Source organism: Gymnodraco acuticeps, unplaced genomic scaffold, assembly GCF_902827175.1.
Source record: "Gymnodraco acuticeps unplaced genomic scaffold, fGymAcu1.1, whole genome shotgun sequence".
NCBI lineage: Eukaryota > Metazoa > Chordata > Actinopteri > Perciformes > Bathydraconidae > Gymnodraco > Gymnodraco acuticeps.
The window spans coordinates 1,048,817-1,153,526 of record NW_022990152.1 but is presented as its reverse complement, the minus strand read 5'-3'; the positions used below and the strand labels follow the sequence as shown (position 1 = coordinate 1,153,526).

The window sequence follows — 104,710 nt, the reverse complement described above, 5'->3', positions numbered from 1 at the left end:
CTCCGACATTGGTTAGGGTTATGACTTTTTTGTCATTTTTTTCAACATGCTATATTATGACTTTTCAGTCATTTATTACGAAATAAAATACCACGCCTGGTGTCTACACACTATACCGTGCCTTATTATGGCATAACATATTTTTTCCGATTATTTTGTTGCGTCTTTCATAAAAAATCGACATCGTCATCTTTAAGGTCCAAAAAGCCAAATGAGCAGGTCATAAGCTCTACGAAACAAGGATGTCTCAGGTCAGATGGCGCAGAGGGATATGTGACGGGTCAGAAGACCTGAGGTTGTGTGTTCGAATCCTCGTGATGCTCAGTGATTTTTAAAGAGCTTTACTCAAAGTGAAGAGGATAAATGCGCCCAGAGAATAGGGTTTCATGTACATGAGTTGGTGGCTATCTGGGTTTGTTCTCGGCACTTAGGCGCCTTAGTGCGCACTGAGGCGCCTAAGTGCCGAGAACAGATCCGCTGCTTAGCATGTGCGGGGTTCGAGTCTACTAGAGGCAAGGTAGCTAATAAAATAGGTCCAAAATAGACAAATAAAATAGGCCAACAAAATAGGTGAAAAGTAGAATAAATAGAGTTCCAAGATAGGAAAGGTGACCAACTAGAAAAGCATCGAGAAATACGGGTAATGTAAACATTGAGCTCAATTAGGGGATACAATAAATGAGTCTTTTCTAGATACTTAACTCTGACCGTTTGCACTATGTAATGAGCTTACTAAATGAAAGGCTTATCTCTCAGGTCAGATGGCTCAGAGGGATAGAAGACTGACCGTGAGACTGCAGGCTGTGGGTTCAAGGCTTTTCAGGTGCAGTTGTCTTGGATGAGACGACAACTCATGATCTGCCCATTATTTTTATCTGTCTACGAAAATACTCGCATCTCATACTTAAGTAAAAGTAATAATACAGCAGCGTATGGAAATAAGTTAGTTTAGTAAGGCACAAAATGTTTATTTAAAAAAGTCACACTTAACTATGTAATTATTCAAAAGTAACAATAGTAGTCACAACATTTTTTTTAAAGTTACACTTGAAAAAAGTCAGTATAGTTTGTCTTGAAAATAAGTAAAGTACATAAAACACATTTCATAAAGAAGTACGTCAGATCAAATGTAATAAAGGTCGTATGTCATCTTTTTGAAATGTTATACTATGACTTTTTTATATTGCTCTACATGCTGTACTATGACTGTTCACATCTTATGTTAAACAAACTATACTACAGCTTTATTTCTAACAACTATACCATTACTTTTTATTCCAGAAATTCCATACTATGACTTTTAAAAGTTGTTCACAACATATTATAGTGTTTATTTATTACTTAATACATTTATTCCTGTGTTTATGTATTATTTAATAATAAATACACACAGGAATAAATAATGATATATATAATAATAATAAATGTAATAATTATAATAAAATGTATTATTTATTATTTGTATGTATTCAGGCATTTATTTATTCCTATATTATTTTGTTAATTTATTCCTGTATTATTCCTGTATTATTTTGCTAATTTATTCCTGCATCTATTTGATCATGCCTGTGTGAGATTTGAACCCTATTTTGTAGTCAGGTAGTGGACCTACAGTCCTTGACTCTAACCTCTAAGCTATTTTGTCTCACAAACTTTCTCGGTGAATCCCAGACTGAAGTATGTATCATTCACTAGAAAGTGCTAGGGCTGTGTGTTTTGAGGCTCAAACGTGAGATGGAGATGTCAAATATGCAAAGGAACATCCAACTCTCTCAGGTCAAATGGCTCAGTGTGGTAAGAATGACGGTTGGTAGCCCAGAGGTTCTTGGTTCGAGTCTTGTGCGTTCCAGATAGATTTTAAGGCGTCTTCACCTTAAAGAAGAAGTCAAATACGAGTAAAAACCGAGACTTCTCATCTGGTCCAATGGCTCACAGAAATAGAACAATGGTTGGTAGACCAGAGGTTATTGGTTCAAGCCTTGTGCGTTCCAGATAGATTTTAAGGTGTCTTCACCTTAAGGAAGAAGTCAAATACAAGTAAAAGATAAGAGTTCTCATCTGTTCCAATGGCTCACAGAGATAGAACAATGGTTGGTAGACCAGAGGTTCTTGGTTCGAGTCTTGTGCGTTCCAGATAGATTTTAAGGTGTCTTCACCTGAAGGAAGAAGTCAAATACAAGTAAAAACTGAGACTTCTTCATCTGGTCCAATGGCTCACAGAAATAGAACAATGGTTGGTAGACCAGAGGTTATTGGTTCAAGCCTTGTGCGTTCCAGATAGATTTTAAGGTGTCTTCACCTTAAGGAAGAAGTCAAATACAAGTAAAAGATAAGAGTTCTCATCTGTTCCAATGGCTCACAGAGATAGAACAATGGTTGGTAGACCAGAGGTTCTTGGTTCGAGTCTTGTGCGTTCCAGATAGATTTTAAGGTGTCTTCACCTGAAGGAAGAAGTCAAATACAAGTAAAAACTGAGACTTCTTCATCTGGTCCAATGGCTCACAGAAATAGAACAATGGTTGGTAGACTAGAGGTTATTGGTTCAAGCCTTGTGCGTTCCAGATAGATTTTAAGGTGTCTTCACCTTAAGGAAGAAGTCAAATACAAGTAAAAGATAAGAGTTCTCATCTGCTCCAATGGCTCACAGAAATAGAACAATGGTTGGTAGACCAGAGGTTGTTGGTTCCATTCTTGTGCGTTCCAGATAGATTTTGTGCGTGTTTACAGTTAGTATCCTATTGTTCCTATGTTGGTACAGTTGGGAAGGTTAGTATTAAGAAAGTTAGTATCCTATTCACTCCCCCCCGAAGGGGGGGAGTGAATAGGATACTAACTTTCTTAATTAAGGAAGCTTCCTATTGGTATCCTATTCACTCCCCCCCCCCTTCGGGGGTTAGTAAGTTAGTATCCTATTCACTCCCCCCCGAAGGGGGGGAGTGAATAGGATACTAACTTTCTTAATTAAGGAAGTTTCCTATTCAATAGGATACTAACTTCTTAGTTATTGGAGCAGATGAGAAGTCTCGGCTTTTACTTGTATTTGACTTCTTCCTTAAGGTGAAGACACCTTAAAATCTATCTGGAACGCACAAGACTGGAACCAATAACCTCTGGTCTACCAACCATTGTTCTATCTCTGTGAGCCATTGGAGCAGATGAGAACTCTCGGCTTTTACTTGTATTTGACTTCTTCTTTAAGGTGAAGACGCCTTAAAATCTATCTGGAACGCACAAGACTCGAACCAAGAACCTCTAGGCTACCAACCGTCATTCTTATCACCCTGAGCCATTTGACCTGAGAGAGTTGGATGTTCCTTTGCATATTTGACATCTCCATCTCACGTTTGAGCCTCAAAACACACAGCACTTTCTAGTGAATGATGCATACTTCAGTCTGGGATTCACCGAGAAAGTTTGTGAGACAAAATAGCTTAGAGGTTAGAGTCAAGGACTGTAGGTCCACTACCTGACTACAAAATAGGGTTCAAATCTCACACAGGCATGATCAAATAGATGCAGGAATAAATTAACAAAATAATACAGGAATAAATTAACAAAATAATACACGAATAAATTAACAAAATAATACAGGAATAAATTAACAAAATAATACAGGAATAAATTAACAAAATAATACAGGAATAAATTAACAAAATAATACACGAATAAATTAACAAAATAATACAGGAATAAATTAACAAAATAATATAGGAATAAATGAATGCAGGAATACATACAAATAATAAATAAACACTGTAATAAATATATTAAATAATTCATTTTATTATAATTATTACATTTATTATTATTATATATACCAAGAATTTGTTTATTTGAAATCAGATGCAAACAAACTGTCACGGACCCTGCCGTGTTATCTATGATTACTATACGCTTTTCGTTCATAATTTCAGAGGGAGGGAGGGAGGGGGAGCGGCGCTGAGGAACAGCAGAGTGCGGGTTGACAGGTGTCTGTGTTGATGCAGAGACTGGCTACAAGTGTCTTAGCTAGGTTCAAGTTAGACAACTAATGTCTGGGTAGTGTTCATGACTTCATGTTTATGTCATCTTAATGGTTAATCTCAATGCACACACATTTCCCGTGCTTTCCAATAGTTTAAAATAGTTTTATTCCACTGTTAAATGACATTTCTGTGAACTGATATTTGTTTAGTGAGCTTATTAGAGGATGTTCCCTGAAAGATTGTAAAATGTCAATGAAGATGTCAGACTTAATTGGTTAATAATTGCATACAATACATGGAATTTGTGTGTGTGTGTGTTCCAAGTGAATCTGCGGCCCCCTGGAGGCCAGTACATCAATTATGTGGCCCCCACCACCATCAAAGTTGCCCATCCCTGATCTAATATGTTGTGAACAACTTTTAAAAGTCATAGTATGGAATTTCTGGACTAAAAAGTAATGGTATAGTTGTTAGAAATAAAGCTGTAGTATAGTTTGTTTAACATAAGATGTGAACAGTCATAGTACAGCATGTAGAGCAATATAAAAAAGTCATAGTATAACATTTCAAAAAGATGACATACGACCTATATTACATTTGATCTGACGTACTTCTTTATGAAATGTGTTTTATATACTTCACTTATTTTCAAGACAAACTATACTGACTTTTTTCAAGTGTAACTTTAAAAAAATGTTGTGACTACTATTGTTACTTTTTAATAATTACATAGTTAAGTGTGACTTTTTTAAATAAACATGTTGTGCCTTACTAAACTAACTTATTTCCATACGCTGCTGTATTATTACTTTTACTTAAGTATGAGATGCGAGTATTTTCGTAGACAGATAAAAATAATGGGCAGATCATGAGTTGTCGTCTCATCCAAGACAACTGCACCTGCAAAGCCTTGAACCCACAGAGTCTCACGGTCAGTCTTCTATCCCTCTGAGCCATCTGACCTGAGAGACAAACCTTTCATTTAGTAAACTCATTACATAGTCATAGTGCAAACGGTCAGAGTTAAGTATCTAGAAAAGACTAATTTATTGTATCCCCTAATTGAGCTCAATGTTTACATTACCCGTATTTCTCGATGCTTTTCTAGTTGGTCACCTTTCCTATCTTGGAACTCTATTTATTCTACTTTTCACCTATTTTGTTGGCCTATTTTATTTGTCTATTTTGGACCTATTTTATTAGCTACCTTGCCTCTAGTAGACTCGAACCCCGCACATGCTAAGCAGCGGATCTGTTCTCGGCACTTAGGCGCCTCAGTGCGCACTAAGGCGCCTAAGTGCCGAGAACAAACCCAGATAGCCACCAACTCATGTACATGGAGACCTGTTCTCTGGGCGCATTTATCCTCTTCATTTTGAGTAAAGCTCTTTAAAAATCACTGAGCATCACGAGGATTCGAACACACAACCTCAGGTCTTCTGACCCGTCACATATCCCTCTGCGCCATCTGTCCTGAGTAGGGCTGAACGATTAATCGATTTTAAATCGAAATCGCGATTTGAAATGATGCGATTAACAAATCGCAAAGCCTGCGATTTTTTTAACAATTTTTTTTTTTTGGAATTAAAAAAAATAAAATAAAATTCTTGTGTGTCAGTCATCCACACCAATCAGAAGTGCTGTGCTCCACATGTACCAGCCATTGTTAATCAATCAGAAGTAGCCCATGATAGAAGGTGATAGACAGATTGATCCAATCATCTGCAAGTGCTTTTGAAAGTGCCTGCCCTTTCCAAATGGCTCCCAATGGAGCTTTCCTAGATGGTTTCTGAGTCAGGTTAGTAATGCTCCATCACGTGTTTCTATTACAGGGAGAATCTTAAACTGAAGCTTGACTTTAAAGCAACCCAACGGAAGTTTCATGTAAGTTTAGTTTTTTCACTCGTAGCTCGGGCTGAGGGGGTGCTAGAGACGGGAGTACGTTGATACGACCTTCCAAGCCGGAGTTATGGCCACATTTTACAATAAACTTCCGTTGGGTCGCTTAAAAACAAATATCGCAATTCGAATCGCAATCGCAATATTAATATATAATATTTAGAAAAATCGCAATTAGATTTTTTCCCAAAATCGTGCAGCCCTAGTCCTGAGACATCATTGTTTCATAGAGCTTATGTCTTGTTCATTTGGCTTTTTGGACCTTAAAGATGACTGCACCTGATAAGCCTTCAACCCACAACCTGCAGTCTCACAGTCAGTCTTCTATCCCTCTGAGCCATCCGACCTGAGAGGTAAACCTTTCATTTGGTAAATTCATTCTCAACTTTGGGTTGGAGATTTTGAAAACTCCTGCGCCTCATGAGGATCGAACCCAAGACTTCAGCTTACTCAGTGTTGTATCACTGACTGTTTGCACTATGACTTGTTTTTCTCACATTTTCTTTTTGTGACAAAATATAGCAAACACCAACAATAGCTGTTATGTCCTACAATTGCACCACAAACACCTTCATGTAAAAACTTTTCTTTCTAAAAAAACTCATTTTATATGAGGGGGAGGACCCTTATCCAAAGATATGTTTAAACTATCCTCCCCTGGCTATAACTAAGCTTACAGTTCCAGTTTTGTAATAAGTACATGCATGCACGTCTCTCTGAGCCATCTGACCTAACTGGGTAAGGTAAGGTTTTTCATAGTTCTAGTTAGTAAAATCCTCTTTTCATATAAAGGGGGGACCCTTATGTAAACAATTCAAGTTTGTGTCTGCTGAATTTGAATCACAGTGCTCTCTTAATTCAGGACATCACCCTGGGATCAATACTGCTGAACAAAGGTTAGCAGGTATTGAGTGAAAGAAGCGTGACAGAGAAGGGGAGGGAGTTCATTTGAAAGGTTATTGAGGGTAAAAGGAGGCGCATAGGGCTGCTAGAAAAAAATCTGGATATATTTAAAAGGCAGAAAATGAAAGACAGGTTTTAAGTTTTGGAGATGAAGTCCTACGTGCTTCTGTTGGCGCTGCTGCAGGCTGTGCGATGCTCAGGTGAGTGGATCTCCGTCTGCAGCACTTCATGAGGAGACTCAGTGACAGACTTTCTCCACATCTATGCAGGAGTCCCTCTGTATGACTCTGAGCTGGGGACCGTGGCAGACAGGGGGCTCACAGCAGCTCTAGCCAGGGTCAACTCTGTGTACGCTGTCAGCCATCTTTACCGGGCGACTCGAAGCTCCGTCACAAAGGTCAGCACATTCAACCTTAAAGGACTGCAGTTTCTGTGGTCATTTTTTAATTGTTGTTGCAGGAAATAATTGCAGTGGCTATTTACAGAATAGAGGTAGTACTTTGTTTTATCTTCATTATAACAAATATCACATGCCAGGTGATTCCCATGGGCCTGATCACCGTAGACCTGCAGATGGTGTTTGGCATTAAAGAGACGCAGTGTGTGAAGGCTTCAAGACAGGACCCCCAGACATGTGCCTTCAGACCCGGATTCTTTGTGGTGAGATATTCAATGTCAGGGATCTTATTATGGTTTGTTTTAGATTGCTCACACATGGGTGTAACACAAAAAGAGAATGCAACAAACGGCACAAAGCAAATAAAACATGTGTCCTGCACTTATCAATGCACAGAATATGATTGTTGAATGAATGTTAAAGTGTACTTGTACAATACTCATATCTTATCTCTGGGAAGGACACATGTTGACAGACTGCTGCAGCCCACTGTTTGAGTTGGCACTGATTTACTGGGACAGAGTGTGCTGATCAGATCTGTTCTGCCTTGTGAAAAATACTTCACTGCAGCCGACCTTCTCCTGCTCCAGTCGGCTTCGAGTGTCGGCCACCAACTCCACCCAGGTGGTGTCTCTCAAATGTGGCCGTGACTCTTCCTCCAGCTCCAGCTCTGAGTCCAGTGAGGAGGTGAGGACTAAAGGGGGGAAAGTAGAGCTGACTTTGACACTAATTCATCAAGCTCCTTATCCATTATCCATTTTTTTCTTCGTGGAGAAAGTTAAGGCATCAATGGACAGGGGTGGGGTTGTGGGGGCCGTGTTCCTTGACTTACGGAAAGCTTTTGACACTGTTAATCACAACAATTTATTGCAAAAAATACTCAACTTAAATTTTTCTATAGAATTCACCAACCTCTTTAATTCGTATCTTTCATCTCGCTCCCAATGTGTTCAAATTGAGAACCATAAGTCTAGTGCACTATGTTTGTCAACTGGAGTACCGCAGGGCTCTATATTGGGCCCAATCCTGTTTAGTATGTACATAAATGATCTGCCTTCTGTGTGTGGAGATTGTGATGTATTAATGTATGCTGATGATACAGTTGTTTTTACTCATGGCAAAACCGCAGAAGAGGCTGCTACCAAGGTCACTGATGTGTTGGAGAATATTACATCCTGGCTTAACAATAATTGTTTGCAACCAAATGTCTCAAAGACAGTGTGTATGTTCTTCTCCAAGGGCCACAGCATTATAACAGAACAAGATGTTTTCCTTTCTGGAAGGAGACTTCAGGTTGTCTCGGAGTACAAGTACTTAGGAGTACATATTGACACAAACCTCAATTTCAAAACCCATATCAAAAAGGTCTGCAATAAAGTAAAGTTCAATCTGTCAAATTACAGATACATTAGAAACTTCTGCAGCAGCTAAGCTATACCTTCACTCAATGGTCCTCTCCCACATCAACTACTGTCTGATCAGCTGGTCTAGTGCACACTCTACAGCTCTAAAACCACTGGAATCACTGTATAAACAAGCACTCAAAACACTAGACAAAAAGCCATTCCGGTATCATCATTGTCACATTGTTAAAAAGTATAATCTGTTCAGCTGGGAAAATCTCATAGTTTACAAAAACATCTGCTTAGTTTATAAGATCACTCGTGGGTTGGCTCCTCCTCCTCTGGCTGGCTTCATCAGCCTAAAGTCCACCTCAACCAGGGCTACTAGAGGTGCGGCTAGGGGAGACTGCACCATCCCATTTAGGAAGAGCGCATTCAGCCAGGCTGTCTTTCATTCCACGCATCCCATCAATGGAAATCAATACCACAACCAATAAGAGAGTCCTCATCCTACTACACATTCAAGCACAGTGTTAAAAAGTGGCTCATTGAAAACCAACAGTGTCAGCACTGATGTGTGGGTGTAGGTGTGTGTATGAGTTTGTATTGGAAATGTTTTATTTATTATCATGACTTGCTCTTATCTGTATTCAGTGATGTCATCTATTGTAAATATGTACAATGGTATAACAATGTTGTGGTATTTTTATTATTGCTTTTAGGATGTCTATCACCATCTGGCTATCTGGACTATCGATCAAAACTAGCCTTTTGGCTAATTCGAGTACTTTTACATGTTTTCAATATGTTGATTAATGTACACTGTCCCTTGTTTTAAATAAATCAATTCAATTCAATTTTAAGCCATAGCAAGTCATATATGATATAACCTATATTAACGTGGACAATAAAAGTCTATTTGAAGGTTTTCCATGAAAATAGAACAGCATTTTTAATAAATGAAGCCAAACCCTTAATAAAAGGTGAGAACGTGGAGCTTTCTAATCAATGTAAGCAACAATATTATGTTGATTCACAGATGTTCTCAAGAGGGAGACAACAGTTCAACGACCCATTTGCAAATCAAGGTAAGAGCATTTCAACTTTAAATAGTGTTTCAATTAGATTTATTATAATGGTTTTCACATGGTCACAGTGCTTGCCTTGAATATTTCAAAAATATATTTACAAGGGCTGTATTCAGAGTGTTTAACTAACCTTATATCTGTCAACAGTCCCATCTCCTCCACCCGTCCTGCCTGCTCGCTCCCTCCAAAAAGAGACGGTAGACGTCCAGCCTCGAGGCGACACGTTCACCAGCTACCTGGTGTGAGACTTCAGCTCACTCTGGAAACACTTAAGTGCTGATGACAAACTGGAAGTAAAAACTGAATTTGCACACCGAGATTGTTGTCCCTTTTTATTATTATTCAATTGTGGAATTCTACTTAATGATTCCTGACTGTTGGAGGTAATAGTTCAATCCCCATATCTGCTAAAATGTGTTAGTTGTTTTTGTCTTAGTGAACAGTCTTTAGGCTCCATCTAGTGGTCTTATCATGCAATAGCATGATAAGACCACTAGATGGAGCCTAAAGACTGTTCTCCTCCCATTTGAAATCATGGTTCTCTAATGCATTACATTAAAGGGGCCCTGTTCTTCTTTTTGGGTTTTTTCTCTGTCCTGTAGTGTGTTCTATAGGTTTTGGTGCAAGTAAATGGTCTGCAAAGGCAATCCTCACAAAGTTCCCAAAGTAGTTTTTGAACATTAAAGCATACAAACATGTCAGTCGAGTCGAGGCACAAAATGAAAACATGAACTATGAGCACAATAGGACCCTTTAAGTCACCTAAACAGATCTTCTGGATCATTTGAACAAAGTATGACTCTGAGACAGATTGAGGTCTGGTTTGAACATTTATATTGTGATTTTCAGTTTATATGCAAGACGATCACATCTGCAACCGTTTTTCTTCATTTCACTTGGCCCCACATCAACAGTACATCAATAACTTACATACTGTACTGTAGCACACATCCTGCTTAAAAGACAATGATACGCAGTTATAGGAAATGATTTGCAGGACAAAATAATAGCATGATAAAAAAGGCCTTGTGTGGAAATCACTCCAAGCACACATTTCCACACTAGAGCCAATTCAAAACCAGTTTAAACAGTCTGAAATGTTAATGATATGTCATGCTGGCACACAGGGACGTGTTGATGATGAGTTCCTTGAAACACAGCACAAGCACCCTGAAAGTAAAGGCATTGCTGCAAGAAATGTAAACCCTTTAATATCCACTCTGTAGGCCTTTAGTCCCCGCGCACCACCGGCACCATGAAGACACGAGATACGACACAGAGCGACATTCAGTGCTATGCCGCTCAGATGATTTAACGCTCTGTACATTAACCAGACAAATATTTTTTTTTTTCAACTGGGTGTGTAGAGTATACTTGACATGTCTGAATCCAACCTGTACATTCTACTTCCTGTTGCCTGTAGAAGAGGGCGGAGACTAACGGAGTAGCAGCTGCAACTGTACAGAAACTGAAGGACACGGTCCGAAATCAAGCCAACGCACGAGACATGGTAGACGAAGATACACCACCACAGCCCGCCCCCACCTCCTTTGTTAAATAAAAAAAGCAGTTTATTTTTTCTTTCCGGTTGCACAGTCCAGACTCTGCTGAACCTTTGGAAGAAATCTCCTTTCTGCTTTGACCTCTGTGCAAGACTTTGGGGATAAGGCTTCTTCTGAACACAGTCTAGAAATGTATTTGTATTACTGCCTTGTTGACCTTATGTTTACACACACCTTCCCATATACATTCCTTTGTTTCTCTCTAGACTTTGCTGACCACCAAAAGACAGACTTATATTAAAAAAAAATCCTTCCATTTATCGATCATTAAATAATTTTATATAAAAGCAGACTGTCCCTGCTCCACGAGGCCGCCACTAACTACTTCTCCGCCGTACACCGTGCATGTATGCGTGTCCAGTTTCTCGCTCTCACTCATGCACACACACCGGAACAGCCTCGTGTTTTTTTTACCGCTTGTTCTCACATGAAGTCCATGCAGTACCGAGCAGAAACATCCTGATGTGGGTTTTTATTTTTTTACGCGGCACAACCGTATGGCAAAGAAGCGGATAACATGGTTTGGCTCAGACCTGGTTCCAGTAATATTTGCACAATTCTTATTAGTGTTTAAATCTGCTTGGGGTACAAGATAGGCGAGGTTTCCCAAACAATGTCTTCCAGAGAGTTTAGACTAATCGCAGAAAAATAACAGTTAGTTTTCAGCGATGTCAAACTTGCCTGCTCTAGTTTTACATGTAAACCCCACCCATCCAGATTGCCAAACATAAACACTAATGGACCATGGTCTGGTTTGGGTTTCAGTATTTACAGTCATCAATTTATCATCGTGATCCAAGAGCAATGCAGGAGCTTCCATATTCATCTCTCATTGTCTATTCATCCATCTCTTTATTGTCCTGTTCTCCAAGTCCAACTCTCTCAAGTAAGTTTGGTCATGTCCCCCCGTTTGGGGGGCGCAGGTGGGGGACCTCGTCGTAGCGTTGCATAGCCTGAGATGTTTCCGGACATGTAGCCCCCGTTTCCTCCGTTGCTCTGCTTGCCTTGGTCCAGGAGCAGCTCGGGGGGCGGGGGGGGCAGCGCCATGTCGTCCATTGTCCCCACGGGCTCCGCCTTCCCCATCAGGCCGGCCGAGCTCAGAGAGCCCTGGCGTCCCACCGACTTTCGCTTCAGCGTCCGGTGGAGGTCGTCCATGAAGTTGGGCTGGCCTGAGCCGCCCTTTGGGGAGGTGGGTGGGGGTGAGGAGAGGCTGGGGGGCTCCGGGGTCGTGTTGCTGCGCCGGGCAAGTGTCGGTGGAGGAGTCTTTTTCAGTGAGCTCTTTCCCCATGTTGAGTTGCTGAGAAGAGGCACAGGCGGAGGAGGAGGCGGGGCCTGGGGCTGGGGGTTCACCACGGCAACTCGAGGAGGTGCTCCGCTGTGGGAGTCACTACCGGGTGGTGGAGGAGGAGGAGGAGGAGGAGGAGGAGGAGGGGGGGGGGGGAAGAGATCAGAGGGCGGAGGAGGAGGGGGGAAGTAGGCACAGGCAGGCGGGGGGGGTAGGGTAGTCCCCGCCTGTTTGCTTCACCTGGTTCACTTTGGACTGCAGCCCCAAGGGCAGGTTGGCCATGTTGAGCTTGCCTGGTTTTGGGGGAGCAGGTGGTCCAGATGAAGGGTCCTTGGAGGGGGAGGCAGGGCAGGGGGAGGAAGGAGGGCCAGTGTTCTGGGGCGCAAACTTGCTGAGCAGGTTCCTCCTGGACTCCTCGTAGGGGGTGGCGCTGGGGTTTCTCTGCGGGGCGGGAGGTGGCTTCTTCCCTCCGAAGTTGGAGGACCCAAAGGGTGTACTCTTCAACGGGGAGCCCATGTTTCCAGGAGGGAGGGGAGGAGGTGGTGGAGTGGGGCCTGTGACAGGGGCTGGAGGAGGAGGAGGAGGAGCAGGAGGAGCAGGAGGGGGGGCTGGAGGGAAGCCAGCGCTGCCGTCCGGAGGAGGAGGAGGGAACTCTGGAGACTGAAGCTGCTGGCTGCCTCCTGGCTGCCATCTTGGTTTGGTTTTGACTGCAGGGGGGGAGAGGGGGGCTTTGGGGCTCTCCGTGTGATTGGCTGCTGGGGAGGAAGCTCCCGGAAACTGACTGGCCAGCTGCTTCACCAGAGAGAGAGCAGGAGCCCCTGTTTGTTTAGACAGGCTGTGCTGCTTGGGGAAAGTCGGAGGTGGAGGGCCAGAGTTTTGGAGGCTGAACTGCTTCTTGAAGGGTGCAGGTGGGGGAGGAGGGGGAGGTGGCGGGGGGGGGGGGGCCACCCAGGCTGGCAGGAGGTGGGGCAGGAGGGAAAGGGAAGACAGGTGAGACAGGTTTGGGGGTAGCATGAGGGACAAACCCTGGGGTGAAGGTTTTGGGTGCAGGAGGAGGTGGGAAGTGGGCCGGCACTGGGAACTGCTGGGGGGGAGGAGGTGGGGGTGGTGGGGGTGGAGGGGGAGGTGGGGGTGTCGGAGCAGGGGCAGGCGGGGGGGACTCCTCGAGTTCATTTGGAGAGGGGAGGTCCCGCGGCGGGCTGGGAAACCTCTCCTTCAGCGCCTGCTTCAACCCGGTGCTGTAGACAGGGTGGCTGATGGGAGCCGGAGGGGGAGGGAAGGCTAGGCCATTGGTCTGTGGAGCAGGTGGAAGTGCTGGGGGGGGTGGGATGAAGGCGGGGGGGGGCAGCAGGGCTCGAGGGGCCCAGCCTCAACACGGCCATGGCTGAACCTGGGGCCGGCATGGAGGGAGGCGGGGGAGGGGGGGGAGGCGGAGGGGGGGGCGGGACATTAGTCCGTGCTGCGATGTGATTGGGGTTTGGTTTGACCGGAATCGGGCCAACGGGCAGAACCTGATGACCAATAGCATGGAGGTGCCCCGGAAGCCTCTGATTGAGCGGCTGGTTCCCCTTCTGGTTCTGCAGCCTGGTGATGGTGCTAAACTTGTACATGGTGAGCGCGGGGGAGTGGTTTGACACGATGTGTACTGGGGGAAGGGGAGGAGGGGGAGGCGGAGGTGGGGGGGGAGGAGCCACCTGCTGGGGGGGAGGAGCCACCTGCTGGGGGGGAGGAGCCACCTGCTGGGGGGGCATGTGGTTGTTGTAGCTGCTGATGGGCTGCTGCTGTGGAGACTGAGGGGAGGGCGGAGGACGCTGAGTGTACTGGGGAGGGGGGGCCTGTTGGAGGGGAGGGTGCTGTTGGGGGGGAGGGGGCTGGTGCTGGGGAGGGGTGTGGGGGTGCATTGATGGGTGCTGATACTGTGGAAGGTGCTGTGGAGGAGGCTGAAACTGTGGTTGTTGCTGAAACTGTGGTTGTTGCTGAAACTGTGGTTGTTGTTGATGATGATGCTGTGGAGGAAGTTGTTGTTGCTGTGGTGGATGTTGTTGTTGAAACTGTGGTTGTTGTTGAAACTGTGGTTGTTGTTGAAACTGTGGTTGTTGTTGATGATGATGCTGTTGCTGTGGAGGAAGTTGTTGATGCTGTGGTGGATGTTGTTGTTGAAAATGTGGTGGTTGTTGAAACTGTGGTGGTTTCTGAAACTGTGGTGGTTGTTGTTGTTGTTGTTGTTGTTCATGTTGTTGATGCTGTTGCTGTGGAGGAAGTTGTTGCTGTGGTGGAGGCTGTGGTGGATGTTGTTGCTGAAACTGTGGTGGTTGCTGAAATTGTGGTGGTTTCTGAAACTGTGGTGGTTGTTGTTGTTGTTGTTGTTCATGTTGTTGATGCTGTTGCTGTGGAGGAAGTTGTTGATGCTGTGGTGGAGGCTGTGGTGGATGTTGTTGCTGAAACTGTGGTGGTTGCTGAAATTGTGGTGGTTTCTGAAACTGTGGTGGTTGTTGTTGTTGTTGTTGTTGTTCATGTTGTTGATGCTGTTGCTGTGGAGGAAGTTGTTGCTGTGGTGGAGGCTGTGGTGGATGTTGTTGCTGGGGAGGAAGTTGTTGTTGCTGTGGTGGAAACTGTTGTTGTTGTTGTTGTTGTTGTGGTGGTTGTTGTTGTTGCTGTTGCTGCTGATGCTGTTGCTGCAGCTGAGGTTGGGGGGAGGGCGTCAGGGCGGGGATATCAGCCGAGTGCTGGCTGTGGTGCCGGTGACCGTGGGAAGCGTGCGGCAGGGTGGCCCCTCTGGATGCCTGTAAAAGAAGAGACTATGTGTTAGCTGAGTGACATAAACGACACATAAGCAACTAGAGAATGCAACTCCTTCCACTAAACTGCAATGCAGATTTCTCCAGATGAAGATCACATGTTGGGAACGTTTCTGAGCATTCACACCGAACTATAACAGGCTTTCTTTTTATTCATTCTTGCTTTCTTTATCAGAAGGCCTTACCCTGGAGCTTTCCTCGATCTGGGTCCCTCTCTTCCAGGCTTCAGAGAAGATGGAGCTCACCACACTCTGGGAGCGGCCGTGAGACGAGCCCGTGTCCACGCCACTGTCCGAGTGGCCTGAGTGATTAGACTGGGACTCTGGAAGCACACAGGAAAGAAGGCATATCATTAGTGGAGTAAAATGATAATGGATGTGCAGTATGACGTTATTCGTTATTAGCCAAAAGTTTAGATCTTGAATTATAAAGAACATTTCTCCTCATACTAAGTGTTTGAAAGACAGGCATTTACCAGGAAGGGCAGGGGAAGTCTAACAAAGGATGCTTCTGAGCAGCATTATGGGAAATGTAGATGTCCAAATCTAAGGAACACATATGTATTATACTGTTAAACTCACCAGGTATGCTGGCGGAGCTGGAGCCTGATCGGATGCTGGCGGTCGAGAGAGAGGACCAATCGTAGGCCGCCTCTGTCCTCTTCATGGCTTCCTGGTAGTTCACGTATAGCTGCTTGCCATACTACAAACAAACACAAAATGAGATAAACAAATTAACATACTTTACATAGTGCGAGAGAACATTGTTTGGACTTTTTCTACACTGAAACATTAGTAGACGTACCTTGGCAATGCGAATCCCATTCACCCACTGGTGCAGGGTCCTGACGTCATCGCAGCACAGATACTTGATGTACTGGGACTTCTTCTGGATTTGTGGATGCTACAGAGAAGTTAATACATAATTTTACTATCCACAAATGCATCAAATGTCCACTGAAAAAGTGCTTTAAAGCTTTATTTTAAAGGATAATCTATTAAATATATATAAAAGGACAGATTAAAGGAATCTCCTGTCATCTTTTTACATAGAATACAACGAGTACTAACATTCTACCCACTTGTTATTGGTAATCAAAGCAAATACTCTTATTAACTTGTTTGGAAGCATTTTGAAGAGCTTGTAACAGAAAGGTGTTTATAATGGAAGGCTAATCCATAGTGGATATAGTCTGGCAGTGTAGGAGAGAAGCTCTAATAAGCCTCTGGAGACTGTACAAATGAATTCACATGTTCCATTTGATGTCCATTTATAGGATGAGAAATTCACACCCTGTCAGAGTCTATGTTAAGATACTACATATCTGTTGGTGTCAGAACAACACTTCTTCCCCCCCCCCTCACCTTCAGGGCCAGGCAGTAGTCAGTCGGCGCCTTGTATTTGCTGCGGTAGTCCTGGCCGTAATACACGTTCACATGGTCCAGCTGCAGGAAGCACACCAGATCTCTGGACGCCTGCAGAGAGGAGGACATGGAGGAAGGGTTGACACATGGCTGATATATTTTGGTTACACTTTAATGTATTGTAGGACTCACACAAAGCGGCAGGATTTAAATAAGGCAACAAAATGATATCATTTGTCCTGTTGCTAAAAATAGAGCACATGTGTTGTGATCAGGCACTGCACCCAACAGGAAATACCACAGAGCAGATCTGGTTCTCATAACCCCAACATTTGTGCTCCGTCTTCACTTGGTATGAGCCTAATGCACACTCACTGACCTTGGCTTTGCCTTTGGGGACGTAGTAGATGCCCGAAGCTCTGAGGAGGAAGTAACGTTTCTTCCACGACTTCTTGCCGTCCTCCTTCAGCCACAGGATGCCCTCGATCTCCGGCACGGACACCGAGCCGCCGCAGAAACACTCCTGAGGACACATTCATGTTAAACTTTATCTGGTAGGTAATCCTCCTGATGTGTAGGAAAGATGGACACTTTAATCTCACCTCTAATAACGCCTCTTTATTCCTGTCAGCCATTTCTGATATCTCCTTCCGCCCCAGCAAGTAGTTCTGGAGATGATTGAAAGCAACAGTGAGAAAAGGGAGTCGGCGGATCACCTCGTCTTATGTTAAATAAATTATTCACCTTTACTCGCTTTACTTGACCTACTTCCTACTCTACTACACAAACACACTCCCTTGTTCACTCCAGCCACCAGCATGCATAAACAATGTGTTTGTGTGTGTAGCATATGCTGTCGGGATTAACACACTGAATGCAGGGGAGGGCATCGAGAGGATGATCCGTCCCCACTGTCCTGAAGTGAAATGTACCTGGGGGTTCTTGAAGAGAGCGTATTTCTCGATGCGCTCGATGAACATCAGCTTGTTGTGGCTGTCCCGGGTCCAGTTCAAAAGATTCTCCACCAGGTTCTCGTGATCCTCGAAAATGCGCTCTGAGAGGGGGAGGAGAGACGAGGGAGTGATGAAGATAAGATGCAAGATATGCAGTTTTTTCGCTGACACGCAAATGTGCATTTAATTTCCTCCCTCCAGGGATTCCAGTTTTTTAGGTGGGGCAGACATTTTAACTGTATGCCCGACAATTAGCCAGAGAGCATTTTTGGATTATAATGCTAACAGACCAACGCTCTCTTACCCATCTGCAGCTCGTTGATGGTTTCCACCAGAGCCCAGTCAGGGCTGTATCCACAGTGGGATTTATCCAGCAGGCTGTCCAGCACCTGCCTGACTGTCTGCCTCTCGTCCACCATCATGGTCTTAGAGCTCTCGTCCGACATGTGGACCCTGATCACCAGCTGCGGAAGAGGAGGAGAAACGAGAGAAAAAATGGAAAACGTGAGAAAAACACTTTTGTATAACGAACACTGACCGTATCTGTCCTTCAATAAAAACATGTCAAATCATTTATTTTCTAAGATTCTGATCACCATCCAAGTTCCAGCATATCTTTCCTTTTAAAGTCTATTTGCATTTCTCTATGTTAAAATATTTCATGGCACAGTGGTTTATTCGGCTGTCCATCTTAAATTAAGGCTCTGAACCTGATTAGGGGATTGAAAAGGATGAATCATGTGCCTGTCAGGCTTCTTTTAAATACTATATATGGGGTCACCACAGTCACACAGCAACAACAAGTCAAATCCAATAATCTGGCTAAAGTTTTGCATCCGCAGCCAAAAGTCCTCAATAACAAGCAGGCTTTACCTAATCTGAATAACACGTGCCAAATCCAGCCTCACTTAATCACAGCCTACAGAAGATTTCTCCTGGTGTGAAACCAAATTAAAACTTCAATTCCTTGACATCCAGATGAACCCCTCCCACAGGGACCCTGACGTCCAATCCGCGTGGGGGTACAGATGATTGAAGAGAGGCTTGGGCCAATGGAATAGCTGGGAAAGCTGTGAGGCTAAGACATTTGGGGGATGTCTGACCTACATTTCTCACAGGAGGGACCCCTTGAAACCCCTAGTCTGGAAGAATAAAAGATTAAATAAATCACACGGCTTCAACAAGATCTGGAAGTTGTTATCCAAATGCTGCTTCAATGTCATAGATGCAACATATAGTAAATTGTGAGGAAGATTGCTGACGATGTGAGTAATAATTTAGCACTTTTAGTATGTGTCATTGGTACCAGCACTCTTTATCTTGCTATAGTAAGTCCATCCCTTTGTGGTGAAACACTGCTGAGTCTCTACCATTCATTGCATGGCAAAGGACACCATTCACTGGGGGAGACACTGGTTGAAAATGTCCTGTCTGTTGAGTCCCATACGGACTTCCCAATAGAGACATGCACACGCCGATGCTTTCAGGGAGTCCGTATTGTTCACAGAAAAACCAGCACTTGTTTGGCTGGATGTGGTAAATACGACGTTTTGTGTGTCTGCATTGTCTGTTTTTTCTGAAGCCTCTCTCTGATGTCTCGCTCCCTCCCCGGCAGATACACACATAAGCAAACACTGCAATGACCCATTTTCTCTGCGCTCCACCGCCTTGCCGTGGAGGAAGTTCACAAAGAAATGCAGTGTGCGGTGAATATGACGAGACAGCGATTATTACACCAGTCAGTAAATACAAAGGTGGTCCTACCTTTTTGACCTGTGCCTCCTTGATTTTCTCCAGGGCGACTCGGATCTTCTCTGCCTTCAGTTTGGCAGCTTGCTCCTCCTACATGGACACGCAGGAGCACGGTTAATATCATTAACACACACACACACACACACACACACACCCCCCTTAAGAAAAAGGTTTCTGATTTCACCGCCTTGCCTCATCCTCTGGCAGGAACGAGACATGCACACACAACTTCATTAAATAGTAAGCAGCCTTCTAAACCATTTAAATGCACAAGCCTCAGGCATGATGGCGCACAGTGTCGTGCTAAACCCAGATCCAGTTTTTCCATGCTTTTGGGTCGCTTACCTGCCCCCGCCAACAAGATGCCATCACCTCCATCCCGCAGGTTTTGTTTGCCTCAACGTGTGTGAGAATTTGTTATCGAAAACACTGTGTTGCTAAAACGCCGCTATTGTGACATAGGTCCAGTTTTCCCCTCAAATATGGCGCAGCATTTTCTGCCTATGGTTCCATATTGGATTCATATGGTGCTGCAGCGGCTTCCTTTGATCTTGCTATACAGCAGAAAGGGAAACAATGGCAGAAGATCCCCGAAGGGCGAGAGGCTGCGGATGAGAGTAGATCAGCTCAGAAAGCCTCTATGCCCTCCACTCAGAGATACACTGATCTGCTACGAAGATCATGAACAAGGGCAAACAAATCTGAAAAACACCCAGATTCATCCCATCCATAATTCAATGGATTCTCAAGAAAAAACTTAAAAAACTACCCAGGAAAATAAATGCATTTTAGACCACCTTCCCAGACAGCTACTGGTGTTTGAAAAGTTATTCCACAATGATCCTCAGTGGTTGAAAATCCACATCTTCCTCACTCACAGAAGAGACTTTGTGGCGAGATGAGCACAACTTGACTACAACCCCAAATGAGACAGTAGGGAGGACCATGCCCCTCCCCCTCCCACCCTCCTGCCTCCTCCCCTCTCTCCATCACCCTCTCTTTATGCCAGATGTGGGGGTTTGGGAGCGTGCCCAATCAACGGAGCGTAATCCCCGCAAAAATAGTAGAAGGAGAGGGTCAGCCAACCAGCCGAGCCCTATACTCTCCGCTGTAGCCAATCAGGAGGCGCGGGGAAACCGTGACCGGCGACGGCCCCGGAGCTAAACCACAGTGACAACGACGGAGAGTGGGATTTGGGTGAATGAAAAGTCTATGTGTGTTAAAAGAGAAGGGGTTTTCACAACTAGACCTCCTCCTCCTTCTTCTTCGTGACCCAGACTACCTTTCCACATGACCAGCTCCAGGGCACATTAATGCAATAACACTATGTTTGGCCAACACATGGTGGCAGGCTTTCAGTGTGAGTGTGAGAGAGGAGAGGTCACAGGGTTGTAAGGATTCCAGTCCAGAGTGAATCTGAGTCACACATAGCGTAACTTCCTCCCCTTATGACACCTACCTACACCCTGCTTTTTTAATGTGTTAATCTGATTGCTATTCCACAGGCGTGTTCCCTTCCACTTTCACACCATAGAGCCAATTTGAAAAAAAAAGGCTCTTCTGCCGAGCTTGGGAAGAAAATCTCGGCACCCTCTCCCTTTGATGTCTCGTTCCCAAACATCCCGGGCTCATTCAGTATTCTGATTCCAAACCAGGGTGAGTTTGTGAGTCTGCGGCTCTGCTTTTTAAAACTAGTCAAATGCTATCTGCATACATGGACACAGTGAGAGCAGCCACACGCTTTGAAACACTGAATCAATTCCATTGTTTTGTAATAGCAGCAGAAAGAAAAAACTCCCCTCCTGAATTTTGGCTGTAAAATGTAAAAGGACATAACTGAGAGTCAGCCAGCTCCACTGTTGGCCTTCATTAGATTGTAATAAACGGGGATAACTCAAAGGCTTTTGGAAAGAAATCTGCATGGGTATGCCAGTGACCGCTAATGTACATCTTCCAGTTTATTCTAACACGAGTAGTACAAGGCTGTCTTTTGTTTTACAGTCCATGAAAAAGAAGAAGTCCTGGAAATAATCAAAATCTTTCTCTGGAGTTTGGAAGATTAGCAACACTTGTGGCTTGTCTCATATGCAGTAAATGCTCTTGCTCAATAGGATTTCAAACTCTGGCATGCATCGTCTACCTCACATGGCGTCCCCTGCTTTGCACTTGGCGACAACAAATCTGCACACATCTGATCGGAATAAGCCGCAACAAATACAGTCACTGTGAAAACTGCCAAGAGGGGGGGAAGCAACACATGATGGATACAGATGTGAAGATACTGTATATTAGAGAGGGGGGCACAGAAGGGTCCAAATGCAACCACGATACACATCAATGCACGGCTTTGAGAGAACATTTAAGGATGCATCCATAGGACTTCAACTTGCCATTCTTTTTATTATTAATAATTGAGTTTATATAAAGTTTTATTTTTCTAAAACTATTGTTTGCAAATTAAAGGAAGAGTAGAGTTCTCATTTTGTGCAACCAACCACTACAAAACAACAACACATTGAAAAAGCTACAGCCACAGAGTTCTGATAGATAACTACACCATTCATGATTGTAACTCTATGAACATAATTTCATAACAGAGAGGAGACATGAAGGAAAGAAGACAAGAGACGACATGCCAGGGAAGGAAAGTGTGGAAGCGAGTAGGACAAAACGTCCAAGTGTATGTAAGCATGGTGAAGTAAGTGCAAGGTAAATGCTGAAAAATAAATGTTACGCAGATCGTCTCGTAGAAAATCCTTTCATTTTCATTCCTGGCAATACAGTGTCTCTCAACTTGCCGCATGCATTTCTCTTCTCACATGTGTGCACTCCTTGCTGGAGAAAGGCTGACATCAGCTGAGACCCTGTTAAGTCGGCCTCTTGTTTTAATTAAGGGAAAGAAAGAAGGCCGGGGGCAGAGAATGGAATGGAGCCCAAGGCAGGCAAAGCAGAAGAGAGAAGCCCACACACACAACACACACACACAACACACACACACACACACAACACTACACACACACACACACCATCACACACACACAACCACACACACACACACACACACACACACACACACACACACACACACACACACACACTACACACACACACACACACACACACACACACACACACACACACACACACACACACACACACACCACACACACACACACACACACACACCACACACCACACACACACAACAACACACACACACACACACACACACACACACACACACACACACACACACACACACACACACACAGCGAGTGTATGAGGAAGTCACCTTGGTCAGGAGGTGAGAAGGCTTTCCTGCTATGCTTTTCAGAATGAGTGAGGTTTCTCGGTCCAGATAGGAGTGCTTGGGGTGAAGAGAGGATACAAAAATGAGAGAAATATAGCCAGATGATTCTCGGGAGGCTTATTAATCGCAGGTGATCTTTTTGTATAAAAAGAAGCGTGGAAGCGAGAGAAGTTTCCATAAATGGAGCGCTCAGCAGTTCTTAGCTGCAGCTGTGGGTAAAGAAGCAGTGATTGTGAGAGGAACTGAGGATACAAACAGATATCATTACATAGTATAGTGTGTATCAGGCTAGCAACCTAGAGTCTACAGCTACTTCACATCACTCTTTCCAACCACTTCACATGTGCATGCATTACACATAAACCAATGGCTGCACACTACAACTGAATCTCAAATGAAAATGTCAATTTAATGTGTCGGAAAATTACAATTTAATCTGCAGCCAGCCTTACATGGGCAAACATCCAGATTGCACACACGCACGCTCACGCACTTACAGTGGCCCGGTCCACCTCCCCCTCCCGTGAGGAGAAGTCAAGCTGCCGTCTGGCCCGCCGCAGTGTGACAGGCTGGGAGAACCAGGAGGTGTGTGTGGATACAGATATAGAAAGGATGCAAACACAGATACAGTGATGACATGCAGGGGGGGGGGGGGGCAGGGGACATGCATGATACCGTGTTAGGGCTGCACAATTAGGGGGGGTACACATATTTGATTTACTTCAAGGAGCTGTGCAGCCCTTTTACATGGTTACTTCTGAAGCAAAATACTATGTCACAGTTTTCTGTTCTTCAAGACACCTAAACATACACTTTAGTCATTTAGCTCAGGTTGTTGTTTCTGCGAAGCCTTTAGAGTACATTCTGCTGTTGTTAAAGAGCCATGGTGCTTGGTGAGTTAGCAAAGGAATTCAGAAATGGTAGATACAGTATTGGAGATTACAATGTATCCGTAAACACACCATCCAATGCACAATACACAGGATGTATTGTGCATTGACCGTCAGCACACTCCATGCCGTTTCCTCCATGCTGGTTAAACATGCAGCGCTTACCTCGTCATGTGGAAAAGAACAGCAGTCTTTCACACTGCGGCTCACACACACACCTTCCCTAACAATAATAACAACGTCTATCCTTGTGTGTGTGTTTCAGTGTTGGTCATACCTCTGTGCTGCTCTGGTTTGGCCCCTGTGAGCCAGGGCCCTCCGCCTCTCCGCCTGCCATCACTTTATCGATGTCCAGAGAGTCCATGCTGGAGGCCGAGGCGCACGCAGAGTTTACACTGGACCTCTGGGAGGGGGCTTCCTGTTCGCTGACCGCGCCCACTGAGCCCGTCCTCCTGTGCTGCCCCCCCCCTCCTCCTCCTCCGCCGGACGAGCCCGACGAGGGCCGCCGCAGCGTGGTGGAGGAGAAAGAAGAAGAGGAGGAGGAGGAGGAAGACGAGGTCTGGCGAGCAGCTTCGTCCATGCTGAGCGAGGCCTTCTCCAGCTGAGAGGTGATGTCGTCCAGGGAGATGTTGGAGGCGGCGGGGCGGGCGTTGACGCTGCCCCCCCGCACCGTGTTGGCCGGCGACGCACGGGTGCTGCTACTGGTGCTTCCTGTTGGACAGATGAACAGCTTAGATGGAAGAAAATCAGCGTAGATGAACTCGTTTTGACTTATATGTGATAATTAATTAATACATTTGTCTATATCACTCTGCATTCATGCCAGTTAGATTTCAGGTGCCACATCAACATATTACATTAGGTAAGGTTCTTAAGATGATCATTAAGAAACAAGACAATGCAGCGGTGAAGTCATCGCTGGTGTGCGCAACAATCTACATTTCCCCGCTGCAAACAGGAAGCAGCTAATTGTCCTCTTTTCCTACTCTTACTCTGGGTGTTTTTGGCTTTGGTAAAAAAAGGACAAACATGTTTCAGGAAGGCTGCACCACGTCCAGAAACATCATTTGCACCACAAGAAGACGAGTGACATCTTCCTGTTGTGTATTTGTCTAACCCAAAACTAAGTGGGAAGCACCAACATGTCTGTGCAACAGCTTCATCTCCTTACTCATAGTTAGAATACTAGGTAAAGCGCCATCGTTAATACACGTCATTCAGCGAGTGTACCTCCGCTGCTCCCCCCTCCGCTGGTGCCCGTGTGCTTGGTGCTGGCACTCCGCCCTCCGGGGGCTCGAGGCTGGCCTTTGGTCTGCCCGTGAGACGCAGAGTTGGGTTTGGAAATGGTGTTGAGTTCTTGTTCGATGGAGCACAGGTCGGCCATCAGGGCGTCCAGGTCCACTGTGTCGCCCTGGTTCAACGCCTCTGCAGGGAGCCAAGAGAAAGGAGAGGGGAGAGGGGGGGTTACAAACACATTATGGGGATTTGTGTTTTTATTATTGTCACGTTCCCTCCTAAACAAGGGGTACAAAGGGAAGTAAAAAAATGTCAACACTATTTCAAGTATACTACGTCATCTCCTCCCGCCCTGACTATTGCAACTCACTCCTCTACGGCATCAGCACTACACCCCTCAATAGACTCCAGCGTGTCCAGAACGCAGCCGCCAGACTCCTCACCTACACCAAATCATGGCATCACCCCGGTCCTCAAAGAACTCCACTGGCTCCCCGTTACACACCGCATCCACTACAAACTCCTGGTCCTCACTTTCAAAGCCCTCCACCATCTGCCCCCCCCCCCCCCCCCCTACCTCACTGACCTCCTCATCCTCTACCAACCACCCCGGTCCCTTAGATCCACCGCAGCCGGTTTTCTTTCCATCCCCAAGGACAAACTCCGGAGCTTCGGAGACAGAGCCTTCTCTGTGGCAGCCCCGAAGCTCTGGACCTCCCTCCCCCAAGACCTCCGTGAGTCTGAGTCCCTCACCCTGTTCCAGTCCCGCCTCAAAACCCACCTCTTCAACTCTGTATCCATAAGCCCCCCCCTCTCAACCAACTTCCTCCTGACTGCTTTTCTGTTTTGTTTTGTTTCTTTGTGGTTTTGATTGTCTACCCTCCCTCCCAAATGTAAAGCGTCTTTGGGTTCAAGAAAAGCGCTATAGAAATACAATGTATTATTATTATTATTATTATTATCGAGTGGCGCCGAATGCTGGGCATTTAAACAGTCCTTCTGCGCCACTCGATGACGTAGTATCCTTGAAATAGTGGCTCTGGAGCATCCTTCCTCGACATTGAGAAACACCCAGAGACTGCAGCCTTCCTCAGGCCTTCATGGAGGCCCTGGTTGGGGATTGGGAGCACCTGAGGGAGAGGCTGCACCTGGAGGGAGACAATCAGGGGGAGAGGGGGAGAGAGACACACACACAAACACAACACGTAACAATTATACTATTTGTGTGTGTGATGTCTCACCGTTTATGTTATACATGGAGAAGCGGTAGGAGAAGTTTGCCATGTTTGTCTCCTGCCTGAGAGGAGCCTTCTGCAGAGGCTTCTGAGGCCTGCCGTCATCCAGACTCTAAACACACACACACACACAAAAAGCATGAAGTGCACGTATGCAAAAACACCCTTTGACACAGTGACAGCACAGGATCCAAGCAACCGATATATGCCTGCTAGTGTTGTCGCACACAATCCTGCACAAACGTGTAATACCAAGTGGTAGTGGGAGGGGAGTTGCTAGGATACAGTATAGGGAGACAGGATTAGCAGTGTTAAGGTTGCTATGGATACAGCCTCTTCCTTTCTTGCAGCTTTTCTACCTTTGTGAGTCTGTGTAACCAACCATCTTGTGTGTGTGTGTGTGTGTGTGTGTGTGTGTGTGTGTGTGTGTGTGTGTGTGTGTGTGTGTGTGTGTGTGTGTGTGTGTGTGTGTTTATTGACCTGTGTAAGCTTGTCCAGCTCTCCAAGCCAGGCTCCAAACATTTTGTCCAGGTCCTGATCCTCCTTATCGCTGTCCTCCTCGGCCCCATGGTCCAACTCGTCGTCCGAAACCTGATCCATCTACACACAAGCGATACAAAAACAGACTTCAGTCAAGGAGATGATTCCACACACACACACATAGCCGGAATGATTTAAAGAAAGAAGAAAAGAAAAAAAACCCAGCTCATGCCAACCTCACTGCCTGTTACCATGACAACTGCTCACGGACCCCTAGCGGGCACCCTGTGCAGTCTGAACGCCCTGTAGTGTGTCATAGTGTGCAGTTCACAGACGCCTCTACATGGATCTGACACCTCGATGGAGTCCAACATCGACTACATTGACAAACTGAGCGCTTTGCATCTAGACTGGTGCCTCATCCTGTCAATCAAACACTCGGCAACACCAGCAGGTGGTGTCAATGGCTGTAGGGGTCAGAGTGGGTGAAGGATGGAAGAAAGGAAGGGAGGAGTAGCAGGTTGGGAGGCTGTGGTTGGTCAAAGGTGAGGGAAGAGCGCCCTCTACTGGACTACACAGGAAGTGATGTCACTGCAGCTGTGTGGCTCAGGTCCAGCAATGCTCTCCAACATAGCATTTACAAATGTATATTTCAGAGGTAAAATCATTTAATTCGAATGAAAATGTGTCAATATATGGTTAGGAATTACCATAAAATATACAATTTCACATCCCGACAAGATACTGTTCATATTATTATGTTTACGCTTTTAGTATCGAGTTAAAACGAACAACAGCCTAAAGCCTCATTCAAGGGCATTTTTCAATAGACAAAGCACTGAGTCAAAACATCAAAATGATGAAGACACAGAATAGCAGATAAGACTTCCAGAACAGTGCAAAAATAATGTTACGCCCTGACCGTATCTTCATATCATTCATTTCTAGGCCAGCTGGGAGTCTAACTGTTTAGACAACCCAACCTGAGGAATGAACACCCGTGCATGCCAACGCACATCGAGGAAGAACATTTAATCTGGGGAGAGGATGTGGAAGTTGAAGGAAAACACAGTGGAGCACATGAGGAGTAACACCTGGCATGCTTTGATAGGCAATAAACTATTTCAGACGGTACAACCTGACACGGTCCCCCCCTTAAGATTGTTGGTACAGTCCAATGTGCCCAACACAGTCCAATCAGATGGAATAGTTGCAGGTAATCCCATTGATGTTTTCAGGAGGGGATCAATCCCTCCTGTTAACCACTTTGTTTGGTGTCAGTCACTAGTGGGGACTGCACCAAACTGGGATTAACCCCTCGGATGACCCCTGGTCGTTTGATCCAGCAACAATGTGTGTGTGCGTGTGTGTGGCTTAATGCATGCAAGTGTGTCCAACCTAGTTACACAAAGTACTTGAGAGCAATCTGGAAGTCATGCTTTGTTGTAAGAAGGTGATAAAAGCAGGTAATAAAACAGGCAGTAGGTGAGAGGCAATAAAACAGGAAAGCAAACAGGAACATGATAGCAACACCATTGAAAATCGGTCATCTAAACACACACGCGGGAGTTGAGGGGCGTTTGTTTCAGATCAGAGCGGTCACATTCCAGACAGCACACATGGTCTACTCCTTTAAATTACTGTATGTAGTGCATGTACAAAACATATACTCCCCCAATCTCCCATCCAAACCCAGCCTTAGTTGGAATTACAAGCCAAAACTGTGCGTGCGTTAAGGCTGCTAAATTAATCGTATTTTAATCGCAATTACGATTATGGCTTGCAACGAAAACAACGTAATCGAAATTTAACGATTTTTTAAAAATTGGTTTTTCAGTTGAGTTCTACTTAAAGTTCAGGGTAATTAACTGTTAAAAACATACTGTTCACATTTTTTATCCAATAAATTGATGTTTTCAAAGTAAATGGATAATCATTTTTAATAATCGTGATATCTATTATTGACCCAAATAATCGAGATTATGATTTTTGCCATAATCGAGCAGCCCTAGCGTGCGTGCGTTCGTTCGTGAGTGATGATGGACAGTTTCCTGTTTTGGCTCACATATCAAACACATGAAACACATGTCATCTTGTCAAGAAATATGAGGTCTTAAGTATGTCAACAAAAACAAGTCCCTCATGTGTGTGTGTGTGTGTGTGTGTGTGTGTGTGTGTGTGTGTGTGTGTGTGTGTGTGTGTGTGTGTGTGTGTGTATGTGTGTATGTGTGTGTGTGTGTGTGTGAGATGATATCCATGCACTGATGATCGTGTGTGAGAGTCAGAACAGGAAATAGCCAGGATGTGCAGAATTTCTAATTTCCCCACATGGCCTGTTTCTTGGCAGGAAACTCCAGCTGTCCGTCGGTTTATCCGTGCCACTTACTGGGGACTCTTCTGATGAAGGCACAAATCCTCTTGGTTGACACATTGTTTTACCAGAAAGAGCGTATTACATTTTTTTTAAATCTAAATGACATGCTGCATACCACCACCAAAGAATAATTTGTGTTCAGTGGCTTCCCTTAAATGTGACTCCATATGGGGCCATTTGGTCACAGGCGCATCTATTTGGGGATTCCCCCGGTATGAAAGGAGTCCTCTCTTTAAGACATGACATCATGGCTGTCTGCATGCACACAGGAAGAGGAAATGGCTAAATGAGCTTGAATTGCATTTGCCAATACTCTCATGTGTAAATACACCAGCGAGAAAGGAGTGGAACGGCGGGACACTTTTAACAGCTGTGTTTAAACAGCAATAAGCCTGCGGGTCTGCAGATAGTTAAATAAACACACAATGCACATTCAATGCGATTGCAAGAAAAATAATATAAAATAAAACGGGGTAAAAAGTACGCATAGAACAAAAAAAGCACTTTGAGAATAGCTGTGCAGCTGTCCTCCTAATGGGATCATATCCTCACCGGCAGACGATGCTGCAGGTCTAAGTGAATTACCACCTGAGGCCCTGCTTTCAATGGAGCATGACCCGAGGGATGGGAGGAGGCCGTGTGTGTGTGTGTGTGTGTGTGTGTGAGTGTGTGTGTGTGTGTGTATGCACTACTACACTCAAACCAAAGAACCGCCTTGGCCTTTATCCCCTCCTGCTGCCTGTTCCTCTCTCTTGTCCGAGCATAACCAGCGCTCATCTGTCTCCTGTGAATGCTGGGTGACTCAGAGGTCAAGGGTGGAAGTTCAAAGGTCAAAGGTCGTCCCACTGGAGTTTCTCCCCCCCCCCCCCCCCCCCTGCAGCCATATTTCAGGCTCCATTTAAACACTGCAATGCCGGCAAAAGGGAAGATAAAAGAATCTTAGGAGAAGGCGCACCAAAGCATCCGGTGCTGAGGAGGATGAAGAGGAAGACGAGGAGGTCTATCTTTAGACTGAATCGTTCATATCAGAGAGTGTCAAGAAGATTGGAAAAGGGAGCGGTATGAAGAGTAGATGTTACGTCACTTTAATAAGGGGAGAACTGTTCTTCAAAACTTCGAACAAAGAACTCGGAGACCCCTGGGATCAGACTGAATACAATTAGGTTTGGAGCACCCAGAGAAAAAGAGTGTTTGGGTGTGACACAGAGCAACGTGACGTCACGGGTCAGATAAGGTCTCCATGGCTCGCTCCTCTCTTAATCCGGTTTGCATGATGGGAAAGTACTGTTTTCCATTTGACTAACATTAAGCTGAATCTGGGATGGACAGCCACTTTCACCATGCTATAGAGGAGGACTTTGGATATTGTTAAGTACTGTAACGCTCTCACTTTGCAGTCACTATAATGTGATTCATTCTAACATAAGCAAGTTCCTTTCTGTTAGTGTCGTCATCCCAGTGCTTTTTATCAGCCATTACGTAAGATTACATTAGTCTTCAGAGTGGTGTGTTTCTAGAAGACGGAGCTCTTTTCTTCCAGTATGGGGGCCATTACTGCTCATGAAAAAAGGGGCATTTGCAGAACATTGATATGCATACAAACCTATAGGACACACTACAGGAGAGGGAAACCCCCAAAAAACCTGGTAGGGCCTCTTAAGGCATCTTCCTGCATGACATTAGTAATGCTTGAAAACGCAATTAATATTCTGTACGTCTCCATATACCGTAGGTCATGTAAATGTTCAAATCCAGTTTTTCGGACTGAAGATAATGAAAAAAAAATACACAAAACCGCTTACTGAATCCATAACATTTTCAAATACAGGACATGTCCCTAAGCCAAAGCCCTTCACTGCTTCAGCACCACCTGTTCCCACTTCCTAGTTGACATTCAAATGATGAATTGCATCTAACATTTGAGTTATCCTTTCGTATTTCAATCACACAGGAAATGGGAGGGCTGGGATGTGGAACATTACCATGGCTGTGTAAATACTATTGTGGCTAGAAGCCCCCCGCTGTGATGAGTGAATTCTTCCATCAAGCACTTCTAAATAGACTATTTTCGGACCAGATACTCGACACTGCATGTGTGTTGTAAAGTGGCAATAAGGAGAGTGGAGGTTAATGAAACCAGGCATTAGCTCCTTAGCTCTCACCAATGGAAAAAAACTGGGAGTGACACAGAAAACTGGACCTCACAGCTATTTCCTCTCAAAGTATCCTTACAAAAATAAACGTCTGACACCTCTGGACTAAAAATACCCTCGGCAGATCATATCATCTCAACAAAGTAAGCCGAAAAGGACCGGAAAGGACCGGGCAAGGGTTTTGGAAACAACACAACGCTTATAGAAACTCAGTGAACTGTTATGAGGCTACGCTGAAAATATAGAGTGGGAATTATTGAGAGTTTAGTGGGACACAAACGCTACACAATGACGAACGTCTCCGGGGGCAAACAGAGTGAACAAGTAAAACATTTAGCATAGCCGTGGCTAGGAATAGCTCCAGACATCCACCAGGGAGGCTTTAATCAATCTGCTGATGGACTCTGGGGAAACGGTGAGTTGGGGGTCATTTTGAGAGAAAGGCACACCCTAGTTACATTATATCTTTCAATATCAAAGCTGCCGTGTGTTCCAGTGCTGCTGCGTGTAAAGATATGTAAATATAAGCAAAAATAGTTTCATGTAAATCCCCCTGTGACTGACCTCCTTGTTCAAATCCAGCCATGTAAGCCAAGGTGTTCCTGAAACTAATTTGAATCAAACTAAACATGGTAAATCAACTTCTTTATCATGTGTTTACATAACATTCTGATATGTGGTCATCTTCCCCTTAACATGACATAAATAACACCGTTTGATGGTGTAGGTGTTGAAAATAATGCCTTCATTTCCCCTCTCCTCCCGACTGCCGCCTTCCTCTTCCTCATGTCATCCTCTGGTGTGAGCGCTGCCCTGACAGACTATGAATCACCTCTTACACATACATGCGTCTGATCGTCATCATAGCCTATAAAACTCAAGCCATAAAACACAAACCAAAATGCAAAGTGTCAAGATATCGTAATGACATCCTGTGGCGAAAAACACTTCCAGCTCCAGACAGCCAGACCGGAGTGAACAAAGCCTTTTACTGCTGCTCTCAATGTTTCCTATGAGACATTAAACGGACACTATCTCATTGTAAATATGCGAGGATGAAATAATGGCTATTTCCAGGCTCATGTTCTCAGCCTGTGGTTTTTTGCTCACTTTCTTCCAGTGCTTTGATTTCCTGGTTGACTCAAATAGACAAGTTAAAAGAGGAGATGTGGCCAAAAGCTGTAGCTACCAGTGCCAGTAAAATAAATTAGAAAGGGAGAGGCTGGTCGGACGCTGTCCAAACTCAAACAGGGTGGGGTTGGCTTGTCATTTGACATGTAGTGACCACTGAAGTTTAACACGGACAATGTGTGTTCTCTCTCAATTGAAAAGGTTGGGCGGGTGCCGCCTTAAAGATGTATGACTTGTGACAGAAAGTCATAGGTTAAGAGTGGAGGGATGGTGAAGTGTTGTCTTTAAGGAATTCCCAGTAGACGGGGGTTTTGAGTAGCTTCAATGAAAATCTTCAGACATTTCGTCCTGCAGAATTAAAAAACCAAACACGCAGAAAACTCTGCACACGTCACATAGAGGATGAGAGACAGGGAGCATAAAGGGGAAGGAGTGATGGGTAAAGAGAGATAAGATGGGTAAAAGGCCAACGAGTAAGCGGTGGGGGGGGTGATGCAGCGAATGATGAATAGGTACAATAATGGAGGGAGGGCGCCCGCTATTAGGCTGTGAATAAAGGGGGAGGCCCTGATGGCCAAAACTACAGCTCCAGTGTCGTCTGTCAAGCACGACGACAGCCTGCAAGCAGAGGAGGAACTCACACACACACACATATGAGATGGATACACAAACACAAGCTCACTCAAGCACAGCTGACACTCTGGCTTATTCAGCCAATTAGGAAGGAGGGGCAGGGAAAGGGACGGGGGGGGAGAAAGATGAGGAGAGTGTCAGAGGTGGACAGATGGAGAGGGAGACGAGGGGGGAGGCAGAGAGAGGAGAAACACTGAGTAGGAGAGAATTGCATGGATACACTGGTGGGCGCTAGGTGTGAGGACTCAACACCGCCAGCCAAACTTTAACAACATCTATTGCTATGGCAACACACATGTGACTGCAGGCGGACATGCAGCTATCACAAAGCTTCAGTGTGGCTTAGACTCTCAGTAATAACTTGAATATTGATTTAATGTGTCCACTTCCCTGCCCATGTGCTCTTTCGTGTAACAACAGTGCAGTCAGACGACATGTGCATGGATTACCATAGCTTCCAAACACGGTATGGTGTGATAGGAAAAGAGGCAAATGGCCGAATTTTTAACATTACAATGGAAACAGAACACTAATTTAACTTCTTTACTGAATTAAATGAGATGTTACTGTGCTATAAACAACCCAACAATATAGTTTTAGTCAGACAAATGAAAGGGAAACATAACAAAGCTTCATGTTTCAAAGGTGTCACCTCTTTGTGTGCATCCTAAGTAATCCACATTTCAATCATCTTCAAGCACATATAGTGTAAGTGTATTCTTAGCGCACATAGGAGCGTATAAATCAAGCGGCACAAAAAGGTGGCAAGTTTCTGCTCTCGTACAAACACAGCGAGGATGTGTCAGCTTCCCTGCTTTCCTTCAGGGCAGGAGTCCAATTGAGAAATCAATAGTCTTGTCCTGCCTTTTGTGAGATTGGGTTACACACACACACACACACACACACACACACACACACCACACACACACACCACACACACACACACACACAGCAACACACACACACACACACACACACACACACACACACACACACACACACACACACACACACACACACACACCACCACACACACACACCACACACACACACACACACACACACACACACACACACACACACACACACACACACATCACACACACACACACACACACACACACACACACACACACACACACACACACACACACACACACACACACACACACACACACACACACACACACACACACACACACACACACACACACACACACACACACACACACACACACACACACACACACACACAACACACACACACACACACACACCACACACACACACACACACACACACACACACACACACACACACACACACACACACACACACACACACACACACACACACACACACACACACACACACACACACACACAGGTGGTCTGCTGCAGTGCACACGCACCGTTTTAAACTTGATGCAGCACTGCAGCAGCAGACTCACTGCACTGGGAGAGCATGGAAGTAGAAAGATCTGCAATCCTCAACTAATGGCTTCAGAACATTAAAACCCTGCTGGTTGTATCTAGGACACTGGATACAAAAAAGTGTGTAGAAGCCAAACATATACCTCATTCACACCAACGCAACTCCGGTTCAAGCTCCGTGCTAGAGCTTTTCAGGTTCAGAACCGGTTCTTCGGTTTAGCTCCGGCTCTTTTCACACCGCCCAGAGTCCGACTGGTGCTGCGTCATTGCGTCATCGTTTGCGTGCCTGCTTCATAACCGCTTGGAAACCCCTCACAGCTGACAACAACAACAATGGCCGATTGTGCTCCAGCTTCCTCTGTACCTCTTCGGCAGACCAGATTCCCAGTAGGTAGCTGGTCTCTTCAGTGGACCACTGCTGCTTGTTAAGTTTCTCCATCGTTGTGTACACGCTGGATAAAACGCCGGCTTTTTGTTGTTGTTCAGGAGTTGATCCGCCCCTGCCCCCGCCTCGACGTAAGCGTGACGTATGCTTTTGCTCTAGCCGGACAATTTTTTGTTGCTTGAAACGAACCGGATTCCGGAGCTAAGAGGCTGCTCCGCTGCGGTGTGAACAGGAAAACCCGGTGCTTTTCAAGCTCCAGCTCCGAACCGGCCCTGAAACACCGTTGGTGTGAATGAGGTAAAAGAGTGAATTATTCGGTATCAGACGGGGTCAAATAAGAATACAACCGTGAATTATTTATTATTATATCACATTTTTTCCCAGCAGTATATCCTATTGATTTGCCTCTCATCTACTATAGATAAATAAAATCATTATAGTGCCAACATTTCTTTTTCTATCATCGTCTGGTTGCCTGGTCTAGCGAAACAGGGGGTTTGCATCGGCCACCTGTTAGGGAATACAAAGCACAGTAGCATACTGCGCAAGCAACACATGCCCAAACACACACACACACACACACACACACACGTATAACCCGTGCGGACATACTGCATGCAACCAGCCAGCCATGTGCAATGTGCAAACAGAGAGGGTCTGCACACATGCCACCAGCAGCTGCGAATGTCTTCCTCCATTTACCCCCTGCAAGATGCGCCTGATTGGCCGATCGACTTGTCATGTCGATTCAAAAGTATCTTGTCAACCAGACGCAAACAAAAATGTGGCGGTCTACTTCCTGCCGCACAGTTTCTAGCATTCCTTTCATTCCAATGTTTCCATCCTTTTCATTTTGAAAAGCACACACACTTTCACACAAGTTGTTTTTATGTCCCGAATGTCTCTGTGGTCGTATGACTTAAGGACAGTCTCTTGAAGAAAGCCCAGTGCATGAATTAAACAGTTGCCACGAGAACTACTGTACACGACAGAACAATGACAGATGACCACGGACCCGCATGTACAAGTTGAATTATATTGACAGGGCTGTGTCAGAGTTGCTAAGCGTCTCCACATGACACTGACACACAGCCATAAACCTCCTGACACACGAGCATCCCCACTTCCTGGGACAGTTTAAATGCAGAGGAATGACTTCCTCCACTCCGCCGAGGGCTCCATCCCCGCTGCCGGGGTCCCAGTTAAAACCCCGGCTTCCTTTCCACATCCTCGCCTAAGCTTTGCAAACATCACAGCAACCCCCCCCAAGAAGATGATAATATATGTCTGGGTCTTTGTCCGTTCACATCCTTTCTGTTAGTTGCTTCTAGATATGTTAAAGCACTCAGTCCAGACATGCATTTCCAAATTGACAAGGAAATATGCTATATTAATAATAATCAGAAGCATAACTAATCAAATAGCACCTAAAGAGTCATTGGATGTGTTCTGCTTCTGCTGGGGGTCTCGTGTGCTCTGTTGTTCTGCAGAGGACCACAACCCATAACTCTGCGCAGGATCAGGATCTGTGCTGATGTGTGTGTTCATATCACGTGTGCGTTCTCTATCAAACCCCAGAGTCACAGAGCCAAGGCGCTCTAGTAAACGACTCGCTGGCCGGTCCTTGAAGATACGAGTGGAAAGAGTGAGACTGCAGATCAGCGATAGTGAGAGAAGAACGGCTCTGTGTGAGGAGCAGCTCTTTGCCACAAACCGCAGCACAGCTCGCCCTCACATGGTTCTACTTTAGTCGGGAATTATCTCCTTCGGCGAAGAGGACTCTCCTCAGAGGCTTGAGTCCTCTTTCATTTAGCTTTGATTTACAAGGCCCTCTGACTGAGGCTTTAAAGGGGGGAGAGAAGCCTCCCTTTCTACACCACGTCTGGATGTATCCTTCCCTACAACAAACACATGGAGTGTCAAGCGGGGATTCCACTCTCTAATGTGAAGCAGCTACATGACAGATTTGACACATCAGTCATGCATGTCACAGGAGAGAAAACTCAGAGTTTCAGACCACCTTAAATCTAACTTGCTACAGCAGCTTGTCAGAATAACAGCCTGGCTCTGTGGCATTTGTGCCTGAGCTTGGCAAAGCTTACTGGCAGCGACGTCAATACTGTTTCACTCTGAGTTTATTACCCACAGAAAGTAGCACTGGCAGCATTTACTCACTTAAGTTTACAGGAACGCTTACCTCTGAAGTGGCTTTCTCTCCTTCCTACTGGGGTTAAAGTTCAGACTCCACTCTGCGACAGGGCTGTTCTCCTCTGAGAATGAAAAAGAGGGAAGAATAAAATCTATTAGATATGAGTCAGCGTCTATTTTTAGCACTATAGTAGGCAAACACAATCCCTGCTTTGTTACAGCATCTATTGGTCAGTCAAATCTTATAGCGTTTGTTTTGAGAGAGACCTGGCAGCCGGCAGCTCGAGGAAGGCAGACCGATTTCACTGTCACAAGAATGCGGAGGATTAACTGTAGGGTGTGCGTGAGCGAGAGACTTAACTAACTGCAGAGAAAAATTACACGCACAGCCAGAAAGCAATCAAGCCCAGTGCTGCCTTCATTATGATCGGGCTTCATTATTACTGCCAGATTAAGAGGGTGACATTTGAGCTGACGAGGACTTCTTCGTTTGACTACAAAGCCTTTCTTTTCAGAGCCACACACGCAGGCGACTTCAAAAGCTTGCCAACACCGGCAGGCTACTCATTTCACTACATGAGTCAGAGTAGAAACCTTGTCAAAACTCTTATTTGTGTGTTGACTGTGACTCAGTTAGTCCGCTGACCGGTGATGAACATGTTTAACGAATCACCAACTCATCAGTGCTGAATCACACCAGCATAACCTTTTTCTATCCAAAACAATCTGGATGCTGAGTCATAGTCTGGTAATAGGATATCATTCAGGCACACAACCTGTTGACTGGAGGTTATAATGTGCTGGTGTGTGTGTGTGTGCGTGCGTGTGTGTGAGAGAGGTCGGCAGCTGATGTTGTGCTGCCGACTAGGAAGCTATTCCTGCTGGCTTCAGCTGTTCTTTTTCTACACAACAACTGTTCAACAGCATGTGGCCCTTCGCTGGCAAAAGTGTGTCTGTGTGTGTGTGTGTCTGTGTCTGTGTCTGTGTGTGTGTGTGTGTGTGTGTCTGTGTCTGTGTCTGTGTGTGTGTGTGTGTGTGTGTGTGTGTGTGTGTGTGTGTGTGTGTGTGTTGTTGGACTTGTTACAAGGAGAGAGCGTCAGAAAGAGTCGGTGTGCATGTCTTTGCTCGTGCTCGTCATCCATATATGTGTGTCATAAAACACACAATTGCCTTCTCAGGTTACAGGTCAGCCCCCTCCATCTCTCTCTGGCATTAAATGCACACACAGTTAATGTGTGATATCACTCAGTCAACACAAGGCCATTGAACAGGTGTGGCCGTGACACATGGGTCTGTGCAGCTGCAGAACACAGTTGCTCCAGTCACAGCAGCGGAGCCGCAGGCAGCTGCTCCGCTGCTGGAAACAAAGGCCGGCAACAGACAAACATTAAGTGCATGTGATCAAAAAGCAAGGGCTGCACAAAATGGAGAGGACAAAAATAACTTTAATCAAACAATTCCAGACATGACAATACTATTTCCTCCTCAAAGATCTGTATAAAAACTGGCAAATGTTTGCGACTTCAAAATAGCGTCATATACCCCTTTTCCACCAAATTAGCACCTTTTTCAGTAAGCGAAATCCAGCTGAAATAGGCATTAGACTCCTTTCCTGTTGCCTGTTCCGCCCGCACCCTCAGCACCGGCTCCCCGCAGGGCAGCGTGCTGAGCCCTCTAGGTAAGGCAAGGCAAGTTTATTTATATAGCACCTTTCAACACAAGGCAATTCAAAGTGCTTTACTCTACACACACGACTGCTCTCCCATTCACCCCTCCAACTCCATTATCAAATTTGCAGATGACACCACTGTGGTCGGCCAAATATATAAGGGAGACGACGAGTCGGCATACAGAGACGAGATCCTGAAGCTGTCTGCGTGGTACCTGAACACAAGCAAAACAAAAGAAATCATCATAGACTTCAGAAAGCACCGTCCAGAACCCGCCCCCCTTCACCTCAATGGAGAGAGAGTGGAGAGGGTCTCCACCTTTAAGTTCCTGGGGGTTCACGTCTCGGAGAGCCTCAGCTGGACGGCACACACCACTGCAGCAGTTAAGAAGGCCCAGCAGCGACTACACTTCCTGAGGGTGCTTCGGAGAAACCGACTGAACACAAGAAGCTGCTGGTGTCCTTCTACCGGGCGACCATGGAGAGCGTGCTGTCATACTCCATCTCAGGGGGGTATGCAGGATGCTCAGCTGCGGACAAGAAAGCCCTGCAGAGAGTGATCAGGATGGCAGAGAAAACCATCAGCTGCCCCCTGCCCTCTCTGGAACACATCTCCACCTCCCGCTGCCTCAGCAGAGCTAACTAAATAATAAAGGACAGCTCCCTCTCACCCGGGTCACAGACTGTTCTCCTGCCTTCTGGGAGGAGAGACGGGAGCTTCAAGTCACGGACAAACAGACTCAAAAACAGTTTCTACCCCTGGGCCGTCAGGCTGCTCAACCACCACATAATGCAGTAACCGTAACCATTCTCACACATACACACACTTTTAATGCACTTTATATACCAATATTTGTAACTATTTATTCCCCCGTCTGTTGTCTGTCCTATTGCCGTGTTTTTTAGTGTTATGTATTTGTTTGTATTTTTTGCACACCGGGACAGAGTTGCACTCTGAATCTTGTTATACTCTGTGTATAACGACAATAAAAGGCTTTAACTTTCAACAAGTAGGCTTTTATGTTCTTTTCCTGGAGTGTCACGCTCGACATCACAGGTGGGAGCAGGAATAGTAAACATTTGACTTTCCTATTTGATATGCTCTCTTTCAAACTCTAAAACCAGAGTAGGGATGACAAGTGCATGAAGCCCTGAAAACAACACCTTCCATCCATGCACTGCCAAAAAGGTGCCACTAACAACAGCTAGTTTCAGGAGACTTTATGTGGCCTAGCTTGGTGCCGCACTTCAACAACAGACCAGGGGGAAACACAGAGCCCTATGTAGTGGACACAGGTGTGTCCTTGTCCACCCTCACTTCCCCCATTAGCAGAAATCCTTCTGGGCAGCTCATTTCCTGTCGTGGCAGGAAGTGGAAGGAGGGCAGGGCCGTGGGCGAGCTGAGGTGATGATGATGTCACAGCAGGAAAAGAAAGACAGGACTGTAGTAGGGGAAGTACAGCAAATGAGTAATAAGGCGGAGCTACACAGTGGACAGTGTGTGGGGACTGTGCTACTAATCAAACTGGGAGAAGTACTTCCTCGGATGAGAATTTGGTAATAAAGTACTGTAGTGATGGTTTTATATTAACACTTAACAGACTTGTCCTAAACTGACATTAAAGAATGGCAGAAAACGATACACTACACAGCGTCTTCGTTATTCAGGATGACACAGCAGTGTACATTTTTACATGACAATAAAACAAAAAACATTCTATAAACCGTTCGAGGGGAGTATGATGTAACATAGATAGACAGATTCATGATTACAGACGCATCCCACTCATTCTTGTCTTGCATGACAATATAGCACCTGGAAATGTGATTGCAAGACATTGAAGTGCTTTGATCTGGTGTTCTCCTATCATTCACAACACAAAGTAGATATACTCCCTAAGTCCCTACTGATCTGGGTAACAATGGCAGGACCTTGAGAGATGTATTGATCAGAGAAGGCCAACAGCATCCTAAATGTGCTCTCAGAACAAGATAAGGGCTCAGCAGTGACCCTGAGGTTCCTGTAAGGGCATTGAGGGAAGCCGTCAGTGGGCTGATTGATGGGAAGGTGCATTAGTATTGATCAGCCTATTGCTTTATACCAATGCAAGTGCTACTCTTAAAGTTCACATTGTTGACTTCCTAACCTCAGTACAGTAGTTCAATACAAAACCACTTGAATATCGGATACGTTTTTGGGCTGTTTTATTCAGTTGGAGTGGCTCATCAATGATTAATATGAACACAATGTGGGTACTCTGCGTTCCCCTCTCTCACACCGTGAGGCCTGGTTGCGATTACAAGGAGCTGATCTGCTCTCCTCACTGGGATTCTCCACGGTCCTTGCAGGCCAGCACTCTCCTCTGGAAAAACCACACATGGTGGGAATTATGGAATAATGCTGCGTCAGGAATGTTCCCACGATGGCCAGTGGGATCTGATGGAGGTCCCATTGGCTGGCAAGCTGCCAGTGGGGTTTACGGGTAAAGTAACACACACATACAGTTACACGATCAAATGCCTCTTGTATTAGTCTACTAAGGACCTTGTGTTGAAGGAGAATGGTCCTTTGTGTGCACTGATTTAATTTCACTGCAGACAAATCAACTCTCAAAGCTCATCATTGCTTGATCACAGCTGATAGGAAAGAAATGTCACATCTCATTTAAGCAGTTTCGTTGTAAGTCTCTCACCAACAGCAGTTAGGGGTGAGGGGTCAAGCTGACTGACCCCTGATATGCCCTCCCCACCGCCTTAAAGCAGGTCATGGTGCCAAACTCGAGGCAGATCTAGATCTAGCTGAAATAATCAGGATTCACTAGAGAGTGAAGATCAGCGGAGCAGAGAGAGATTAGCAAACTACTCAGCCACTAACTTCACCAGAGACTCTTTCAATGGAGGCTCGGGCTCCCTCGCAGAGCTGCCAGGGTATTAGTCAATGAGATTTGGCAAAAGGCAGCCACACAAGCACACACGCACACACACACTATTTTGTGAGATTAAGCCTGCAGGTTTGAGTGACTGTCAAGGGATTCTCGCGCAAAAATGTGTCAATCGGCTTCTGCAAAGGCATGCGCGGCTGTGTTCTCGCTGCGTTGTGGGTCACTGCTGGAAACTAGAGATTCCTGCAGTGTCCTCCATGAACCTAAGAAGAGAAAAAAAAATGGAGCAGCCTGCCAAAGTTTGGACTGTACAGCAAATGTAGAGCACTAACGCGAAGCCAAGTGTTCAAGACTTTGGCAAAGGGAGACGGGGAATGACCTCAGTGTTTCCAAGCCGTGGTATTTCACATGACATCAGCTGCTGCGTTCTCATAACTCTTGTCTTCTCCATCCGATACTTCTTTCCTCTCACTAATTTAGATATTTCCCCCTCTTCCTCACTGGTGTTTTACCGCTTTGCCAAAACATTTGGGCTCTAGTGAAATGCCGCTGTGTGGTGCCCCTCGGGATGTTACGATCGGGCGATGTGACAAAGAATGGCTGCTTTCCAACCCTCTCTCTCGTTTCCCTGAGGCTTCACCGCGCGCTCAAGCACCGCCTGCATAGTGGAGCTACTTCTAACAGACATGAGTAACTTTCATGATTATGGGTGAGAGTGTAGTTGGGGAGGAAAGTAGGTTACAGTGCATATTTAATGGCATAACAGGCAATTTCAGCCCCAGTTTGTATGTGTACTGCGAGTACCCGCCTTGAACTGAACACACAGTTGGAGTAGTTGGAGCGCTTAGCAGAATCTCTTTTCTTTGCGTGGCAATATTTTTGTTTCAATGATTCAACACATACGCTGCTGCTTTTGTAACCACACACAAACATCACCCCCCCCCCCCCACACACAATGTGATGCTAACCTAAGGACGCTATAATCACTGTAACCCCAACTCTCAGCATGCAGCATTGTTAGAGTATCCCAGAGGTATATAAATCCTCAGTGGATTCGACTGGAATGTAACCCGGAGGTCAATGATTAAAAGGCAACTGTACAAGTAAACATTTTTTGGGCCCAGTGGCAGGAGTTCGCAGGGGGCGAGGGAAAACACTACTTCGCTTGCATCTGTATGACGGGCTGTTAGTGTTACCAGAGAGTGCACAAAGGCAAACAAACACCATAGCCCCAGCCCCATAAACACACACACGCACTGCTGTTATGGCTTCATGAGAACCAGCTGAACTCTGAAGAGACGACACAGCGGTGTTTACCCCGCTGCTACACATCGCATGCTCTGCCGCAAAGAGCCGGCCATTTCATCTAATTACATCAAAAACGCTAAATAGCGCACGGGAAAGCAATACACAGAGAAGGGAATAAATCCACTTTGTGCAAGTCTATGTCTCGCACCAGACGGATCATACATCACCTAGTCAATAATGCATATTTTTTTATGCGGCAGCCATGTTTTTTCTTTGAGTCTGCACTTTGTGTGCTCTTAATACTACTTTCTCCAAAGCGCTCCTGCTTGCCTTAAGCCCTTTTTGTTCTCTCCATGTCAAAGAGCCATTATCCATGGCCCAGCTCAATCCACACAGACCATCCATCAGCCCATCCCAGGACTGCTGCGGAGCTTTAACTGGACTTACATAGGCAGGTGGGGTAAAGGAAGACACAACAATAAATCACCGCCTCCACGACGACGCTCTGCTCACTGATACCTGATGCGTCTGCTGGAATTATAGCAGAGAATTCCCACTGGGATGAAATTCCCTTTTCCAGCCTTGGATGTTAGGATCCATTTCAGGTTGAGTCCCCAACTGTGTGCAACTCCACTTAAAAGAAAGTGGCCTCAAGGCTTCGATGCAGTCACAGGTGTTGATCATGCATGGGATAGAGTAACAATCAAGAGAGACCATTTTTTACCACATTTCCTGTCGCATGATCTTTTGCGTTAACTGCAGATCATTTGTAATACAGTAGAGGAAGAGGGGGTGTCCTTATCGGTGGCCCAGCAGTGAGAATCAGCCACCTGCCATTGTCAAAGTCATAATGATTTAACACACTATACAGTGAGAGAGGTGGCACACAAAAGGGACAATGAATGAATGAACAATGCAGATCAGATACAATATGGGAAAATAGGTCATGGAAGAAGTGGAGGGAAAGACTGAGTTGAATGGTCTGATCAAAAACAATAACACATTTAGGTTTCTATCCCTCAGGAATCAAAGAGTCATGTTTTTTCAGACCCATAATTATCTACAAATGCTTAGCAATTACACAGGAGGGATCCATCCTAACAGGTATATCAAATTACAGTAGCCTCTGTAGACCAGAATGCAATGCAACCACAAATAGTAATGTATGGGATTTGAGTGTGGGGGATCAGCCACTTGTGCATTTGCTCTCATCCTGTACAAATGATAACTTTGTGTAAGTACAGACCTGTCCTCTTAATGTTGTTGAAAGGTAATCTGGGAAATGCATGAAAGGATACACGGCCGTTTGAGGGGATATTACAACAATTCATTATAAAGAAACTCCTGAAAAACACTGTGCATGAATAACATTGAACAGTGTCAAAATATCTCAAAGTGGACTTTTCCTTTAAGAGTGTGAATCCCACTAGGACCAGAACTAAAAATGTACACGCTTGTGAAAGTGCTGCGGGTGAAAACCTTCCCCCAACGGCACGGATATGAAAACTCAGCTGACATCCAATCGTCTATAATCCAAACCGTTAATATCTGTAGGTGTCTCTATATACCACGTGTGTGTGTGTGTGTGTGTGTGTGTGTGTGTGTGTGTGTGTGTGTGTGTGTGTGTGTGTGTGTGCTTGAGTGCACCTGCTGAACTAGGACCCAGATCATGCATTGCACTGGAAAAAAAGAGGAGAGGCTGCCCTCCTTCTGCCTGTTTCAATCAGCTGTGCAGCCGGAGAGTAGCTGCATGGTCCATACTGTGCTTAAGCTAAGGCAGGCTATATCCAACACCGCTTCCACATTTCCTGGTTGTGTATTTGAATTGAAAACAATGGAGGTAAAAGAAAGTAAAAGTGCATGTTTTTTTAAAAGGCCTTACCCATACTATTCTGTGTGTGTGTGTGTGTGTGTGTGTGTGTGTGTGTGTGTGTGTGTGTGTGTGTGTGTGTGTGTGTGTGTGTGTGTGTGTGTGTGTGTGTGCGTGAAAGGCCAACAGGAAGAGCCGCCCTGTATCTGCAGCAGGAGAGAGTTGCCGTCGCCACGCGGGCTTGGTTAGCCATTTGTCTTTGTTTTTTTCAAACGGCTGGGGCAGCTGCCGCCAAAGGTCAGCTAAATGTTAGCAGAACAAGGCCCTATAGAGGCCAGGAGCACGTGCCTGTGACAAGAGGGGGACACACCCAGGTGGAGGGAGACAGTTTCCCTCTCGTATGACACACCCTGGCATCAAGGAGCTGGGTACTGATGCAGCTGCTGGTGGCCTTCTGCCGTTTATTCCCAACTCAAAGCAAGGTATGATCTTCGATAAGATAAAAAGGTTAGGATATACTTTACTGATCCTAAATTGGGAATACTGCCTGAACGCAATGACTTCAGCTCTTGTATGAGGTGCTGTATTACAGGCTTTTTAAATGGTTATGTTTGTTCATGCCATCAAAAGAAAAAAAAATGTGGGCATGCAAAATAAAATACTGAATCCAACACATTATAGGTACAATTAAACTGTTGGAATGCAGCCACAAGCCAACATTTTATAAGTGGGGATATCAGGTTACACAGTCCCCTCCGGGTCTCCATCCATGTGTTGAAGTTTGCGTTTGAAGTGCCATCCTCCCCCCTGCCTTCCTTTACCCACCTACACCCCCGGCTGTAACACAACCTGGGTAAACTTACACCAACCACCCCTCAGAGTCTGTCTCTGGAGCTTTTGTGCAGAGCAGACTAGTGCCCAGGGACATGGGTGGGTGGGTGGGTGGGTGGAGGTCAGACATGGCCCTTTGAAACTCGCACGACACAGTAAAGTGCTGATGGATGCATGGACTTTGCAGATGCCAACACACACACATCTTTCTTCTCCTCTCATGGGATCACTCCTCAAGTCCAACATTTATTTGACAACTGTTTTTCTCATCTAATCAACTACATCCCGAGGAAATCCAGCGTACGCAAAAAATAGAGGATACAGAGAGATGGATGGAGGAAAACAGACGGGCTGCTTTTTTTTTTTTCTTCTTCCCTTCCACTTCTGGCAAAACAAGACAGAGTGCATGAATGAGAAAACCATCCATGTTCCTGGTGATGTGTTTCGAGCCCTTTCGGTTCTCCCTTCAAAAGCCTCGGGTAAAAAAAGCTGACTGTGAAAAATCCCGTACGTGTGTTTTTAAACGGGAGCAGTGAAATGACACGCTCGCTTCTAACATGTGTTTTACCTTGTGGCTGGAAATGTAATCCATGACGGAGCTTTTTAGGACTGAGCTGTATACCATACGGCCTGAACGCAATGACTTCAGGACTACACAGCCTTGTGAATGCCTTGTTGCTGCATGTCTAGCCGTTTGTGTTTGTACTTATGCCATCACAACAAAATCCTGTTCTTTAGCACATAAATGTGTGCAAATGTGCCTCTAACAATAAACACAGCCATTCCTGTAACCCCTCCTTCTAAACGGTTGATAACAAATGTTCCTTCATTCATAACCAGACACAGGATACAGAGACACAATAACAAAACCCCAAGGGAAAACAGCATGGTTTTCCAGATGTGCTCGTGCAATCACTCATTTTCTGTCCTCTGCTGTGTCCCCGACCAGACAGTAAATTACATCTGACACCGAACTCTATTTTCCTCTTGTAAAAAAACAACAAGCTTAAGGGCATCTGCCTGAGGGGAGGCGACCAGAAGGCCGGTAGTTATGTTCATCCCATTAACTGCACTGTAAGCGAATGGCTGCATTGTTGCAGCCCTGTCCCATGCCCAGGATAATGTGCTTCTAGTCTAGTGCTTTGTGGATGCAAATCAAGCGTGCCTTAAGGACACAGACAGCCCATTATAATGCCACCGTGGGGAATAAAGGCAGGGCCAAGTGGCGTCTTTACTGGCCATTTGTGTGTTTGTTTTGTGTATTCACCCCTGAACAGACAGTGAGAAAACTGTCCTCGCCTGGCCTTGGTAGTGTAAATAACACACACACACACAGGGAATGTTTACCGTGCTAACCTGGGTACATATGGCCCGGTGGCATGGTCTGCAGCCCCTCTACAAATGACCTTTGACCCCTACTGTCATGAAGGGGTCATTATCTTTCCTGTGTTAATGTCTGAAGCATCCAAGACTGGGGCTAAAGAAGGAACACTGAGTACTTGGTTTAACCTCCATGTTATTCTGACAGTATCAGAGTATCAGAATATGACCTTAAGCTTGAACTTTTTTTTATAAGACTCTATAGAAATGTGTTGTGTACAAAATAATCTGGTTTTGAAGGTAATTCCTCTGGCTAAAGTGGGTGCTAATGTGAGACTGGTGATAGCCACTGGCCAAACTGGCTCGCCAGTGTGCTGCCGGAGGCGACATCCAACAATGGGAAATAAAACGGAGCTGCAGTGATGGAGGTGACTGATAATGGGCTCAACAGAACCACACTAACATACATTACCACGTATGTAACCAGACATAAAAAAATGTAGTGTTTGACAAATGCACTGGTAAAATACAGACATTAACGCGACAAAAGCATCGGCCATTAGTAGTACCAGCCTCCTCCCTCTGAACAGGGTGGAGACACACATCTCTGTCACAGATGCAAGGGAGGAAAATGAGGGGTTTAATATCAGAAAAAGAGTGCCTGGGCTCGGCTTTGGCAACATAAGAGCAACACAACAAAAGGTTTAATGCCTCTCCCATATGGAAAGCTGCGGCTCTTTTCCCAGTCGGCCCAAACGCTGCACGCCCTTTCTCCCCAAGAAAGGGATTGTTCAATGGCCGCATAGGGGGCACACAAACCCCCCATTCAAACACCCTGCCACACAACACACACTTTCCTCTAACAGGGAACGACACATACACAATGTATCGTCTCTTAATACCTAGCGGTGCTTGCTTTAGTGTGGTTAACATAAGAGTACAGCCTCGAACCACCCAGGTTGATAAATGCTCGTTTATTTAGGATTGACATTGGTAGTTTCTCAACATGCTTATTTAAAAGAGAGGAAAAGGGAGATAGGGTGTGAAAACCTCCAGGAATAATAAAGAAATATCCACTTACAGTCAGACGGGATTCACAAAGAGGCTCCTTTCCTGTGTTCTCCAATGGGAGAGCAGATATCCCTGCCCTCGGGGGGAGGAATGAGGAGACTCCTGATATGATGGGTTTAATTATGATTTTAGAAGATATATCTAGTTAAAAACAGCCCGTTATCCTCATGTTTTCACCCGTCGTCGCCTCGTCTACACACACAATCCCGGTCCCTCTCCCATTCTTCTCTCCCTGCTGAGGAGGGAGACACGCTGCGCGTCTCCGTCGTTTCCTGTCCAGCCCCGCGCTGCCTTCAGGGGCCGTCGGAAATATCTCATATTGGAGCTGATCGCAGAGAAAATGAATGACCGAGCAAAACAGGGCGATATGAATATGTCCAACTGGGAAATAGATAAATTCCACTGTTACCCAAAATGAATATTTGACAAATAAAGTATATTTTTCTGATGATTAAAGGGTTAAAAAAAAGTATACCCTGAAAGTAGGAGTTTTGGAGGAACAGTGAAGGCAGCATCAGTTTCCAGCAGCTATTCCCTAACAAAATAATAATAAATACAATAATTATAATAATACAAAAAGAAGAAGAGTACTTTCTGTAAAAAATAGTTTACAAGTTGATAAAAAAAAAGGTTTTATATATCACCCACACTGCGGGGGTTCCTGCTGATGCTCCCTAAAGCCACCCCCAGCAGACAAAAGGGGACTGGTTCCAGATTAGGAGATTATTGCATGTTATCCATATGGACACATGGCATTACTAACCCGTCAATCCCCCCTCATCCATTTTCTGAATCAGAATTACAGACAACATTTGTGAAATGTCATAATCCCCATTTCCAAATCCCATGAATTTGCCACCATGTGTTCCAACAGAGTAAACATTTTCTACCCTTTTGTGGTCTCCAATCCCTGCTCTCGGCTGGTAAACCTGAAGAAGATTAAATGTTTGCAATTAATATACATTTGTATCTGCAAAGCATGTGTTGTGGCTTGTAACAGAAGACAACTAAAGAAATAAAGGGATGTGTCGCCATCTAGTGGACAAACAAAGACATTGCTTTTTTTCTCATCCCCATTTTTTTTATACAATCATTTTTCTTTTCACTTTAACAAAGTGTACATGTTATGAGTATTTATGTGTCATACTCATAGACTGTATATATGAAGGTCATACTCAATGACTCACACAGTGTAAAGAGAGTGTGTTATTCGCAGACATTTTCTCTGCCAGTCAGCTAATGTTGGGAGACACACGTCAGTTTAGTGTTCAGAAAACATTTAAACATGGAACACCAGGTCATTGCACTTTTGGTCACTCACTTTACCCTCAAACTGTGCAACATTCAGCTACACAGCAGATGGGAATTTTACTATACTTTAACTTTCATGCTTCATATTTTACAAGGTATTCTAGTAAATGTAGATACTTAACTAAGAGTTGTTCAAAGGTGTGCTTTTCCTTCCACTGTTTTAATCTTTGTCTCCACACAATGATGCAATATAACACATAATTGGTTCACAGATCCTTCTTGCTTTATGTCTAAATTAACACAGTTAAATTAACAAAATGTGTAAGGCATCAAAGGTCACAATCTCTGGGAGAGAGCGGAAACTTGAGCAGAGGAGGCGTTTCTCTGCCACAGGATGTTTTCCCTCACGAGAGGATGTGTATCTGCACTCTCTGCACCGCCGTGGGAGTGTTGTAATCACACACACTGAGGCATTGTAGTCAAATGAACACTTCCATTGAACCCGGGTTGGTAATATCGCAGTACCTGATCACATTTATCTGCAGCGTTTACAGTGTGCTGAAGGAGCTCGACCTGTGTTAGGTGATGAGGTAGAGGCGAGTTGTGCAGAAGATGAAGGCTTGCTGGATGTTCATGATCCTCCTGAGCTGCAGGTTATCTCAGGCTGACAAAACACGTAAGTTTAGTCATTCATATACTCATAATTATTAGGATTCATGTGGTAGGAGAACACTGTATATCTAGGGTTGATTGCTAAGTTTATGCATGTAAAATGTGGGATTTTAAATCAGAAATATCAGAGATGTGCCCCATCCTGAATATATCTCATTGGCTGTTTATATATTGGTTGGTGCCTAAGAGGATACTTTAAGTCTAAAAATGTCGGCTGAATTTGTGGGTTGAGATTTTTCTATGTAAACAAGTCAACAGGGAGATTTGAAAATAAAGCGTTGCCTCAATTTAAAGACTATAACAGTTTACAGAGAGTCTCTATTTCAATTCCAATACATCACGTAAATCAAGACCTCCACCTCTTGAGTGGCATCATTGAGTCATTCAGTGATTCTTGTGAAATGTGGGTAAAAGAGGCAAATGTGCTGCTTTTGAATCAAATCCGTGTGGGGGTGGAGGTGCACTGAAATGATGAGGTCCAAAGTGTTAATTTCACTTAGCTTATAAATCAATGTTTGCAGGAGTGTTGGCTGTGAATGGACGTTTCCTTTGCAAGTTGTTTGGTTTTGGTTTCACATTGGTGTGAAAGACACATATTTTCAGAATATATTATCAACATTTTTCTCTGCAGAAGAGCTGAAAATTATCTGCGTACCTTTCGGAGGCGATGCTCCCGTGCCTTGCCCGGAGCTGAACCAGCGAGACGCGACCTTGAACCTCCTCAAGAACGAAGAATCGATTTCCAAGCAAAATTGGATCTGCAGTGGAAACACCACATGGAAACCTCCGACCAAGGCAGAAGTCGAACTACATGAAAACAGAGAACATAAATCAGTGCATTTCATGCTGACGGGAGTGAATGCCAGCAGCTTCGGTCTCTACAGATGTGAGGCCACAGTCTTTCACCCCCCTCCCATTGAGACAATGCCAAGTACTGTGTTCATCCTGGTACAAGTAGAAGGTAAATATCTCTTAAAGGTTGGAAGGAAACAGGGGAATATTTATAATTGTGTGCATATAGTCACTGAATATGTTTCCTCCAGGACATCAATGCAGTTTGAACACAAAAGCAGGTGGAGGTCAAACTGATGGACTTCTCTGGATTTGGATTCTGGGGCTTGTAGTCCTTGGCATTTACGGCGTAACTGCCACTATCATTGCAGGCATCTTCTGGGTAAGATCACGTAACACTACATGAGTCTGGAAGGAAACCGGTATTTAAACTACAGAGCAACAGCCATTGTCCTTTTATGACCCTTTCTATAGTGTATGTCAAATGTTCGAATGTATGTCTTTGAAACTAAGGAAGCATTTCAAAATACAACAAGAACCTCTGAGCTTTTTAGAGCTGGAGAAATAGATAATTAAACTAGATGCACACCAAAAAAGAGACATATATTGTTCTTAAAATATTGTAAGACTGTCTTGTTCAATATATTGAAATGCTTTAATATTTTACTCATGTGTTTCTTATTCATTCAAAAACGTTTTTCTTTGAAATTATGAAAGGTACGTCAGGTACCCAAATCCCCAGAAGACATGTCCCTTTCGTCCTCACTGATATGACATTATGACCATGTGGGTATGGTAGTGCATTATATATGATGCTGTTCTCTTACAGGTGAAGTGGAGGAGCTCAGAGTCCCACACTGACTACATGAACACCAAACCCAAAGCACCCCGGGACCGCAGGAAGAACAAATGGGTCCAGAATCCTGGACCAAGGCACTTCAGTTAACGTTACCCCTGTTAGTGTACATATAAAAACACAGGTGTCCGTGAAGTAGCTCAGGTTGTTAAGTTCATTGTTCTTTCTCTGTACTTGTCTACATAGCAAAAGCTCTTTTTATATCCGTTTTTTTAAAGAATACAATTCTTAGGATTGCACTGATCTGCAGCAGGAACCCCTCTGTGGTTGAAACAGATCCATGCGTCTGAATGAGGGGATTTGACCTCATTACAAATCCTGTGTGGTGAATCACGAGTGACCACCATTTCGAAATAAATAATAAAACATTCTACTAACTCTGGTGTGAATCTCTTTCCACGCTCATTTCTGAGAAACACAGAAACACCAGTTCGGAGTTTATAAGGAGAGGCAAACAATAATGTGCACGGTTTCCTGTGTGCTTCAAAGAAACTACCTTTACACTGCTCACCTTGCAGTTTCTGTGCGAGCACACAGATTTTTATGGGTTTCATTCAGCAGCTTACTCATCAACCGCCACCATGTTGTTTCTGTTAGGCTTTGAACAAATTGCAGACGGATGATTAATAACAAATGAGATGCAGATTTTTCACCCTTAGAAAAGAAAACGCCCAAACCAGAGCACATTTATAACAATACTTTATTTGTTTCTCTTCCTCATTCTATACAAAGCTATAAATAGCTAACCACAACCTGTGTGTTCATGATGATTACACAGTTTGTGACTCCTGGTTAGTGTTTAGGTTTAGTTTCTCCACTTCAGCTTGTGATCTGAGTTCTGGAAAAATCCGACCCCTGAGGAAATCCGTCCTCTTTTCCTCTGGCGTAGATTGCAGCTCCTGCTCCGTCACCTGGAGGACAGGAAGAGGATAACGTACATTGTGTTACTCTAACTTCGTCAAGTGCTATCAGTATAATTTGTCTTCCGATCAAATGTTAGCAAGCGATTGTCAAACGAGGAACTGTGGGTGAAGGAAGGTTTCATTTAAGAGGCTACAGGAAATGAAGAAATCAATATTATTCTGACACTTAAAGTAACAGTTTAAACTCGATCCTTAGAAAAGACAGAGGCAAACTGTAATCGTCTCTCAGTCTCACCCAGACAGGGTCATATCCGAGGGTCTTCAGGTGGCGCATCTTGAGAGCCAGAATGCCGCGGGGATGGGACGTGCCAAAGCAGAAACTAGAGTGTGCTGGGAAAAGGACTGCAATCCTAGGACGGGGGAAAGCGGTGTTTGGTTAAAAGACAACTAACCTTTACACAGCAGGGTTATTACATTTATTTGATTTTTTTTAATAGGTTTTTTTGTCTTGGTTTCAAATTAAAAAAGCGTTTTTAAAACATATGGAAGTTATATTTGTTTAGCTGTTGGTAGTTGCTGGATAAGCCTTTTAAACACATCATTTTCAACCATGTCTTACATTGTTACCAGCCTGTGTTCCTCAGTGAAAGCAAGTGACAAAAGGTTGTACCTGAATATCCTATGAGTTCAAAATGATATTAAAGCATCTGTAAAAAAGGTTGTGGAATCAGATTTGCCCGGCTGAACACCCTCTCCACCTTTTGTCACGACGAACTCACATAATCACGATAGATCAAAAAGAAAATACCAACGAAGACGTGTTAAAGAGTCAGCTGAGGTTATCTCCTGCAGACTGATCTTACCTCGGTCTGCTCTCTGCACTGCCGCTATCAGTCTCAGACGGCAGAGGTTTGGTTATCACTCCATCTACGAGTCACAAGCGAAATACTTCAGTTATCTTAGCAAGTGGAGCAAGGCAAATAAAGAAGTATTCCAGATAGTGTTTACCTATGAAGTAGAAGCCCAACAGCAACACCCTCTCCTGCAGAGTGGTGTTCGCCTGGTCCTCCATCATGCTCTGCAGGCACTGCAAGAGCTCCGGGATCACAGCTCGACTGTCCAGGGCGGGGGCTCCCATGACAGTGGGGGGCACCGTCAGGGGCTGAGGGAACGCAGGATGCTCAAGATGGAGGCACAAGTTCACCGTCTGAAACATCCTCTCCTGGTTGGGGACGTAATTGGGATCTGAGGAGAAAAATAATCAGATAAATGAACTCCAAAAAGGTCCAAGTGTGGGGGGAATACAAAAAAAAGATTGTGTTTGTCTTACCTGTGAATTTAAACTTCTCCAGTGTGCTGCTCTGCAGGAGGGGCTCCAGGAGTGCAGAGGGGAAGTGGCCCAGTAGACACAGATGATAGACCACCTTCAACAACTCAAAGCTGGACATCTTGGGCATATAGGAGACCAGAGCCGGGATCAGACTATCCAGGAACCTGCCACAGCAAAAAGCAAACCAATTGTCATTTAAATGATGCATTAAAAAATGTTTTAAACCAGACTTTATACAAAAACCTACCACAAATGGGTTAGGGTTGCTCACAAACAAAGAAATTCTAAATAAATAATATTTGTTTAATAAAAAAAGGTTACAGAAATCCTAACTAAAAAAAGAGCAAGTTGCTATATCTACTGCTAAATATGAATGTTAGGCCTGTGTATGAGCATCATTTGAAGCCATGCGAGTGACCTACTGCTGTCTCCTGTGCTGCAGATCGTAGTTGAGAGTGGAGTAAACCTTGACCACACAGAGCAGGTCTTTCAGTGACAGAGCTTTGGGATTTTCTATCACTTTTCCAGCGAATGCCTCCATTAATGCGGCGGGACAGAAGGCGAGCCTCTCACACACATACAGGAAGAGGACCACCTGAACAGACAGGGAGACACTTTTAAAAACACTTAAAGACAGGGTTCATACACTTTTTCACCAATGATTTTCAATGACTTCTCCATGACCGTTACCTAATTTTCCATGACCTAAAAAAATTACTCTTTCTCAGCGGTACCACTGAAAATGGTTTATTTTAACATGGAACAGGAAAATAAGGTCTGAAACATGTTGTGCCTATCTAAAACAAATCCAATAGTTGGCTTACTAGCTTCTACAGCTACTAATTAAAATCTCTCACCAGCAAAATACCTCATCAGTTAAATGCCATTTTACGTCTCATTACTATATGATACAATATTTATTATCATAATAGTATTACTATTTCGGCGATTAGATAAAATATAAATTATATTTGATGCAACTTTAGTTCAATTTCCATAAATATTGTTTTCCATAACTTTTCCAGGGCCTGGAATTAGCATTTAGAATTTCCATGACTTTTCCAGGTTTTTAATGACCGTAAGAACCCTGTAAAGATAGATTCTTGCTTAGCCGTTTGTATTATTGAGATTTTACGAGGGTTCTGTTGCAGCACCTGTCTTTTAGTCCATATGTCGATCATAGAGGCGGCGTGTTCTGACAAGTCAGTGAGCAGCTTCAAGTCTTTGTATTGCAGCAGCCTGTACGACTGCAAGGTTTCAAACAGCGGGTTGAAGGGGATCCCATTGATGTTTTCTACCAAAGGAGGGATTAGCAGGTTAATCAAACAATGAGAAAATACTTCTGATTTCATTTATAGACTAGAATTCAGAGCCGTGTTTACCTTGAATTATCTTACTGCAGATGCCCAGCAGTGGTTTGGAGTGCAACTTCATTGTGGCCATAGCGGTGATTATGTGCTGGGAGTCTAGAAGGTTGAAGTCATTCGACATTGATAAGGCCTTCTCCTGGAGGAAGCAGGGGACAGATTGAGTCAATGGGGAATGGATTCAGTTACATAGACAGTGAAATACACATTTCTTGGTCATGCCCTGTAGTTTATAAATATTATGATATTTCAATGAGATAGCTGTTATTAGATATGAACTATCTAATAATAAATAGTCAAGGACATTTCTGCACAATTATAAACTTCGAGAAATTTAGAATCAAATAAATCAGGGTCTAAACACTAAATATGGTTAAAACCAGGACTCATACACCAACCTCGAATTTGCGTTTGAGGCCCATTGTGGCGTCTTTGCCCAACATGCGCATCATATTCTGCAGAGCCTGTACGTTCTTGATGTCGGGAAGACGGGCCTCAACCACCATCCTAGGACACAGCCACAAAAAAACGAAAATGTTTCCAAATCTGAAAAAAAAGTTGTCATGTAAATATCTCAAGGGGTCTTCCTAACAACAACAACACAATCCTGACCTCAAGCCATCCTTCAGTGCGTCAGTGTTGTTGCTGGGCTCCAGGTGTAGCATACAGGAGGCCAAGATGGACAAGCTCTTCTCATCAAAGTCATTCAGATTCTCCTGTTAGTGGACAATAACATTAACTTGGGTTAAAAACAAAAACATTTCCAAATGGAAAATTACATTTCCTTGATGGTCAATCTTTCGCAAACTACCTGGCAGCTTCGGAGAAAAGTCTGGATCACACGGCTGCTCTGAGGAACCCCAAGATTGACCATACTCAGGAGAGAATAAGCTATGTCTCCATTGCCCATTCGCCCCACACTCGTCATGGCTTGTTGCAGCAGCACGTTAAAACCAGGATGCTCAAACATGAGCTGCAGCTCGTAGCGCTGGTTATCAGCCGGCATCTTCTTAGTACTGAACCAGATTTGGCACAGGCACGAGCTGATCTGCTTAAACGTGGGTGCATGTTCGGAGGTGAGCTCCAACACGTCTGACGGGGAGCCACAGCTTTTCAGGCGGTTCATTAAAGATATAGTCCACTGTGTCTCCTTTGGGGCCGTCTTTTCAGATTGGTTCTCATCGGGCAGCGAATACTTTGCCAGGGGAGAGGAAAGAGGCTCCTTCTCTTCCAGGACCTCACTGTGAATCGTCCCCTTTGAGTAGAACCTCACTGAACTCACACGGTTGCTTTCCAGGCATGTCTGATGGTGCTTTGTGCCCCATATGCGTGCTAACTGCTGACTGGGGAAAGATGTGTATTTGGGTGATTTCTTCCCCATTAGATTGCTCTGTTGCCATAGAGACCTGCGGCTGCAAAGGCATCCCCATCTCATTACCTCTTTTGTCACCCAGGCAGACATTGTACTGTAATGACTTAGGGGACGAGATAGAAAGAGTCCTTGTGTGCTTAATGTCCTATGTGAAGGAAAAATCTCAATCAGGTATTTAGCTAGTAATTTCAGTAAAATGTAAAAAGTATGGCATTTATTTCTAAATTAGCTTCAGTCAACACTTTATTTACATTATTGGCCACATAGACGGTTACTTCAAATAAGTAATTAGTAAAAATGAAGTATTACAAAGTACTATGACTGAAGATAAACACAAGGTCAACGGACTGGCTCCTCCAAAAACACTGGCTAGCTCACATTATCTAATGTTAGCAAAGTGACGCACCATACCTTATTACTCCAACATACAAGTAACTGTCATAAAGAAACACACGGCACTTACTAAAACATGTTCAATTTGAGTTGAAATGTGTTAAAGTAAGGGACACAGGGCTACATTACACTAAACCGATACTAATATTTGCTAGCACTCCCATGCGCTGCTCCGTGCTGTGTGCGCTGCCATATTAAGTCCCCCTGTCAACCCGGTTCAGTACGAACTGTCACAATATAGTAAAAAATGGTCATTGTAAATATACAATGTGTCAAGTAAAATATTTATCACGCTTTATACCACTAAATGGTGTACATATTTAATGATAGGCCTCCTATTTATCACAATAACAGGCCCTGGTTTTATGTTTGCTTGCAGCGCTTCCTACACGGACTCAAATAAGCGCTACACCCACAGTTTCCTAGCAACCGACGCCATCCGGGATGCAATGGCTAAATTTGTGCTCGCTGGTAAAGTGTGATCTAACTCATTTTCTTTTAACGTGTTGATGTAGAATATAAAACATATAACTGCTACACTTGTTATCTCTTCAGGCAAAACTGACTGCCCACATTACGCCAAAGCGGAACTATTAGCAGACAGTCTGCAGAGATGTCTGCCAAACTTCAGGATCCACAAGATCTCAGTCCTTCCACATGCATGGAAGGTAATATTGCTTATTTTTAAACTATATTAAGTCTCTTTGACTTACAAATCATCAGTATAATTATCCTGTTTCCTCTCACTTGTCTCTCGATAGGAATGGCTCGAGGACACCTGCACAAGAAATGGCTGGAAACACGAGCAGTCCCCTTTGGTTTGGAGGGAGCTGGTGGACCAAGGGGGGAAAGCGATGCTTTTAGGGGGGTTTAGTGACTTCCTAGAGCATTGTCAGGTATATAACCCTTCAAAATCCCTTATAAACCTACAGTAAATCCTGTTATGCTGCATCATTTCTGTCCCCATTAATGACTTCCTTATATGTTCTTTAAACTGTGAGAAATATGTATAACAAATGGCTTGGATTATAGGTTTAGGTCTGCCACATGTTATTTTTGTCATCCTTTGTTGTGCAGGACTATTACAGCGTCACATCAGATATGCTTACAGATATCATGCTGAGTGTTGCATCAGAGAATCTGGAAACCAAGATGAACTCAATCGTAGAGGAGCAACATCGTGTCAGTCTTATTAAACCCCTTCATATATGGCTCAGCAGGTTGGTTTGAAATTAAAATTAAAAAGATGAAAACAAATTTAAGTGTCAGCTGACAGATTGGGTATTTCCAGCGCTCTCAGCCCAACCGGCCACTTCCTGATCCCCAACCTGCTCTCTGCTGAGGTGTTCCCCAACACTTCAGCTATCAGCCTCCACCTTTTAAACCTGGAGGGGAAAGAGGAGCAACTTCAGTGGCTTAGGATGGAGACGGAGAACCTGGCACTCCCTCTGCTATATCAAGTATGCTTCTTTTTGGAGACTATTTTTAAACCTAATCAGAAGGAAAATGAAGCCATCTAACTGTATTCATTCACAGGTGACCATTCACACAGATCTGGAACAGGCCTTTAAAGAAGCTGATGTCATTCTACTTCAGGATGAGTGTTGGTCTGATGACAGTGATACAGAAGATGAGGAGGAAATGAAGAGGAAGGTGAAGAGAATCTCAGACAGATACAGAGAGTATGGACAGCTGATTGACACACGGGCCAACAGGGAGGTAAAGGTCATCGTGTCTGGGGACTCCTTTGTCAACCTGAGATGCTCACTGCTTTTGGACAACGTAAACGTGATTGACAGCAACCAATTTGTCACCGTGGCAACTCAGCTGGAGAATGAAGCGAGGGCCATCATCGCAAGGAAGCTGAAAGTGAGGACGTCAGGTAGGAAATTCTCCCTCTGTACAATAGGTATTTTAAATACATCACCTTCTTAAGCAAGATGAATGATCCCTTCCTTCTGCTGTAGATGTCACACACGTCATTGTGTGGGGAAACATCAGCGGCAGTTTCTATATTGACCTCCAGAGAGCAAAGGTTTTCAACTATGATGGGCCAATCAAAGGACCAGCTTACTTTTCCCAACCAGCCAAAAACATCCTCCAAGAAAGGTTTGTCATAATTAAAAGTTAATTATATGAAATGGCAAAACCGCCAACCAAACCGTACCCTGCAGGGGATTCAGTTCAATGTACAGTTGAAACGTCCCCACAAAAGTGATGAATCTCCTTCTCTTCCAGGAAATGGTTGGAAACCGACTTCCAGGAGTTGGTGCGTTGTCAGCGTGCAGCTGTGGCTTCAAAGACCTGCCGTGCTGCTCCCATGTCGCTCGCTAATGGGATCCTTGAGGTCCTAAAGGCGTGGAATGGCATTTGTGGTCCAGATGAGATCTTCTCTTTGGGAGTGCTTTGCCCAGGTGAGGATACAATCATCTCAGACATTGATTTTGGCTGATCTCGTGTTTGAACTAATCTCCTTTGGATGCTTGTAGGTGACTATAATCTCCCAGGTGGCATCGTCCTCTCAGTCCCGGTCATTTTCACACACAGGAAGTGGTCCGTGCTGTCTGATGTGACACGTGAAGACAATTTGAAGAAGAGACTTGAGATTGCGGCGAGTGAACTCCGGCAGGTTTGTGAAATTACACACAAATGAACAATGGTGCTCACAATCTGACATATCATGGTGTTTAAAACAAATTCTAACAGGATTTTCTTCCCCAGGAGAAAGAACTGATCGGTTGCGAGCGATACATAACAAAGAGTTAATGGACGATTAAAACAACAGAGTAAAACATGATGAAGTAATCCAGAAGAATCTCACTGCCACATCTTATTTTTGTTTCAGTTTGTACTTTTATTCTCAAACTTTCACATGTGGTGTTGCAGTTTTATTTGACCAGTTTCATGACAATAAAGTGTGTTCCGCTTTGTGAAACCCGTCCGTTGCTGTTATATTTTCAGATGTAAAAGACCAAACTGAGTACTTTATGGAAAAGGAGAAATTAGAAAATATATTCCTTTTTCTTTAATTGTACATTTCAATAAGTGCCTTTTTTATAGTTCAAGAAGCGATATTTTTAAGCATAAAACACACGACTACAATACATAAACTAGTCTGTTAATATCCTAAATCTGATGTAATCCCTGGCCTTTACAGTTGGAGACTTCCCCTTTGTTGGTAATGAAATATAAACAAACTAGATTTAATGGGCTCTTTTAACCTGAAACATTCAAATTGATTTTTCTTTCCTCACAAATTGTGCAATACTTTGTCAGTCGACAAGGAGAACTTGAACAGAGCGCTGTTTTCACATGCAGAATATACACGTTCCTTTTTAGCATTTCTACACTATACACAAGGAGGCATCGACTGAAAAAGGACGGGTTAGTACAAATACAGTGCTGCGACAAGTCGGGAAATGGACACACATTCTGCCACGGTATGTTCAATTTGTACAACCCACCCCTGAGATTCGGATGCCGAGTGGTTTACAAAAAGCAAAACCGGCCTCTTGATACAGTCGAGCATAGTGCTGGATTTCTTTTTGTCATTTTCTAACATTTTAAATTGCAATGTCCCTCAAAAAAAAGAATCTGCTCCAATAATCCTTTAAAAATGTGCCTCAAATCATGATCATGGTTAACACGTGCGCGATGCATGGACATGCACTTGTCGTGGCACAAAGGAGGTTATTTGGTAAATATACATATCCCAGTGATGACTTGACAAGGGAAAGAAAGTTGGGGCTTTTATGACAACACTTCAATCAATAGAGTTGTAAATCAAGGGTAAAGTCAATTACGTATGGATGGACTCTCTTGATAAAAAAGAGGCATCAATTACAGAGGAACATTTCTTTTATCTTGCCACAAAGTCACTTGTGTGTACGGGTAAAGATCTACTACTGTTCAACATCCAACAAAGTCAACGTTTCCATTTCCAGGCAACAAGTGAAAGACCGCTAATGACTGAGTGCTTCTGTCAGAAATCTAACCTTGGAGACCTTGGAGGTGAGGATAAGGTGAAGGACTATTGTTCCACTACTCTAACTCCGGGAATACATTATATCGTACAATCATTATGGGCAATTTAGGAGATTGAATTTAGTTTTAAACTCCCCCTAAGCTTAACAATAAACCGACTGACTGTTAAATAAAATAATTTATAGCATATATTATTAGTTATATCATCCAACAACTCTCCATAGACCCATCTGACTAACATCTGAATGAAAACAAGGTGGAAGGGTTACGCTCTTAGCCAAGGGGGGAAATAAAGGCATCATTATTCTGACAGGAAGAAATGTACCTGCTTTTTAAATCAAGCAGATTTCAATGTGAGATGAACCAAATCCAGATTTCAAATACATTGCAACCTCTGAAAATAATGATGTCTATGGTTTAAAGCCAGTTTTAAAGCGAGGCTGAACAGACCCTTGTAATCTCCACATGTTCCCCCTTATCAGCGACCGACAGTATTCAACGGCTAACTTTGATAAATGCTTTGTATATAGCAGTATGTGTGAAGATAATGTAGGTCTAACGTACACATAAAAACAAAAACACAAGGGGGTGAGGCAACAGGGAAGCTATGACTGTGGTGGCTGCTGAGGAGACAGAGGGGTCTCACCACCCCCCCGCCTGTCTGTCAGAGGTAAGGTCCAGCCCCTCGTCATACTGCTCCAGTTCACTTTGGTCCAGAAGCTCAAAGTCCTCTTCTTCGGTGGGAACCAGTGTGTCGTCGGGGACGTCCTCGCCGACGCCGCTTTCCGCCGCTTCGTCCAGGACCTCGCCGGCCTCTACTGTAGTGATCTCGGTGGTAGGGGTCTCCAGAGGGCCCGGGGGGGTTTCAGTGGGGAGGAACTCAGCCAGGGAGGGGTCCTCGCTGGAGCGCAGCAGGGCCGACAGAGTGTTCTGCACCACGGTGGAGATGGCCGTGCTCACTATCTCCTCGCTCAGTGCCTCCAACGACTGCTGTGCATCCTGGGTAACCGCATCTTCCTTCCCGTCTCCCGCCTGTCTCCCCGCTGCCTCCCCTCCCTCGCCCCCGGGTGGTACACCGTGGCCGTTGAAGTGCGTGTTCACAAAGTGGAGCGGAGAAGCGAGGTGCTGGATGAGGAGGCTGATGGGGCTCAGCAGCTCCCCCTCTGGCGGAGCACCGGCCTGGGCTCCGTCTCCCTGACCGCTGCCCCGCAGAGGGAAGTGGAGCTCCATGGACGGGAACTCCTCCACTGAGGGGAACTCGGGGAGGTCCCTCATGTAGGCCTCCTCCGGGTCGCTGTGTACACTCTGCTGGTCCAGATCTGTGGGAGAGATGAGATGGCAAAAAACGTTTGATCATATAAGCGGAATATCATTCACAGAGCAAGGCGTGTATGGTTGAAAATGACAGTAAAAGGACAAAATGTGAACATCCTGTAATTACCCAGAATGACAAAGGGCATAGTTTGGGCATAAAGGGATGTTGAGATGAGGATCCTTTACCTTCAGAGAGGTCCGTGAGTTGAGGAGTGGTGGCTCTGGACACGGAGAAGCCCCCACTCTCCAGGATGGACGCCTCCTCGTCTGACAGCTCGGAGTCTGTGATGGCCATCGCCAGAGCGGTGGTCTTCGCATCCACCTGACCAACACAAAAAACACAGCGTTATCACTGCTATAACCATGCCCGGCGCCGTGGGAGGGCCAGGGAGGGCCAGGCCCTCCCATTTGACATTCCTGCCCTCCCCCAATAAACACGATTTTATTATTTATAAAAATTAAAATAATATTTTAATTTTAATTTTTTTAATTATAAATAAACTGTGAACTTTTATGCTACGATGTATGTGATGTCAGATAGTAGGCTACTAAAACAAAAAAATCGCAGGCTACGTCAAATAAAGGCATGTGTCTGTTGTGATTTGTGATTCGTCCACATTTAGACCAATCACAGCGTCACACTCTGCCGCCTATTCTGGATTTGTTTATTGTGCATTCTGTAGACTCCCATTTCTGTTTGAATTACAAAATGGACATCAGAAATTGGCTCAAAAGGTCAAAAAGATTTATTAAAACGAAATAGCGATGAAAGAACTGCAGCCGATGCAGCTGCTGGCGACCCTGCACCTGCCGTTGCAGCAGCACGCTTGACCTCGGCAAACCCCAGGGCTGAGTTAGCGAGCCCAAGCCTTGACTCATCAAGGCGGCCGCCACCAACGCTGTCCTCTGAGGCACAGCTCCTTGTTGCCCCTACCGTCACCACCTGCGTTGCCACACCCTGTACCACACCCGCCAGCATCCTCCTCCTCCGTGCCGGTGCCTCCACTACAGACGCTACCTTGCAGCACATCAACAGGTACTATTGGGCCAGCAACCGCTCAAAGACCAACAGCCCCAGATGATCTTGGGGTTAATAAACCCAATCAGGTGAAACTGGATCGTTATCAGGGAGATTGTTTTCAGGAAAGAAGCGCACTTTAGCCGCTGCATGGTACACAACAGACCATGGCTTGAATATTCGTTAAGCAGACGCAGCCTTTTGTTTCCCCTGTAGACAGTTTAAAGTAAATACGTCTTCATCTGATGCGGCTTTTACTGTCAAAGGTTTTTGCGACTGGAAACACGCATTAGACTGATAAAGGACTGCTAAGACATGCCGCATCAAAAGAACACATTTCATGTGAGAGTTTGTGGAGAGAGAGACAGATACGCAAGGAAACAAATAAGGAAATAAGTACTTTGGTGCAGATCAGCTGCACGGAGCCGTTATTACGTGTCAGCTGTCGTTAATATTATAGCTTTTTTAGCTGTCAACCAACTCCCTCTCAGAGGTGACCACGATTCACTCTACAGCATGTCCGAGTGCAGTGCAAAGGAAAATAAACCATGCCCAAGGCGGGCTAAACAGCTCATCGTCTCCGTCTCTATTTCTCTCCGAGTGCAGCGATGAGGAAGCTGCCATCCTTAACCAGTGTGCCTTGCTCGTGATTTACCAGTGTTTTGTGCTGCCACGCACACAATGTTTCAAAAGTGGTTTCTATGTTGCCCTTTATTTGTGTATGTATTTACGATAAGTGTGCGTCTTTACACAATGCTGTTGGCCTTGCTGTTTGATATATATTGTGCCCGCAGCACGTGACTCTTTTGTGTGCCCTCCCATGAAAACCATATGCCCTCCCTTTAGATTTGTTCTGGCGCCGGGTCTGGCTATAACACAAACGCATCATTATCCTTCTCACAATTGCACTTATTGAACCCTTGAGATGAAAACAATAAAAGGGTGAATATAAGTGAGGCTTTATGTAAATCTGCCCTGCTGGAGACCAGTCAGATAACCCTCATTATTGTTCAAATTCTTATCTCATTCCACAGACCCAGCTTAGTGACTGAACACCTGACACTACAGTGTTTGAATGAAACAGAGTACGTGCTGATATTAATGGAATGTGGTAGTACTTGAAATATATTGCTTAAAGCCATTTACTTCACAACACTGCAGAGCTTTATTAGCATAACCTGCTTTCCACACTATTACTGCTTCTGTTAATCCTACACACCCCTTCCCCCAGCCTGCTCTCTGTGTAATGTGAGTACAGTCTGCAGGTGTGTCTCCGTACCGTGGTGGCGAAGCAGGACAGCTCCTCCTCACTCTCACTCTCCGTCTCAGCTCTCGGCTCGTCCCCTTCCTCGCCCTCCTTCTTCACCTCTGTTAAAAAACACACATCAACACGTTTCAGTCAGGACTTTTTAAAACCATATCATTAAAATCGAATACCCCTTTGCAGTCAAGGAAAATTAGCATGAATGAAAAGACGTCCAAGACTTCGTTTTCAAAAATAGTATTCTCCATCCACGCCTTCTTTATCAAGTGATGCAATTTAATCTAACTATACATCTAAAACATATCTACAGTTATCAGTATAAAAGGGCAAAGAAAAGCTGATCTCATTAGATTCAAAACTCCTTGTGTTACACTTCCTCCTCGCGTGCTTGAATCCTGAAATACAAGCATGCGTTTCAATAGCTGCAGGGTTTTAATTTGATGTAGTGCACGGCGAGTTAGACCCTTAATCTAAAGCGTGAAGGTGTCAGGGTGGCACTCACTCCTCTTGTCGTGCTTGCGGTGCTCGGTTTTTCCCTTCATGCTGTAGTCCAGTTTCATGAAGATCGGCTCCAGGCCCGTGTACATCCTCTGGATCAGTTCATGGTACACCACCAGCGGCCATAACAGCACGCTCAGCACTGAACAGGTGCACAGACAAAATATTTAGACGGCCTCTTCCTTCATGAGTATCAAAGCAAAACGCTGCATATTCGCAGGGGGCATGCAAACAAAACGGCTGACTATGTAGTGAAGATCAAGCTGCGTTATCTAAATGTGAAGTTTTAGCAGTTGATTTGAATAAAATATCCTCTCACTACAAATATTAAAGAATTACCTATTAGATAGAAGATTGGGTTGCAATAGGATACCTGATATTTAGCACACACATTAACAGGGAAGGCCAAACCACAGGGGAATGGTATCCTTATCTATTATCACACACCCTCTGTTAGTCAGGACAAACACACAGTCCAGTGTAAATGAAGGGCTGGAGCACAAGAGTTGCTTTATGTCCATTAGAGACTCACCAATAATATAGGAGATCATGATTCCAGGTACATAATGTCCAACCACAGCGAGTACAAAACAGCTGCTGCACATCATCCCACAGAACTGGGAAACAGAGTAAGTAAGCAAATTCGTTTTTTTACATTTTAAAGCAGCACGGGGTAAAATAAGGAAGTGAAACATGGCATGTGTGCAGGTGTGTTTGATGGAAGAGGACGTCTGGTAACTGCAGCGCCAGCTAAAATCAGACAGATTGCACCATGCCTTGTAGATTTACAATGTGAATTTGCATTTATTAACCAAGAACACAAACACTTGGAGAACATGTGACAATAGGTGTCGACAGGGTGTACCTTGCCATGGTTCTGCTGTTTGTACTGCAGCGTCTCCTGCAGGTACAGACGGTAGGTCAGGAAGCCCTCAGCCAGGTGGTGGCTGAGCTCAGGGACACTGAGCAGGTGCTGCTCCACACTCATCGTGTGGCTGCACACAAACAACAATACACACAGAAAACAACATTTGAAAAAAACACAAAGCTGTACTTAAAGGGCTTCAGACTGTACTTTAATGCTTGCAGAGGTAATGCATGTGTCCATGTTATTGTAATGACACAGATGAACACCAATATAACAGACTAAACTTGACTGGTAGCTTAACATTTGTTGTGATTATATGTATGGATATGTAAAACATGACATGAATTACTTCAGGATATGAAGACATAAGACCAGCATCATGAAGAAAAAACTACAATACAAGTCATCTGTTTATCATGTACACACTACACACCTTACAGGGGGAGGCTCTGCATGTTGAACTGCAGTGGGAGAAAACACACAATTAGCAGCTGATTGTAAACAAGCTTTTCAAGACTATTACAGAGCCTTAAGGAGTGAACAGAGCACAGGAGATTTTCATTCAAGTTACATAAAGGGCTTACTGGTAATGATGGGCATCTTGGGCTTCCATCTCTCCAGCAGCATGAGTCCCAGCAGGGACACACTCAGCAGGAACAGAGGCCGCAGGGAGGTGGATGACAGCAGCCTGTGGAGACACACACACAGTCTGGATGATGTTCAGCAAATAAATCATATCATGTCACCAAGTTAAAGTCAATACATTTGCACCTCTGTTGGTAAGCTGTCACTGTCAGCTGGTGACCAGGGCCTGGGCCAGCGAGCATGACATGAGTGCTTGTTAGGATTAGGCTGTGTAACACCTCAAAATAACTCCTGTTATCAATTATGTCTGCACAATAGTGTTTTATCTGACAGTGTGTAATGCATGACGCTCAATTTTCCTAGCTGAAAATTAATTTCAAACTGTTTTGCAAACTGCGTTAGCATTATGCTAAATACGTGGGATTAGCTTATTTTGACCAATCTTCTCGCAGCTAACTCAACGCAACATTATTGAGATGTCACAAAAAGGTGAACACGTGACTAAGCTCGGATGGTTACCAGAACAATGTGTTGAGTGTCAAGGCGACACAGATGCTGCACAGCGGCCTCTCCCACACCAGTAGCCGCTGCACCCATAGCAGGATGGGCTCGTACTGCTGGAGCCAGCCCTGGAGTCTCTCCCGCAGGAGGACCAGCTCCGGGCTCGCGTCCCCGCAGATCTGCTCCGAAGTCCCGGCAGCGAACAGAGACTCAAGGCCGACCGAGGAGGAGGTAACCGAGGGGCGTCTTCTGGCCTCCTCTCCACTCGCCATGTTCCCCCACTTTGTTATGTTGTTGGGATATCACGGGGTATGTGGAAAGAACAGCGTCAAGTGTGACATTCTTTAAGAAATATTGAAACATCCGGTTTTGACTTTCAAAATAAAACCGGTTGCCTAACCTGGTTCACATAATACCAACCTGAATATCGTGAAAATAGATGTATTTTGTCAATGTAAAAACATTATTTAAAAATGGTATTATTTGCATATTATTACCAAATATCACATTTAGTAACATTCTCAACTTGAAGTACAGACTTGATGTCAGGCACGCTTACTTTATTTTGAAGGCTATGTTAATTTCCGGCCTTATCATTGATTATTTCTGGAACCTTGATGGACCAATGGCACAGATGGGCGGACGGATCACAAGGCCCGTCACGGACGAGAAAAAAACAAAACATAGTCACGTGTTTCCTTGTTGACTGAGACGGAACGGGCCAAAGCCATCGAGAAGCATAAGCCCAAGCATAAAGGTTAGGACACTTCAAAACTGCAAAAGCTCTCCTTAACAAGCACACCCTATCACTTCTGCTGCAGCTACTTTTCCTTCTGCAATACCTATTACTCATTGTATATGAATAGAAAAGGCACAACAGCAAGTTTTGATACAAATGTTTATTACAGAAATAAAAACATATTGATCAATTTGATCAAATGCAGCCAAAATTGACATCATGCTGGAGACCTATAGAGAGTCGTAGTATCAAGGTCAGCTCACTGTCCTTTGTTGTTACCTGAACACAGCACACAGATCATGAAAGAAATCTTTGTGTAAACAACAGCTCATCGTCCCATGTGATCTCTCATTTCAGTCACACATAGATTTCTGAAAGAAATGAGCAAAAGCCATTTCTGTGGGTTTCCTGAAAAATGATATTTGCTTGCAAGGCATCAGTCAGAGCACATGCATGTCTGTGTTTGGAGTGGATGTAAAAGCACCATTAGATGTTCTGTTAATTAACAATAAAAGCAGTGGTAAAGGCTTCTGGATGCTTGTAAGGCAACAGTATAAAAGGGGGGGTTGGTTTGGGTAAAAGGCTCGAGAGCCTACCTGGCTGGATACGCTTCCAGGGCTCAAGTCTACACAGCTGGTAAAGGGGAGACGGCCCCTCTGGCCCCTGGTGCTAGGAATAAAGGGCATTAATACCTGCAGGGGAGAGCACCATGGCCTGCAGCAGGTCGGACAGAGAGATGATGCCCCTCACCACGTCAGACCTGTCCACCAGAACCAGCCGATGGACCTGGGGTTAGGATGGGAATTCATTATTTTTTATTTCATGATAAATATTTCAGAACACAGTCTTTTGAAGATAATATCTACCTCAGCTTTGACTATACGATCTAGGATGATTTCCAAGGTTTCATAAGGGTAGCATTTAATCACTCCTTCAACAAAACATGAGCGCCTGCGAACAACCTCGTGCATAGGCATGTCCAGATTGTTGTAAATCTTCTGGGCTGCTATATTCTACCACAGAGTAAACAAAATGTCAGCAAACAATGATACGATATTTTAAAATAGTACACTTTAGGGTATTGCACTTTGAGATCAGAAATAGAGCCGTCGGATTACTTACAATCACATCAAATCTTGAGTAGAGAGACACCACTCTGCCTGAGAAACAAAATATTGACAGCTGTTCAGGATTTCCTTAATGTATTTAACTCTAATACCCAGTTATACAAATAAATAAAGCCCTATAATACCTTGTTCATCCACCACAGGTAGTGCAGACACCCGTCTCTTCACAAAAATGGAGAGGGCATCGAACAGCGTGGCAGTTTGCTGAACAGTGGCGATGTTAGTAAATGTCCCAATCCTCAGCTCCTGGATCTGCCTTCCAATGAAAGCAGGCTTTGGAACTGTTTTCCCCTAAAACACCATAGAAGAAGAGCATGAATGCATGCAACAAATAAATAAACCAGGTTTAATGTAAGTAAAAAATCATGTGCTCGCTCACAAATATATGGAGGAACTTGAGGATTCTTTTGTGGGTGAGGATGTGCAAGACATTTCCAGACACTGGGTCGATGACTGGCAGCCTGTGGATCTTATTCTTCAGTAACGAATAGATGGCATCAAAAAGACTAAGAGGAAAGGCGTAGAGGATACATTTGACATCAATTCATCTAGAACCAAGAGAATTACAATAGTTTCAAAGATCTGGTTATCACCTGGCTTCTGGAGTGGTGTGAATGAGGAAGCGATTGAAACACTGCAAGTGGACATCTAGACAGAAGAGTAAAGAGAGAGCGCTGTAGATTTACAGAGACGGTGTGCAGACGCATCACTGAGTCGTGGTTATTTACTTTAAAATGAATCACCTCTCCATGTCTCAATCTTGTGGCTCTCCAGCTCGTACATTTGAACCTTCAAAAGGGAAACCCAGAAGTCAAGATATGAATCACTCACCACACCTCAAGAAGGTCAATACAAATATAGAACTAAACATACTGTAAAATGTTAACATTTAACACTGAGTTGTACTGCATGCACTGAACGTGTTCATTCAAACGTTATGATATTCACGGTGTTTCAAATCCATGCTCACCAAGGGGGACTTGTAATAGCAATGCAGGATGTTGATGAAATCTGTAATGGTCAGCATACCTGTGAGAGGAAAGGATTTATGTTTCAATTCCCACTGACCTATACTTTGCAATTTGTCCTCATCTTACCCACAAATCTCTGTAACTTGCTGTCCCATAAAGGTGCCGCCCTCAAGCCGTTTGCCACCAGTGCATAGAAGGCCTTCTTCACCTGTGGAAGTCACACATTCACACACTCAGAGGGAGGATGTAACCTCCTATGTATGTCAGCATGTTCAAAATCTTCTTACTTGTAGTTTGGTATCAAATATGACCAGTTTACAGCTGGTTGGAATGGCATCGTAGCAGCTGTGACTTTTCATGAAATTCATGTAGACTGTGCCGTCAGCCTCTGCGAGAAAGCACACATTGAAAGTCCTGATCTGAACATGGACACACATGGCTACAAACAGCATGATCCATATGCATGTGTACAGACAAAATGGAAACACACATGGTTGTAATCCTACCTTGTTTCTTTACTTCCTTTTCTGGGAGTGACACCTACAACAGAGCAAGCGTAACATTCAAAAGACTTTGACAGAATAGTTTCCCTTGTTTTAATAACACCACAAACACTTGTCTTGTATTCAACCCGAGTATCTCACCTGTGAGGTAGGCTCCATATTTCTGTTGTGTTTCCATGAAAAAGTTGATGTCAAAGCAGCGAAGCGTTAACGGCTGGTGGCTCCGGTCGGTTTGTTACCCTTTCCTCCAAAGCAGTCGGGTCTATATTAGGAACTCTCAAGTGGTATGTTTCCGGCCAGGCGTGGATGGGAGGGGCACAATAACATGGCACAGGCTCAAGGGGGAGGGACGACGACTGTTCTGCCAAAACAGGACATCTGCTTAAGACACATCAGGAATGCATTGGCCTGTCATCTCATATCCCAAAATGTGCCACCTTTTACTGGCTTAAGCAGAGAGTAGCACACCCTCCAAGATGGAGCTTCTGGCATAAGATTAATCCTTGAAATGTTATCTCTTGTGATCTCAGATGACAATGTTGTTAAAAGATGATTCACAAATGTCCCAAAGAAATGCATCCTTTATTATTTCTACAGATTTGTACAATATTTGCATTTTACACCATGTACAAAATTAAAGGACTTCGTGCTGTATCAAATTCCGATGTCCAGAGCGATTTTATCGAAGTATCAATTACAAAGTGAATGTCCTGGGGACCGTGTATAACTGTACATGAAAACAAAACGGATTCTTCACATTTTCCTCCGGTGTTCAAAATACACACACTGCTGTTATAGCGGAGTGAAATGTCCTCTTGCAGTGAAAATGGAGCCAGATGTGCAAAGTTCAGACTGCATCAACAGAGAAACACTTCTGCTAGCTTGTAACGTTCTATTCAAAATGTTATCTTCAGAAGCACCCGGCAGACATTGCGTCCATGAAACCCATCGTATGTATACACTTTTCCCATGTAGGCTAATCTCTTAAATGTGGCTACATGACCCTGTTACACATGGCATTAAGGTTGTGTGACATCCTGTTGCTATATAGAATCTGGAAGGTTTACACGCTATAAATGACCAGAATAAGGTACACTGAGGTATGGAGACGTTGCATTCAAATGGTCTTTTCCCTTTCTTTGACGCTTCCTCTTGAATAAAAGGGGAGAGTTTAAAGATGGGAGACAATTTGTTTTACAAACTAAGTCAAATCTGGTTTATAAAATCAGTGTTTGATGTAAAGCTCCCGTTGCATACATGACAAATAGATGGTAAAACTAGGCAAATATGGATAAGCAAAAGTAAACTGCTTTAATCCCTTCTTCTCACGGAGCAAATTTAAAATAACAACTCAACTTTCAGATACGCTGCGAAACCTCCGAACACTTCCATGAACTTGCCTAGTAACAAGCAGCCTTAATATAATATTTCAGCTGTAATATAATAACTCAAAATACCACACCCATCACAAAGGCCCTGTGTCACCACCTGGCAGATCTGAACTTCCAAACAATATTAAAAAGCTTAGCAAAACAGTTTGGTTGCAGCCAATGAAAAACAAACTCTCCTGCATTTAAAACCAGTTGCAGAGAACTAAGAGAACACTATGGCATTTTACTTATGGCAAATGTATTCTGCAGTGCTATGCTGTAAGTGAACTTCCACCACCTCACTCCTACTGTGCCTCATACCTCTCTCCTTTGCACCTGTATTCTAGATCTGGAAAAGTAAACAAAAACCTGACGTCAAACAGTCATGAGTAGAATGCTGGTTTCATTTCCAGAGTCCGTCACCACAGGTCCACAGCAGCCATGTTTCCTGTCACTACCCGGGCATGAGCAGAGCTTGAGCTTTATCGACAGGCAGCATAGTCTCTGCAGGGCGACAGGGTCCCAGCTGTAGAGGGGGAAACAGGCGAGAGTTCAGACCTGACCCGGCCCCCCCAAGGAGCCACGACGCATGGTTATCAAGGGGGCCGTGAGTAAAGACTGTTGAGGTGTTTCTAAGCCCGCACTCGAGACGAGGAAGGGACGCCAGACAGCCGGGACAGAAGAAGGAGACAGGAGACCAGGTCTGGGGAGGACCAGGATCAGTTTCAGGATGTATGTGACCCATTGAGGCGAGGAGGGACCCCCAGAGACACAACACTGACGTCTGGGAGGTAACAGGTGGTGGACTGTGCTCTTCTTCCTGGTTGATTCCAAGTGTTCCGGTCTGACGGTTCTCACTCTTGTTAGCGGGAACACAACAGGGGAGGCGCGGGGCGGCAGGAGAAGCTTTCTCATTGAGGTCGGGGGTCTTGAGGTCTGGGATAATGTCAGCTGGACGCTGGGCCTGTCCGCTCCTGGAGAGACTGAGCTGGTGCAGCACGGCGCTGGTGGCGATGAGCCCGGCAACACTGGTCAGATACACCAGGCCGAGCATACAGGACACCTGGAGATAGAATCAATACGGATTTACGATACACCTGAAACATCTCAAGCATACATATCACCCCGGCTGCTTTGAAACAAACTCCCTCCCACCTTGGTGAAGTGCTGGCAGATGGCTGCGAGGGCTTGGCTCCAGGCTGATTGTTCCAGAAGCACACAGAGGTCGGTGTAGGTGAACCAGCCGCGCTTCATTCCCTGCCGCTCTGCAATGCTGCGGATACAGAAATACTGGTTACGCCAGAAACAGTGCTTTCAAAAAAATCTACTTTCTCATGTTTTGTTTTACATGTAGGATTGCTTGACTCAAGAACAACTGTGTATAATGTCAAAACTGTAGCGCAGGTTGAAAGAGAAGACTACCAACCTGGTTTCCACTTGACTTAGTATATCAAATAAGTCATTTGGCTCCGTGAAGAGGCTCCACTCCTATAAGATATTACACAATGGTTGAGACGGAGGACTTGACCCACACATGCACGTAAACACCACATAGAAATGCCAACACACTCACGATGGCATTCAAGAAGTTCATCTCCAGGTTATTGACCGTTTTCACGTCCAACTTCCCAGCTGCTCCCCACTCGTCGTTGAAAACCTCTTCTTCCTCACCTTCGTCATACAGGTACTTGCTGGCAACCATCTTATTCAGAGAGATTTGTTAATGCATTATCCTATTTACATGATTAATTCAAGATAACAGAAGTAGAATGACAACAGCACGTATTAAACTCCATTCTGAAATGAGCAGTGCCCATGCCAGATATCACAGTGACACATTTGGATTGACCCATGACTCCAACACACATACCATGGAGATCAGGAAGAGGTCAGAGGAGGAGATCTTTTGTAGGTATTCAGGGTTTCTATGTCGGAGCCTTTCAATGTAAACAAGAGCCAGCATCATGGCACACGGAGAGATGCAAGCTTCCCTGCAGCAGAAAATAGAAACGTTTTTACGAGGTTTGACTGGCGCAGGGCCACACTCACTGCCTGTAGCAAGGCACCATCGATGCATAGAAGGACAAACCTGGAAACATGTGCCGCATATTTCTTCTGGAGCTTTCTGATGGGGCTTGGGGCAGACTTCTGGAAGATTTCCACAGCGATATCTGGCATCGCAGAGAGTATGAAGACAAAGTTAACACAACAGTGGTGGAATATAACTAACTACATTTATGGAAGTATTGTTCTTAAGTAAAAAATAAATAAATGGAGGTATGTTTTTACACATTTAGTGACTAGTTACTTTGTCAATTTGGGTTCTTAATACACAAATATAAAGTATAAACATTAAGCTACCTAGTTGTAGATAAATCAAATAAACCCCACTTTCTTTTAGTGGAACATTGAAGTGACGAACACATTAATGCACCAATAATTATAATATATAGTACTTAAGTTGGCCATTCAGCATTGTGAGTACTTTTGATACTTTAAGTATAATTGGATGCTAATACTTTAACTGTAGACGAGTATTTCTACACTGTAGTATTGCTACTTTTAAAGTGAATCCTTTTCGATACTTCTTCCACCTCGTGTACTATCACAATCTATTTGAGTTTTTAATGTATTGTGTACATGTCGCAACAACTTCACAGATGTCCTGACATTGATTATAGCAAATCTGCCAAACCCTTGTACCGGAAGTATTTATTATGGAGGTGTGCCAGAGAGGAGCTGAGTCAGTTATGTACCAACATTGTTAAAAAGCTCATATTTAACTCACCTGTAACAGGGCAAGAGAGGGCATCTAAAGAGATGTCTTTGTCCAGACCATAGTACAGGCGCTTCCTCACTCTGTCTGTCAGCCTCTGGTGTCCAGGAAGGAACTGCAACACAACAGCATGGACATTACAAAAAGCAATGATTAGGGGAACTAACGTTAAACAGGTAGAATATTAGTAAAGTTAATTAAAACACTCAAGAGTAAATAACATCCTACTTTTACATTTTGTTAGCTGTAATTGGCCCTTCGTAGTGTTTATTTGACAATAAGTCTACAGATTTGTATCCGTCACAGTCAACTAGTATGTATTTTACTTTATAGTTCTGTTATATTGTCTATTTAGAGACGTTTATATTTGATGTTTGTTTACTTTCTAATCTTTTTATTTCTCAAATGATGTGCAAAGCCTTATTTTAACCTGCTGCTGTTACGAAAACGTGTCTCAATTTGGGATCAATAAAGTACATCTTATCTTATTTATCTTTACCCAGTTCTCGTTATACCCACATGTTTACAGGAAGTGTGGCCCATACGCCATATTGTTTAACATTAGCTCTATGCTAAGCTAACGCTAGGCCTGTCGATTGTCAACAGGCGCAAAATGACAGTAGCTAACAAAGTGCTGTCGTTTAGAGCTTGGTCTTTTTATGAATGTTTTTAAACGACACATTGTTCAGGTGGAATAAGAAACAATTTAATCAAACTAAATCACAGCTATGTTACCTAATGTCCCCGGTCAGTGTATTATGAGGAACACAATGTTACCAGCTGACAGAAACTAATGCGCCTAGCTTTAGCTTCCGTACTTTGTTGACCGAGCTACTCGACAACATACCGTAAACTCCTGGAAGTCCGAGAACTGAAATGTCTTCTCGTTGAATAAAGCGTCGAAATCCATATTTACTATAGATTATACATTAGTCCACTGAATGTTGAAGAGACGACTGTTTTGGCCTCCGTCCGTCTGACAAGGAGAGCCCGAATAGCAACACGCCCCGACCCGGGACACAGAGGCAGCGTCGAGCAATGCCGCCATCTTGTGGAGATACAGCCACACATATTGACAGGGAGATATCTGAAGACTATCTGTCAAATACACACTAGAAAGGGCTAATTACAGCAATCAACATTTAAAAGTAGGATATTACTTACATTAAGTGTGCATGGAATAGCATATTCAATTAAATGCAAAAGGTCTGAGGGTTATTCCTAAAATAACTGGTACATTTCACAGGCTGGAATACATGGAAAACAACTTTTATTTTTTACAAGTCAAATGAGCAATACCTTATGTCACAAAGATATACAACATTGCAAATTCTTATTTAGAAATTGTGTACATGAAGTGAAAATAATGGTTGGTATTATAAGTGCATTATCTATTAAGTTTGATCTTTTTCACAGCAGATCATTTGACTTTATGCAGAAGAAGCAGCTATGACGGATATCTGAGGTTTAATATCCATGTGCCGGCTCTTATTGTCTGCACCACTTTATATGTAAATGAGCCAGTCTAAAGTCAGTTCTTTAAAAAAAGAAATCACAGGTTATTTAATGTTCAATATTCCTTAACCCTTAAGACGAGCAACACACTTCACTTTAGCTTACTGATCAAGAGTATAAAGACGCTTGCACATACAAAAAGTATCACTCACTTACATTTAAATAACAGCAGAGCTCAGATATAATAAATAAAAACAAAGCTGAATACATTCCCAATTGACAGTTCATTTACATACCCATTGTCATTCATCCCTATTTCTTGCACCTCTCCCTTTATATCTTTAAATAGTGCATATCAGGACTTAGATTAAGAAAATATGTTTTAAATTAGTCAGCATAAACCGACAAAAGTCATGTCTAACATATAAAAATAAAGACAATGTTAAAAGATGGCAGGAGGTCTTTTAAATGTAATAATATCTTTAAAGAAATTTGCTAAACATTGAACCACTGAGAGTTACCCTGATGAATGCGTGGGTCTTAATGCACTACTTTTCATTACGTTTTGAAATAATAATTCAGGACGGATTTCTTTTATAACAATTGTACCTTTTAGGGGTATAAAAGTCATTTGGACACCACCAGATTATGTGCGCCGCCTCAGTTTGGTTAAGGCACCTTCTCTACTCTCAAGTCCACTTTCAGTTTGACTCACAAAAGTAACAAAAGCTCAGAAGCACATTCAGTGACCGTGGTGGTCTACAGAGGTGGACGGCGGCTGCATTTTCTCAGACTTGAGGTCTTTGGCTTCTGTGTCTGAGGAGGAGTCGCAGTCCAGGGCCTGCTGCTGGTTCATCCACATGTCAGCGTACAGGCCTCCCTTAGCCAGCAGCTCCTCGTGCCTGGGAGGGAGAGAAGGTGTGTCACTTCAAGTTCAAAGAGATCATGAGGGTGAAAGTGAGAACATTTCACACTCACCGTCCTCGCTCGGCGACCCGGCCGTCCCTGATAACCAGAATCTGGTCTGCTGCGATTATAGTGGACAACCTTTAACAAAGAAGAAGGGGTTAACTCAACCTTTTGAAACAAATTAAAACACAGAACAATTCTACAGCTCGTGCAACTCTTACCTGTGAGCTACGACAACTGTTGTTCTGTTGGCACAGACTTTATTCAGCGAGGCCTGGATGTTGCGTTCTGTCTGTGTGTCCAGAGCAGATGTGGCCTGCAGAGAGACATTCATCGACATAACTTGGACTGCAGGAATATTTCCCAAGGCTTCAATCTTTATTTGAAATGTTCTTTTGTAATCTCACCTCATCCAGCAGTATGATCTGTGGTGCTTTGAGGATAGTTCTGGCGATGGCCACCCTTTGCTTCTCTCCTCCACTCAGCTTCAGACCTCTTTCACCGACCTGTGTTTCATAACCTGCCAGAGAAGAAAAAAATCTGAATCACAGAGGGGAAATGTACATTGTTACGGCAAAATTGTACAGTTACATTATCTTTGCGTTACCTTCAGGGAACGTCATGATTTTGTCGTGTATATCAGCCGCGGCGGCCGCCTCCTCCACCTCCTGGTCGAAGGCGGAGATGCGGCCGTAGCGGATGTTGTTCCTGATGGTGTCGTTGAACAGCACGGTGTCCTGGGGAACCACGCCGATGTGAGACCGCAGAGAGGCCTGCTTCACCTGAGGAGAAAACAATGAGACGTATTCATTACTAGTCCAACGAGAGCCCGTAAACCCACTCAGTCACACACGGCTTTATTAAAGACATCGTAAAATGTGCTTTCATTGCTCTCCGTGATCTCAGGAGCAACATAACAAGGGGCCTTATCATTTAAACCTGCTACTTAGCGCCGGTGATGCTATTTAAGCTGTGTCTGATTACTATGTAAGGCTCATTATGTTAATGCATCAATGCATCACAGAGGCACTGCTTGAACTCCAGAAGTATATGCTTTGATCATCCTGTGCCTAATTGCACTTGTAATTGTGTTTCCATGTTCATTTACTTTTGATATGTCCTGCCCGTCGATGCTAATGCAGCCTCCCTGAACGTCATAGAAACGGAAGATGAGTCTCATGATGGTGCTCTTCCCTGAGCCGGACGGTCCCACCTGGGGAGGTTCAGAGGAAAAGACAACAGTCACACTTTATTGTAAGAGTGAGTGGATCATTTAGAAATGAAGTGGTTCCTTACCAGGGCAACCGTCTGTCCTGGAAGCACGGTGAAGGACACATCCCTGAGGATCTCCTTGCTGTGCAGAAAGAGGGTTGGAACATTCAAACTAAGTCATCCACACACTGTATTACATCATGAAACAACATGCCGTCATATCGAGTGGGAACCAACCCGTTTACGTAGCTGAAGTAAACGTTCTCAAACTCCACTTTTCCCTTTTTATATTGAAGACTTCCTGCATTCACTACATCCTTCACCTGCATGACAGAGCAAGTACAGAACATGTCAAACAAAAAGGTGGATAACAAAACAGGGAAACACAAAACAGGCATGGTCCGGTCTGAAATGTACCTCTTCGTCCTCTTCGAAAAGATCAAACATGCTCTCCATGTCAATGAAAGAGTTCTGGATCATTCTGAAGAAGAAGAAAATGGAGCCAACCGTTTACAACAACCTTCACAATGGATGGGTTTTCAGCACGGTGCGTTCAAAGACTTTTCTTCTTACCTGTAGTAAGTACCAAACCAGTTGAGGGGGGTGTACAGCTGGATGATGTAGCTACCAAAGAGAACAAAATCTCCAACCTAGAATAAAATGATTGTTATTCTTCCCATCTAATTCGTAAAAGACGATTCAAGAATATATATCATTGTTTCCCTGGATGTGATTAGTACCTGAAACTTCCCCTCCGTCACAAAGTAGGCGCAGAGCAGGGAGCCGGCCAGCAGGCCCGACCCGATGATGAGGTTCTGGGTTTGGTTGAGGAAGGCCAGCGACGCCTGGGTCTTCCACTCCGACACCTGAAGACAGGAGGAGGAAGACCTTCAGAACCAGGATGCATGGACTGGGTATACATGTAATAATGGATGCCAATATGCTGCACATTAGCTGGTAAACAACTAGATCAGTGTTTCTCAAACTTTTTCATACCAAGGACCGCGGACCAACTAACTCCACAAATATCCCAAATCACATCGTTTTTCTAGAACAGATTACAAATCGCCTGAAAATGGTACAAACAAGTGGCAACATGTGTGACGAAGGTGTTGCGCGGTGCTATATCATGCAATCGAAAGTGAAACTTAACCTCGCTCCATTGCGGAGATATTCCCGCGAGAGTGCGGAAAACTTAAAATGTATTTATTTATTTCAAATGTGAAATTGTACCAATATACTCACGGACCACTAGGGGGCGCTCACGGACCACACTTTGAGAAGCACTGAACTAGATTATTAAATGTTCTGGAATGACAATAGCTTCATTCACAAGTGGTATATCCATGTTTTCCTATAGTCTTTGTTTTGAAACGTATCTTGCCTTAAAAATCATATTTCAGAGTTTGGCCATCTGCCGTTTTGAACATACAGCAGTGAGAATATCAAATGGATTATCATCCCATTGTAAAATACTGGATTTAAAATCAACTTGCAAATGGATTTTATTGAATGAATCCTCTCCTTCCTGAAAACAGCGATGACTAAACGCAGGCTAAATGTTTAAATGGAAACTCCACTCGCCTGATATTGCAAGATGGCGTCCTCAAAGCGGCTGACCTCATAGTTCTCTGCATTGTAGTATTTCACCTATGGAACAGATCAAATAAGAACAAAAAGTTGACATTTTCTGGAATCATTTGGCATCTTAATGAGTCAAACTGACTATAAAATGTTTGTTGTACCGTCTCAAAGTTCAACAAGGAGTCCACAGCTTTGGTCTTAGTTTTGTTGTCCAGCTGGTTCATCTCTCGCCTGTACTTGGTCCTCCACTCAGTGATGATGATGGTCAGAGCTGGGGGAAATATAAACAGGCAATAAAAAACCTTATGGGGAAAATGTGTCGGTTTTAGTAAATATACAGAATTTGAGATAGCTTACTGAGGTACAGGGCCATGCAGACGAACACGATGAGGCCGAACCAGGCGTTGAAATACGTGATGAAGTAGATGATAGAAATGATAATATCTGCGAAGGTTGGGAGGATGCTGAACACTATGTAGCTGTAGGGAACATCAAAGAGTCAGTAAGTCAATTATTCATTCAAATTGAAGGAAAAATAATGGGTCTATTTCGTACCTGAGCAGGCTGTTGATGGAGGACGTGCCGCGGTCGATGCTCCGCAGCACGTCGCCTGTTTTGCGGCCCAGGTGCCAGCGCAGGGAGAGGGAGTGCAGGTGGCCGAAGAGACGCACCTGCACCACGCGGTTAGTGAACTGCTGCACCCGGATCCACAGGAAGGAGCGCAGGTTACTGACGAAACCAGAGGACCCTGGGAAGAGGAGGAGAGAGCGGCGTCACTACCCTCACGTTGGAGTGTGATTAGAGACAGAACATCAATGCAGAGTCGTCTGAGCTGCTCCTACCTGCACCGCCGCCCTGCAACAGCTTCAGCAGGACATAAATACACACTGTGGTGGCCAGAGTCCTCCAGCTGCTGCCATCAGTCAGCTCATTCACTGAGAAGGAGACCAGAGAAAAGCAAAAGTCAGGTATTTGGCTTGAAGATAAGGTAGATAGACAAGACGGTAAGGGAGGAACTTGGAAGCCATCACAAGAATCGTGTTTTTATTTGATCTCATCGCACACCCTGAGGAACTTTGTCTGCAAGCTACCACCTCTATTTTTAACATTGGTACGTTGTATGTGGCTCTTGAGGCATGACATCAAACTGAATTTAAAGGAATAACACCATTAGCTTGTTGTGTTAAAGCTACGGATCATCAGCTCTGAAATAAAAACCAATGACTCACCAATATTCTTGTAGTAAATGGGAACAAAGACGTTAATCGCTCGCTCGAATCCCAGCAGCGTGAGACAGAAGAGGACCAGCATCTGGAGGAAGACGTTTCCTTTGGGCCACATGTAGGGCACCAGCAAGCGGGCCTTCTTGGTGAAGCCCTGCCAGGTGGACTGGTTCGGTTCTCCGCCCAGCAGGCTCTGAGATACACAAACATATTAAATACTCTACCGGACATGTGGAGGCAGGAAGGGAGAAACATGGACACGGATTGAAAAAAAGGAAGAAATTAACATTGGTGCAAGAAGTATTCATATATTTTACTTAAGTATAAGTAGTAATACCACAGTCTACATACTCCACTTTAGGTTAAGTACAGAAGTTACTATCCGAATGTACTCAAAGGATAAAGTACTCAATATGCAGAATCCAGTCATAAACCCATCCGCACTCTCAGGTCTTCTGCTTCCCTCAGCCTCACTGCACCCCCCTTCCGTTTAACCACCATGGGGTCTAGAGCCTTCAGCCGCTCTGCACCCCGCCTCTGGAACTCCCTCCCACCTGACATCCGCAACACTGACTCTCTCCCCATTTTCAAATCACGCCTCAAAACATATCTCTTCACACTCGCATATCCACCCTGATCATTATCCATCACACATCCTCTGTTTTATTTATTTGATTTGTTGCATTGTCTTGTTTATGTTTCTTATGCTGGTGTTAGGTATTGTGTATCTTGTTTTTTTATGTGTTTGTACGGCGACCTTGAGAGCCTTGAAAGGCGCCTATATAAAATAAATGAATTATTATTATTATTATAAAGTTAAAAGTAAAACATATGTTTGTATGCATTAAAGTGTAGCATCCTATGTTGAAAATGTTTCTATTATTTATGTTTTGGACCAAACTGTTATTCTGTAACGGTAACAAGTACAGTATTTCCCTCTGAAATTGGTGTAAAGTATCTTAAAATGGGAATACTCAATTCAATTACGAGTACTTTAAAGTTTTACTCGTTGAATTCCACCACTAGACATTAAATGCTAACCAAAGAGCAAAATTAGCATATGAAATGCTCTACACAGGAATTGCTCAATATAAAAGTGATTTAAGTCTGTGCTACCTGTTGGCCGGTCTCTACGTCCCGCTCATCCTCGTTTATCAGTAGCATGTACGGTTTCCGTGGCAACCCTGGAGCTTTGAGACCAATGAAGAAGAGCAGCCCGGTGCCGCTGTAGCGCAGCAGCCACAGGGCAAACTGCACCTGGGGGTAAAATAAAACACATTTAATCAGCATGTGATATTGAACAGATGTCAATGCATGAAACAGCTTTTTATAATACAAATACTCTATTAAATGTGTCTTTTATAAACACATAGGCCAAGCCTCTGAGTCATTTACATCAATGTCTTTTCATAAAAGTTACTGTAATAACATTTATTCTAGGTTCATTTTAAAAAGGGGGTTTAAGGCTTAACATTCAATTGAGTAAAGCACAGTATACACAGTTTATGGAGGTATGAGTACATTTTTGCTAAACAATATTTAAAACTAAAGACAGGTTAAATAATAAAAATACATTTTACATAACACTTAGATAACCAGGAAGTTGCTGACTCAGAGTGGGAGGTGCAGTATGATTGGTTAACAGTGTAGCTTTTAGGATCTGAAAGTCAGATTGAACAATGACTCAGCAAAAACGTGGCTCTTGCTCACTCACATCAATGTTGTGCATGTTTTGCATGCCAGCCTGAACTAAGCTAGCAGAGCAGCAGGAGTGTCTGACACACCTTCATTTATTCTAGAATAATTAACTGACCTATTATGGACTGTTAAAATACACAACATCGGACATATAAAATATTAACAGGAGTGATAAAGGGATTTATTGCATTATAATGAAAGAAATTAACAAATAACTGAATAGATAGCAATGTAGATAAACTCCAAAAACATGTGACACGCTGGTACAAAGGAGAGCAAAGAAGTAACGATAGGATCTATATGCAGTTCATAACATATAGATCATATTCAGTCTGAACATAGTATACAATTAGTGACTCAAATCTCCTTTTCTCCAACATATGGTGAAGCTGATGTGGCGTCTCCTCACCTGTTGCCGATTGTTCTCCATCCCCCACCACCAGTGAGGGCTGTACCAGGACACGAAAGCCAGGTTCTCAGCAGCGAAAGCCACGGCCCAGAACAGCAGCAGGGCCGCACTGTGGCCCCTGGTCCGGTCCATCAGCAGGGCCCGACGCCTCTCCACCCTCAGCAGGGCTATAGACCAGGCCCAGCCCAGCGCAGAGAAGCAGCCGTACAGCACCACGTACCCCGGGAGCTCCCCCCCACTGGCCGCCCGCCACACCATCAACCCCAGGAACTGGAGCAGCAGGAGGCCGGAGACGAACTGCTGGAACCCGTAGAGACGGGAGCGAGGGATGAATTTAGGTTCCATCGATGTGCCATACTTCTGGTAGAATATGCAGTGGATGGTGCCGAGGAAGAAGGCGATGGTGAGCAGGATGGTGGGGACCAGAGTGAAGTAGAAGCAGGGGGAGATGCCTTCATCCACCCAGGTTTGGGAGATGGAGGAATTGGCTTCGCAGTAGCTGTGCATGAACACCATGGCTGCAGCTGTGGAGGAACAGACATTATTTTCCTTAGATATATCTGTTTGCATCTCACAAATGTATGTACTACACAAGCAGTATTTATTCCACTGTACAGTATTTCATTTTACATTCTGTTCTTGTTTATCTTGTTCCATTTGACATGATACTCCTGCATTCACTGGTATTGTATTTGACATGAATATAGTTCACTTAGTTCATTACTTGCAAATTGGTCATGTTTTATTAAATTATGTCTAATATATATTCATGGTGATTGTTGGAGGAGCCTGGGACTTAAGATGTTCATTGCCCTAACTTCACTGTAGATACTTTGCATATGACAATAAAGCCTTTGAATCTTGAATGAAGAAATGAAAAACTAACAAAGAAAAAGGCACCACGAGAAGCATGTCTTTCAGAGGCTCTACACATAGTTATTTAGCTGTATATTTACCTTAATGACCAGGAGCTTGCTGTCCACTTCACAGTCGATGCTAACACTCCAGTGTCAGTAACAGAGGTTACTGAACAAGTCCACTCGAAGAGGTTAGCTGCTAGCTGTTAGCTTTGTCGGCTACACAGATTCAACACAAAATACCGATTATAACGAGACAGACTGGGAAGAGTATAAGAAATACCTAGAAATAATTCTGTCATCGCTTACATCTACAATCTGTACTCATGTTGTGAGCGCTGTTGTCCTTGTTGCGTGCATGTTAAACAACACCCATCCATGACTCGGCAATCGGTGCTTTACGAAACTGGGGTTTGACGGCATGGTCTGGGGCTGAGCGGCACTTAGCGCCCTCTGGTGGTCAAAACCAGACATGACTCATGGAGGCAGGAAGGGAGAAACATGGACACAGTTTAAAAAAAGGAAGAAATTAACATTGGTGCAAGAAGTATCCATATATTTTACTTAAGTATAAGCAGTAATACCACAGTATACATACTCCACTTTAGGTTAGGTTCAGAAGTTACTATCCGAATGTACTCAAAGGATAAAGTACTCAATATGCAGAATTGGTCCATTCCCAATCATACATTTTTCATAAACGTACATGATTTAAAAACATGTTTTTATGCATTAAAGTGTAGCATCCTATGTTGAAAAAAAACCAAAAATGTTCCTATTTCATGTTTTGGACCAAACTGTTATTCTGTAACTTGTGTAGTGGAGTAAAAAGTACAGTATTTCCCTCTGAAATTGGTGTAAAGTATCTTAAAATGGGAATGCTTGATTAAATTACGAGTACTTTTAAGTTTTACTCGTTGAAAATCACCACTAGACATTAAATGCAAATCAAAGAGCAAATATCAACCTTAAACTAAACCCAAACTTTGTAGTGGTGATGTTGTAATCAATTCGTTCAGTGTTTCACTTATTTTCAGTTAAAATGTACATAATTAACCAAGTATCACTCTTATTCCATACAAAGGATGATGTGTATCTTTTGCAATGGATTGGATATAAAATGATAAACGCAATCTAGAAAAATAATAACGTGCAATCAGGGGCGGTTCTAGGGGGGGCAGGGGGGGCCAGTGCCCCATAACACTGCATTTGGACCCCCCCTGTGGCCCCCCTGAAAAAAAGGGAAAAAAAGAAGAAGTTTATGATTAAACGATTTATTGGCTGACGGAATAGGTGGAACTAACGATATTTGTAATTCTAGTCGGACCCATTAGAGAGAGCACACCTTTATCTATTTCATATAGTTGTAAAAAATAAAGCAAGAAATATATAAGACAGTAACACAAATTTAAAACAGTTTAAAAGGGGAGTGATTAGTAAAATATGCATAAATAAAAAGAAAGAATGCTAACTAGGTAAGATAAGAATAAACAAGTTGAAATGTTTGTTATTGGTTGTGATCATATTCTAAAGATGTTTGGATTATTGAAAAGTATACAGCTCCCTTTCATCTGAGTGTAAATTTATTTTGTGCTCAAAGTGCATCAGATTGATGCATTTAACTTCAACATTTAAAAAAAAGTCTTCCCGGGGGTGCATGCCCCCGGACCCCCCTAGAGGATGTGAGGTCCACCCCCCAAATAAAGCAGGTTAAAATAATTAAATTGCATACATTGTTCTTTTAGTAAACACTGAAAACGGGTCCCACAGACCCAAACAGTGCACCAAGGTTAAAGGTCAGCATATCATAATGTTAAAATGTGCTAAATATATACACTGCAAAATACAACAAAAAGGAGTAAAAGTAGCTCACGACTTGTTTTATATTTTGAAAGTAGCTCTCATCCTAAAAAAGGTTCCTGAAATAAATATGTGTAATGAAACAAATACCAATAACTGTATTGCATTGTTTTCTTATGCGCAATTACTTCATACTGTCTTTTTCGTCCTGCATTTATTGGGCCCCCCTCAGAAAATAACTGGCCCCAGCCTGCCCCCCCCAGTCAAATTGGTCTAGAACCGCCACTGCGTGCAATGCTCCAAGGTGGTCACTAGATGGAAATAAATACTAAGGTATAACCAGAGGAGGCAATGTATGAGCAATAGTTAAGAAAAGCTCCTTGAGGTTATAAAAAAAAAATACTTGAGATGGAACATAACATAACATATTATATATAGCATGATATATAACTCTAACAGTGTGTCACTTGTACTGCTATATTCAGTGAATGAGTGATTAATCTTTATAGCAACATAGCCAAAGTCATTTTAAAGTCACACGAACATAAAAAGGGTGTGTAAATTTCCCATCAAACTCTAAATTCAGGATTTAGTACAAAGAAAGGAAGTGACTCAAAAGCCATCTGTCGCGTCTGTGCTTCCTGTGAGGATGAATAAAAGACCCCAGAGTGTATGTATGTGCGTATGTACCTGCTTGTAAAGGGAAATAATGGGAAGCGTATCCTGATGGAGTGATTAAGAAAAGAGCTTACTTCCACTCACACTTGCACACACACACAGGACATAGGCTGAGATGGAAAAGGGGTAAATCTTATCATTTAGAGCCTTCACAATGGGCATAAAGAGCTGCTAATCTGCTTCATCTCCCCGGCTCTTTTGTTGGAGTGGAAATGGACCTTCTGTCCATCGGCTGCATGTCACCCCGCTCCTTTGTCTCCCAGTGGATGTGATGGCCTGCCCATCACATCCCTCATCTCTCTCCTCTTCTGTGGGCGTCTCCAGCTCGACATACAGACTCAGCTGGAGCTCTGGTATAAGTCCTAATGTCTTTTCCCCTGAATTCAATCCCACCTTTTCTCTCATTCTCATTTATGCTTCTTTGTCCGCGTGAGGCTGCCTGACACATATGGATGGTAACAGGCGGGGATAAGACGGATGTGTATGCCAATCTAATCCCTTGATTTAGTACGAAAAGAATAGTGGTGGTGTTCGGAAAGCTACGTCCAATCTCATTAGTACTAAGGGCGATCAATATAGCTTTCGGTTGTGCTGAATGTAGTATTCACTGAAGGATTGAGCTCTGTGAATACAGTTCTTACCAGCGGCTCACGAGCAGATGACCTTTGACTCCATTAATACTCGTGAATCTATTGTGTGGCTGTTGGATTAGCTTTCTCTGCAACAGCGCTGAGGAACAAGGCACTGAGTCACCATCATCTTTCATTTACCATCCGAATAGAAGCTAATAAGCCATCGTTTTGTTATTCATGTGCCAGAAAAGCAAGATTTTATTCTATTTCTCAGATATTTTGAAGGTATGATGCTACATCATATTCAGGCATGTCTCCAAAGTCTTTACTCATGCCACAGCTTCACACTACGTCTGTTTTTCAAGCTTATCTGCCAGATCCAAAGTCACAAACAGACTTTCCTGGAAAAGTATATGCGCCAAGTCCTTGGTTAAGACATCTGGTCTACACTTGGCTGTCTGCAGGGGAATTCTCCATTCACAAAGTTTTCAACCTGTTTCATCATCCAGTGAATGGACCACCTACAGTTTGTGTGCTGGGTAAAGGCAGTCTGGACTAACACATTCTTCCTGTGAGGGGATAATAAAGAATGACATGTTCTTACTTTTTGATATGTAACCCAAGGCTTTTAACGTCTCAGCACATGGGGTCGATGACCACCAGCGCTAGAGAAGGGCTTTCCCCTCAGAGAGCCTCTCCACTCGGCTTGACATTGTGTCTCTGAGTCTGAGCTTGAACTGTGAGACCCCGGCCGCCCACTGAGAGGAGTTCAGCCTCCTACTCCTGCTGCGAAGAGAGCAGCGGCGGGGAGAGGGTCTCCTGTCAAACTGCTCTCGATAAACACAAAGGGACTACCCACAGCAGTCCTCTTCATAGACAGGAGATAGTCTGAGGGGAAAAGAGGGGATTTGGAGTGAGAAGTGGGAGAGGGGGAGTGTGTGTGTGTGTGTGTGTGTGTGTGTGTGTGTGTACAAGATAACACAGATAAGAGAAGGCATATTGAGGCCCCAGTGTGTGGGTGAGTCTGTCACATGTACACAGGGAGATAGGCCGAGGCAAAGAGGTATTGTTAACCTCACTTCAGACACAATGGACTGGAAAACTAGCAGCATCTTTTTCCTCCACACACGGGCCCTTTCTCATTTCACTAATTTCCCCTCCTCGACTCCTATCCTCGTCACTTAGTCCCGCCCACAGGAGATGCGAGCGGAGGAATCGAGGAGGGAACCGAGGAGAGAGGAGGGGAAGCAGCAGGCGGTTAGAGAACTCCTCTCCTCTGAGCGGTCATTTTAAAGAGACGTCCATCAATGATGACAGGAGGCACAGCAGCAGATGTGTTCATGACGACTTATATATTTACTTTTAATTCATTCACAGTGCGGTATAATGAGACAATAACAGGCTACAGATGCGGACATACACACACATATATATATTTATATAAATATATACAATTTCAGAATCAAACAAGTATTAGAGCACTCAGCATAATAACGTAACACTATCAGAGACTGTATATATCCCCCCCTCTCTATGGTCGCTACAATGAGGAAATTAAATTACGGGCCAAAAGTTTTATTTACAAGTATTAAAAGTAAGCATAGGACACCAAACCAACTGAGACCTGTCTGTCCACCACACCAACACACTCTCACTCCCTAAGCGTCCAGGAGCGACGTTTGGTCAGTGTCCGTGGCGTCCAGTTGTGACGCTCCTAGGCTCCTTCAGCGTCATAAAGGGACGCAAATAGCTTTCAACTGATTGCAATGTATTCCCATCTGCGGCGGGATTTGACTCTCATGGAAGCACGGCATTCGTTGATGTCGGCTGCCCTTAAAGGCAATGTGAGCGTCCATTCCCATTGGATAACGGAGAATTGTACACCCGGAAGTAAGTATTCCTCTTACTGTCGATTGATTTTACAGTGATATCTGCACTACTCATCAACTAAAAAACACCAGATTATCCTTGTTAATTACACAACATTGATTGGTTTAAATTGTGTGCAATGCTTTTGTATTTTTCCCCTTCGATTCGGAGAAACAAATGTTTTTTCTGAGTAAAGGATGGCAGAAGACACTACACTACCCAGAATCCCCAGCTATCGTTTGGACTACACCATGTGCTCTGTTTGACCTCTGATCTTCAAATTTCTCCCTGCAGAAAAAGAAAACATGGCCGAACTTCGTTTTATTCTCGATGGAAAATGCCAATTTTAAAGTTAGTTTGGCCATTAAAATGCGTTTTGCGAGAAATATGAGTTGTTATTTCAGATTATGTGTGCAGTGGATGTCCATGATCTTTAGTTTGCTAGTTATTACGAAGATTACTTCAGGAAATCGCGACGTTTTCATTGTTACCAAGGTGGTTGCTAGGGACGCTTGATTGATTGATTGATTGAAAAGTGTATTAACAGCTTGTATATTGGGTACAGTACAGTACAGCTCAAAACATACAATTGTTAAGGGGATGCAGACCAGAGAAAGACTTTCGTCTTGTTTACATCAGGGTCCCCCATTTCCAATTCATCATGTCATTTAAGACATATAATACATATCTGACATACAGATGGCTTATTTACAATTTACATACATGTGGTTTTTTACATACAGATTGCTTGTTTACAATTTCCATTTTAGATTTCGTTCTAATACATCCTAACCGGACATTTAAGACATACCAAGTCTACAGATATACAGTTAGTAACAGAGTTTAAAATGCGAGTATATACATAGATGGGGGGGGAAGCTGTCCATTGAACGACAGGTTGAGATTTGTACCATTACCGGGGCCAGTTTTGCAATGCTCTCCCCCGAAGGTGCTCTTTAAGAGAGGTTTTGAAGGTAAGTATAGTTTTACTTTCCTTTACAGTTGTGGGAAGAGCGTTCCACCTTGATGTGGCATAATTGCGAAACGTGTATTCCCCCTTTTTTGTGCCAAATCTGGGTTTCACATGATTTGTGGAGCTCCCTCTGGTGTTATGATCATGGTATTCCTTGACCTTTGGGAAGAATTTTGACATGTACATGGGTACCATAGAGGTGTAGTGGATCTTGTAGACCAGGCCCATTGGCTGTACTCTGTCGTCTACTCTAAGCCATCCTAGGTTGTCAAAGTGGGCAGAGGTGAGGTGGGTTCTAGATGAAAGGTCAAGCAGTAGTCTGACCAGTTTATTTTGCGATGTTTGAAGTTTTATTTTTAGCGCCTTGGAGGTGCTATGGTACCATGACGTGCAAGCATAGTCATAGTACCCTTGAATGAGTGCTCCTGCCAGAGTTTTCAGGGTGTTTTTGTTTACCAGAGAGGAGATCCGGTATAGGAATCTAGTTCTTTGATTGACTTTTTTTATTACATTGGATGCCATTTTGTCACAGGAGAGGTTTGCCTCAAGAATAGATCCTAGGTATGTAATTTCCTTCTTACTTGTGACAATAATGTCGCCCACTGCAACTGAGAAGTCGTCGGATTTGCTGAGATTATGTTTCGAACCGAAGAGAATGGACTCTGTTTTACCCAGGTGTAATGATCATTTATTATCGGCGAGCCAGGTGCAGATTCTGCCGAGCTCGGAGCTGAGGGTTTTTTCAACCTGCAACCTGTTCCTGTCAGAGACCAGCAGGGCTGAGTCGTCCGCGAACAGGAACAAGTTGCAGTCACATGCTGATGACATGTCATTTACATAAATTAGGAACAGTAACGGACCTAATATGCTTCCTTGTGGAACACCACAGCTCACTGGGAGGGGGGGGGACAGAGTACCGTTTACCTCCACCATCTGTTCTCTCCCCTCCAGGTAGGATTGCATCCAGCTCACCGATAGTTTATCAAAACCAATTGCTTTTAGCTTGTCAATCAGAATGGGGTGATTGACAGTGTCGAAAGCCTTTTGTAGGTCCAGCATCACCATGCCGCAGTACTTGCCCTCGTCCACCTCTTGTTTGATGTGGTCGCTCAAATAAAGAAGGCATGTGTCAGTGGAGTGGGATGTTCTAAAGCCAGATTGAAATTCATAGATTAGTTTCTTTTCCGCTAGGTACTTTTCGACCTGTTCATATACTATTTTTTCCATGACTTTCGAGATGGAGGTAAGTATAGAAACGGGGCGGTAGTTGCCTGGGTCCAATTTGCTGCCCTTTTTGTGCAGGGGGGTTACTCTTGCAATTTTGAAGTCTTTGGGTACTTTTCCCTGTTTTATGGAGAGGTTAATTATGTGAGCTATGACTGGTGAGATGGCGGTTGCTGTGTCTCTGAGGAATTTGGAGGGGATATTGTCGTGGCCAGTGGCCTTGTTAGGTTGGAGGGCGCTCTGCTGTTGTTACCCTTGCTAGACTGAAATCATCTTTGCGTACCCCTAGGTTTTTGTAGTAGGTCATGATGTGATCTACTCCAAAAAGCCCTGAGTGGGAGGGTAATTTATTTACAAGAGTTGTGGCTATGTTTGTGAAAAAAATGTTCAAGTACTTGGCCACATCCAGTTTGTCTGTGATGAGCCTGTTATCTGTCTTTATGTTTAAGTTAGAAAATCTCGTTTTGAGTTTTTTACTGCAGCCAAGCTGGTTATTGAGTAATTTCCAAAGTTCACGGGGTTCATTTTTGTTTTCCTCAGTTTTGACATTGATGAAATTCTTTTTTTGGCAGTTTTGATCATGGAGCTTACGTCATTTCTTAGTCTGTTTCTTTCAATTTTTTGTTCAGTCACGTGGGCCTGGAGTTCACTGCTCGTGCTTTTGGAAAGCATTGACTGACTTTTATGAAACTCAGAGCATTTTTTGTCTCTGGTTTTCATGGCGGTCAGTATGCCGGAGTGCATCCACGGCTCAGCGCGATTTTTTTACCCTGGTTGTTCTTAGGGGGGGCAAATCATTGAGTATTGCAGAGAATTTGTTTTTGAAACCAAGCCATGTTTCTTCAACTTGTGTACCACTGAGCTCATCTGACCAGTCCAGGCTCTCCAGTTCTAGGTTAAAGGCCTCGCTAGAGTAGTTTTTGAGGTCTCTAGATATGACTGTTTTGTGACAGCCGGCCCTTTGTTTTAGCTTTTTGCGGGTACAGAATATAATATAATGATCACTTAACCCGCATGCTATAACCCCTTTACTGGAGATCCTGGACTTGTCAGAGGTCAGAATGAGATCAATGGTACTTTGTGTTGTTTCACATACCCGGGTGGGTTGGGTGATTAGCTGGCTGAAGCCGTGCAGATCACAAATCCTACTGAAGGACTTGAAGACGGACGTGTCTTTACGTTGCATATCCGTGTTCCAGTCTCCAATAATAATTGTCTCTACATCCCCCACATCAGCCAAACACCCATCTAATGTATCATAAAAGTCACTCTGTTCCGGTGGTCTATAGATTGTCCCGACTATTACAGATTTAGCATTGTCAAAAAGAATTCCAACCCACACAGATTCAATATTTTCATGATGCAGGTCAGTACGGTTTTTGAAATTGGTGTCTTTATGTATGTACATGCAGACACCACCTCCATTCACGTTCCTGTCCCTTCTCACTACAAGATAATCTTCCATTTCAATCTCTGAATCTGTAATGGAATTGTCCAATTTGGTCTCAGAAAAGCATAATATGCTTGCCTTACCGTTCATGAAAAGCTGCCTGAGTTCAGCCAGTTTGTGTCTCAGGCTGTTAGTGTTCAGATGAAAAATATGTAGTCCATTTTTGTTGCTTAAATGCACAATGTCGTCAGCTTGCAGATATTTGTCTTTGTCCGTTACAGCAACCGGCTTGCCGCGGTGTTTGGAGAGGTGGGGTGGTGGTGGGGGGGAGGGAGGCTCCGTTGTAGCTTTAGCCGTTGATATGCTAGCAGGGTGGCTAACAACATGGCGGATATTTGTTCCCTCGGATCTCGGTTCTCTTCCTCTCGTCACTGCCTCATGCGTGTCTGTCTGCCGAGGCGTCCCCGGGGGAATCTCGAAGTCTCCGTTTATTCCTTGGTCTCCGCTGTCTCCACGGTCTCTGTTGTCGTCGCGTAGTTGATGTTGCAGCGGAAGAGATGCTAGTTCTGATGCTAATTGTGATGCTAGCTCCTCGAGCCTGCAGGACTGGCTTCTTGTCTGCACCGGGCCCGGATTCAGATGGATGTCTCCCGCTAACAATAAGACCAAGACGATCATACTTCTTCGGTCTAGTTTGCCTGACGGGGGTAAGTACTTTCGCGTCGGGTTTGCAGTTAATAATGCATGAATGCTTGCACTTCCAAAAGCGAGGTGTTTCCTTTCCCAGCCGTTGAGAAGGTAAAAGTCATTGTGGTTCATTTTATCCCCGCTTTCATTACTCTCCTTCTCTAAGTGATGTTGCCTCATTGATGAGTTGAGGTAGGTGCGGGGTAGGAGTCCATAATCCATATTGTCAGGAGGATGAAATATGTAAAAAAAAAACGTGAGGAATAACCGCCAAAGCGGGAGCTCTCGAAAATGCGACCACTCATAGTGAAACCGGATGTGGCTGACAGCTAATCCTCCCTGCCGTGCATGGTTCCATCCCATTTCAAGTGCTGTTCGAGAATCGGCGTAACCCTCGGAGCACACTCTCCAATCACAGAGCTTGAGGACTATCACGGGGTTTGTCAAACACAGCACATGGTGTAGTCCAAACGATAGCTGGGGATTCTGGGTAGTGTAGTGTCTTCTGCCATCCTTTACTCAGAAAAAACATTTGTTTCTCCGAATCGAAGGGGAAAAATACAAAAGCATTGCACACAATTTAAACCAATCAATGTTGTGTAATTAACAAGGATAATCTGGTGTTTTTTAGTCGATGAGTAGTGCAGATATCACTGTAAAATCAATCGACAGTAAGAGGAATACTTACTTCCGGGTGTACAATTCTCCGTCATCCAATGAGAATGGACGCTCACATTGCCTTTAAGGGCAGCCGACACAAACGAATGCCGTGCTTCCATGAGCGTTAAATCCCGCCGCAGATGGGAATACATTGCAATCAGTTGAAAGCTATTTGCGTCCCTTTATGACGCTGAAGGAGCCTAGGAGCGTCACAACTGGACGCCACGGACACTGACCAAACGTCGCTCCTGGACGCTTAGGGAGTGAGAGTGTGTTGAACACACACACACACACACACACACACACACACACACACACACACACACACACACACACACACACACACACACACACACACACACACACACACACACACACACACACACACACACACACACACACACACACACACACACACACACACACACACACACACACACACACACACACACACTGAGCTTTGTCTTTCATTTCTTTGTGTAAAAGCAGTAATTTACATGCCACACCTGTTTCATCCCAAAATCATCTTGGAAATATCTTAGCTTCTACCACAAGAGGCAGTCTCTCATTGTAACAATACCTGTTGCTGCCTGAGACAATGGATATGCAGATAAACAGAAAATAATGTAATGAAATTGGGTTGGTTTGTATGTTATGCACACGATGTCACAGGAGTATAGGAAATTGAGAGGAAGAATATTAGGGTGTCTGCAATGATGCACTACAGACTTAAAGGGGCCCTGTAATGCTATTTTGCAGATTTGAATGTAGTACCTCAAACTTGTACTGCCACTACCCTTGCCCAGAGTCACACGTTCACACTTAGAGTGATTTATCCTTAAGAACTTTGAATAATGGAGTATGAAGTGAGAAGTCTTAAATGAGCTGGAAGTGCTGCCATGATCCTCCACCCAGAAGATTAGGGGGAGGCACCTTCCTGCATGAGCGGCTGTGCAGCCATGGAGCAGTGTCAATTTTAAAAGAGCATCTCTTTCCTCTGGCCCCCGGGCTGATGGGTAATGCGTTTGTGCATTACGGAGAGGGGAAGGCCATCCATCATGGCTACGTGTGTGTGTGTGCTGATTGTATGCAGGTAGCATTGCTCTTCTCAAGGCTTTAGTACTTTAGTTTGGTTATGGAAGGGGAGGGGGAGGCCTTCCGGGTAGATGCAAGGCAGGCAGAGTATCTGGAGACAAGGACTCTCACTGGTGTCAGGCGGGGGCGGATTATTTATTTGGTTGGGGGTCGTGGGAATACTGGAAGCATCTTCTTGCTGATGAAGAACTGATGCTCTCAGACACATTGCGGTGTCAGTGGCGGTGTGTTTCGTGTCAGAGGCTACCTTTACAGCAGCAGATGTTGTCAGACTGATTTGTGGGAAGGAATACAATGAGAAACATGCACACTTATGTGTATACTGTGCTGACACAAACAGAATATATCACTTCTTATTCATGAGGTATGGGAGCTGGTTGTTTTTGACAGTCTCCAGTCACAACTCAGCAGGGGACACGCCTGTGCAGGAGAAACACTTATATTCTGTCTCCTTTGCAAAGTTTTTCAAGAAAATTGTATTTTGGACACAAGTGGCTGGAAAATGCAGGTTAAAAAAAGCAGTGCAGAAGTGGATTTATATGCGCATAATTTGCTAAACCTTTTTGTATTTTTACTTCCATATAAATCTGGGAGGCAATCCACTCAATACAGAGGTGCCGAGAGCAGAAGCACTTCTTATTATTGGCAAGGAGCCGAGAGAGAGGCAGATACTGTAGTTTGACCTGCTGAACTTTGACCTGCTGAACTTTGACCTGCTGAACTTTGAAAAAAAGGTTGATGATATTCACTCTTCTTTTTCTGACTCACCTTCACTCATCTCTGGGTCACCAGACCCTCCCTTCACCCACACACTAACCTCCTTCTCCCCTCTCTCTCCAAGTGAGGTTCTTACCCTCATTACCTCTGCCCGCCCTACCACCTGTCCTCTGGACCCTATCCCTTCAAACCTCCTTCCGACTATCGCTCCTGATATTCTACCGTTTCTCACCCATTTCATCAACACTTCTCTAACTTCTGGTCACTTTCCAAACAGTCTCAAGGAGGCAAGAGTAAACCCTCTCCTAAAGAAACCCACTCTCAACCCGTCAGATGTTATAAACTACAGGCCTGTCTCTCTCCTCCCGTTCCTGTCTAAATCACTTGAACGCGCTGTCTTTAAACAACTCTCCTGTTATCTCCATCAGAACAACCTTCTCGATCCGCACCAGTCTGGTTTCAAGGCAGGTTTCAAGGCAGGTCACTCCACAGAAACTGCCCTCCTTGCTGTCACTGAGGAACTGCACACTGCCAAAGCAGCATCCCTCTCCTCTGTCATCATCCTGTTGGACCTGTCTGCTGCATTCGACACGGTGAGGATCCTCCTTTGCACTCTCCAAGAACTTGGAGTTTCAGGCTCTGCACTTTCCCTCCTCACCTCATACCTCAAAGACCGTACCTACAGGGTTACTTGGAGAGGGTCGGAGTCCGACCCTTGTCAATTAACTACGGGGGTCCCTCAGGGCTCTGTTCTTGGTCCCCTCCTCTTCTCCCTGTACACAAACTCGCTCGGATCAGTCATTAGCCCGCATGGTTTTTCATACCACTGCTACGCTGATGATACCCAATTAATTCTGTCCTTTCCCCGCTCAGAGACCCAGGTCATCGCACGCATCTCTGCTTGTCTAGCTGACATCTCTCAGTGGATGTCTGCTCACCACCTCAAGCTCAACCTTGACAAGACTGAACTGCTTTTCCTTCCGGGAAAAGATTGTCCCACTCTTGACCTAACAATCAACATCGGCACCTCAGTTGTTTCCCCGACTCAGACTGTAAGGAATCTGGGTGTGACCCTAGATAACAACCTGTCCTTCACTGCAAACATCGCTGCTACAACCCGCTGCTGCAGATACACACTTTACAACATCAGGAGGATACGTCCCCAGCTGACCCAGAAAGCCACGCAGGTTCTGGTCCAGGCTCTCGTCATCTCACGCCTAGACTACTGCAACTCCCTCCTGGCTGGTCTACCTGCATGTGCCATCCGACCTCTGCAGCTCATCCAGAATGCAGCGGCTCGTCTGGTCGTCAACCTTCCAAAATGTTCCCACACCACTCCGCTCCTCCGCTCCCTTCACTGGCTTCCGGTAACTGCTAGAATCCACTTCAAGACAATGGTACTTGCGTACCATGCTGTGAATGGATCTGGCCCTTCCTACATCCAGGACATGGTTAAACCGTACACCCCAGCGTGTGCACTCCGCTCTGCATCAGCCAAACAGCTCGCTGCACCCTCACTGCGAGGGGGACCCAAGTTCCCATCGGCAAAAACACGTGGGTTTGCTATCCTGGCTCCAAAATGGTGGAATGAGCTCCCCATTGAAATCAGGACAGCAGATAGCTTGCACATCTTCCGGCGCAGACTGAAAACTCATCTCTTTCGACTCCACTTCGAGCGATAGAATTACTAACAAAGAACTACTAACAAAGCACTTATATACTAATAAAGGACTGGCTTATCTAAAGCCAGTTGATTAGCACTTGAAATGTTTGGCTCTATGAAACCTGATGTACTTTATGATTCTGTTTTCTTCAAGGTTGTATCTTCCTGGTCGAATGTACTTATTGTAAGTCGCTTTGGATAAAAGTGTCAGCTAAATGCAATGTAATGTAATGTAATGTAATGAACTCACGCTTTTTTAGCATGCCAAGCTTTGTGGGGCTAGCGTGCAACATCACATGCTAATGCTATTCCTGTTCCTCTTGTTTACATTGAGTAAACTTAAGACCAACAAATCAGCCAAGGTGGGAGGACACATGGGAGTTAAACCTGTGAATGCAAAAACAAGCGGATCCGTTCATGCAAAGCAGACACAGCCATACACATCAGTTGTTATGTCACACTCTTGTTGTTTTCTCTCCCCGTGTGTGTGTGTGTGTGTGTGTGTGTGTGTGTGTGTGTGTGTGTGTGTGTGTGTGTGTGTGTGTGTGTGTGTGTGTGTGTGTGTGTGTGTGTGTGTGTGTGTGTGTGTGTGTGTGTGTGTGTGTGTGTGTGTGTGTGTGTGTGTGTGTGTGTGTGTGTGTGTGTGTGTGTGTGTGTGTGTGTGTTCATAGGAGAGGGCAGGTGGTGCCTAGCTCCCCTGGTTCCATCCTCTGGGGTTTATTAATGTCACAAATAATCCCACGATGACGCCAAGTCCAAACAGTTTCAAAAATAACGAGGGGATATTGATTTGAGTATTCGTCGGTGGATTCTGTTGCTTGTTTGTTGTACTTCCCAGTGTGTATATAAAAGTGGGGCGCTGCGTCTTGGTGTGTGGCCTCGGTCATGGAAGGAAGGCCTTTTGTGCAGCTTGCTTATTCTACTACCAAGTGTTTACTCGACTCCCTGCCTGAGCCCCAGTGGCCTGATGCTGTTGTGTCTCCGAGGGCCCGAACTGTAGCTTGAGAGGGACTGATAAGCAAATTCAGCAGGCCCCCTTTTCCCTCCCTGCTCTGCCTATGCACAACGGTTGTTTTCTGTATTTTCACTGCTCTCTAAATCACGGCATAAATATTTCTGAAGCAACTGTAAAGTTCTCTGCCGAAAAACAAGGTGAAAATGAAAGGAGTGCACAGGGATAAATCTCCAAAACACACTTACTGCAAATGTCTCATGAATCTACCAGCATGGCTTCATGCAGCGTGTGTGAGGAAGTGTGTGTGTGTGGGGAGAAAGGGAGAAGGATTGCTAAGTTGGCGGTTTGAATGATGTTTAACTGGAGCTCAGCACAGTTGAATGAGGCTGTAAATCCGCTTTCTCCGGGGTACAGCTACTCAGAGCGCCACTGTGAAGAACTATCACAGAGAGAAGGATGTCACCACATTACTGACACACACACACACACACAATTTCTGCCTCCTACAAGGAATAAAATATAACCCATGCCATCAGCAGCAACCCACTCAGAGGATGAGGATACAGAGCTGCAGCCCACATTAACCAAACACAGAGATCTCTCCTCTCACAGCTTCCTCGCTGCCGTGTAATTTCCCTCTGCCACCACACTCTCTACACACGGCTGAAGATGAAATCGCGAAAGCAGGGTAAAAAAGAAAAACTAAACTAGCAGCTAGAAGTCCATCCCATAATGTAAATCAGTGTCTGTGTATGATGACTTTACTTTGTTTTAGGATCCAAATTTAAAGGGGCCCTATTCTGCTTTTTGGGGTTTTCCCTTTCCTGTAGTGTTTTATTTAGGTTTTTGTGCATGTAAATGGTCTGCAAAAACTAATTGTACGTGATAGGCTAAGAGGCGGGACATCTATAAGCGGATGTACAATCCCAACAGAACGAATCAGAGCAGACTGGGCTCTGGTTTCAGACAGAGGGTGAAAAGAGGTGCTGCAATTCTGAACATTAAAGCATGGAAACATGTCACAGTAGAGGCAATAAATACAAATATGAACCTGAAACTGATCATAATATTTCCCCTTTAAGTGTTTTCCTCTCACCGCATTGTCCAACTTCATCAGAGGGGAAATGTGCCGGCTGCTCTGTAAACACACATTACTCGTGGAGCTAATTTGACTCAGATGAGGAGATTTATTTTGCAGAGCTGAGGAGGTTTGCTCTCTCTCTAGGTCGTCCTCAGACGAGCCCTCCATCGTCGCTTCCAGTCATCCCGGTTCTCCATACATCTGGCCAGTTCATTGGTACTTTGTGCTCCTGCGTCCTTCTTGAGTACGTCCACGTATGTTTGTGCGGGACGTCCTCGTGATCGATGCCCGTCTGTTGGTTCCCACAGCACCAATTTGCCGGCTGGCAGCTCTTGATGCCTTTTGCAATGTCCTGCTAGTCTCATTCTCCTGGCTGCAATCACCCTTGGTATTCCCTCGTACAGGATGTTGTTGGTTAAATGTACACTCTTGCTGATGTTAAATACTGCTCGCAACATTCTGGTGTAGCATCCGTCTAGAGATGTTGGTTTTTTGAAGGGCAGAATCGTCAATTATTTTAGAACAGATGGGTCTAAAAGTGCAATTGAATTTGATTATTGCCTCCATGGAATACAAAATGAAAAAGGCCTAATTTGAACAGAAAGTTATGAGGAGGCCTTTTCAATTCAACAACCTAGGAGAGGCATTCATGATTTTCCATGTCTCATTTTTCTTTCCTTCATCCCCTTTAATGACAGCGAGTAAGTCATGATGCATGTTTCTCAAATCTTCCCCAGCTGAATTCCTAAAAGTGTTCTTTTTAATGTCATTGCTAATTGATCAATGAAATCCAACTTTATTTTTCATTCTATTATCGACGCGCTTTTCCAAATACCAGGCCTGGCTCTGTTGAAGTGCTATGACACATTTGGAGTAAAGAATTGTCTACGGTACGGCATCGAACAGACTATTACAGAAGATGTTTTGTTGCAGATCCTGACAACCTGTCAAGAATGATCGCTCCACTAACAGCCTTCCTTTACTCAGTAGTGATTGGCAGATATATTTTAAGCTTTTCTTACCTTTCAGGGTCAATAGTTCATGTTGATTAAGGTTTCTCAGAAGTTTTCAGATCTGTTTTTAGAATTAGGTGGTTTAAAAAGGTACCAACACACTCATTTCAAACTGTTTCTAACTTGACATGATTTAAAAGACTTGGTTGAGTGTTCAAGAGAAGTTGTTCCACATCATGGGGGACCAGGTGACGCTAATCAGTGCTAATGGTAATCACACAGGTTGACAGGAAGTAAGGCATCTAAAGGTGAGTCCCAAAATAAAACAGGTTATAATTTATATAATATAGAGTTTAATTCAGCAGTAACTTAAAATCATAATTTATAAGCAGTGTTTTTACTGGTCCCTCACATCAAGCACATCAACACCTTCACTCAAACTGAAGCAAACACCCAGGACAGATGGTTAGGACCCACTGCGAGGGGCCTCCTGCAATGCCTGATAACAAGTGTCTCGTGCTATATTGGGCAACCGTGACTGTAACCACAGCCTCAAGTGGAGCGAACAGGTGGCCCGCCTCACAGGACCAGTGGTCACGTTGCGTGTCCACAATGAAGGTTCAGTCAAGAGGAAATGCTCCAGACACCATATGATGGCCTCTAAAAAATATCAGAGGCTTCTGGGAAATCAAATCCGGAGCTCTGCAACTAAACTTCGCTGCATAAGTCGTAAGCTTCAGTCTACAGGGAGGAGCATCAAAACATAAAATAGAGCATTTGGCCCTGAAATTGCCCCTTATCACCCTCAGTATATTTGAATTTCCTCAGCTGCTTCACAATGACAAGAAAGCTGGCCTAGTTTGGGGCCCTGTATCAGCTGTATGGAGCTTCCTAATCATTTCCTCCATGTATTTGTGTTTTAGAGGCAGTATCTCATGTTGTGGGGAGATGATAATGTCACGGAGGAAGGAAAGTGATGGTCTGCCTGGTGTTTATACAAGACTTTGGCATGTGTTGTCATTGGGCGTTTCGTCATTTGAGGGCAAGTTGCCACAGAGCCCCTTTCCATCCTACACACACACACACACACACACACACACACACACACACACACACACACACACACACACACACACACACACACACACACACACACACACACACACACACACACACACACACACACACACACACACACACACACACACACACACACGCTTTGAACTGCTGGCAAGATTATCTGGGCCCCCTTCCCGGAAGGACCATTGGGGTATGCATGAAACATGTAAGTCTGCATGTGTGTGTGCATTTTGGATGACGTTAAAAGAGAGGTAGGGTTTCCTCTCCAGGTCGGACTCTTCTTCAGACTGTCACTGAAGGGGAAGATATGGAGGATTTCTCCTGAGATGAATAGAAGGGTTAACATACAAACATACCTTGACACACACCACCTCCACTTTGCTAGGACACCGTGAGAAGCCTACATGTTGTACGATTCAGGAAATATTAAATGATTAAGTTAGAAAACCAAACAAAGTTTCCCCCCTCGCTGCGATGACTAATGTGCTGCCTGTTTGCCCCCTTTCCATCTTGATTACATGATCCCCGCATTAATTAGCTGTGTGTTGAAGTCACTTCCTGTGGCGCGACCCTCAAATGGGCTCCATCCACAATCTGGCCTATCGACTTACAGGGTGCCAGAGCTTTTTCTTTGAAGGCCGCCTCGGCTTCTGAGGCAGATAAACTCTCTGATCTGACGGCTAAAGGAAATGGCCCCCGCAGTGTACCGTTTGCAGACTGATAAAAACCTTGAAAAACAACATTTGGATAACACACGCACTCACACAGGGAAACACAATTAAGAATAATTTGGTTGTGAAAACAAGAGGCGGTATGGAACAATGACAATCTGGCTCCTTTGGTAATTTCCTGTCGGCGTTCATTCGTGTGATGTGGTCGTGACTGTTCTGCCGGGATCAATCAGACCTGTGAGCAGATGGCATCGCGCTCCTCCAGCGGACTGGGGATTTTATGTGTTTTTCAGAGGCGGTAATTGGCCCGCTATGTCACGGACCGGAGCATGCTAACAGCCACTGCCATCGCACTGTGCAGCGACAACAAGTGTCCTCCTGTCTGTACGGATCCTAATGTCCTACCTGAGTGACAGGCTCCGCATCATATCTGCTCAAAGTTGTGTTACATGTTGCTATAATTAAAAAGCTACCATTAAAACAGATTTCAGGAGTGCATACAAGCAACATTAACTTTGGCACTCGTTAAACTCCAAAGTCACTGCTGTAAGACTCCTGTTAAAAGAAATTGGACCACTTTGGCTGTCTCACTAGACGTCCAGGTCAGAGACCCAGGAGAGCCTCAGATATCACATTCTGCATCTCTGTTTGCTAACAGGGTTTGCATTTAGGTGAGGAAAGTTTATGTGGGTAAATGGAACCGTGTGTGGGAAACTCTGCAAGCTGTATAAAAGAGAGGCAGAGTAATTGCATGTGTACTGTATGAAAGTGTGTGTGGCTGAGACGTCGGGTACTTCAAAGCTTTGATGTTGGAGCTCCTAAATGAGGGCCACCAGAGGTCCAGACTAATGGGACATCATGTGGAGATTAGAGGCCAAGTGTAGCAGGCTGACAACAAGGCATTATGTGTGTGTGTGTGTGTGTGTGTGTGTGTGTGTGTGTGTGTGTGTGTGTGTGTGTGTGTGATGGAGGAAAAGAGCGAGAGTCTGTGTGTGTGATTCCCCGTGTGTATTCTTTTTGCAATTAAAAGTGAGCCTCAGATGGAGTTTGTGGGTAATTGGACAGGAAACATAAGTATTGCGGGAATGTCAATAATACTACGAAAACCTCCATCAAACTTCTTGTACACGATGTATCACAGTAAGAAAGGCTTATTTCTCATTATGGTATAAATCCTTTATTAAATAATCATAACAATAATTATAATAACAATCATAAAAAGAGCATTTCTGTACAAAGTCCCCTTCAAAACAACAACAGCAGTCCGAGCAGTGCGAAAGGGGGGATCCCGTCCTTTTTTAATTTTATTTACGTGTTTTGGTCCTCCCAGGCAGAAGGGGGCGCTGGGACATGTCGCTGTCAGCGTCAACTTTCTGTTTCTGATACCGGCTCCAAAGGCAAGCTGGACCCCCGAGGCTCCAAGGCACTTTGAAGAGAGTCAGTGGGGTCCAGAGAAGAGGGCCTCAGAGGAGAGGGGGGGGTGTGTGTGGGTGTGTGTATGTGTGTGTGTGTGTGGTGACAGCAAGATGGGATGAACCCGTGTGTGCATTGAACCCATGGGGCATTTCTGTACTCCATGGTCTAAAATATATACCGTAAGCTTCTCAGCAGCAACTGTTGTTCCCTTTGATTCTCAGTGTTTATGAGTGTGTTCATGTTCTGTATATACATCTGTATATACAAGTGAAGTAATGTGTGTGTGCGTGCGTGGGAGCTGACTTCCTCTCCCACCCTCTTCTTCTCATGGCTTATGAGTCCATCAAGAGCGCGTGCAATACAAGACCCTTTCTGATTGGTTCAAAAACAGTCCCGAAGAATGCCTGCCTTGCTTTGCGAGAGCCGACATTTAAAAAAAACAGGCCACAATTAGCCAGTAGTTTGAGGTGTGGGTGGTGTGCTCTGTGTGTATGTGTGAGTAAGGGGGGATAGGTCCTTTAATCATGGCTTTTGAGGTCCACGTGGAACGAGAAGGATATGGATACCTCTTGTCTTCGTGTCGCCTCAACTTTCCTTTTTCATCATTTCCGTGGACAGTTTATTTTAAGGCGTGTTGTGTGTCCGGGGCACGCAGTTAGTGTTATTTCCCCGCAGAAAGCCCATGGCCCCTGTGAGAGAGCAGGGGTCTCAGTGTCTCTCTGTTTGTCTTCAGTGGTTCTCAGTCCCTCACCAGCAATCCATAGGTTGCACCGACCAAAGCTCCTTGACCTTTTTACCATTAACCACGATGTAAACATGACCTTCTATTTGACAGGAACCAGTAACAACTAAATCTAACAATAACTCTCTCTGTCATTAAAAGAATGTGTTAAAAAGTCGCCCCCCCCCCCCCCCCCAACTCCCCACCTCTACACACACATACGCCTCTTTTTTTTTCTACTTATCTGCCATCACAGGCTGGCGGTAGGCCAGAACGAAAACATTAAACAGAGAGGAACGGAGCGATGGACGTCTGGGACTAAAAATACCGCAGACTGTCAGGAACTAAGAGGATAACTGAGGCTGATAGGTAGCAGAGTCTACGGACGGAACAAAAAAAAGCCAACAGGCCACACAAAGGAGCTAAGTTCTAGGCCACTGTGTTCACATGTGATCAAAAGACGCTTGCAAAGCACGTTCCTAACCTACCACCTTTCCAACACAACGTGTTCTGTGTAGCTCACAGTATCCTGCTTCAAAACTTCACCTGGTACAAATCTAGGATGCATTTATACACGTTTGGTGGAACAGGATTCTGTAATTGATATGTGTAGATACTTTTTGAGGCGTAACACCCCCGCAATGGAACGATCCATCTGGGTAACCGCAGTCTTTCTCCCATTGGTTATTTCACCACACAAATACTACCAACACTGGTCTGTGCCACGTTTTTTGAGCTTTGAAGTTCCCATTTGAGCTAAATAAAAGTGGCTTTCTGTTGTCAATATGTCTGAGGATCTGCACCACTCACTGAGGAAGTCAACTAAAGGTGAGGAAATGAAGAATAAAGTGAGAGGTTTTCACAGAATGGCAGCATCTCTCGCTCCGTCTCCCCTCTCGTGAAGCCTCCTCACGCCTCGGTGCAGCAGCGCTGTTGGTTCAGCTTGACCTTGTGCTTGAGGCCGTCGTACAGTTCGAAGTTGTAGTTCTCCAAGGTTGTGGAGGAGCGTGACGACAGGCCGCTGTAGGAGCAGGTGCAGTACAGCAGGAGGCCGGCGCACACCGCCCCCAGCACCACGCCCAGGGAGCTCATCACGATGATGGTGACCAGGATGGGGTCCAGGGTGTACAGCCACGAGTTGTCCTTCTCCGAGACGCGGGTCACCGGAGGGTCGGAGGACGGGGATGCTGTGTTCC

The 104,710-nt window shown here is 44.3% G+C and overlaps 11 protein-coding genes and 1 long non-coding RNA gene across 14 annotated transcripts in view; 3 read left to right on the top strand and 9 right to left on the bottom strand.

Annotated features, from left to right (window-relative positions):
* Positions 1 to 6,805: 6,805 nt before the first annotated feature.
* Positions 6,806 to 9,912, top strand: spp2 (secreted phosphoprotein 2). Its single transcript, XM_034217240.1, has 6 exons — positions 6,806 to 6,967; positions 7,037 to 7,164; positions 7,305 to 7,427; positions 7,735 to 7,851; positions 9,547 to 9,595; positions 9,743 to 9,912. Exons 1-6 carry the CDS (start codon positions 6,916 to 6,918, stop codon positions 9,838 to 9,840), a joined length of 567 nt encoding a protein of 188 aa, XP_034073131.1. The 5' UTR covers positions 6,806 to 6,915; the 3' UTR covers positions 9,841 to 9,912.
* Positions 9,913 to 10,406: 494 nt separating this feature from the next.
* LOC117546900 (ras-associated and pleckstrin homology domains-containing protein 1-like) lies at positions 10,407 to 13,133 on the bottom strand. Its single transcript, XM_034217303.1, has 2 exons — positions 12,736 to 13,133; positions 10,407 to 12,676 (listed from the first exon to the last, which is right to left on the bottom strand). The coding sequence occupies exons 1-2, from the start codon at positions 13,131 to 13,133 to the stop codon at positions 12,040 to 12,042; spliced, it is 1,035 nt and encodes a 344-aa protein (XP_034073194.1). The 3' UTR covers positions 10,407 to 12,039.
* Positions 13,047 to 34,384, bottom strand: raph1b (Ras association (RalGDS/AF-6) and pleckstrin homology domains 1b). The gene is given in 18 exon segments (XM_034217239.1): positions 13,047 to 13,791; positions 13,793 to 15,225; positions 15,426 to 15,562; positions 15,822 to 15,942; positions 16,045 to 16,143; positions 16,605 to 16,715; positions 16,984 to 17,127; positions 17,207 to 17,272; positions 17,537 to 17,658; positions 17,862 to 18,021; positions 19,322 to 19,399; positions 22,602 to 22,676; positions 23,117 to 23,188; positions 23,787 to 24,220; positions 24,740 to 24,934; positions 25,987 to 26,092; positions 26,461 to 26,580; positions 34,328 to 34,384. Coding segments are annotated over 17 exon segments (3,996 nt in total). The 5' UTR covers positions 34,328 to 34,384; the 3' UTR covers positions 13,047 to 13,268.
* A 340-nt stretch (positions 34,385 to 34,724) lies between these two features.
* On the bottom strand, positions 34,725 to 47,827 carry LOC117546882. The gene is made up of 3 exons (XR_004569090.1): positions 47,559 to 47,827; positions 36,767 to 36,839; positions 34,725 to 34,841 (listed from the first exon to the last, which is right to left on the bottom strand). It is a non-coding gene; the product is annotated as an uncharacterized LOC117546882 (long non-coding RNA).
* Positions 47,828 to 49,248: 1,421 nt separating this feature from the next.
* On the top strand, positions 49,249 to 51,490 carry si:dkey-1h24.6. The gene is made up of 4 exons (XM_034217373.1): positions 49,249 to 49,475; positions 50,103 to 50,432; positions 50,515 to 50,645; positions 51,093 to 51,490. Exons 1-4 carry the CDS (start codon positions 49,412 to 49,414, stop codon positions 51,207 to 51,209), a joined length of 642 nt encoding a protein of 213 aa, XP_034073264.1. The 5' UTR covers positions 49,249 to 49,411; the 3' UTR covers positions 51,210 to 51,490.
* Positions 51,491 to 51,801: 311 nt separating this feature from the next.
* fastkd2 (FAST kinase domains 2) lies at positions 51,802 to 56,630 on the bottom strand. 3 transcript variants are annotated; one of them, XM_034217315.1, is made up of 12 exons: positions 56,463 to 56,630; positions 55,491 to 56,196; positions 55,292 to 55,395; positions 55,078 to 55,186; positions 54,695 to 54,818; positions 54,467 to 54,606; positions 53,735 to 53,907; positions 53,313 to 53,476; positions 52,991 to 53,227; positions 52,846 to 52,909; positions 52,278 to 52,392; positions 51,802 to 52,030 (listed from the first exon to the last, which is right to left on the bottom strand). In XM_034217315.1, the coding sequence occupies exons 2-12, from the start codon at positions 56,139 to 56,141 to the stop codon at positions 51,890 to 51,892; spliced, it is 2,022 nt and encodes a 673-aa protein (XP_034073206.1). In that variant the 5' UTR covers positions 56,142 to 56,196; positions 56,463 to 56,630; the 3' UTR covers positions 51,802 to 51,889. The 3 variants fall into 3 exon arrangements, with proteins under 3 accessions (XP_034073206.1, XP_034073207.1, XP_034073208.1); XM_034217316.1 differs by having other exon boundaries at positions 55,491 to 56,201; positions 56,514 to 56,630; XM_034217317.1 differs by having other exon boundaries at positions 56,515 to 56,597.
* A 226-nt stretch (positions 56,631 to 56,856) lies between these two features.
* mdh1b (malate dehydrogenase 1B, NAD (soluble)) lies at positions 56,857 to 59,379 on the top strand. Its single transcript, XM_034217319.1, has 10 exons — positions 56,857 to 56,915; positions 57,000 to 57,112; positions 57,206 to 57,340; positions 57,522 to 57,664; positions 57,736 to 57,904; positions 57,981 to 58,326; positions 58,412 to 58,553; positions 58,683 to 58,858; positions 58,934 to 59,073; positions 59,166 to 59,379. Exons 1-10 carry the CDS (start codon positions 56,894 to 56,896, stop codon positions 59,208 to 59,210), a joined length of 1,431 nt encoding a protein of 476 aa, XP_034073210.1. The 5' UTR covers positions 56,857 to 56,893; the 3' UTR covers positions 59,211 to 59,379.
* retreg2 (reticulophagy regulator family member 2) lies at positions 59,278 to 66,796 on the bottom strand. Its single transcript, XM_034217318.1, has 9 exons — positions 66,495 to 66,796; positions 65,975 to 66,078; positions 65,824 to 65,851; positions 65,388 to 65,517; positions 65,055 to 65,139; positions 64,527 to 64,664; positions 64,040 to 64,128; positions 61,929 to 62,064; positions 59,278 to 61,747 (listed from the first exon to the last, which is right to left on the bottom strand). Exons 1-9 carry the CDS (start codon positions 66,746 to 66,748, stop codon positions 61,071 to 61,073), a joined length of 1,641 nt encoding a protein of 546 aa, XP_034073209.1. The 5' UTR covers positions 66,749 to 66,796; the 3' UTR covers positions 59,278 to 61,070.
* Positions 66,797 to 67,360: 564 nt separating this feature from the next.
* Positions 67,361 to 70,260, bottom strand: prkag3a (protein kinase, AMP-activated, gamma 3a non-catalytic subunit). Its single transcript, XM_034217332.1, has 12 exons — positions 69,958 to 70,260; positions 69,820 to 69,853; positions 69,601 to 69,701; positions 69,440 to 69,521; positions 69,313 to 69,371; positions 69,086 to 69,131; positions 68,936 to 68,990; positions 68,722 to 68,848; positions 68,468 to 68,633; positions 68,338 to 68,375; positions 68,082 to 68,228; positions 67,361 to 68,001 (listed from the first exon to the last, which is right to left on the bottom strand). The coding sequence occupies exons 1-12, from the start codon at positions 69,973 to 69,975 to the stop codon at positions 67,885 to 67,887; spliced, it is 990 nt and encodes a 329-aa protein (XP_034073223.1). The 5' UTR covers positions 69,976 to 70,260; the 3' UTR covers positions 67,361 to 67,884.
* Positions 70,261 to 70,379: 119 nt separating this feature from the next.
* Positions 70,380 to 74,978, bottom strand: cnppd1 (cyclin Pas1/PHO80 domain containing 1). The gene is made up of 8 exons (XM_034217331.1): positions 74,810 to 74,978; positions 73,975 to 74,077; positions 73,276 to 73,357; positions 73,057 to 73,177; positions 72,760 to 72,888; positions 72,613 to 72,674; positions 72,342 to 72,459; positions 70,380 to 72,249 (listed from the first exon to the last, which is right to left on the bottom strand). Exons 1-8 carry the CDS (start codon positions 74,870 to 74,872, stop codon positions 71,641 to 71,643), a joined length of 1,287 nt encoding a protein of 428 aa, XP_034073222.1. The 5' UTR covers positions 74,873 to 74,978; the 3' UTR covers positions 70,380 to 71,640.
* A 232-nt stretch (positions 74,979 to 75,210) lies between these two features.
* abcb6a (ATP-binding cassette, sub-family B (MDR/TAP), member 6a) lies at positions 75,211 to 83,753 on the bottom strand. Its single transcript, XM_034217375.1, has 21 exons — positions 83,619 to 83,753; positions 83,409 to 83,528; positions 82,453 to 82,976; positions 81,462 to 81,602; positions 80,352 to 80,538; positions 79,965 to 80,057; positions 79,678 to 79,870; positions 79,480 to 79,601; positions 79,284 to 79,393; positions 79,123 to 79,188; positions 78,279 to 78,404; positions 78,112 to 78,188; positions 77,956 to 78,019; positions 77,776 to 77,861; positions 77,623 to 77,680; positions 77,435 to 77,539; positions 76,934 to 77,108; positions 76,734 to 76,846; positions 76,548 to 76,642; positions 76,396 to 76,464; positions 75,211 to 76,319 (listed from the first exon to the last, which is right to left on the bottom strand). Exons 3-21 carry the CDS (start codon positions 82,966 to 82,968, stop codon positions 76,160 to 76,162), a joined length of 2,556 nt encoding a protein of 851 aa, XP_034073266.1. The 5' UTR covers positions 82,969 to 82,976; positions 83,409 to 83,528; positions 83,619 to 83,753; the 3' UTR covers positions 75,211 to 76,159.
* Positions 83,754 to 102,531: 18,778 nt separating this feature from the next.
* nrp2a (neuropilin 2a) overlaps positions 102,532 to 104,710 on the bottom strand; it is a 53,087-nt gene continuing 50,908 nt past the window's right edge. The window contains 1 exon segment of the mRNA XM_034217241.1: positions 102,532 to 104,710. This exon segment is cut by the window's right edge and continues 18 nt beyond it. Coding sequence (XP_034073132.1) covers positions 104,424 to 104,710 — 287 coding nt within the window. The 3' untranslated portion in view covers positions 102,532 to 104,423.

What these genes read in the sequence shown, in the direction of transcription:
- prkag3a (XM_034217332.1), bottom strand. An exon ending in TATTTGATACCAAACTACAA is followed by an intron (nt 69,522 to 69,600) that starts GTAAGAAGATTT and finishes TGACTTCCACAG; the next exon opens with GTGAAGAAGGCCTTCTATGC. An exon ending in ACTCAAGATTTGATGTGATT is followed by an intron (nt 68,229 to 68,337) that starts GTAAGTAATCCG and finishes ACTCTGTGGTAG; the next exon opens with AATATAGCAGCCCAGAAGAT.
- spp2 (XM_034217240.1), top strand. Translation starts at nt 6,916, where the DNA reads ATGAAGTCCTACGTGCTTCTGTTGGCGCTGCTGCAGGCTGTGCGATGC. An exon ending in CTCGAAGCTCCGTCACAAAG is followed by an intron (nt 7,165 to 7,304) that starts GTCAGCACATTC and finishes ATCACATGCCAG; the next exon opens with GTGATTCCCATGGGCCTGAT. An exon ending in TCAGACCCGGATTCTTTGTG is followed by an intron (nt 7,428 to 7,734) that starts GTGAGATATTCA and finishes ACTTCACTGCAG; the next exon opens with CCGACCTTCTCCTGCTCCAG.
- cnppd1 (XM_034217331.1), bottom strand. Translation starts at nt 74,872, where the DNA reads ATGGATTTCGACGCTTTATTCAACGAGAAGACATTTCAGTTCTCGGAC. An exon ending in TATGCGGCACATGTTTCCAG is followed by an intron (nt 73,178 to 73,275) that starts GTTTGTCCTTCT and finishes TTTCTGCTGCAG; the next exon opens with GGAAGCTTGCATCTCTCCGT. An exon ending in ACCTCTTCCTGATCTCCATG is followed by an intron (nt 72,889 to 73,056) that starts GTATGTGTGTTG and finishes TCTCTGAATAAG; the next exon opens with ATGGTTGCCAGCAAGTACCT.
- LOC117546900 (XM_034217303.1), bottom strand. Translation starts at nt 13,133, where the DNA reads ATGGCAGCCAGGAGGCAGCCAGCAGCTTCAGTCTCCAGAGTTCCCTCC. An exon ending in ACCTGCTCCCCCAAAACCAG is followed by an intron (nt 12,677 to 12,735) that starts GCAAGCTCAACA and finishes AACCAGGTGAAG; the next exon opens with CAAACAGGCGGGGACTACCC.
- abcb6a (XM_034217375.1), bottom strand. Translation starts at nt 82,968, where the DNA reads ATGGTGTTCATGCACAGCTACTGCGAAGCCAATTCCTCCATCTCCCAA. An exon ending in CTGCATGGCCCTGTACCTCA is followed by an intron (nt 79,394 to 79,479) that starts GTAAGCTATCTC and finishes TATTTCCCCCAG; the next exon opens with CTCTGACCATCATCATCACT. An exon ending in CGGGTCGCCGAGCGAGGACG is followed by an intron (nt 76,320 to 76,395) that starts GTGAGTGTGAAA and finishes TCTCCCTCCCAG; the next exon opens with GCACGAGGAGCTGCTGGCTA.
- fastkd2 (XM_034217315.1), bottom strand. Translation starts at nt 56,141, where the DNA reads ATGTCTGCCTGGGTGACAAAAGAGGTAATGAGATGGGGATGCCTTTGC. An exon ending in ACATATGGACTAAAAGACAG is followed by an intron (nt 53,908 to 54,466) that starts GTGCTGCAACAG and finishes CTGTCTGTTCAG; the next exon opens with GTGGTCCTCTTCCTGTATGT. An exon ending in GTTGGGCTTCTACTTCATAG is followed by an intron (nt 52,910 to 52,990) that starts GTAAACACTATC and finishes TGTGACTCGTAG; the next exon opens with ATGGAGTGATAACCAAACCT.
- mdh1b (XM_034217319.1), top strand. Translation starts at nt 56,894, where the DNA reads ATGGCTAAATTTGTGCTCGCTG. An exon ending in GGCTAAATTTGTGCTCGCTG is followed by an intron (nt 56,916 to 56,999) that starts GTAAAGTGTGAT and finishes TTATCTCTTCAG; the next exon opens with GCAAAACTGACTGCCCACAT. An exon ending in CTTCATATATGGCTCAGCAG is followed by an intron (nt 57,665 to 57,735) that starts GTTGGTTTGAAA and finishes GGGTATTTCCAG; the next exon opens with CGCTCTCAGCCCAACCGGCC.
- si:dkey-1h24.6 (XM_034217373.1), top strand. Translation starts at nt 49,412, where the DNA reads ATGAAGGCTTGCTGGATGTTCATGATCCTCCTGAGCTGCAGGTTATCT. An exon ending in ATCTCAGGCTGACAAAACAC is followed by an intron (nt 49,476 to 50,102) that starts GTAAGTTTAGTC and finishes TTTTCTCTGCAG; the next exon opens with AAGAGCTGAAAATTATCTGC. An exon ending in TCATTGCAGGCATCTTCTGG is followed by an intron (nt 50,646 to 51,092) that starts GTAAGATCACGT and finishes GTTCTCTTACAG; the next exon opens with GTGAAGTGGAGGAGCTCAGA.
- retreg2 (XM_034217318.1), bottom strand. Translation starts at nt 66,748, where the DNA reads ATGGCGAGTGGAGAGGAGGCCAGAAGACGCCCCTCGGTTACCTCCTCC. An exon ending in CAAGATGCCCATCATTACCA is followed by an intron (nt 65,852 to 65,974) that starts GTAAGCCCTTTA and finishes CTCCCACTGCAG; the next exon opens with TTCAACATGCAGAGCCTCCC. An exon ending in GCAGAGCCTCCCCCTGTAAG is followed by an intron (nt 65,518 to 65,823) that starts GTGTGTAGTGTG and finishes GTTTGTGTGCAG; the next exon opens with CCACACGATGAGTGTGGAGC.